Raw genomic sequence first — 144179 nt, 5'->3', positions numbered from 1 at the left:
ACATTTGGTAAATGTTGACTTCTATTATTTATTACTAATAAGTAAAATGGGATGATGGGACAAAAATATTCCTAAGACGATGTTCAGGGAAGTTCTTGTATGGAAAGTGACGTTTGAACTCAGACCTGACAAATAAGGAGCCAACCATGCAGAGAGCCAAAGAGAAGCAGCCAAACAGAAGGAACAGGGACAAAGGTCCCGAGGTAAGCAATGATACGGTGTCATTGAGGGACACAGACATGGCCAGTGTGCTTGGAAGGTGGTAAGCAAAGTAGAGTCATGCCAGCCATGATAAGGAATTTGGACTTTATATCAAACATAATGGGAAGCTTTAAGGGATTTGAAGCAGAATAACTTGGGCCACTCTGTTGGAAATGGATTTTAGAAGGGCAGAAATGGGAACAAAAGGTCCTCTAGGAGACTTTTATACTCATCTGAGTAAAAGATTTTGATGACTTGAACCAGAGTTTAGCAGAGGAGATGGAGAAAAGAAGGTTGATGTGCTCATTAAATAAGTGGCCCTTGGCCTGCCCATCAGGCCCTCATAGTAGAGATGAGATTTTAACAAGGTTATTCTAGAACTCACATTACTAAAACCCCTTTAGACAGGGTTCTAAGCGTTACACCCAGGGACAGCTTAAATCTCTCTCATTTTATATAATTCAGGATTCAGTTGTTACAGGGGATAACAGAATATAAGTTTTCTCATATATCTTATTGTTATTCAAATAGGAAAAAGAATTCAAAGCACTCTGGCTTTGTGGAAGGAGCATTACAAGGCAAATCAGGACACATGTTCAAGTGACAATTCGGTCATGGATGACTTATGTGAATCTGTACAGAATTCTTGACCATTTAGGACTTCCTTGGTCCTCAGCCCTTCCAATTCTGACAATCTATTACTTTAGGGCTCCACTTAAAAATAGTACATCAGTTGGAAATATTTCATGTTCCTGAGGTCAGGAGTCAGTACTTAGCTGCTGGTCCTGTGAACTAATCTCCATGACTCTTCACTCCTCAAGCCGAAAAACACCTGCTACAGGGACATAATCACAAGGAGATAATCACCAGAAATAGGTTTCAATTCTCGGGCACATCTTCTCCTAACCTGCCAGGAAGGAGGTTGACAGCAAGTTGTCCCATCTCTGTTTTATAGCCATCAATAAACATGTTTAACATATATGTGTTTTACAGGTGTCTTTCATGTAATCCTCAAGATTTATTCTTTTTCGGAGAATTTGGGAGGATTTGCTCTCAGGCTTTACATTAAAATACAGACAAGTCATCTTCAAGCAAGCTTTTCTAAAACTTCATTGTTATGGGTGGGAAGTCTCTGGCACACATCTCCATTAAGATTTTCATTTCATATAGCAGCTCTTTCCTTAATAGTGACAACAGAACGGAGAGATGCTACATAAGATAGAAGAATGGAGGCAGAGATCCTCACCCAGTACCTGACTAGAGGGTTGTTCAGGTTTTCCTCCCCTTTTTTCCTGATATCGAGTAGGTCTGATACAATTATTCTAGGATTGGGAGGACATGAAATTGAATTTGTGAAGTTTTACCTCTCACTATCTGCCTGAGTTTCCTTCAGCCCACTTGCTTCTTAAGGTAAACTCTGTCCTTCATGTGCACAGGCTTGGCTGCTCTTAAAGTCACATGGAGCATGTGGGATGCAAGGTTGCTTCTTGGATCTAAAATCCATGATGAGTTTGGACTTTCTTTGAACTTTACTGTTGTTGTGGGGGGTTTTGTTTTGCTTTTTGTTTGTTTGTTTGTTTGTTTTTGCCAGCTTTAAATCTTAGTGTTATGGGTTTGAAGCTACAATCCATTGAATAAAATGCGGAAAGGGCAGAGGGGGTAGGTGAACATGAAGAGGACTTCCGATTGCTGATCATAATTGATGCCAGATAAAGATAACAGCAACACCCCGCATCACTATACTGACCTCCTTAGATAGTCACCAATCTCACTCACTAGGGCTCTACTCACTTTAGCTGCCAAATATGACAGGCCAGCACCATTACTATTTGGAACACGTAAGGAGAGATAATGCTCACTTTATAAATTAAGTTAAAAATGTAATTTTAAAAAGGGAGGGGCACCTGAGTAGCTTAGTCAGTTAAAGGTCTGACTCTTGATTTCTACTCAGGTCATGATCTCAGGGCCATGAGATGGAGCCCCAAGTCAGGTTCTGCATTGGGTGTGGAGTCTACTTAAGATTCTATCTCCCTCGGCGCCCCCTGCCACGCCCTCTCAAAAAAAAAAAAATCAGATTTCAATAGGCTTATGAGCAGGAGATGGAAAACACTCAATTAGCAGCAAAGGGTACAGTAACAATTTTGTTGAATGGAGAAAGAAGCACTGATTTGCGCAGAAAGTCCAGACATTGTTGAAGTGATGGTCACCATTAAGTAAAGAGAATAACACAACAGGAGGTGTTCATTAGAAGTGAAGGGGAAGAAACAGAATTGGCAGTTTCGTCAATTTGCCAGCCTGTGTGCTTCCTGGCCAAAAAATGGAGAGTATGAGAAAAGAACTAAATTTTTAATTTGAAGACATAATTCCCCCCTCCCCTGGGAAAAAGAATGTGATGGCATATGAAGTCAGTTAGAAAGAAGCCTGTGATGTTTTCCTTCTCATAAAAAAAGGAAGCAAATTATTTTATCCAAGCACAACTGAATCAAATTTGAACTTCCTGAAAATTTATCAGTTGATAAACCAGGATTTAAGTTCAAGGACACATTCCACACCTAATCTTCATTTTACAACCTTTGGAGATAGATTTTCCTTAGCACTGAAATCTTTCAAAGATAGTCTTTCTTGCAAAACAAATCGTTAGAAGTGTGCAGCAAATTGGCCAGATGTCTCTGGGGCATAAACTCTGTCTTAAAAGTAAGGCAAGAGCTTTTAGTAACTACCTCGTGCTTTCAAACCATGAGCTTTCTAGTTGGCGTTTTGAAACAGTAATGTTCAAAATATTTCTCTTGTTATCGAAAGAGTTAATACAGCTTCTCAAAAAGTGCCTCTCTTCTCACAGAATATAGTTTATATTTGGGGAGAATTTGGCACAGCTTAAGTTACAGCCTAACTGGTTTTCTTGGTAGAATCCAATAAGGCATTTCTCCCACCCATTTGTCCCTTCGTGTTTATTAGCAGGGATAGACACAAAATGTCAAGAGGAAAGAAAAAAGTATTATTTATATTAATGTACTTTCTTTAAGACTTCACATCAAGATACCTAAATAACAGCCTTCTTCACATCTTCACATCCCAAACTGGTACCCATCCCTTGGAGAGTGTTCACAAACACCCCAAAGTTCATTATCAACCCAGTGTATCACCCCAAGATAAGTGGACTTAATTCTCATTTATCTAAAAAACAATAATTGCTAGGCACATAAATCAATTTGTGGCATGAAGCTAGTTCTGCTCTCTTCCAGAAATTGCTCTTCTTAAGTTTCGGACCTTGAAAAAATAGCAGAAATCTTTTCAGCGGTCCTTATTTCTATGATTGTTGCTGTCCCCCAAACAGCCTGAGCAGCCTACCAACTGAGGTGTGGCAGAAAACCAGATCCTCCCCCCCCCCCCCGCCCCCGCAAAAGAGAGTGCTTAGAGAAGCAAAATCTATACAGCTTAATAGCTTGGTATGTGGTAAGGCCATAGTTCTGATTCTTAACTATGATTCCACTCCAGAGCCCCAATAAATAAATAAATAAATAAATAAATAAATAAATAATAAATAAATAGTGATTAGTTTGCACATATCTCAGTAGCTGCACAAACACCCATTTCACAAAGTGCTGGCCGATGCCTACTTTCACATATTTCTTTTAGCCTAAAAATAACTTTCATGTCTTCCTAAGAGCAAGAAAAGGGAGGGAAAATCAAAGAAACTAGTTTGGGAATCAGTGGGGAAATGTTTCACAGGCCTGCTGGGTGTTCTCTTCATGCTGTCTTGGAGCTCAGATTAAATTATTATACTTTTTCTGTGTTGTAGTACTGGGTCAGTTGTGCAGGCGGACAAAGGCAACTTCAACTTGATATTTCTGTCATCCCTGCTGTGGGAAGAGTCCTGTTCCTGGTTTATAACATCAATCACTCTCACAATAAATCTTGGTGGTGGATATGGTCATTTAAATCTCCACCTGCACAAACAACAGAAAATAAGAGAGCTCATAAATCTCTACACTGGTGATTAACAAATTTTGGATCCTGGGCAAAGATATTATGGGGAGGGGTTCTCACTAATTCATTAATAAAGACTGATTTGCTGACAATCTGTTTAGTTTACAGCATGGGGGAAAGCAAACAAGACCCTGCTAACAAAACAAAACGTTAGAGGTTAGTGAATTCCCAGCTGAGCCAGGATTAGAGATATGATATCTGAATGTAGGAGAGGGGTACGGACCATGAGCCAAAAGCTAAGAAGCTGCTCTTACACGTTGCTCCAGCCCCTTGTCTTCAATGCCTAATTGCAAGGGAAGAAAACCTGGAGAAGAATCAGTAAGAGAGATTCATGCGTTCCGTCTCTCCAGTTTTATTTCATCGATTTTATGCAATCTCTTGGTTTCTGGTTCCCTTTGCTTTTCTACTTACTCTCCAGATTTTCTTCTTCTCCAGGAAAGAGGGTCCAGGCTGGAGTTAGAGAAATGAAAAAACAAAAATCAAAACAAAACAAAACAAAAAAACCTTTGCCCAAAGGGATAATACTGCTCAGTGTTCTGTAATACCAGTTTCAGGTGGGGAACCTGGGTAGCAAAGAGGCCCTAAGGAGGAGGCCAAGGCACTGGGAGGGTGAAAACAAGTCCCAGGCAAGATAGTATCTGAGAGCCGCTAAGATTCTTAAGACATTATTAAATGCATTTCTAGAAAGAATTTTAGGGGAAAGTTTTAATTTTGTCAAGAAAAGATTATCGGGGCACCTGGGTGGCTCAGTCGTTAAGCGTCTGTCTTGGGCTCGGGTCGTGATCCCAGAGTCCTAGGATCGAGCCCCGGATCAGGCTCCCTGCTCGGCGGGAAGCCTGCTTCTCCCTCTCCCTCTCCCCCTGCTTGTGTTCCCTCTCTCACTGTGTCTCTCTCTGTCAAATAAATAAATAAAATCTTTAAAAAAAAAAAAAAAAGAAAGAAAGAAAGAAAAGAAAAGATTATCAATTAACAAAATGCTTTCCACACACTCGTGGGACTCTATCTCACCACCCCCACTGCCACTAAACTGTGTGTGTCGTCCTGGGTGTGCGATCGTCAAGTATGTTTGTGTGCACACAGGCAGTTCCATCATAGCTTTAAAGTGACCAGGTGCAGATGGATGTTTTGGTACTTTCTCTGCATCACTCTAAAGATTCAGTGAAGCACTTGTTTTGTTAATTTACCCCGGTTAAGGTGGGAAGATATCTTGGTAAAGCCAGAGTCTTAGGGGTGTTGGCAGGCAGGAGTTGACTGCTGTCTGGATTTTAATTGGTGTTTTAATTGCGGGGAAGAGGGGACAGGGGGATGCTTGTGAGATTTGTGTTTGGAAGGCCCAGATAGAGCAAAAGGATCTGGTCATTTTTCTAAAGTCCTCAGTAACAACCAGCTACGACCTCTTAAGAGGGAAAGCAGGCCTTAGGAGATGGCCCTGGAGAGGGGCTGTGGGTGGGGCGCTCTCCTTGGCTAAAGTGGAAGAAGGTGGCTGGTATTTGCGTGTTGCAGTTGAGTTGATTTACATTGCAAGTTGGAAATCAGGGTCTGTGCATAAGAGTTTCCCTCTGGTTGTGAAAGGGGTCTAAGAGTCTGCTGGGGCCTCGCAGGCCCCTCCCCTGGGCTACAAGGATCCGCCTCTCTATTCCCCAGATAAATTCCTAGTGTCCACCAAATTCCTCAGCGCTCTCTCACACTCCTCTGCGGCCACGACTCCGGGGGTGGGGAAACAGAGCCGGGTTCCTCCCCGCAGAAGCCCTCTGGGTTCCTTCTCACAACTCTGCGAAGGGGAAAGGGGAGTGAGACTCAACCAGACCCCAACTCCAATTCCCAACCCGAGGTGGCTGCTTCATACTCCACACCCGGGGGCCCACTGGTTTGGGGCTCGCTCGCGCTCGCTCTCTCTCTCTCTCTCTCTTTCTCTCATCCCCCCCCTCCATCCTCTCCCCCAAACATGTCCACCGGCTCGCTCAGCGATGTGGAGGATCTTCAAGAAGTGGAGATGCTGGACTGTGACGGGCTGAAAATGGACTCGAGCAAAGAGTTTGTGACTTCCAACGAGAGCACCGAGGAGAGCTCCAACTGCGAGGCGGGGTCTCCCCAGAAGGGCCGCGGAGGCCTGGGCAAGAGGAGGAAGGCGCCCACCAAGAAGAGCCCCTTGAGCGGCGTCAGCCAGGAGGGGAAGCAGGTCCAGCGCAACGCGGCCAACGCGCGCGAGCGGGCCCGGATGCGGGTGCTGAGCAAGGCCTTCTCCAGGCTCAAGACCACCCTGCCCTGGGTGCCCCCGGACACCAAGCTCTCCAAGCTGGACACGCTCAGGCTGGCGTCCAGCTACATCGCGCACTTGAGGCAGATCCTGGCTAACGACAAGTACGAGAACGGTTACATTCACCCGGTCAACCTGGTAAGTCCGCCGATGCCGATGCCGCTGCGGCGACCCGATCGCCCCCGCCAGCGCGCCCGCAGCCGCGTCTGCGGGGTGGCTGTGCGCGCACCTCGGCCGCCACCAGCCCGGCGCGCCTCTGGGGACCTTTGCAGGAGATCCCACACCGCCCTCGCTCTCTGCCCTGCAAGCTGCCGGAGCGGGGATGATTTATGCGAGTGTTTGACGTGGCAGCCCAATTAAGAGTTTGCAAGTGTATTGAGCTGGCAAAGAGGAGGGATCCCCGAACCCGCGCCAGCGCCGTCAGGGCTGGTGTGGCACAGGGAACACCGGCCAGATGCTGCGCGCCTAGAAGGCATTTTGTGAATCCCTGTATTCTTCTTTTAGCTGAAGGAGAACCTTGATTTTCCCCTTCTCATTTTTGTACATAAAAACACCCAATTCTGTTTCTTTCCCAAGTATATTTAGGACCATTAGATACAGACAAATTCATGGCCCCGTAATTGTCATGTAAGTCCCCAACTACGTAAATATTCGGCGCTTCTCTTATAGGTAGATTAACATTTATAAATCCCAGAAGTTCTAACAAATATCAGCTTAATCAGTAAATTCTCACAAATATTAGTGTAATAAGTGATATTAAAATATAATAAATAATATTAAAATAGGCCACTCTCGTTGAAGATTTAAAAACATGTTACCAAAAAACCCCTAATGCTCATTGAGGCTAATTTCTCTCAAATGCATTTTGCTATATAAGAAGTACAGTTTAATTCCTTTTTTATTTTATTTCATTTTAAGACTTCCAGGCTCTAAAGAAAAACAAGGACCACAACTTACTAGCACCTTTGTTTATATATGATAAGAATGAGAGGTTTTCCTCTTAAAAGTCGTCTTATCGGACAGCACTAGTGGGAGAGGTTGGAAGCTTTGAATTGTCTTCTCACTGAATTGATTTCAGGAATTGGGGGGAGGGGGTGCAAAACCACATTTTACCCTGGTAAATATTTTTCCCTCTCATTAAAAGTTTATTCTTTTTCTAAAAAAAGATGAGTAAATAGCTTTTCGAAATCTGGAACTAAAATGAAAGTAATCACTTCACTTACAGTTGCTGCTGTGTTCATCTTTGAATAAGGAAACTTAAGTGAGCTTTATTATAAAACACCTCGGGGAAGGGAAAAGGCGATGATCGCTCAGCCCAGTAGGAAGATGATCTTAAATAAAATATGCCTGTATATTCTTTTATTAGCATTATCTCCCCCACCCCTTAAGAGCCAGCGATTAATTTAGAAACTGTGGTCCAAAGCCCGCTTTGTGACGGAGGAAATGGAAGCTGGCAGTAGAAAAACAGACGGGGTGGAAAGCGAGGGGGCCGGGAAACCTGGCCAGGGCCTCAGAAGAGGGGCCCGAGGGCCACTTCGCCTTGAACCCGGGGTCCACTAGGCACTAGGTCCTTCTCGGCTTCCCTGCTTAGGCTTACCCCGGCAGCTGCCCCAGCCACTTTGGTCTTTTCAAGGGCCTCCTCTTTGGGTTTCTCTTACAACTGAGGATGAACCCCCTTTGCTCTACCACCCCGAGCTGTGACTTGGCGCCAACGCTTTTTCTTTATCCAGCCACGGGGCGCACTGGAACACCGAGCAAATTGCAGAGATAACGCCTCTCTCCAACTCACTGCCTGCCCCCACCTCGCCCTCTCCTTTGGTCTCAGGCTCCGAGCCCACCCCACCCCTCCTCCAAGGCCGCTTACCTCCTCCACCCTCTTCTCTCCTGCAGACGTGGCCCTTTATGGTGGCGGGGAAACCCGAGAGTGACCTGAAAGAAGTGGTGACCGCGAGCCGCTTATGTGGAACCACAGCGTCCTGACCTTGGAGGTGCGAGTCTGGGAAAGGCGCGCTCCCGGGGGGGAGCGGGCCCCGGGAAGGCGACCCCTGCCCTCCCTGCTCTCTGTCTCTGCTTCCCTCTCGCAACGCTCCTCTCCCTGTCCCCCCGCCCCCCCGCGAGAACACTTTACAGCGACGAGGAGATTCGTTTCCAAACCCGAGGAGATCAATTGTACTTACAAAGATTCCCATCTATTTAACTTTATTAACTTCTACCGTGAATGACTCTTCGAGCCTTGCTGGTCCAAGTGCAATATGTAATTATAAATATATAAATAGATAATAAGAGCCTATCAGTGTGTATCTTTTGTACAATATGTTGTAAAATGTAGATCATAGAATAGCTGACTTTGACAGTCACATTTATAAAGTAATTCACTTAAAGATATATATTTTTTTCAAACAAGTTTTGCTACTTTCGAAAATAAATCTTTCTTTATATTGCTAAAAGCCCTGACAGTGGTGTGATTTTTACCAAAAAAAAAAAAAAAGATCTAGATTTGAAAGCGGGGGACTATGGGGAACCTTGAAAATAAAAGTGATTCTTTTGAACCTCAATCCAAACTTCTAGGGATGGAAAAGATTAAACACAATTTCCACTGCGAAAGTGCAGGTCACATTTTGTACTGAAATCTCAAAAAGAAACTCTGGTCTCAGGTTTGCAGGTTACTCTTAAGACAATTATAAATAATGTAATCGTGAACCAAAAAAGGGGGAGCAGGATAACAGTTAGTAACAGTTACACGATTCAAGGGAAAAACACACCAAAAGGAAAATCCGATTTTCAAGTATTCCACGGTATAATTGATGACAGGACCAGGAAGGTAAATTCCACGTTTTTTAGCTTTCTAGGCGCAGACATGAACCCAAACAACCCATAATGCGAAACTGTGAAGAAATAACGGGAGCTATGAAAAGTGTAAATTCCATAACCTTTAGGAAGTGCTGCAACATACATTATTTATTTCTTCTTAGTAATTAACGAATTACTTCTAACACCGCTCATGCCTGCCTATGGGTTACAGTTAACCAGCGCCCTCAGCTCCCGGCCACGACTTCCGGCGGACTGGGTTTTAATTTAAACATCTTCCATGCTACGGAACAGCTCCTTGGGGAAGATTAAGTTGAGATAAACAGAGAGGCGAGGCCGAGGAGCCTGGAACCCGGTTCACTCGCTGCCCCAGCGCAGCCCGCAGCGGCCGATGCGCCAGATGCCACCGGGGCTGTTTAATGTTCGGGGTTATGACCGCAGTGTTTACAAGACGTCTTCGGTTATTTATACTGTTATTCCTAGCAGAGGGCCTTGAAACTTCCGCTTCATTTGCTTTTTTTTTTTGTTTTTTTTTTTTTTTTTTTCTCTTTTTCTCGGCTCAATTTGGTACCTGGAGTAAGAACTCCCTCCGTCCATCTCCTGCACCTCCAACCAACCCCAAGGCTGCTTAGGGGGTGGAACCCTGGGCCTGGCCTTCTGGGAAGGAGCGAGCGACCCTGGTCCCGACAGGTGAACCGCTGTGCGGGCCGTTCTCTGCCGGTGAAGGCTACCACATTACCAAGTGCAATTCTCTGCCCTCGGAGGGCTGGGAACTTTGCTCACTCCTAATCCGCCTGCTTGTCATTTGCACATCAGAGGACATCTTGGGGTGTCTGGCTTTCCTACGACTCTCCCAGCCCCGACTTGACCTTTAGGAGCGCATTTCAAGCTCTGACCACCTCCACCTTCCCCAAATTCCTGTGTTCCGTCACTTCAACCACAGGGCCAGTGTCCCCGGCTCCAAGATTCAGAATGCAAGTCAGAGATGAGTCCCAGAGTGATTCAGCTGTTTGCATTTCACATTCAGCAAAATTTCCAAGCTCTCACTCATGTTCTTATAAACCAAATGCTCAAAATTCTGAGCACCCAACTCAGGTGGCCCACAGAGAACAAATTGCTGCTTGCGCATTCTGTGGACCCCAAACTGCAAATGGACTTAAAAAAAAAAAAGTCCTATGCCTCCTTCCTATAATTTGAAGTCTTTGGTCTCAGCATGAGGCATGTGGCTATGAATAGGGAACATGTGAGTTAAGCCCAAGTTCTGCCTCTAGGTCTTCCCTGAAAGGGCTTGGATCCTCAGTTTTCTCATCTCTGAAAATGGGGTTAAAGTGTTAAAATAATAATACTCATACTTTTCCTCTTTTGCCTCACAAAACCTCAGTGGGACACACATGAGATTATATTTGTGTAATCACTTTATAAAAGAAAAGATCAGTGCAAATATCAGTTATTTTCACAAAGTAGCTAGATGTGAGCTGTCTATGCTTGCCCTGACCTGAAAGTGTCTCAGGAAGCTCAAAGGGTGTGTGTTCATAGTGCACAGGTGATAGTCTTCTATGGCCCGAACAAAACACCTTTCTTTCTTTGATGCAATGCTGAAGGTTACAATTTCTCCCTCTCTCTCTCTTTCCCTCTCCCTCTCTCTCACACCTTTACCTCTCCCCAGTGTTCTCCAAATTTGTCTAGAGCTTTCTACCAATGTGACTATCCTGACAATCGAGAACCCAGAATTCAGAGAGCAAAGACAGGGCCTGAGATCAGCAAACAGAAGGGCTACACTGGGGTCTTGCTGTCAGGAAGGCCTGACAACAGGGGCCTCAGCCAAGAGGCAAGGATGTCCTTGGGGTCCCACGGTTGCTCACTGAAAGGAGCAGGCAACACTATGGGAACGACTGGGTTTTGGCTACCACTAGCCCCAGGAATGTGGCAATGTGACCGCCCAAACACTTTGATACACTCATCCACAGTCTAAACACTTCTTCCCCATGGGCCCTTCTCTTAGGCCAGCCAGATCCCTAGCTCTCCCCCACCCACCATGCCCTACTTTCCAGTGTCTGTTGTCCTGGGACAGCCATCTTACCCTTGTCCCGTCCAGGTACCTGGTGTACCTTGATTTGAAAAGGAGGCAAATGGCAGCTGGGGACTGAATGGGGACCTCCTTTGCTGCTTGTCAGATAGGAGTGAGGGGTAGGGCGTGTCCTGTCTGTGGCCTCTTCATTATGAAAACTATCTTAGAAGGTGCTTTCAGAAAGAACCAGGAGAACAACCAAAACAGATTGTAGAAGCTTGGAAGATAAACATGTCTTCCAGTCCTCAGGAGGAGTAGACAGATACTAAAACTGGCCTGTAGCTGGGGAAGTCCCCCTTCTCTCTCTCTCTCTCTCTCTCTCTCTTTCTGATTGCTTGTATGACTTCTTACAAGCAATTCGTTGTGCTTCTATCAGGTTTTTCTACTGTCAAATTGGAGACGTCTTTCTAAAAAGAAAAGTGGTAAAGGAGATCTGTTACCTCTGGTTATATTTGGTGATCAGTGGGAAATACTGACCAAGGAGACTTTGAAGTCAGGGCTTCTGCAGTGTGTGACATCCAGAATTGCCTAGGTGGCTGGTGGAAGTCCATGATCGGGCTTCATCCCCTACCCCAGTTCCAGATTCAAGAGGTCTGGGGTGGGGTCCCAGAGTTTCTAACAATTTCCCAATGTGGCTGGTCCAGGAACCACACTTTGAGAATCATGGTTTGGGGATCTGTCTCAGAAAAACAAAAGAAGTAAATGCAGAGAGAAAAAGAAAATATTTGGGAAATTTTTTAAGAAGCTGCATATTCTGGGCCTCAGTTTCATTTACTTTTCTATTCACCCCAAGATGGCACGCAGTGTATTCCTAATGCTTAAATGCCAGTCGGGAAATCAAATCACTGGTCCTCAGAAAATAAAAGATTTGTGTGGCCCTCGTGTATCTAAGTTTGTGCGCTCATCTTGTGCCCCTGAGACAGATTTCAGTCATCAGATGATGAGTTACAGACCTGGATGGATTAGGGCCCTAGCTGTTGGCTCCTTTGCCCTAAAGGGAAGAAAAAAATGGGCACCCGGGAATCACGCCCCCTGCGACTCGACGGTTGCGCAGAGGGTCCAAGCAAAGATCTCCCTTTCACTCCAGTAGGAGTAGGTGGGTGGGCTCTGGGCTGGGGCCCTGTGCGTCGGGCCCGTGGGAAGTCGGCTGGGTTGGGGTGCAGGGGCTCCGGGGTGGTGGTGAGCGCAGGGTGAGCGCCGGGTGCGGCTGGCGGGCAGGGCAGGGACCCGAGCCCAAAGGCGGAGTAGGGAATGACAGGTTTTCGTTGGCGGCTTTTCTACTCCCAAGAGTTGATGGAAGTAGACGGGAGGAGAAGAAAGGAGGCTCCGAGCTCCGAGCCCTAGCCTACACAGCCTCGTGGGTCCGCGGCCTTTTCCCGGCACAGCCCTCGAGACTGCCCGGTCCATGTGCGAACCGCCCCCCGCGCAGACGCCACCCGGGGAAGGTTCTAGGGTTACGACTCCGCACAACCGCGGAGGGGAGGCGCCCGCCCCACGCAGATGGCTTGCCGAACTTCTTTCCTAGCTTTGCATCCTTCCCTCCAAATGCTGACTGTGACCCTGGAAGCTCGCGTGCTGCCAGCTGCATTGTTGAGGGCTCCTCTGGCTTCCTCCGGGAGGCTGGGGTCGACGTGACTTTGATCTTTAGGTCTGGGCCGGCTCCGCACGTCCACCCTCCTGCCGGTTCACAGAAGGATTATCCACCCCGGGGGACCAGGCTTAAAATCCTCTCCCTGGGCAGAGGGAGGAGGAAAAGGTGGAAAGGGCGGAGGGAACTGGCGTTTAGAACTTCGCGGAGACCAGACTTCTCAGAGCGACATCATCATCCTTGTCCCCAGAACCCAGCGTAGTGCCCAACACCTCCATAAATGTTGGATCAAGGGGATGGGTTAGCCTGGTGATAGGTATTAAAGAGGGCACGTACTGAATGGAGCACTGGGTGTTATAAGCAAACAATGAATCATGGAACACTACATCAAAAACTAATGATGTAATGTATGGTGATTAACATAATATAATTTTTAAAAACTTAAATAAAAAAAGATTGAATTTGAATCATTGACTCTCTGAGGCTATGATGAAGGAAGCTCGAGGGAAGAAATGGACAGTGAGGCTGTTGCAGTGCTTAAATCGAAACTCAACTCTTAGGTTGACGTCGGTGCGTATTTGAGAAAAGCACAAAGCGAGCAGATATGATGGGACTGGGTGGCATCATCTGGAGGTGGGATGTTTCAACTGCCTTCTCCCCACACTCAGATGAAATCTGCTTTTTACCTTCCCAATAGAAGATGACATTATTAGTTATGAATTTATCCGGCCCTTAGGTCAGAATCATTAGCTTAAAAGGTGCTTTAAATAGTAGAAATAATATAAGACACTTTATAAGAATAAAATGTTCACAGGACCTTATTTTAAAATTAATCCAGTTGGTGATAAGGAAGTAGTCTGTTGCCTTTTGCAGATGCAGTTAGATCTACATCTAGTGTATAGTGTAATGGAAGGAGCTTTTGAATACTTGACCATTCAGACCTTGGTTTATCCACCTGTTAAGTGAGTATAATAATGGCTTCTTTGGGGACATTATGTCTAGTACATGTCAGACACCAATTAATGTTGGTTTTCCTCCTCTCTTCCCCCTTTCTTCTCATCACTAAGTTATAAAAGTGCCTCAAAGAATGATATGCATTTACCCTAAATAGTTATCTAGCCAATAGGAAACAATATTAAATTCTTGTGATAATCTAATTGCTCAGGTTATCTTGAAAGTGTTTAAAACACATTACATTCAGGTCTCGTCTTTCTTATTAAGACCTCACCACCTTATCTGCAGTGGATCCTGCTCGAAGTTCTGTTTTTTGGCACTTATCACTTTATCAATAACAGGTAATTCTTATTTTCTTTCATTTCTCTATTATCTAGTTGTGTCTCTCTACTCTAGCTCCGTGAGGGCAGGGACAACAGCGTCCAGATGGTTCTCCTTGGTTTCCCCAGCACCTGGCACAGTGACAGACACATAGCAAGTGTTCAATTGAAGAGGAATGAACGCAAAAGCTTAATAACAAGCTTGTTAGAGGGCTCCTGGGTGGCTCAGTCGGTTGAGCCTTTGGCTCAGGTCATGATCCCAGGGTCCTGGGATCGAGCCCCACATCGGGCTCCCTGCTCAGCTGGAAGCCTGCTTCTCCCTCTTCTTCTGCCTGCCGCTGCCCCTGCTTGTGCTCTCTCTCTGTCAAATGAATGAGTAAAATCTTTAAATAATAATAATAATAAGCTTGTTAGAGATGCCTCTGTCTGCTCGTTAAGTTCCTGTTGCATTGCTATAACCACGTTCAAATATATTGTCTAATCTTAATTTTAGAATTTAGATATGAAACTTACTCTATAATAAAAATAAATCTACAATGAAAAAAATCACCATCAAGTCCATCAAAGGGGAATTAACCTGAAACATTGCTTCTTATCACATATGGATTCTTTTTTTTTAGCACTGAAGTCCAGAAAAGGGTCTTTATTAAGTATCGTGTCTTTCAAAACACTGTGGGTCTCCCTTCAACATTCTTACCATCACTGGGGAGTCATCACATCTAAACTATTCTGGTTAGTTCCTGGGGTCTTTCACTAATGAATCTCATTAGAATCCTTTTTCTTCTTCCGTACTTTATGTGAATACCACCACCTTCTGTTGCTCCCTAATCTCTTTCAGGCATCTGTCACCCACTCAATGACTCCTTCCTCCACCATTTTTTTTTTTTTCTTAACAGCCTTTGTTTTTTCCCCCTGCCAAGGACTAAAAAAAAATCCAAGCCATCTCTAAACCCAGGGGAATTTTTCAAACCAGCAGGGGTCATTTGGTTACAAGGAACAAAAATCCCTCCAAACTGGCTCAAATAAAAAGGGGAATGAGGCATTGTAAAGATAGTCCAAGGAATCTGGCTGACATCTCCAGGCAGAAAATAAACAGTAGGGAAATCTACTGGGAAACTGAAAGTCTGGAGTGAAACACCCTCTCTTTCTCTCTGGGACCTTAGCTCTGCTTTTTCTGCCAGTGTTCTGCATTTTCTCCTCTGATTTTCTGTGCTGACTTTCTTTCTACTCCTCCTGAACTTTCTCTTTCGTATGTGGTTGGTCTGTTAGGTTACTGACTGTGACCCCAGTTCTATATGTACATTCAGTTAGACTCCACTCTCCAAAATTTCAATCTCAGCATGTCTTAATTTGAATTCTCACGACCGGGACCACTACGAACTTGTTCTAAGAAGCTCTGATTAAATTCCCCAGGTCAGTTGTATGCCTCTTGCCCCATCAGCTACGGTTGGCTGGGGATGGATGGATAGGTTGGCTATTGACTAAGGCAGATTTTTTGAGAGGGAGGCTCTAGGTGAGACAAGGATCTCAAATCTGCTTGCTACAAATGTAATCTAATGCAATTAGGGCTGGGATGTCTGCATATGGACCACCTGGTTTTATTCTACTACACCAACAGTAAGCAACATGTGATGGGGTAAAAGTCATGTTCACAGATCATATTGTATCTATGTTGCAGGAAAGAGTGGGAATAACCACAGCAAAAAAAAGATGTATTCACATAACCCAAATGATCTACTTTATGGAATAGAAAAATTATATTCAAAAAATCACCATCACTCTTTAGCCAATAAAATGTTATTATTGGACATATTTAGAAATACGCTAATTAGCATAGATTCAGCTTCCTTAATATTTTTCATCCATTTGCATTACACAGAACACATTCACATGCATTATCATATTTTATCTTCAAAACAACCCTAACCAGGAGGTATTATCATCCTCACTTCTCATATAGGGCAACTGAAACTCAAAGAGGGGAAGAAAATCACCAGAAGTTATATAGTAGATAAGTGGCAGAAAGTTGAGCATAGAATTATTGTGTTTAAACTGAAATGGGCTTCTTCTGCCTTGAACATAGGAGAGTCCCCAAGATAAAAGAAATCAAGGATAGTTATAACCCTAAAAAAGAAATACCTCCAATAAAATCATGACATTACGCTTTTTTTCAATTCAAATTTTTATTTTATACTTATTTAAAGATCTCTTTTAGACCTCTTAGTAAGTATGTTTTTATCCTACGTCACCATTAAGGATACCAAAAACAGAAAATTATAACCAAAATAAGTTCATTAAAATATTCCAAAAATATGTTTTTACATTCAGAGTCTAATTCATTCCAAAATATTTATTCATTCTGTCATAAAAATCTGGTGATTTTCTACCCATGATGTGTTAGTTTTTATCTTATAATAAACCATGCCAGAACCCAGTGGCTTAAAACAATAAGCATTTATTATTGCTCAGAGTCTGCAGTTCACTTGAGCAGTTCTGCTGCTCTGGGCAGGGCCCTGCTGTGCTCACTGAACTTGCTCATTTATCTGTGGTTAGATGGCAATTTATCGGAGAGCTAGCTGGTTAGGGATGGCCTCACTCACAGGTCTGGTGGGTGGCGGGCTATTTTATTGGCTGGAGTGATGAGAGTGACTGAACCACATGTCGCTCATCACCCAGTAGGCCAGTTTGTACTTGTTCTCATGGTGACTGGGGAGGGAACAGAAACAAGGCCTCTTGGACCTAGATAATGTCACTTCAGCTGTGTTCTGTTGGCTAATGCCAGTCACAGGACAGCCTAGATTTGAGGGATGGGGAAATAGATTCTATCTCTTGATGGGAGAAGCTGCAAAGTCACATTGCATAGAGTGTGGATGAGCAAAGTGTAGAGATTTGGGACCATTTTTATAATTAATCTGTCATATTAAAGTTTTCCTAAAACTTCTTCATGTTCAGAGTCTAGGCCTTCTAAATCACTTCCCACTTTGAATTGCCAATATCTAAGTGATTTGCTACCCAATTGTGTTCTCTGGGCCATTATGAACATTCCTTAGAAGAGTTCTCTGTTGTCACTGAGATTTTCTTCCAAGCCGCTAATACCAGTTCTTCAAGTTTCAGTGATTTTATGATTTTGTCAGAAGGAAACATAAAGAAAATATCACCATTAATTAATCACACCAACCTTTCTTTTACTTATTCTTAAAAGTTTTGGGTTTTTTTTTTTTTTTTCTGACTCTAGTTACATTGCTTGGTATGTGTAGTGGGCTGAATGGTGTCCCAAAGACCTCAAATTCTAATCCCTGAAAACTGTAAATGTTACCTTATTTGGAATAGGATCTTTGCAGATTAAATTAAGGATATTGAGATTGAGAGATTAGCCTTGATTGTTTATGTGGGCCTTCAATGCCATTACCAGTGTCCTTTTAAAAGAATGGGAGAGGAAGATTTGATGCAGGGAAGAGGAAAGGTGATGTGAAGACAGAGGTAGAGATCAGAGTGATGTAGCCACCAGAGGCTGGAAGAGGCAAGGAATGGATTGTCTTCTAGAATCTCCAGATTCTAGAACCCAAAACTTCTAAGAAGGGCCCACCTTGATTTCAACCCAGTGAAACTGATGTTGAGCTTCTGGCCACCAACTAAGAAAAAATAAGTTTCTCTTGTGCCAAGGCACTAAGTATGTGGTCATTGTTATAGCAGCCACAGGAAACTAATACAGCATGTGATAGGCAATACCTTGCATGTATCTCAGTAACAAAAATGCAAAAATGTAACAGGGTCATCTGCTCATGGTGTACTTCATTTCTTAAGTTCTGTAAGGCACTTGGATGTTGCTTGTAAGAAAATAAAGGATGATGGTATTTCTCCAATGACTGTTCTTTTTGTTCCTACAAATTACTTTTCTATTTTCATGTCTTTTGGTGTATAAGAAAATAATATTTATATTTACTATTTATATGACAAAATAAATTTTTTTTCTGATGCTCAGAGTTTAAACTTTTTAAAGCATTTTTAATGGCAATTGAACCCAGCATAGATAATACCAACAATATAGAAAATTCAAACAAACAGACACATGTTAAGACGCATCCCAATTTTAGAAATGTGAAAATGTGAAAAATAATGTATCTTAGAATGATGATATACAGCAGCTCATTGCATTCCATGCATCATCAATGAGTGTCCAGGATCCTATGTTACACCCTGGAAATAGATAAGATGACACCTTCCTCATCTCCAGCTTGGGTCTTCCTCTTCAGTAGTTACAGAATCTCTTCTCTTCAAGGATCTAGAAGAGCAAGGCAGTCTTGTATTCTGAAAAGCACCAACTGTGCCAGTTTCTGGAAGGGTAGGCTACTGATAAATGCTGGCTTCCCCTGACATACTCTAACCACCAGGCTACAGGCACTCAGCCTGTCATTCATGAAGTTAGGTCAACCTAGAGTACTTCCAGCTGCATCTACCCTACACTAACCAATCTCCCAGTAGTGGGCAAATATCTGGGGAAGTGATTTCAAAAGGCCCCTTTCTGCATCCAAGGTGGTTGTCCTGGAGGCCTTTATTTTCCTACAGCTAAAATTGGATCTCAGGCCATTTGGAGATGGGCTATATAAGATGGGCCATCATTGTACTACACTGATATAGGAAGCCATTTTCCAAATAAATACTCTTGGTTCAAAGCAAAAAAAAAAAAAAAAAAATTCAGGATATGATGGGTGCATTAGCAGAAACTTATCTTCGTTACTGGAAAATCAATACCAAAACTATGAATGATATAGATCTTTAGAGTCAGCCAGGCCCCATGATAGCTGAGCTTAACTTTTTATTCCCCACCTGCCAAGCTTTCTGCATCATCTCAGGGGCCTTCTCCTCAAACAATTTATAAATTTCCCAAATATTTTTGTCTTCAAATCTGTCTTTTGCTTTTCCTTCTCTTTGAATCTTATAAATCAACTCACAAATTATGTGATACTGAATTCCACTATCTTTCTCAATATTTTTTATCAGGTATATTCTAACTTGTTAGAATACAGGTTCTAAGAAGTGGTATTTTCAAAGCTTCATAAATAGGAGGCTCAGCCACTAAGTTGCTCTGACCCCAACCTAATCATTTAATCTCTCTGTGCCTTGGTTTCTTCACCAGTGGTGAGATTTCTAAAGTTCCTTCCAGCATTAAAAAAGAAAAAAAAGTCATGACTCCAGAGAAAAGTTCCTGTGATTTTGAGCCAGACTGCTGATATTTTGCCAGTTAAAGGCCCACCCAGTCTCAACTGTATGTTATAGAAAATCCCAGACATTATTAGTACATGACTAGTTTTGAAACCTCTGCTTGTCCTGACTATCAGTAAAGGGCATGAGATTTCTTCTAAGAATCTCTCTCATTAGAATGATTTCCTTTCCCACAAGTTACATACTATTCAGAGAACATTCAAAAACAATTATGTGTTCACATCTATTTAGTTATCATTCTGACCCTGGTCTGAGGCTGGATAAGCAAAATGGGGCTAAGAAGAGGAGGATGGCCCAAAGGTATGGCAATCTCTGAAGATTTACTAAACTTACAGAAGATTTAATTTTTTTTTATATTTTGTTTATCCCATCCACAGTTAAGCTAACCATTCCATGATTTTCAGGTAATTAGATGATGGTTGACTTTGTATTGTTTCATTCTAGGCCATGATGCGCATCTTGGATCTTGGTCTGCCTCTTCCAGAAGTAGAATTCTGAGCCAAAGAATGTGACTAATTTTAGGTTCTTCAAAAAATTGCCAAATTGCTATTTATTTTATACCAGACCAGCAATTTCTAGGTGACTATTCAGACTAAATTTTAAATTTAAATGTTTTTTCCCTTGCTCATATAGAGAGGTCAAACCCTTGAGCAGATAAAAAAGAATAATGGGTTAAGATTAGTGAGTTTCTCTCTCTCTGACACTAATTCACACTATCACACTCTTGGATCAACATACAACTTAAAAAAATAATAATATTTGATCTTGGGCAGGACTCAAGGATAACATGAAAAACTAAAAATATTAAAACTGTACAGCTATCGAGGAAAAGAGTAAACTGGTTTCCAAATTCTTGTCTTTCTATTCCTTTCCTAAGAATCTTCCCCCAAAAATTCTATCTTGTATGTCTCCTAGGAAAGGCTTTTACCCCTGAACCACAAACCTCCAAAACAGATTGTTGCCAAATTAAAATAGATTTTGTTAATTAACCTTTTTTCTCATAGAAAAATAATCTTTGATTATTTCAAAGCATTTGGAAAGAAAAGATTTACTTCCAGAGAGATTGATAAACATAAAACAATTAGATTAATATTGCATATACAGTTTTTATTCTACTTTTTGTCTCAATACTAAGCTTTCTGGCATATCATACAAATATCTTTTGGAAACATGATTTTTAAAGATAGGGTAATACTCTATTTCATGCAAAAACCGTAACTTATTTTCATACATTTAGGTTGTTTCCAATTTCTCTTATGATAAATAATACTACAGTGACGATCCTTACACATCCTTACATCTTTCATTTCTTTTCAGATTATTCCTTAGGACAGATTTCTAGAAGTGATTTTTTTAATAAAGAGTGCAAAATTGCTTTGCAGAAAGTCTATACTCATTCAAAATCTCACCAACAATGTATAAGAAGGTGCATTACAAAGAACCCTTATGAGCCCTGAATATTATATCTATATTTTTGTCAAAAACAACTCATTGCTTTTTCTCCAAATCTTGGTAACTTTACTAATCTACTTATATGGCTTTTACAGAAGTCAGGGGAAGGATAGAGGGAGGGAGGGAGGGAGAGGGAGAGAAAGACAGAGAAAGAGTGAGAGATGGTAGAGTTTCTGTCCCCAGAATTGTTCAAGGATTGCTCTGAAAACCAAGTTAGTTCCCTTTATAGCATTTGGGTTGGGGTAGCTGTTGAGTTATGTGGTCAGCTGGAATTAGACACCACCATCCCCCCAGAGATCCCCCATATGGTCTGGTTACATTTGTTTCATGATTAACTTTACTGTTATGAACTATTGAGGGACATGTAGCATAGATGCCAGGTTGTATCCCTTGTTTTGCACAGAGCTCAGAAGTCCTGTGAGAAATAATTTGAGCTCTGTTTAAAATCGGAATTAAAAGATGCAGGTCCCCAAAGTAATCTAGAGTAAAGGGAGAACAGTGAAGGTGAATGAAAAATATCACCTTGAGTGAGGAGTGGAGTGGAGTAGGCTTAACTGTGCAGCAAGGGGCGGATATTGAAGAGGATACTTGTTCCACGGAGAGTGAGAAACTGGGCCCTGCTATCCTCTGAACCAGTCACTGAGTGCTAAAGGAACAGTATCCCAGGAGAGTAAATTGCTGGGCTGTGACAGACCTTTTTTAAGAGCAAGACATCAGAAATAGGAGATTTCCTCGGAGGGGGAGAAGAACCATGAGAGACGATGGACTCTGAAAAACAAACTGAGGGTTCTAGAGGGGAGGGGGGTGGGAGGATGGGTTAGCCTGGTGATGGGTATTGAGGAGGGCACGTTCTGCATGGAGCACTGGGTGTTAGCACAAACAATGAATCATGGAACACTATATCTAAAACTAATGATGTAATGTATGGGGATTAACATAACAATAAAAAAATTAAAAAAAAAAAAGAAAAAAAAGAAATAGGAGATTTCCTGCAGTTAGTGTGAAAAGAACACCAGGAAACCGCCCCAGGATTAGCAGAAGAGAGGCAGAAACCCATGGGAAGAGAGAAGGTCAGCTGTTCCAAAGCAGCTGATTTTGGTTCCAGCAGAAGAGCCACAGCTGCCAACTGAGCAGGAAGGTGAGAGGAGCTAAAGGCTCCTCTGGCTTAAGGGGGCCAGAGAACACCACTCTGACTGCCTTGAGAGAAAAGCCCACCACCACTTCAACCCAGCTCCCATGCGCCCTACCAGTCTCCAGAGATTTCAACGTTGAAAATGACCCATATGGGATCATGCTCCTAGGAATTCATAAAGCCAAACACCACAGCTTGCTAGCCATGCCTTCAGCTCCTGCCTTCTTGCCATTGGTGTCCCCTTGCCCTGTGATCAGCTCTCAGCTGTCTGCCATCTGTCTCCAGGTCTGCTTTCCCCTCTTCACATAATTACATAGGCAGATTGATGACTCAGCTGCTTAAGCTAAAATCCCAAAAACTCCTTTGGGGAACCAAATGTCAGTGTCATAGTTTTTAAGGTATTCTTAAGGTCTGTAAACAATTACCTTGACTCTCCCTCCTTTACCTGATTTGTGGAGGGGGATAAGCAGCGCCCTTCCTCTTTCCATGGGAACCAGTGGAAAATAAGCAGAGTTCCCACCTAAGCCAACAGTATCTGACTCCAAAGACTTTTCCCTACTCTATCACTATCCCCAGGTCTTTTGTTTATAGGACTGTAAGAAGCACTGGGGTGATAAATGAGGTTGAAGGAAAGGGGTGGGTGATGTGCTGGGATAATGATTGGAGGTGAGAGGGCTAATCTGCCCAATTGTTTGTAAGCTCTAATAGAGATGTTAGCCCACAAATGTTTGAGTTTCCTTGGAGGGTGTCCCTATAGAATAGGATACTTGATGTCCCTTTATCCATAGCTTATAGCCTTAATTGCCAATTCTAAGCATCAGGAAAAGGCCACTCAACAATTTTTGTATGAGAAATGAGAACATGCTATACATATTTTTTGCAGCTTACTTTATAAAAAGTCGTGACTGCATAAAATTTCTTTTTTTTTTGCATACCACAATATTTTTAACCATTTCTCTATTTGTTGATGAATTGTTTCTAATTATTTTCACTTTTACAAGCAATGCTAAGATAAGCATCTTTATTATTTATGTACTCATGTTAGTAGTTATGTAGAATAGATTCTTACAAGTAGGATTGTTGATCTTGTTAAAATTTTTGGATAGCTACTATCAAATTACTCTCACCAACATTTAAGAAGTTCATAATCCCAGTACCAATTGCCTCACATCCTTGACTGTTTTCAATGTTATCAAATTTTTTAAACTTTTGCTGAGGACTTCTGCTTCCAGGAAGCTGAAGCAGATATACTTTTCTCTATTCTGACTGCTAAGTACAATTAAAAACTCTGGAGATTTTATATAAAGTGAACATAAGATGAAGGAAAAACATGGAACAACCCCCACCCCCTACAGTGTCAGTGAAGACCATGTGAGGAAACTGGACTTCCATCCCCATGTGTCAGTAAGGGGAATGACCCTTCCCCTCTCTGCTGAGGTGGTATTAGAGAAGGTCTAGTGGAAAGTCAAGACTTTTTTGGAAAAGGCAAAATTATGGAGACAGTAAAAAATCAGTGGTTGCCAGGAGGCGGTGTGGGAGGTGGAGGAATGAATAGGCAGAGCACAGAGGATTTTTAGGGCCATGAAAATACTGTGCATGATACTATAATGGCCAACACATGTCATTATACATTTGTCCTAACCCTTATCATGTGTGACATCAAGAGTGAGCCTTATTGTAAACTATGGACGTTGAATAATAATGATGGATTGATATAGGTTCATCAATTATAACAAATGTACCACTTTGGTGTGGGGTGTTGATAATGGGGGAGGTTATGCATGTCGGGGGGAAGAGGGTATAGGGAAATCTCTGTACTTTTGTCTCAGTTTTGCTGTGGACTTAAAATTGCTCTTAAAAAATAAAAAGTCTTTTTTTTTTTAAAAAAAAATGACAATTAATAGATGCCAATACTGAGATGACAAAGATATTAGAATTATCCAACAAATATTTTAAAGCAGCTATGATAAAAATGCTTCAGTGAACATTTACAAGCCTGATAAAACAAATGACAAGATACAAACATCAACAAAGAAATAGAAAGTCTTAGCCAGGAAGGAGGAGCAGGAGGGGGAGGAGGAGAAAAGGCAGAGGAGAAGGGGGAGAAAGAAGATATAAAGAACTAAATGAAAATTTTAGAACTGAAAAATATAATAACCAAAATAAAAAGCTCAGTGGATGAGCTCAATGGCAGAATGGAGGGCACAGAGGAAAGAATCAGTGAGCTGGAAGATAGGACAATAGAAATTACTCAACCTGAACAAAAGAGAAAAAAATATACTGAAAAAAGTTATTAGGTCTGCAGCATCCTATTGGATTATTAAAAACAAAACAAAACAAAACAAAAACACCCTGACATTTGTATCATCAGAGTCCTGGAAAGAGAGGAAAAGAGAACAGGAATGAAAAAAACACTCAAAGATATATTGAAAAGTTCCTAAATTTGGCAAAGACATAAACCTACAGATTCAAGAAGGTGAGTGAACCCCAAGCAGAACAAACCCAAAGAAATCCAGGCTAAGATGTAACATAATTAAATTTCTGAAATCTTTAGACTGAAAAAAAGATACCTTGAAAGCAATCAGAGAAAAATAATACCTTAGCAATTAAAAGGACAGTGAATTTCTCATCCAGAAACAATGGGGATTGATAAGAAGTGAAATAATATTCTTTAGGTTCCTAAAGTAAGAATTGTCAAGGCAGAATCCTATACCCATAACAACTTTTTCAGGAATGAAGGGAAAATCAAGACTATCTCAGATGAAAGAAAGCTATGGCAATTTGTCGTCAACAGACTAGCCTTTAAAAAAAAAAATGGCTAATGGAAGTTCCTAAATAGAAAGAAAATTATGTAAGAAGAAACTCTGGAACATCAAGAAGGAAGAAAGAGCAAGGCAAGGAAAAATATGGGTAAAACTCAATAGACTTTCAGTCTCTTCTTGAGATTTCTAAATTGTGATAGACAATTGAAGCAAAAATTACTGTAACACTGTCAGATGTGGTTCTAAATGTATGTAGAGGAAATATTTATGACAATTATATTACAAATGGGAGAGGGTGCAAGAACATAAAGAGCGGTAAGATTTCTATACATCTTTCTTTTTTTTTTTTTTTTTTTTTTAAAGATTTTGTTTATTTATTTGACAGAGAGAGACACAGCGAGAGCAGGAACACAAGCAGGGGGAGCGGGAGAGGGAGAAGCAGGCTTCCCGCTGAGCAGGGAGCCCGATGTGGGACTCGATCCCAGGACCCTGGGATCATGACCTGAGCCGGAGGCAGACGCTTAACGACTGAGCCACCCAGGCGCCCTCTATACATCTTTCAAACCAATTAAATAATGACACCAGTAGAATGTGATACATCATATATATATATGCAAGGTAATGCCTGTGGAAACCACTGATAAAAATATACAAAGAAATGCACTGAAAAACAGTATAGATCACAAAATGGAATTCTAAAAACATTCAAATAACCCACAATAATGCAGGAGGAATAAGAACAGAAACAAAAACAGAAATAAATAAAAACAAAATGGCAGACATAAGCCCAACATATCAATAATTACATTGAATATAACTGATCTAAATATATAAATTAAAGACAGAGATTGCCAGAGTGGATGGCCAAACTATATGCTGTCTACATGAATTCTCTTCAAGTATAACAATATAGGTAATTTGAAAGTAAAAGGATGGAAAAAGACATATCACTCAAACAATCCAAAAAAGGAGGAGTGACTATATCAATATCATAAAAAATAGATTTCAGAGTAAAGGAAATTACAGAGACAGAGAGGGATATTAATATAGTTATAAAATAGTCTGTCCACCAGGAAAATATAACAATATTAAATGTGTATGCACCAATCAACATAGGTGAAAAACATGTGAAGCAGAAATTAATGGAACTGAAAGGAGAAAGAAACAAATCCACAATTATAGTTAGAGAGTTCAACACCCCTCATTCAACATTTGGTAGAACAACCAGACAGAAATTAAGTAAGGATATAGAACTTCAACAGGTTCTAAAGTGTTCCTTCTATTAAAATTTTCTAAAATCTTGGTTAACCTTGGAATTTATTTCTGTTTATTATAAATAAGTGATTTAACTTATTTTTTCCAAGTGAATAGTAATTTGTCCCAAAATAACTTATTAAATAATTCATTCTTTGCCAATTAATTTGAAATGTCAACTTTATCGTATACACAATTCCCACATATACTTGGACCTGTTTTTGAACTGTCTCCTGCCTTACTTGTATGACAAAGTGAGGTGGTTTGTTTTTAGTAATATATCTATATCCAACTTCTTATGTATAACAATGTATTCTTTTTGCCCCAGCTCAGCTGACTGTTAAAGCAATTTTTTTAACTTAAAGTACAACATGAAGTAGTATACTCTATGTAAATTTCAGTTATGATAATTAACAAATATAAAGAATAGCCAAAAGCCTGTACAATCCATCCCAACTGTCAAATACCCTAAAACTTGCCCCTGGTCATACAGTGAAGCAGAAGTGTGGGCCACTTCAAATTATCTGTGGGTAAGCTCCATTTACTCAACTGTGCTGGTTACATACTAAGTATTATACAAAATGGAGTTGTATCATCTGCTACTGCTTCCATTTCAAGGGTGTTGTTGAGAACCTAAAAGATTATGCTCACCAATTTCGCTAATGTTCCAGAATACCAGGCATGGTTGTACTTCTCCCGTCAACTGGTTTGTTTCTCTTCTTAATACTGTGACTGAGATAATATGTCTCCCTTTGCACAGATGCTTGAAAGATCATAGACAAATCATCAGTAGAGAAATCATAGCAAATATTCAGAGTCATGTAGCCAATTTGATGTACTGACTCCACCAAAGGATTCATCTTAGTTTTTTTTCATTCCCATTACCCCTTTGTCATATTCTCTTCTCTCACTTGTTTTTCTTTTTTATCCTGCCTTGTATTATCCATATTTAGTAAGCAGAATAATGACCTCCTGAAGATGACCACCTTCTAATCCCTAGAACCTGTGAATATGTCATGTCACATGGTGTGATGATCTTTTTGACATGCCAATTTGGCTAGTTTAAAGTCCCTAGTTATTCAATCATTAATCTAGATGTTGGTATGAAGGTCTTTTGTAGATGTGATTGAAGTCCATAATCAGTTAACTTCAAGTAAGAGAGATTGTCTGGATAGTCTGGGTGGGCCTGAGTCAATCAGTTGAAAGCCCTTAAAATCAGAGTTGAGATTTTCCTGATAAAGAAGAAATTCCACCTGTGGACAGCAGATTCAGTCTGTGCCCAAGAGTATACTTATGGAATAAAGCCTTTATCCACTGTTGGGATTCCACACAGCATTGCTTCCAATCAAGGAACTCACTTCATAGCAAATAAAGGCAGCAATGGGCCATATTCATGGAAATCACTGGGCTTACCATGTACCCCACTATCCTGAACCAGCTAGCTTCTCAGAATGGTAGAATAGCCTTTTGAAGAAAGGCCCTAACTAAGTGGCAACATCTTGCCAAGCTGGGACAATGTCCTCCAAGAGGCTGCATATGCTCTAATTCAGCATCTAATACATGCTGTGCCTCCCATAGCCAGGATTCTCAGGTCCAAGAATCAAAGGGTGGAAATAGGAATGCTCTACTCACTATTATCCCTAGTGGTTCACTATCAAAATTTTTGCTACTTGTCGGGGCACCTGGGTGGCTCAGTTGTTAAGCATCTGCCTTCAGCTCGGGTCATGGTCCCAGGGTCCTGGGATCGAGCCCCGCATCGGGCTCCCTGCTCGGCGGGAAGCCTGCTTCTCCCTCTCCCACTCCCCCTGCTTGTGTTCCCTCTCTCGCTGTGTCTCTTTGTCAAATAAATTTAAAAAAAAATTTTTTTTGCTACTTGTCTATATGACCTTACATTCTGCAGGTCTAGAACTCTTAGTCCCAAAGGGAGGAATGGTTCTACCAGGAGACACAAAAATTATTCTACCGAGCTGGAAGCTGAGACTGCCATTCAGCCACTTTGGGGTCCCCATGACTCTGAAAGAACAGGCAAAAAAAGTGGTTACTGTATTTGCTGGGGTGATTTGACCTGATTAACAAAGAAATTGTAAGCCCAGTGATGATTCAAATTTTTCTTTGTGCATTTGGCAAATGAACACAAAAGCCTGAAAGTATTGCTTTGGGATTATAAATAAATTTTAGTATAGGTGAATTTGCAAATACTGAATCCTTGAAAAGTGAGGGTTGACCTATCTTGCCCTGTGCTAGTCAGGGTTCTTAAGAGAATAGAATCAATAATATAGATAGATAGATAGATAGATAGATAGATAGATAGATAGATAGATAGATAAGATAGATGATAGATAGATAGATAGATAGATAGATAGATAGATAGATAGATAGATATAGATAGATAGATAGATAGATGATAGATAGATAGATAGATATTGTAAGGAATTAGCTTATATAAAATTAGGGGAGGCTAGGATATCTCACAATCTGTCATCTGCAAGCTGCAGACCCAGGAAAGCCAGTGATATTCCAATCTGAGTCCAAAGTCCTGAAAACCAGGACAGCCAATGGTATAAGTTCTAGTCCAAATCCAAAGGTTTGAGAACCAGGGGACCTAATGGTGTAAGTCTAAATTTGAGGACAGGAGAAGACCCACATCTCATTTCAAACAGTCAGGCAGAGAAAGTAAATTCTCCTTTCTTCTGCCGTTTTCTTCTAACCATTGCCCTCAATGGACTGGATGGTGTGAACCCACATCTGGGAGGGTAATCTGTTTCACTCAGTCTACCAATTCAAATGCTAATCTCATTTGGAAACACCTTCACAGACACATCCAGAAATAATGATTAACCAAGGATCTGAGCACCCCATGGTCCAGTCAAATTGACACATAAAATTAAGCATCACACCCTGTACTAAAGTAAATGAAAAACTACAACAATCCAATTCAGCCAGGATTACTAATGGCCCAGACCCTTTAGGAATGAAAGTTTGGATCACCCTGCCAGGTAAAGAACCAAAATCAATGAGGTGTTTGTTTTGGGTAAAGGGAATAGGGAATGTGTAGTGGAAGAAGATAGCTATAAGTACCAACTAAGACATGTAACTAGCTGCAGAAATTAGGTCTGTAATAGTTATGAGTATTTCTTCCTCGTTTTGTCATGAAATATGTTTGTATGCATTTTAACCAATTATTTTTGTTTTCTTCTCTCTCTTATCCCCTTATCATATAACATAAGATGTATTCATGAAATTAATTTTGTATCACATCTTTTAAGTTACAGTATGTCAAAGAGAAGAGTGGGTATCACCCAAGCACTTTGCATCCTCTTCTGGAGAAAGGGTTAGTGTGTTTTGGTTGTATGCAGGATGTGTGATGTCAGGTGGATGTGTGACTTTGTTGTTGCCTTTATTTGGAGCGTAAGTATCATTTACAGAGGTGTGTATGGATGCCAAACTGACAGAATGAACAGTAATGGTCTAGTTGACATGTCAACTTACATAGGCTGTAGTCCCAATTATTAAACCAAAAGTCCATAATCAATTAAATTTGACTTTAAGTAAGAGTGATTGTCTTGCATAATTTGTATGAGCCTCATTCAATCATTTGAAAGGTCTTAAAAGCAGAGTTGAGCCTTCCTTGAAGAAAAAGAAATTCCACCTGTGGACAGCAATTTCAGCCCATGCCCAAGATGTCCAGCTGCCCTCCCTGACTTGTCTAATCAGCCCCCACAATTGCATAAACCAATTCCTTGCAATAAATCTCTTAATATATATCTCCTACTAGTTCTGCTTCTCTGGTTGAAACTTGACTGGTATACATGCCAAAAGAGAATTAAGTCTGAAGATAGAATTAAGCTTGCTGATCAGTTGCAGCTGACTTTAAGATAGGAGGATTATCCTGCATTATTTGGGTGAACCCAGTGCAATCATGGGGTAGTTAAACGTGGAAGAGGGAGGCAAAAGGGTCGGTGGCAGAGTGGTACAGCATGAGAAAGAATCAACTGCTGTTGCTGGCGTTGAAGAAAGAGAGGGGCCATGAACCAAAATGCTGGCAGCTTTAAAAGCTGGCAAAGACAAGAAAATGGATTCTTCCCTAGAGCTGCCAGAAGACATGCAGCCCAGCTGACACATTGATTTTAGCCCAGTGAAACCAATTTCAAACTTCTGACCTCCCAGACTATAAGATAAGTTATGGTTGTTTTAAGCCACTGAATTTATGTTAATTTGTTACAACAGCAATTGGAAACTAATATACCAAATCTATAAATATATATGTAAATGTATTTATATAAATGTTGATATAAAAATTACAGCATTGACTTAATTTCTTCTTTTTTAAAGATTTATTCATTTATTTTAGAGACAGAAAGACCAGGGGGAGGGGCAGAGGAAGAGGGAGAGAGAGAATCTCAAGCAGACTCCCCGCTGAGCATGGAGCCCAATGTGGGGCTTGATCTCATGACCCTGAGATCACGACCTGAGCTGAAATCAAGAGTTGGATGCTTAACCGACTGAGTCACCCAGGCTCCCCTTAATTTATTCTTTATAAAAGAAATTCAGGAAAAAATAAGTACCATTGGGATTAGTATTATGTGAGAGATTATTTAAATTAAAGTTTCTACTGAGACAGTCCAATAAAATCAATGCTAAGATTCATGATAGGGTTCCCTTATGAAGAATTTATAAAGAAAATTGTCTAGAAAAATTGACTTCATGACCCTCAAATCTCTCAACCAAATCAAGAATATAAAAGGGACAGGAAAGTGTGGGGAGAGTTGGCAGAAGATACGGTGTGAGGTATGAGACTAAGCTGTGAGCCCAATCCCACCCCAATCCCAAGAGGGAAAGGAGGAGCCAACTATCTTATGGGGTGGGGGAGGTTCCCCAGGGCTACCCAGATAGCTCAGTGTTTTATTTCTGCTTGAGGGGGGGTGCAGGAGGGTTGCTTCTTCTTTGGTGAAGCCAGGAGAGGGATACTGTGCTAGGATCTATATACCCAGAGCTTGTCCCCCACAGGAGAGAGAGAATAGGCATGAGGGCACAATGGACCCAGTCTAAGCACACAACCTGAAGGGGTAAAGGGACCCAAGCAGTAAGTTAAAATCCACACATAGAGCCTCAAGTGGCCTCCAAAAGTGGAGATGCATCCATCTGGAAAAAAGGACAGTGCCCATAAGAGAAAGGTTGGCTCTAGATGTCTGCCAGATCCAGACCACATGGAGTCAGGTTATAATGATGCCCTGTTCTTGCGAGAGCTTTCCTTGTCCCTTATGAGTCTCTGGAACAACTCCTTCCTGTTTCAACTTTTCAAGGTGGGAAACTGGGAGGGTTGAGGGTAGAGGAAGAAATAAAAAAGGAGGAAAAACTGAGATGAGGTCAACTCTATGCCCCTTTGTCACTTGCAGCCCCAGGGTGGCCTGTGCTGGCGGTTTGAGTCTTAACACATAATATAGTCCAGCATTTCTATTAACATCTTGGGTTGGATATTCTAATTACTGGATTGAGACTCCATGACACTTAGCACTGTCTCCTACCTAAGAATGAGCACAAAAGTGAGAGGACTTGCCAAATTTTCATTCAGGGGAATAAGAAGAAATTCCCCCACTGAACACTTTTTAAAAAGGCAGGAGAATGGATGAATAAATAAGTGAATTAAGTGTTTGAATTACATCAGCATACCAGTTATATTTATTACAGGGACTTTCCATTTCTCACAGTATATTCCAGCGAGGTTAGGAAATTAACACGAACTCTGTCTTCCCATGATCCCCTGCTTCTGTGCCACACATAAACTGGACACCTAGAATCATCAAGATTTCCTCTCTTATATCCACCCATTCAGTCTCTAATGCAATCTTCCTTTACATAGATTGTATACCTCCATTCCTTCCTTTCCATTTTCCCCACTCTCTCTTGTTCCATTATTATGGGTCCAGTTGGCTTCATATCTTGGTTACTATACTAGTTTTCTCGTTAGTGTCCTTGATTAGGTCTTAGGATCACTTTCCAATTCAACTTATTCTACACTAAACTTATTCTAAACCTACATGAAAATATAGTATCTCTCCATGCTTCTTTGCCTAGCATTCAAGGCCCTCCACAATCTGACTCTACCTTCTTCTCAACTCTATTCCTGCTTCTTCCCTATCCAATGAATTTGTTCCCAGTAAACAGGTATGCCTCTGCATCTTTTTCCTTATGCTTGAAATATTCCCATGACTGTGGCTATATTTCAATGTTTTGTGAAATCCTATCCTTCCTTCAACATCCAACTCAAATGCCACCAACTCCATGAAGCCTTTCCCAATTGCCTCAGTTTGAAGATTTAGCTACAGTGTGAGTAAGGTGGATTCTAGAACAGTATACATCCACCTAATTAAATTAAGTAGTAACTGGGAGAGGCCTAATATTTGCAGGTTCCCATCAATATTGATTTGACCTTTTAATGAAATTTATATGTCTTGAGCCAAAGATGAACTGACAAAAGGGACGTGATTAACATAAGGAAACAAAAATCTCCATTCTATATTCAGAACTTTACAGGAAGATCTGAGGGGAGGGGCAGAGGAAGTTTTGTCACAAGACAGTTACTTCTGTGGTGGAATAGAGTTAATTGAGTTTTCACTGAGGTTGGATAAAGGACCCACTTTTATAGTCGGTGTCCAATCAGAAACCATATAGTAATCTGAACAATGAAGGTTTAATTTAAAAAGTTAGCTTTTTGATGTAGTGTTCCATGTATGGTGATTAACATAACATAATAAAATAAAATTTAAAAAAAGAAGTATGTTAATTATAACATTCTAAAAAATTAGAAATAAATTTTATGCCTAACATAAAACAATAAAAATAAAAAATAAAAAGTTAGCTACAAAAAAAGCAAAAATGGGAAAAATAAAAAATTAACTACCGCAGAGGATTAACTAGAAAGAAGAACTGGGGCTAAGAAAGTATACCCTCAAAGGGAGTAAACTTGGAAAAGAGGCCCCCTCCTCCCAAGGCTAAGACTCGGGCCTTATTGGGGAAGTCCCCTGGACAGAGAAAACCCCTAGCTGTTCTGGGCCAGAGTTGGTCAGTAGTTGGCTGGAGCACAGACTGGCAAGCAAGGAATTCTGTTGGACTGGAGTGCAGAGAACAGTCTTCCGGGGTGGGGGCCAACAGAGGCTGGCAACCTGGGAACCATGGCTGGGATTCACTGGGAATTTGCCCTTTGGGCATTCTGCAAGGGAAAGCCATGCACAAGAGATGCCACACCTCGCAAGTCATTGTAAAGCCATCCGAGGAGGTACTGGGTACAGGTCCCCCCACGGGGAGGCCCTGTGTTGTGTTGGCCACCGGACACTGCTCGCTGCCACAGCTCTGCAGGAGCCTGGCCTGCAGAAGCCGGCCCCTCAAAGGACCCTGCTCGGAAGGAGCACAGTAAGTGAATTTGAAAAAGGAGCCCCTTCCCCCTGCAATGTCCCTCCAGCGCCCTCTACTGACGAAGTGTAGCATTGTGGCAGCTTCAAGGAGAAAACTGTGGATCAAATCCGGCTGCAAAACAGTGCATTTGGGGCTGAGAGGCAACACTGAATAACTGGAACACTGCCCAAACCGTTCTCTTCCGGTTTTTATTTTCCTATTCATCAAACAAAACGGATTTGTAAATCAACTTCCCAAGTACTTAAATCTCAGGATTTCTCTATTACCATCACCATCATCAAAGAATCCCAAGGGAACAACAACAAAAATTATTGAGACTTGTTCTAGAATAGATGCTTACATACATTATCTCCTGATGTAGGATGCTATAATAGCCACTCTATTAAACAATAAGCCATATGTAAGTACATGGTTTTATTCTTTCTATTTTAACATATGGGAAACTGAAGTCCAAGAACACATAGCTGGTAAGTGATGGATCTAAAAATATGAACCTGGGACCATCTGATTAAAAAATCAGCACTCTTTTCACTACCTCAGCCTGAATTTCTCACCAAGAGACTAATTATTATTATTATTATTATTTTTTGATGAGCCAAGAAATTCCAGGCATCAGGCTGAAAATGCAATGCCCTGACTTTGAGAAAACCTGCTGGTAATCAGGTTTTTTTTTGTTTTTTTGTTTTTTTTTGTCTGACACATCTTTCCTTTGAATGCCTAAAAAATGCAATAGAAGTTATGGTTTTCTCTATGAAATTTGATAGTTTCGTTGTGAGCACACTTAGAGTCTGGTTGTACCCACATCTCCACTGCTGGGCGATACCAGCAGCCTAATGTTTATGGAGCACTGGGTGTTAGGCTTGGCGCTAAGTCCTGCGCATGCCTTTTCCTGCCTAACCCTTGCTACAGTCCAGGGGGTAAGTATGACCAGCCCCATTTTCCAGATGAGAAACTAAAGGCTGGAAAGGTTAAATAGTTATCACCTAAGCGGGGGCAGTACGATTTGAACCCAAATAGGATTTATTTCAAACATTCCTGACTTTTAAGTTTTAAAAATATAAAATGGGGCTAATATATTTTTTAGCTACATTCAATTAATAAAAGAAATTACTGCCTTGAGATTATTCGGCTCCTTTAAGAATGTTAGGCTGTGTTACGGTGAGCAGCCCATTTCTCTGGAGTTACTGATATGGCACCCCTTGTCCATTCTCATTAATTCCAGGTGAGACAGGGCAGACCCATGCATACTTGACTCAAGCAATTTGCAATTGTCTAGGATGAAGATAATTGCTGATATAGTAAATATTTTTGGCAAACTGATGTTTCATGGCCTCGTTTCTTACCCTGTGTCTGCTTGCTGAAAGCATTACATCGACCGAGGGGACCTCTGTGCAACTCAACTAATGAGTCTCCTTAGGCTTCCTCTTCTATGGTTAGCCCAAAATAGATCTCAGTGCCCATTTCTGTGATGCTCAAACTAGAGCAACACTTATATAACTACTGAAAGCAAATTCATTTAAATATTTCACATTTAAGTATTTGCTTCACTTAGATTTCTTTAAGTTCTATTTCATTAAATCATCTCATTTATATAACATGACTATAATGCCAAAAGTATCTGATTGTGAAAAAAGGTAGGGACAAAGAGAATTTTAAGAATTTAATAATCTATAGCATATTGTTTTACTTAATTCAGTTTTATAAAATAAAATTGTGCCTATCTAGACCTACTTTTAAGATATATATACATATATTTCTTCCATAGATCTCTTAGTCTGTAAACATAGATCAGTCAATTATATCTTCCCGGGACTTCAGGATGTCACCTAAAGAGAATTTCACGTTCTTGTAAATCTCACTAAATGAATCACAATGACAATTACAAAAGTTGGTCATTACTGTTCTAGTTAATGAGAATTCACCATGCATAATTTCCTCAGTTCTCACAATTCTCTGTATAAATCCCTCCTCTATGTTCACACCACGGGGTGGCAGCCTTGTTTCTCATTTCCAGTTCTGTATTTTCACAACAGAGATCCTCATTGTTACTGAATGAGTATTGGTTTTCAGAAGAAATCAACTGATACAAACCATGTTCTGGAGGAAATGAGTAGGAAAAAATAGTGTTGTGGGCCTTTGTTTCCTTATTTATAAAACCAAACTGATCTCCAAAGTCCCTTCTAGCTCTAATTAATGATTCCAAGGCTGACTTGGAAACTGAACTTGAATCTAAGATTGTGAGAAGGGGATGGTGGGACAGAGTCTTCAGGGGCAAGCTGAACAAGCTTGCACCTGATGGGGGAACAGGTGAGGGAAGGCACGAGGTGAGGGTGTTCCCAGCCTTCTCAAATGCAGAAGATATGAAAGCAACCAGCTCAGCAAACATCTCTGAGAGTTTGAGAGTCTACAGGACAAAAGGAATTAATGAAGATTCTGATGGAAGTTTTATAAATGAGCTAGAAAACATTAGTTGTAAGTATTTAATTTCCACACCCTAGAAAATATCCTAAAATCAATCCTTATATATAAAACTTCCATCTCAGAGGAAAGTTAGGGAAAAAAAATCATTGCTAATGGAAGTAACTCTAACTGCTGCCAAGAGGAGAAATACAAAACCACCCCAAGCCAATCAAGGCACAGTTTCAGAGAGGATAATCATTAACTGATCAGTAATATTATTGTAACTCTTCTGAAGAAAAAAGAAAGTTAACAGAAAGATAGCAATCTGCATGCTGTCTAAAAAGGGGAGGACAGAAGAATTTAAGACACGTTCTGCGGCATTGTTCAGGACAGAAAGTCTTGATCATATTGCATTATATATTTGGTCTGTCTGAAGTATATGCACTTTTAGGTAAGATATTTACTATTCTAGTTTGATAATGCTTGCCATTAAAAGTATCCAAGTATTCTTCCTTGAACAAATGTCCTGATCACTGGTTATTTCTGTTATAGAGAAAGTATCTCACTTTCAGGATTTATTTGGAGACAATATAGCAAAGTGTTTCAGAGCACAAGCTTTGGAATTAGACCATGCTTTGAATCGTCCTGCCACTTGAGTAAGTTACTCAACCCAACCCTTGTCCTCGTCTTCGAAGGGATACTAACTTACCCCAGAGGGTTGCTTGTGAGGGTTAATTGAGACAATGAATGTACAGTGTCAAGCAGAGTTTCTGGCACATTGCAGATACCAACAAATGGCAGATATTGCAGGAACTGATCTCTTCACTAAAGTTTTATTAGTTTGGGTGGATTTTTAAATTGATTTTATTGGGGTTTCCAGATAACACCATCATGTGCAAATAAAAATCATTTTACTCTGCCTTTACTATAATTATTTCTTTTTCTTATCTCATTTTATTGGCTAGAACTTCTAGAACAAAGAGAAGAAAATTATGGTGATAAGAGGCATCGTCATTTTAGTTCTGCTTTAATGAATATGCTGCTAGTCCAGGCTTGACAAATAATATAAACACAAAAGACATTAAAATGTTCCAAGTTTGACTTTTCAGCTATCCTGTATTCCTCCCAATAAGGTAAACATCTCCTGGATTTTTTGTTTATAGTACCCTTACTTATAAAAAGAAATGTCTTTATTAGTTTTTTTGAAAGGCTTGCTTCAAAGAGCTTTTTAAGTTTGTTTAATTTTGCCCATCTTTGAGCTGGTGTCATACTCTATGTAATCTTTGCAACTCGTTCATAACACTCAATATTGAATTGATTGAACCCTGTGATTGTTTCTAGCTTTAGTTTATTCATTTTAACTGCTATATAATATTCCCTTGTATAAACACACCACAATTTATCTGTTCTATTTTCAGGAGACATTTGGAATTTTTTTTTTACCACTTAAGCTATTAGCAATGTGGCTTTGAATATTTTTGTGCACATAACTCAGTACAAGAGTTATCCTGATAAGTACTAACAAGATGAGATTGAGCATCTTTCCCTATGTTTGACTCATATTTTTATTCATATTATCATGTTTCTTCTGTGAAATGCTCTTCATGTCTTTCACCCATTTTTCAACTGGGTTGTCTGACTTTTTCTTACTGATCTACAGAAGTTCTCCTCTTCTTGTCCTTGTTTTTTCACGGAGTGAGGACATTCATTTTAATGTTCTAAACTCAAACTGCTTTATCATTATGGCTTTTTGTATTTTGTTTGAGAAACATTTCCCAATCCTGAGATCATAGATTTATTCTTCCATGTTTTCTTTTTACAGTTTTGAAACTTTGCCCTTCACATTTAAGTCCTTAATTGTGCTGGAATTGATTTTCCTGTATGGTGTGAAATAAGGGTCCTATTTTATAATCCATTTTCCTAACACTGATAATTGATTAGTCCATTCTTTCCCCATTGGAATTACAACATGACCTCTGATACATATCATGTTTCCCTATATGAGTCTGCCTTTGGCCCCTTACTCTGTTTCACAAGTCAGTTGATCTAATCCTGCACCAATAATTCATCATTTAATCATATAGCTTTATAATAAATTATGCTAAGGGATAGGGCAAGTCTCACCTTTTTCTCCCAACCTCATTCTTCAGGATTTTGTGAAATTCCTCTAAAAATCTTCTGGGGATCTAGTTTGGAATTCTATTGAATCTATAGACCAATTTAGGAAGAAATTACTTCTTTTAGATATTGAGTTTTCCTACCTGTAAAAATGGTATATCTCTGCATTTGTGTAAGTGTTCTTGAATTTAATAAATAGTGTAATTTTTACATAAAGGTCTTGCATATCTTACTATAAGTACTCATAAATGCTTTGTTTGTTTTGTAGATCCTATAAATACTATGCATTTTTATTACATTCTTGCAACTCTTTGTTGCTAGTCAAAGTGCATATGGGTGATCCTCAGTTTTCATTCCTGCTCTTTTCTAGTGACACTGCTTATGTTGTCACCGGCACTTGGAGCAGAGTCTGGAAAGCTAAAATCTACATCTTGCAGAATCTCCTTGAAGCTAGTTTTATCTTTGTGAATTAGTTCCCACCAATCATAAACACTTACAGGCAATTTGGGAGACAAAAGTAAGGCAGAAGTCACCTTTCTGTCCCTTCATCAGTTTTTGGCGAGGAGGCAAGGGCACCGAGGTATGGAGTTTGCCTGTAGCCATGTTCTAGAATCCAGTTGCACCTCGCAGGCATTGGGTTGAGAGGCAGTTGGGAAGTGGCTTTCTGATTTCAGATTCCTGAATTGTGGCATTGGTGGTATGCTACGGAATGCAGTCACCTGATTCTCTAGCTTAGTTCTTGTGGTTTTCTTTGGAGGATCATTCTGTGCTGTTCTGAGGTTCATATTTGGAAACTCAACTCTTCCAATGATTTCATATTCCTCTAATTTCATCTATTCAATTTCTTTCTGTTTAAAGTAGTTAGAGTGGCTTCTGGTTCCTGGTTGTTAGCTGATTTATAGAAATGCAACTAATTTTTATATTTTTATTTTGTATTTAGCAACCTTGCCAAACTCCATTTTTATTCTAAATGTGCTTTTTATATAACCATTTCATCTGCTAGAAATAACCATTCTGTTTTTTTAAAATCCTTGTATCTTTGATTTGTTTTTCTTGCCATACTCACCTGGCTAGTATTCCAACAGAGAGCTGGTTGAAACAAAACAAAAGTTTAACAGCAACTGTCCTTGTCTGAGTCCCACTCTTAAAGAGAAAGTATATGGTGTTTCACCATTAGGTATGATATCTGCAATAAAGTTATTGTTATTATTTGTAGATACTTCTTATCAGTTTAAGGAAATTTGCTTTTATTCCCGACCTTATAAAAGTTACATTTTAAATCATAAATGCATATTGAAATTCATCAGATGCTTTTTTTCCTATTGAAATATTCATCTGATTTTCTACTTTATTCATTTAGTGGATTGTATTTACTTAATTTTTTTTTTTTCCAAGTAGGCTCCATACCCAGGGTGGAGCCCAACATGGGGCTTGAACTCACAACCCTGAGATCAAGACCTGAGCTGAGATCAAGAGTCAGATGTTTAACCAACTAAGCCACACAGGTGCCTCTATTTACTTACTTTCACATATGAAAGTAACCTTGCATTCCTGGGATAAACTCACTTGGTCATGGCATATTTCCCTTTTTCCATTTTGGCTAGTAGGTTAAGCCCTCTATTGAAGTAAAATTGACATATAATAAACTGCATATATTTTAAGTGTATAATTTTATAAGTTTTGAGATATACTTACACTCAAAAAACCATCACCACAATCAAGATAATGAACATTTTTGTCACTTCAAAAAGTTTCCTCATGCCCCTTTTTATAATCTCTTCCTCTCACACCCCTCCTGCATCCTCAGGGAACCACTGATATGCTTTCTGTCACTATATAGTAGTTTGCATTTCTGGAATGTTCTGCAGATGGAATAATACAGTATGTACTCATTTTGCTGACATCTTTTTTTTTTTTTTATTCAGCATAATTATTTTGAGATTCATCAATGTTGTTATTGCCTGTAGCAATAATTTGTTCCTTTTTACTTCTTATTAGAAATTCTGGTATTTCTTCCGTCTCCATTCTATGAAGATACCACCATTTGTTTACCCATTCACCTGTTACTGGATATTTGCATTGCTTCTTGTTTTGGGTTATTAAAAACAAAGTTGCCATGAACATTTGTGTACAAGTCTTTGCATGAATTACCATTTTACATTTCCATCAGTAGTGTATAAGAGATATATTTCCTTTGCATCCTTGTTAACACTTGGTATGATCAGGTTTTTTTTTTTAATTTTAGTTATTTTAATAGCTGTGTAGTGATATCTCATTGTGGCTTATTTGCATTGCTCTAATGACTAATGATGTTGAACATCTTTACATATGTTTATTTGCTACCTGTATATTTTCTTTGATGAAGTGTCAAAGTCTTTTGCTCTGTGTTTTATTGACTTCTTTTGTTATAATTTTCTTTTTATAATATTTTAGAGTTTTTATAAGATACATGATTTGCAAGCATTTTCTCCAAGTCTATAGCTTACCTTTTCATTCTCTTCACATGTTTTTTGAAGAGTAGAAGTTTGTGGGACACCTAGGTGACTCACTTGGTTAAGCCTCCAACTCCTGATTTCAGCTCAGGTCATGACTCAGGATCATGATCTCAGGGTTGTGAAATCCACTCTTCTCAGGCTCCACTCTCAGCGGGGAGTCTGCTTGAAATTCGTTCTTCTTCTCCCTCTGCCTCTAAAATAAATAAATAAATCTTTAAAAAAAAAAAAACCAGTAGAAGTTTTTAATTTTGATGAAATCCAATGTATTAGTGCCTTAATAGGTATTCTTTTAATGTCATGTATAAGAAATATTTGCCTAATTTGAGGTCATCAAGTTTTCCCTTGTGTTTTCTTCAAGAAGTTTCATAGTTTTAGGCTTTACCTTTAGGTGTAGCATCCATTTTGAAGTAATTTTTTATATATGCTTCAAGAAATGGATTGGCGTTCTTTTTTTCCCCCCCATTTGGTGACCAAATAATTCCAGCACCATTTATTGAGAAGACTATCATTTCTGAATTGTTTTGTTCAAGAATTTTGCCTAATGATTAAAATGACCAGTATTTTCATATCTCACACTCTCTTTGTCATGTTTTGGTAACAAGTCATTCTAGTTTCATAAATAAATCTACAACTATTTCCTATTTTTCTATTCTTTGGAACATTTTATATAAGGTTGGAACTGCTTTTCTTCTTTGAATGCTTGATACCAGAATATTTGGTGTCCACAAAAGCCATCTGGGCCTGAAATTTTCTTTGTGGAAAAATTTGGGCTGTTAATTTAAGTTCTTAGGTGTGGCAAAATATGTTTTCCTAAGAATCTGTCCTTATCTTCTATATTATCAAATCCATTGCTATATATATATAAATATTTATAATATCCTCTGATCATTTTTTAATGTCTGCAGCATCTGTGATGATGTCCCCTTTCATATTCCTGATAGTAACTGTTTGTACTTTCTCTTTTTCTCAGTTAATCTCAAGTAAGCAAATATCTGTAATTTTTATTAATCACATATATATCAGTCATTATCTCTTCAGATATTACCTTTGCCTATTTTCTCTCTCCTCTACTTCCTGGATTCTGATTAAATATATGTTAATCATTTCTCCCCATAATTTATGTCAATACCTTTTCTTCTGTACTTTCTTTTTGTCTCTATTTCATTTTTAAAATATTTTGTCTAATTTATCTTCTAGTTCACCAATTCCCCTTTCAGCTGTGTTTGCTCTGTTGTTAAAACCATCAATCAAGTTTTTAATTTCAGTTATGATATCATTTTGGTTCTAGCAATTTCATCTCGACCTTTTTCAAATCTGCTATGTAATTTTTTCCTACAGATATTTCAAATTTATCTTTTATTTTATTAAATAGTAAGCATAGTTATTTTATTACCTATTTGATAACCTTCTAAATTCAAATATTAAATATTTATGGCTCTATTTCTGTTATCTCTTGTTTCTTTTGGTTCTTGCTCACATTGTCTTCTTTCTCTAAGTGCCTGTGTAAGTTGAACTATATATGTGCTGGGAACAGTACTTGAAAACCTATTTATAGGGGGTCGCCTGGGTGGCTCAGTCGGTTAAGCATCTGCCTTTGGCGCAGATCATGATTCCAGGGTCCTGGGATCGAGCCCAGCATCTGGCTCCCTGCTCAGCAGAGAGCCTGCTTCTCCCTCTCCCTCTGCTGTTCCCCGTGCTTGTGCTCTCTCTCTCTCGCAAATAAATAAATAAAATCTTTAAAAAGAAAGAAAAAAAAAACCTATTTCTAAGAATAATTTGAAACCTAATAGAAATTTACCTTCTTACAAAGAGGTCTGTGTTTCCGCTAGACATCTAGGGAAACCTATCAGTCTGAAATCATCTTAATATAAGTTCAAAGTTTGAAGTTCCCACGAGAGGACTTGTCTACTTCACGTACATTCTTACCCTCAGCATCTAGCTCTTTTGTGTCTCACTCTGGTGCCAGGAAGAACTCCTATTCAACTTCCCACTTAGTGCAATCACTGGGCTATTGCTGTGCTCTTCACTCAGTAAGGACATCAAAATACAAGTCCCAGTTCTCAGGACTGGCCAATGCTCACTAAGCAAGAACACCTTCTAATGATCATTTACCTTTCTCAGTTCTTCCTTTGTTCTTAATTTTGGCCTTCTTATTCTCTTTTCAGTATTTGCTTTTAAGAAAGGCTTCTAGGGGCCCTGGGTGGCTCAGTCATTAAGCGTCCGCCTTTGGCTCAGGTCATGATCCCAGAGTCCTGGGATGGAGCCCCGCATCAGGCTCCCTGCTAAGTGGGAAGCCTGCTTCTCCCTCTCCCACTCCCCCTGCTTGTGTTCCCTCTCTCACTGTCTCTCTTGCTGTGTCAAATAAATAAAATCTTTTTTTTTTTAAAGAAAAGCTTCTAGATTTTTCTTCCAGAATTTTTAGTAGTTTTCTGTAAGAGAATTGGTCAATTACCAGAATCCAGAGTTCTATTCCTTCCTGAGTCATTTTTGCTGTTATTTAGGGAAATTGCTCATTTCTTCAAAATGTCCAAACTTATTGGCATAAGGTTGCTCGTAGTGTTCTCTTTTTATCTTTTTGGTCTTTATCTGAGGCTGAGATTCCGTTTTTCATTTCTAATTGTTTTTATTTTTTTTATTTTTTCTTTTAAGATTTATTTTGACAGGGAGTGAGAGACAGCAAGAGAGGGAACACAAGCAGGAGGAGTGGGAGAGGGAGAGGCAGGCTTCCCACTGAGCAGGGAGCCCAATGCGGGGCTCGACCCCAGAACCCTGGGATCATGACCTGAGCCAGAGGAAGACGCTTAACAACTGAGCCACCCAGGCGCCCCTCTAATTGTTTTTATTTAAGCTTTATCTCTTGTTTTCCTTGGTCAGACTCATACAAGGGTTGTCTACTTTATTATCCTTTTTAAAAATCAGTAGAATCCTCTGTATTTTCTTTGTGTTTTCTATTTCATTAATTTCTGTCTTTATCATGTGTTTTTTCTATTTTATTGGACTTTCTTCTGCTTTTCTTTCTCTAACTTCTTAAGTTGGATATTTAGCTCATGAATTTTCAGGCTTTCTTCTTTAAAGCAAATAAAAATCATATTAATTATATTAATCTCTACTAATTTTTATCTGCTTTACCTATTAATAACTCAGAGATTTATTGGCATATCTACTCTGATATAAATTGGTCAAATTTTAAACTTTTATCTACTAATTTTTACTTTTATTTTGCTGATATTAATATAGCTACTAGTTTTTTATGATTAGTATTTTCCTGGAATTTTTTTTATTTAAATTCAATTAGCCAACATATAGTACATCATTAGTTTCTGATATAGAGTTCAGTAATTCATCAGTTGCGTATAACACCTAGTGCTCATCACATCATGTACCCTCCTAATGCCCATCACCCAATTACCCCATCCCCCCACCCTCTGGAATCTTTTTCATTTCTAATTTTCATAATTTTTACTCTTTAAATATAAAAACATCTTTGGAGATCTTATGTTTTCTTTTTGTTTATTTTTTTTAATCCACTGGAACAAACTCTGTTTTTGAACTCAACATATTTATACACAGAATATAGTTGAATTATTTTTAATCTACTGTTATATTTTTCTGGCATTTTTTACAACTGAGTTTAACCTATTTACGTGTGTTATGGTTAGTAGAAATTTATAACTTATTTCCACTATCTTTATGCTTTCTTTTTGTTTCACTTTTTCTTTTTTTTTTAAGATTTTATTTTTTTATTTGAGAGAGAGAGTATGTGAGAGAGCGAGCACAAGCAGGGGGAGCTGCAGAGGGAGCCCAATGCTGAGCCCCATCTCAGGACCCTGAGATCATGACCTGAGCCGAAAGCAGAAGCTTAACGGACAAGCTTAATGGACAGAGCCCCCCAGGCTCCCCGTTCCACTTTTTCTATGTCTTTTTTCTCTCTTAACTTTCTTTATACTTGTTTAATTGTTTATTTGTTTTATTATTTAATTTTTGTCTTCTAGATGGGAATTTATACACTCTATTTTTTATTCTCTTTATAAAATAGCAGTCTTTTATTAATCTTATTTAACAACCCAACAAGATCTAAAACCGATCATACTGTAACTTCTTTCAAACAAAACAAATCTAAGGATACTTTCCCCACATCAACCTCCACCCTGCTCCCCCCAATTTAATGAGTTGTTAAGTGTGCAGGATAAAATTTCTAGAGTAAAAATTAAGTAGGTAACTTTCCCACCACGAGAGGGCGAGATGCATTTTCGAACTAATTTTATGTATTTCAAAACAACGCTATTTATCTTAGTTGTGAATTGAATTATGGATTAAATGACCAAATGAACTTTTGTTTCAAGTAGGTGGCCTAAAAATACAAACATCTCTAGCTTTTCAAGATTCAATTCTATTAACAGAAGAAATATAAACATAAAATGTAATCCATAGCACACAAAAAATGACTCTGAGGTGCCACCAGAATACCAGAACAGAGGAGAGTTTCTGAATCATATAAAGTAGGTGTCACACGATAGTGTTAAATCTGAGGTGGGGGATGAGATGGCAGGAGGGGGGAACAGAAGAAAGTCCATTTGTGTGTGTATGTTTGTGTTGTCTGAATTTCTACAAAGGAAACATATTCGTGTGTTATTTGTGTAGAAAAAAAGGTTACATAGTTATTTATAAATAAACTATATGGATAGAGATTTGATGATAAAACCTAACAGAGCTGAGGGTTTTTGAAACTCATACATTTGACAAATGTCATAAGAACTCCTCCGAAAGGGGGCTAAAATTGGAGACAGTGGAGCTCTTTAATCCATGTGGAATGTATTTTTATTATGGAATAAAGATCTGACTGTATATATACTTTTTTCAGTGGATAGCCAACTGTCTTCCATTTATTGATTGATTACCCTTTTTCAACAGAATTGAAATGCACCTTTATCATTTAATAGGTTCCTTTAAATACATGGATCTCTGTTTTCTGTTCTTTTCCACTCATTTTCTGTCCATCCCTGCCCCAGTTCTATACTATATTAATTATTGTTGCTTTTTAATGTGTTTTTAGATCTGTCAGTTTAGTATATATATATATTTTTTGCAACGCTATCTATGTCATGCTCTTGTATTTTCTTTTTCAGATGAAATTTAGAATTTGATGAATTTTATTAAAAATTAGCATTAGCTATTGATAGGGATATGTTACATTTATAGATACATTTGAGGAGGATCGACTTCTTTAAACTGTTGAGCCTTCCATCTTATTTCTTCCATCTTCTGTCTCTGCTTCTCTTCCTATGTCAGCTTTGTTAACTGCTAGCGAACATCGTCTTCCTTCTTACAGAAGAGGATATGTGAGTCTGTTGCCCTCAGTCCACACCTTCCCAGTTTTACTACTAGAAAAGGAAAATGTTCTTTTTCCCAGCTGCACCTCAATAAATCCTGGAGTAGGACACTCTTTGGCCTGGCTTGGTCACATACCCTTTCTTTACCTCACCAATCACAGGAGCCAGGAAAGTGGGGCGGTGAGTCCAATCAGGAGAGGTAAACTGCGCAGTCTTTTGAGCAGAGACAGTATAATATAAAGAATTTTTAACTATAACAGGAAATTGGAGTATGAAGGGGTTAGCTAGCATTAAACAAAGAAAACTGGAAAGAATATAGAAACTGTGTATTTAAGAAGCAGGCACTACTCCTGGGGCTGAGATGGAGTGCCAAGGAACAGCCTTGTGCACACACCGCCCCACCCACCCCGATACCACTGAGCTCCAGACCTTGGTGGAGAGGGCATGGCCAGGACTCACTGAAATTTACTATGATACGTCGCAGACAGAATTCACAGGAAATCCCCCTTCTAACTCTGGGGGTAGCAGGTCACAGGGAGATGGCTCTCCTACCAAGGCTCACACTAGGGAGCAGGTTTTGGGGGTGAGCTGCAGGAGGGGAAGCTACATGTGTTGTTGGAGGCCCACGCTAGAGAAGCTGCTGACTCTGTAGGAGCCCACATGCACAAACAGGAGACCGCCTGACTGCGGAGCTTCCAGAGACACCTCTCTACAACAAAGCGATGCTGTATTTCCATGTAATCAGACACTGCTATCCTTCTTAGAAGTGAAATTCTCATCTTTTCCCCAAATGAGGAGACACAAGAGTCTTCAGATTCATTGTATCCATTGCTGGGTATATTAATCCTCAAATTCAGTCACCGTTCCACTGAATATTCTGTTACTTAAAGACAATTTTGTAGGGGTGCCTGGGTGGCTCAGTCGATTAAGCGTCTGCCTTTGGCTCAGGTCATGATCCCAGGGTCCTGGGATCGAGCCAGCCCTGTATCCTGGGATTGAGCCCACCTCAGGCTCCCTGCTTAGTGGGGAGCCTGCTTTTCCCTCTGCCCCTCCCCCTGCTTGTGCATTCTCTCTTTTCCCCTCTCTCTCTCTCTGTATCAAATAAATAAATAAAATCTTTAAAAAAAATAAATAATTTTAAAAAGAACAATTGTAAAGTTAACTTCTATAGTGAGTTGCATTATGGCCTCAGAAGATATGTCTAAGTTCTGGTGCCCAGTACCTGTGAATGTGCCCTTGTTTGGAAATAAGGTCTTTGCAGAGGTAATTAAATTAAGGATCTTGAGATGAGGTCATCCTGGATTTATAGTGGGCCCTAAATCCAATGCCTGGTATCCTTATAAGAGTGAGAAGAGGGGAATTTGAGACACAGACATACACAGAGAAGACAATATGAAGATGGAAGCAGAGATTGGAGTGATGCATTCACAGGCCAACGAGTGCCAAGTGTTACCAGGATGCCACCAGAAACTAGGAGAAAGACATGGAACACATTCTCCCTTAGAGCCTCCAAAAGAAATCAACACTGCCAACACCTTAATTTTGGAATTCTGTCTTCCAGAACTGTAAGAGAACAACTTTCTGTTGTTTTAAGCCATCAGATTTGTGGCAGACCTAGGAAACTAATACAACTTCCAACAACTTGAATATGAAGTAGAAATAGGAAGGAGATAAAGGAAGAAAATAATTGGTAAATACAAAGAAACACATAGATATAATAAGCCAAGAGAAAACATGCGAAGATACTGCAGTTCTCATTTCTGCAATTGTTCACAAGGTCATGATTAGTATCTACAGCTTTCATCTTCCTCTACCCATCTTGTATTTCTCCTACAATCAGCTGGAACCTCAGCTGGTTGGGATTATTGGCTTCAAATTCCAAATCTTCAATTCCAAAAGATCTGAGTCCTCAAACACCCTACCGTTTATTTTTGGTTGCTATAAATTTTCATTAACCTTCATATTAGATGTAATATTAAGTACTAAGAGGATCCCCAAAGAATCTTCTGGGTTCTAGACTGTCTTTCTTATCTCCACTGTGTGTAAGTAAGCCAATTTCCCAAACAGTGTCACTCTTTAAATATATCATTTCAAGGGCGCCTGGGTGGCTCAGTCGGTCAGCATCCAACTCCTGATCTCAGCTCAGGTCTTGATCTCAGGGTCATGAGTTTGGGCCCTGCATTGGGTGGAGCCTACATTAAAAAAAAAAAAAAGTATATCATTTCACTAAATGTTTACAGCTTTGGGTAGGGATTTTACTTCTTGCTAATTTAGTTAAATGTAAGAGAGAGTTCAAAATTGCTCTAATTTGTGTGGGACTTTTCTGTATACTTTATTTATATAAATAAATGTCTTAATGGTTTCTTTATACATTTATATGATATTTATGCAGTAAACATTTGGTAGTAAAAAAAATCACTCCAGCTGGTAAATTACCTCCTGTTTTTTTTTTTTTTTTTTTTTTTTTGTTGCAGGGGCATAAGGAACCCCAAACGGCCAGGTGGTAGTCTCATCCTCCGATTTAGCAGAACCACTGATGCGTCTCATGAAAGAAGCATTCTCCCCTTGGGGACTAAATTCTCTACACCAGCAGCAAAGTTTCCAGATAAGGGAAGAAAAATTCTGAGTGGTTTATTAGGTGAAATTGTGAGAAGAGTCACTCCTACTGCCATACCTTGATTCAAATTTATTCTGGCTATGTAAGAGAGGGTACCATGTAATGGTCTCCGATTCAAAATATATCCTGAAAGACAGAATGTCATTTTTCCAGGGTGTTGCCTCCCAAGAAGGCTACAGCTGAGTCTTCAGTAAGTCATTTCACTGTTCAGTTAAGCCAGCTGCTTCCAAGTGATGGCCAATGTGGTAAGATCTGTTAATTTCATAGACATGGCCCCATTGCTGCACTTCCTTTGCTGTGAAATGAATTCCCTGATTAGATGCAGTGTTGTGTGGGACGCACTGCGGGCAGATAAACCATTTGGCGAATTCACAGATAGTGTTGCTGGCAGAAACATTAAAGGAGTAAAGGCAAATCCATTTTTCAGAATATGTGATTATTCCAATAAGGATGAATCTTTGCCCCCTCAGTGATGGAAGAGGTCCAGTATAATCAATTTGCCATGAGACAGCTGGGTCATACCCTGGGAAAGGGGGTCATATCAAGAACTCAATGTTGTTTTCTGCTCTTGGAAATTAGGCACTTAACAGTAGTGCCAAGATAAGCCTTGGTTAAGGAGACGTCCAGATTGTTGAGCACATGCATAGCTTGCATCCTTACTAGGATGGCCATTTTGTTCAAGGGCCCATTGAGCAAGCCCTGGATGGCTGGGTAAGAGGGTGGCTGACATCCACAGATAGTGCCATTTTGTCCACCTGATTATTAGCAGTCTCCTCTGCAATGGATACCTTTACTGTGCATCGAAATGGGACACAGATATCATCACAGTTTGTGCCCACTTAGAGAAATTCATCTATATATCTCTTCCCCACACTTCCTTGTCACCAATCTTCCAATCTTATTCCTTACAAATCCCTGTACGTCTAGAAAAACCATTAGCAATTGCCCATTCTGGTCACCCCTCACTCTAGACATGGTGCACAAACAAATATACTGTTCTAATTATGCCCCCTTGGAAGATTTTCCTTTACCACTGACTGTCCTTCAGACCCCTGAGTGGCCATAGGGGAGCCACCTGTGCTGTAGGAAGTAGATTCTAGGGAAGCCTTCCATGCTTCCAGAGCCTGTCAGGGAGGTACACTGGAAGCAGGAAGCAAAGCCCTTTCCTACTTCAACGTCTCTCCAGCCTTTTCTACTGATAAAACTTAACATTCTGATAGCTAGCAAACAAGAATATTTAAAGGATTAAGATCCATCTTCACAGAGTAGACATAAAGTGAATTTGGAACTGGGAGCAATAATTCAATTTCAATACAGTTGCCCCAGCTTAGCTCAGAAACCTGCCTCTCTGCCAATCATTATCACTACTGCAACTCCCATTTGGATGCACATTGGATTGGAGGAAGGTAAAGAGGAAACATAGCTCCCCAAATAAGAGGTAAGAGTACTCTTCCTAAAGGAAGAGAGGTGTTCTGGGCTGACAAAATGATAAATGTTTCCTACATGATATCCTTTGACTGTTCAGTGCATGTATGTGTACACACAAATACACACACACACACACACACACACACACACACACACTGGTTTTTACATATCTACAGTTTCTCTTAACATAAAGCAACTATACCTTATGCAATTGAAAATGTGCTTAATCCCCATGCAGTGGGAGGCGAAAACTCAAAGTCACATCCAGCCCAAATTCAGGATCTTTGAGTGTAGTCAATCTTGATAAGGTCCTGATCTAGCTAAATGATAAATAATGCATTTTTCCCCAATGCACAAATATATAATAGAGGAGGTGGGGAACAGGATAACAAAAACTAATGAGAAAGGGCAAAAAGGAGACTCACTGTGCAATGGTTGAGCATATACCGTATCCTGTTGGACAAGAATAAGGGTAAGAAGGCTTCTCTTCTCCAGCAGAGAATTGAGATCTTTGGTCAGCCACTCAAAGTGTCAAGATTTCCTTTATCTATTATCCTCAAAGACCCTGCCTTGGAGAAGTAGTGAGAAGGAATTTCCTGGGACCGCTCTCGTAACTGAATTCATCTTCCTGCTGATACCGAGACTGGGATGTTGTCTTTGACAAGCACACCGGTAGAGGCCTTTTGCAAGGACGAAGGCTTTCTGGCAATCCCTTAAAATTTACTTGGCTGTCAGTCAATGTCATTTGGGGGGAAATCCATTAGGTTGTTATCAGAAATCTCATTGAGACAGTAAGCTTTGAATAGGGACTTTGCCCTTCTTGTTTCTATCTCTTGGAAACTGGCCTAGCAACTCTGCCAATCACCTTGCATCTTAGTTCATTGTCTTTGCCACAAACTCTATCCGATGATAGGGAGAGAAACAGGCGGGATTGTAAAGCCAGGTTACAGCTTCAGACTCTGTCCCCTAACTTGTGCACCATTCAACTGGTATAATGGGAGAAATTACCTTTTTCAATTGGTAAGGGGGCGCAGGAGAAGATATCTGAGAAGAGTCCTGAGGAATGAGACATCCCTGACTCCATTGCTCTGCTGGGTCTCTGCATTCCTGGTTAGTGTATGAACCTTATGGGGGGCAGAAAATTTAGTTGTTTCAATTGGCAGCGTAGATATTATCTGATCATGATCAATATAGGATAACTAAACCCCTGGCAGAAAGGACTCCTCTTAACAGCTATATAAGTAGCACCCTACCATTGCCCGTCTCTTTCAGAATGGCTCTACTGAACCAGTTTGTCTCTCTCATAGCACTAAGGGAGCAATAAGTAGCCAATAGCCTTAGTAGGCATAGCTATCTGTTGTGAAGAATCGCTGTTTGGTTGTTTTTACTTAGCAACCCACTGCAGGCAAATGCTTTCATAAATATAAAACTGCATGCTTGGATTCCATATTAATGTCAAATTACTAGAAGTTTTGAAATGCTCCTCTCAATTTCTATACTTACTTCATTGCTGATTTCACTGCAGTTTACAAACTGGCTTTGGTCCATATGCCACATTTTAAGTAGTACTGATCTAACAGATAAATCTCACTATTTTCCCAGCCTCGGTATCAATTTATGTGTAAATGGGGAGTCTTGGTTTGGAACATATACTGTATATTCTAACCTTACCTAGCACCTGAATAATGAATAATATTATAATCTTACCTGGCACCTAAATAATGGAGCATATTCTAAGACCAAGGAAGCTCACAGACTCGACCTCATTGTCTTACTTCTTTCATCATGAAGTGAATTCCTTGGGCAGAGGAATGGTGTATGGGCTAATGTGATAGTGTATAGACATTCAATAGGTCTATGGAGAATGATGCTTGCAGAAAAATCAAAATCCATTTCCAGAATGTGGAACTGTTGTAGTGAGACAAATCGTTGACAAAAATCGTGTGACAAAAGGGATTCCAAAACAATTGACATGCTTTATACCAGGTATCTTGCTAGTCCGCTGAAAGAAAGTTGCCTCATAAAGACCTTAAAATTGGTCACAAGTGCAGGAAAATTGACTTTTCAGCAGTGACACTAATCACTGGATTAGGGCCTTTCCCTTGTTATTCCCTTGGTAAATCAGACCATGTTATGCTACAGCTTAAAACACTTCACTTCCCCTAGCACTTGGAAGAAAATCCAATCTCCTTTCTATGTCTACAAGGCATGAGGTGTAAGGCCTTAGTCTCTCTCCAATTTCATCTCATGTCATTCTTTCCCTCGATTTGATCAGGATGCCCCATCCACTCTAATGCTCCAGCATAGCAAACTCTTAGCATCTTGTTCCCTCTGCCGGTAACACTCTATGAACATCCCTTCCACTCCCATCCCTTTCAGTTAACAGCTGATGTTACCTCCTAAAAGTCATCTCCTCACTAACATACAGACATCTTTCCAATCAAGCTTCTTGTTTATTTTCTTCACTTACACCTAACACAAGCTAGTTATTTAATATTATTTGAAAATGTTAGTACAGAAATTGAAACAAAATGGAAATTCCATAAATCTACAGGGCTTTTAAATGCTCAGATATTTTTCTGAACAGAGCGGGAAGCAAAAGATCAAGAGGCATTCTTGGAGACCCAATAAATAATAATATACCCAAATGGTTGCATACTCCCAAATCCTCTGAAGTCAGCTTTCATCTTTTCTCCCAAAAGGACAGTGGCTTTATCATTTTTCATCCAGGAGTCACACCAATCAGAGGCCAGGTACCCATGATTCTGCCTTGTTGCCTTTTATTAAATCAGAGCTGTCCATTGGCCTCATCCAGGGTCAGAGGCTTCTGACTACAGCAACTGAGCTCGGGAACAGAGGCCCGTGCCTGCCTGAGAGTAGGGCTCCGGGGGCGTCTCAAGGTTCTGCACTGCCTGGTGCTCCCCAGGCCGTTACTCGAGTCTCGCTCCTGCCGGTAGCGTCTCTCAGGCCACCCCCCGAGGGCTCATCGGGCCCCAGCGCGGCCGTTCAAACTGGCGAGTGTGCGCCTCCCGGGGTCCCCGGATCATTCCAGGGCTACTTGAGCGCAGAGTCGTGGAAGGGTCTCAGTCCCCAGGCGCCCAGCTTGCGAGTGAGCGCCCTCCTACGCCCGTTGGCCTGAGCCACCGCTCTGCCCGGCGCCCCAGCCCTAGCCTGCAGCAGCCCTCTTCCCCCGTCCATCCTTCCTGGATCTGGCTACACCGCGAAAAAGCCACTGAAGTGCTTGGGCTCCAAAGCGGAGCCCTGGCCACAAACCCAAGTTGAGTAAGGAATAGCGAAGGGAGAGGCGACAGAAGTATGACCTAATCTCCCTGCCCTATCTTTCTATCTATCCATCTATCTATCCATCCATCCATCCGCTATCATCCCCTGTCGCTGTATTTTAGGACTAGAATTAGAATTCCTTAATGAAAGCTTTATCGCGTCGTAAATTAACGTGTTTATCTGAAAAAGCGAAAGAGGACTTTTTCAGACAGAAAATGTCTTAGAAAATAAATTTAGTTGTTGAGAACTAGTTTTGCTAATTAAACAGTGGACCTTTAAGTTGAATGAGCTAACGAGAAGGTTCTATGGTTTTGACAAAAAAATTTAAAGTCCTTTTATATTATACTGTATGCCAGGAATTACGTACTTAAGTTTAGATATCAGCTAAAAATGTATAAAGGTCACGCAGTTTTTTTCTAAATCTTTTTAGACGGTCCTCAAGCAAAATACGTCCAGCCCAATTGCTGTCCCTGCCCCCAATACCCGGACGTCGCCAAGCCCAGGAGCGGGAGGGGCCTGCCTCACGGGACGAGGAAGGAGGAAGGGAAAGTGGGGAAAGGGGCGGGGGGAAAGTGACGGGAGCAGTGAGAGCCGGAAATGACTGGCTAGTGAGGAACCCAGGGGCACCCTGTCCGGCGGCGCTCTAGCCTCCGCGCTCTGTCTCTATGCTCCCCCCGCGCCTGGTCTATTTATTGTCGCGGGGAAGAAGCGGCCGCCCAGTACCCGGAACAACAAAGCACGAAAGACGGAGCCCGAGCCTCGGGGGCTCCTAGCAACGGGCCGGGGCGGGAGTTCCATGGAGACTGGGGAGCGCGCCCGCCTCATCATCATCCTTGTCCTCCAGCTTATCCTTCGCGTCCGACGTAACCGGCAGCAGCGCTGCCGCCGCGTTCTCTGCCGCCGCCCCCTCTTCCCACGGTAACCCCGTAGGCGACCCTGGGCGGTGGGGAGCGCGGGCGACTGGGCGGCCTGAGTGCCGGGGGTGGTGTGTGAGAGCCGGGCCGTGCTGTGGGTGGGAGGTGTGGGGGCGGACGACCCGAGGAGAGGAACTAAGGTGGGGGCAATTGGTCCGGGGGCCGAGGGAGGGTCCACTTCTTAGGAGGACAGGGTGATATTTGGGGAGCTCATCAGGGATAACGGCGTGGGGGCGGGGCGTCCCTGCCTGCGAGCGTTATCGAGCAGGGTGTAGCATAAGAAAAGAGGTATTTTATTTTTCGTGTTAGCCATCCCTAGGAAAGACAGGAGAAGGGTGATTCTCCATCCGTCTCTGTGAAGCTCTCACCCAGAGAAAGAAGGATCCTGCAAAGATGCTAGGGGTCCATTGCTAACCAGAAAACTTCCAGCGGCCTCTGCCGCGGCGGGAAGGCTCCCAAATAGCACCTTCGCGGTTCCTGGTGCTGGCAATGCCAACAGCCCCGCTTTATTATTATTATTGCTATTAACCAAGTTAGGTTTGATGAAGAGTCTGGAACTAAGGAAGATAAAATGAATTGTGGGTTGGGGTAAGCAAGGATAAGAATTGGGATAAGCGCTTAATGATAGCCAGTAAGAGCCCTAAAAGTAAATTTAATTGGGAATGACGGTTTTTAAGACTCCTTCTGCAGAGATGTGCATCTGCGGGCTCTGTCAGTGTGCTCATTGCAATAAGACTCACACTGCAGCCAGTCCACATCTGTGAGCTCTCTGGCTGCATCTGTCACCTGCAGTTCCAAAGCGACACTGGCAGTTAACCAGCGTGGGCTTGTGTATTTAGGGTTAAGAACAGTGCCGTAAAATTGGTTCAAGGAAAAAAAAAGAAAAAGGAAACAGACTTGGTTTGATTTTTGTGTGAAGAACCAATTAGAGAATCCCTGAGAAAATTGAAAAAGATAAATGTAAGGAAAAGACTTAGCTATTGGAGCATAATCTGCTGTCTGTTAAAGTTTCAGAAAATGGCAGTTCATTCGAATGGAGAAGGGACTTTTATTGATATCTGTTCTGAAGAATTATTCACAATCTGATAATGTCCAGTTACATATTTATCAGCTTATATTACCTTTTTATGCTTTACATCACTATTTAATGGTTTTATACTTTCCCAAATCATTCCAGGTCAGTAAATGAGGTTTCCCTGTGGCATACTGAAAAGGCTACATATACCTACTAGAGAATATCATTTTTGTGTCCAGTGAGAATAAAGCTCTTTATATAAAATCGAGGATTAAAGATGAAAATAAAACTGATAAGTCAGAGAGGCAATTATGTCAACCACAGCCTCTGTTTGTCTCCCGCTTTTTTTTTTTTTTTTTTTTTTTGTTAAGCCTGGCTTGTCTTAAAACAAAATGTGTCATCCTTATCCCCAGCCCCCTCTTTTCATACTCTCTGCCATCAAAATCAGAAACTGTAATGATCTGCTACTAAGTGCTCTTGATTGGTTGACTGGTGCCAGAATAGAGTTTTTAACTCAGGCATTTTCATGGAATTGAGATGAATTGAGGTTCAGTGTCTCTTGTTAAAGGAAGTTCACGGATGTGCAAAGAGGTGGGCAGTTTCCTTTAATGGGAAGTATATACATTGGGAAACTTAAAATTGCATTTTAGGACTCCTCAGAGGAAAAACACAGTATTGTCACCTTTAGGTGAATGAATCAAGGACTGTTGTTTAATCTTTTCATAAAGCTGTTCTTCTGTGAAGGATATCCTGGGGGATGACCACACTTGAGGCTGTTGGATGTTGAGTCCCAAGATTTTCATAGTGCCTATGAGACTTAGTGAATTTCCTCAATCTCAGGGTTGCCATCATACTTCACCTAGACCTGTTTGTGTTTACCTCTGTCCCTTCTGTGTTAGAGTGGGGGTCAGGCCCTAGCTTCCACCTTTAGTAACAGTCCCAATTTCTGCGTTCCCTGCTCTCTACGGCAACGTTCCCGGTGTTGGGTGGTGTTTTAGTTCCTCTCCTTATTTAATCATGTCAAAATGATTTTTTGTGCTATATGTATTATTTGTTTCTTATGGAGTTTTCAACATATGGGGTTGGCCTATACATCTTTTTCATTAATGTTACTTTGTTGTATTTTCCTTCTGTATCCCTCCCCTTTATTTGGAGAATTGGAGTGGTCATGTCACATGTCTGTATTCATTCTATTTGTGCAATACAACAGGTTAGGAGCCTCATGCCGAGACTCAAAAGACTGTATTGAAATAAGGCGTGTATGAAATATTGTAACTTTTCAGAATTAAAGGTGTTTTAGAAGTTCACGTGGCAGTATTATAACTGTAGACATAGTCACTTTTTTAAAGGTAAGAGAGTATTGTAGATTTTACTGCATGCTTTTAATTGAACCTAAGATTTTCATAATTCTTATTCTAAAACACTTTTCTTAACATTAGTCTTTTCTGATTATTTTTGCATCTGAATATTTGACTGAAATTAGATTTTGCCAAATTTGAGGGAACAACTGAAGTGATTTCCACATATTTTTCTTTATGTGGAAAATTTTTGTCTCGAAATTTTTGTGGATGTATGGTAGTTCCCTGTTTATCTGTGGTTTTGCTTCCCATGGTTTCAGTTACCCCTGGTGAACCATGGTCTGGAAGCAAATGATCCTCAGAATGTTAATAGTAGCTTAACACTAGGTCACAGTGCCTACATCGTTCATCTCACTTCATCTCAACACACAGACATTTTATCATCTCACATTATCACAAAAAGAAGGGTGAGTACAGTACATGAAGATATTTTGAGAAAGACCACATTCACGTAACTTTTATTGCAGTATATTGTTATAATTGTTCTGTTTTATTATTGTTGTTAATCTCTTACTGTGCCTAATTTATAAATTAAACTTTGTCATAATTATGTATGTATAGGGGAAAACGTACTATGTATAGGGTTTGGTATTACATAGTTTCGGCATCCACTGGGGTCTTGGAACATATCCCCCACAGATGAAGGGGACCTACTATATACATATATAGAATGTGCAGAATTTGCTCTAAAGTAGAACAAATACATGTGCAATATGCAACTGAATATTTTTAGAGTGTTATTTCTTATGGATGTGGCACATCATTTAAAATAAATATTGTATAATCTAGTTGAGTGGGTGTCAGTGTTGTTTTTAGGTGAAGGATGTCTGTAATAATCTGGTGATTGATTTCCTTCTGTTGCATCATCGACCATGTGATGAAATTACTATTGCTTTGAAAAATAAAATTTAAATTGACTTTAGAAGAATTTATAGTAGAGTATTTTCACAGTGTCTCTAACCGAAAACCTGTAGTGCTTTGAAAATATAGCTGTGTTGTGACATTTAAATTAAAAAACAAGGATTTCCTGAAATTTGTATTTATATTTGTTGCACCTTTTATATGCCTGATGCCACGTCAGGTATGTACAGCTGGATGAAAGGTGTTTCTTTTCAGGTGCTTTTTGTGCACTTGTAGATAGCAGAGAAATGCTGTACATGAATACCAAAACACGACACACAAATGTGGATTTTATCTTTTTTTAATTTTATTTTATTACGTTATGTTAGTCACCATACATTACATCACAAATGTGAATTTTAAATCCTTTGTTACTTTGGTGCTGTTGGTGTACAGATTTCATCATGCCTGCTAAATTAGAAGTTTCTCGAGGATCGGGACCATGAGTTGCTATCCTATTGTATATTAATGTCATGCATGTGTGTTCATATTTGAAGATTAACATTTTAATAAAAGGATATATACATATTTATTCTTCCACTTCAGGGAGTTGTCTGATAGATGAGGGGAATCTTTCAGATATCTAATCTAATTAGTAATCTAATTCTTGTTGCCTACAATTTCAACTTTTTTATGCTGGCTACAAGTTATAAGCAGCAAAAATTTCTCGTACATGATTAGGGCCTTTTTTTTTTTTTTAAACCAATTCAAACGATAAAAATAATGATTTACTGCCTTGAGTAGATGCAATCTTTTCTCTTGTCCCAAGAATACCACCTTGAGCAGTTTCAAAAAGGAGAAAGTATGTGTGTGTTTGAGGTCTTTCCAGGCCACGTATGCAAATTTGACTTTTGTATTGTGATACAGCCTTTTATTAAGTAGGGAGATGGAGTGTGTGTGTGTGTGTGTGTGTGTGTGTGTAGTTGTGGAAAAACCAAGATTCCAGAAGTATGTCATTAATGAAAAAGAAACAGGTTGTATCCGAAATTACATTCATCTGGTTTTATCTTGTGACTGGTGATAAAATTCAAGGTTTGGTTTAAGTGGCTTGTTTTGTATGGGAGACATGCTGCTAGGGATCCCATTAAATGTTAAAAAATACAGTAATGTAAATTTTGGGACAGTTCAGATCGGCCTTCATGCAAGAATCAATAATGAAACTGTTTAAAATTTCACCAAAAAAATGCAGCACAAAAGTTTGGCTGGCGACTTTGACCACACAGGATTCATTCATCAGTCAAGAGTATTGCAAATCAGAGTGGATGTTGAGTTTTCTCAGGACATGTGTGGATGACTCTTAGTATTTTAAGTCGAAAATTTTTTATTGTTTAAATAATTCCAAAGAATCAGGTGCTAACCTCCTTTTGCTGATAAATTACAGGTATTTTCATTGTGAGGCAGAACATTTTTGATCAAAATCAGTTATGCTTTCTTGGGATTAGGGTTGATACAACACTTAAGGGCATGGACTCTGGATACAGGTTGTCTGTGTTCAGCACAGTGGTTTTCTGCTTCTTGGTGATGTGGCCTTGAGCAAGTTATTTCACTGCCTGGATTCCCCAGTTTCCTCAACCACAGTAGGGGGTTAATATTAGTACTAGCCTGTGGGGGTTGCTGTGAGAGCTAAGTGTAAAGCGCCAGAACAATGCTCAGCATAGTGAGCTGAAAAACTAGTAGCTGATGCTCCTAGCAGCCTTACTAGGCAGCACATTAAAGGTGAACTGGCTGTATGCTTTGTTTCTTCCTTCTGGGGACTTTCTATTAAAGCACTGGAATTCTTGATTTGCGATCACTGACTGTTGGATTCATCTCTGCTGTTAGGTTTTGGGGGGAGGGAAGTACTTTGTTTTAATTTTGAATTATCACACAGGCATCTGGTTATCACTTACGGCAGATGGACTAAGTAAAAAGAGACATCTCTGTTTCTTGGAAAAGGAAGGCCAACAAAGCCTGGTCTGGCACCACGTTGCAGCTATTGAAATGCTATTACCCTGTGGACTTGACCACTTGTTTTGCTGTATGGTGCTTCTGAATAAAAGGAATAGACCCCAATGGTTTCATTTAGCAGAATTCGTCTTTCTTTAGAGGACACTATTTTTGCTTGTATAACCTGAAATGGTGGTAAACTCGAAACTTGTTGGTGTCTTTGTCAAGCCATTTAACTTGAGTTTTCTGTGTCACTATAAATGTTGTACATAGTAGCTTTCTTGTAATTTTAGAAGTAGCTGAAACTGCTGCTCTGCTCCAGTAATTCAGGTGGCTCAAGAGTGACTGCATACGATTGGAAAATTATTTGTTTATGGTAAGGCTGACACCATATACTGAGGCTTACCTAATCAGGGGAATAACTTGATAATTGTGGCTTTGTTTAGGCTGTTATTGAAATGGTTCGCTTTTTAAAGTTAAGTCCAAATGTTTTAGTTTAGTTATATGGACACTTGAAACTGCTGACAGAAAATAAATGTTTCTGCCTTTTCATTTATACAATGAATTGCAAACTGTTCTTTCCCTTTTTGGCTAATATCCAGCTCTTGGTTTTTAGCTGAAATAATATTTTTATAAAATGTGTATTACAGAAGTTTATATAAAACATACTATTAAAAATATGTTTTGCTTTAATTGTACAGGAGTAGAGTTTTACAACTCTTTCTTCCATGTTGTGCTGTTTTTGTTGGTTTTAATTGGTTTTTATACCTTTCCCCACTAAGAAAATTGGCCAGTATGCTTGTATTTGGAGATGTGGCTTTTGTTTTCCTGTTTAAAGAGAATGAAGTCTAGTTGATATTGCTGATTTAGTTGAGTAATCACTACGTTGGCCAGATTGATTTACTATTGATAAAGTATTGTTAACTTTATTTCCATAGCCATCATGGATTCTGAATCTGAAAAATACTGAGATAAGCAAAGAAATGGTCATGGCTAATTCACTGATATCTATATAGATATAGATATATTGATATATACATACACATTTACATATATCCTTTAATTTTAGATATTCTAAGGACTGAAGTGGGAAATTTTTACAAAAACAGGTCTCCATGGTGTCCATATTGCCCAGAATAAAAGCCTGTTTTGAAATAAAGGTTTGACTAACACATTGTTAATGTTTCCTTATGTTCTTTCCACCACACTTTCTTAGGGACAGGTGTTGCTGTCCTTGAGATATAAAGACAAAGCTAATGTGTAATCCAAAAGTATAAATATGAAGATGGGAATTTGGTTTTTGACTATGGTCAACATTTACAGAACCCATCATTGTTTGAACCTCAGCTAAGATTCATGAAACCTGAAGCTTTTGTGGAACAAGAACTACCCCATTCTTTTTAATTTTCCACATACTTTTGTTTAGCAACAAAGCCTTTTTTTTTTTTTTTCTTACCAGCTTATGGCTAAAGTGAGCTTCTTGACTATCTCCAGTTATTGTATGCATGTGTAACCTAGTGACGCTGTAACGAGCATCCTTTAACTGCTCATGGTGGATTGACCATATCCCAGGAGCTCCGCTGGTGGCAGGTGAGGGTAGATGTGGCAGGCACAACCAAGCTGAAGGCAAAGTCACCAGTTCATTAGACCTTCCTCAGCATGAACTTGGTATGCTAATCTCAAAGGTACACTAGATTTCTTAACGCAGTTCTCTACTCCTTTTTTGGTAGTGATGGGGGACCTAAAGTATGTGACACAGCTCAACAGTTTGTAACTGATAAAAAGCCATGGGAATAACACTTTTATCATCATCTTCTCAGCATATTGCTAATGTAAAGCTTTATGTTAGTATAGCAGAGAAAACCTTTAGCTGATCAGTGGTCTTGAAAATTCTGCTTTAGTGCATATTACAGTACTGCTTGGATAATTGTTCAATTTGTGTGTCCATTAAGAACATGTGCCTTTTAATTTACTCTTCCTAGGCTTTTTGCTTGGGGCCTGTTAAATTGGAAGAGTTTCAAATGTCTGAAGTTACATTCTTAATTTGTCTTTTGTTATATCCTCACTCTCATTTCCTAAAGAAAGGAACGATGGCTTTATCATCATACCCATTCAGTTGGATGATTGATGTGTGCTGAAAGTAACTGACCTGTTAGCTAGTCTCTAACCAGCTATCATGGAATGAATTTAGGATATGGATGTGTAAAGACCCTTGGGGTTAAAATGGAGAATGTAACTCTTAGGAGAAAGGGGAGGGAATATGTACATCAAAAGTGCTGAGGATCTGTATGTGTGTTTTAATTAAAACAATTCTTTCCTTACGTCAGAAACATGTTTCTGTATTTGTAAGAGCTCCTGAAACACAATTACCTTTCAGGATTTGGGGGTCTAAACTAATGACCAATAACAACTTGTTAGGTGTAGGAACACTAAGCAGAACATACCAGCCAGTTAAAAAAGGAAATAATAGGATGCTGCTAGAGAACTTGAGTGGTCTGGGGCTACTAAGATTCTTATTTGTAATCGTGAAAAATGTCTACCCTTCCTACTTATTCCCCAGCCCCATAATTCTCTCTTTTAATTGTCCTTATTCATTAAATTTAGCAACTCTTTATTGAGTCAATGACCAAGTGCCAGCTAAACCAAATTCTAAGGACACACATTTGTACTAAACAGTTCTCTTCAAGGAGTGCGGTGCCCACAGTCTAGCACACAGTTATGGTACGGACAGTACCTTTGCAGCACCCTCTGCTCGGAGTCCCTCTCTCAGTGTTTCATGACTGGTTCCTTATCCCACAAAAGATCTCATTTTAATAATTTGTCTTCTCTGAGGAAGTTAAGAAGCCTGCCTGCACCATTCCCCCTAGAGTTTCTCTCGTGTCATCTTATTTCCTTCATAACCTAGATCACATTCTCTCATTGTTTTAATTGCATGTCTGTTTGTTGTCAGATTCTACAGCTGCCGTGAGCGTGCCTTACCTGACCATTTTGTTCTGAGCTGTATGCCCGGTGTCTAGCCACGGTGCTTGGTTCACATCAGTTGCATATTCAGTGAATCCAATTACAAGTACGAACGAGTCTGTTGAAGCAGGGAGGAAAGGGCATCCTGGGCAAATACAAAATTAGGAAAAGGTCTGCTATTGCAGGAGAAATGGTAAAAAGTTGAGATTGTTAAGGTGTGTTGGAAGTGGAAGATTAGGTTACAAAAGGTAAATTGGAGACTTAGAGCTCACTGCGTTCCAAGCCAAGCAAGCTAGATTCTATTTTGTCCATGCAAGAGAGCCAAGAGACTTTTCTTTAAGCAGGGGTGTGGCACAATTAGGAAGATAATTCTGGTAGCTTATTTGGTAGATGGACTAGACTGTGGGGACTGCAGGCAGAGTTCCGTTAGAAGGCAGTCGCCATAAAGACATGAGAAAGCCTAAAATAAAATGCCGATGCTTTGGAGGCAGAAAAGAAGCTAGATGAAAATTTAACTGGGTAAAGAGAAAAAGAAGAGCTGAAGGATTATTCTGAAATCCGATTTAGGTGTGTGAGTGTTGGAGGGTGGCTCCATTGACTGAAATTAAGAATTAAGGAGACCACAAGTATTTCTGAGGGGACTGATTAATTTTGGATATGTTGGTTTAATTTAATGAATATGCCAAACAGCCAGTTAGGAATATGGATTCAGATCTCTGATAGGTTAGGATTGATGTAGGAGCCATAAACTCATAGATAGCAATTGAAGCCTGGAAAGCTTAAAGAAAAAAAGGATTTATGGCAGTGGTTTATAACCTTCGGGGATCTTAAACTCATTGAGAATATGAAAAAAAAAAAAAAAGCCTCAGGTATGCATCCAAATTTGTGTGTATACAATTTCAAGGAGTTCCTCACCTCTGGAACCTATTGTTGAGCTTTTCAGGGACTGTCATGGATTTCAGTTAAGTACTTCCAATTTAAGGAGCAGAAAGAAGTATTTGAGATGACAGGAGAACATAGGAAAGGTGTCTCAGAAGCCAGAAAATAGGGGGTGGTAAGGGAGAATTTTGAGAATCAAGAGTGCCCGGTGTTTTATTTTCTGGAGAGGTCAAGTAGGAGGGAGTTCCAGCTGTGACATCAGATTCAGCAGTGAACTTCGTAAACATCTCATACCATGCTGAGGACAAGGTAGATTGTGAAGGTTTCATGCGTGAATCAAGTTGAGGAAACAATGCATGGTAAACAGAGTGCAGAAGTCTTGATGTTCTCTAATGATAAACAGGCCTGATATGAGAATAGAGCCCATTTTAAGGACCTGCTGAAAGGGAAATTCCATTATTTTGATGACCTATTGTGGCGTTTCAGCCCAGTGGCTCTCAACTGGCTGCCCATTAGGAACAACTTAGAAACGTTTTAAAAAATTAGGGCTCTACAAAGGTTAGTTAATCAATATCTCTGGGGGTTGAGGCTTTTCATGGTGTTTATTTTATCTTTTTCTTAATAGTTAAGAACTAGTGTTCCAGTCAGAAAACTTCGTTATCACTCTTATGTTCTGTGTAAGAATCCTTTCTTTTACTTGTATGTTATCTAATTATGCAGCTTACTCTTGTGCTATTTTAAAATATTTTTAGACTTCTCTCACAGACCTTAATTTCCAGTTTAAAAAATGTTACGGCTTTCTTCTACTCTTTAGCTCCGTTCTCCATACTGACTGTTTTTCAGTGACACGGCCCCCAATTATTAAAAACCTGACAGCTCTGAGAAAAATAAGGAATTCTTAATGGTGCTTACATGTGGAAAGATTAATTCTCTAATCCTGTTTGCTTTTTTTAAAGTGTGTTACTTTTTTACTAAGTAGTAAAAACTATTTTTTACCTAGAAAAGTTTGAAGTCTGTATACTATTTTCCCACAGCTAACTTACTTCATAATTCTACCTTCCTTTTCTTAAAATGGCAGTCATGCACAACATAGACCTTAAACAGGTTGTCTACACTAGAGCACACAGTTTATATGAAGGGTAAACCTGTAAAAGCAGTTGAAAGGAAACTGTCAAAATAGAAAATTTCACATGTTGTGTTTTCACCTTGCCGTGCTTTCTCTTGATTAAATTCTTGATGAGCTGTCAGCATTTGAGTTTGAACCCTGTATTCCACTCCTGAATAAAAATCAGAATACAGAGAAGTTTGAGCTTTATGCCTGCCAAGCCTGACACCAACCAGACAGAAGCTGAAAGAGGGCTTGTTTGGTTTGTTAGCCACCTAGTGAGTTCACATGTACACTTACACAAAGAAAATAATAATCTTTTTAAAAGTATGCGCTTTTATTATCTTATTATCAGGTAATGGCTTGATTAGTCTCAGAAATTGTAGCTACTTGTGGGTAAGTTAGGACAAATATCAAGATTCTCTATAAAGTGATAAACTTACTAGTTTTTGAAATGATAGCCCATAATATGGGAAAATATAGACTTATAAGACCTGCTGGAGAAAATTGATGCCTTACAAGTGAAATGAAATGAACGTAATAAATTTCACTTAGAAATGAACATGATAAACAGTTGTGTTACAATTTAATTTCTAAATGTCACTCTTCTGTCTACCTGTGTTTGCCAGTACCCAGCTAAATAAAAGTTAGCAAAATACACATTTTGTAATATGTAAGAGACTTGTTCGGATTCTTTTCCCCTCTCTCTTCCTATTCCCTTTCTCCCCTAATCCTGCTCCCCCTGCCCCAAACCCCCCACAATCAACACTTGGTTTGAAATGATTCCATTATTATGGGGATTTAAAAAAAAAAAAATCACTGCTAAATTTATTTTTTTAAATACTAATTTTACTTACTAGATACATCAAAATTATATTCCTTATTTTTACCCCCTTGCTTTTAGACTTGAAGGAACATGATCTGTTTTTGTGTTCCAGAGCTTAAGGACCACAACAAATAATTGGAAATCCTTTCCATTTTTGAACATTTCTCTATTCATGGAAGAGGAAGCAAGGAGATTATAATTGTAGCAATGAGGATAGCTAAATATGAATGCTTACCGTGTACAAGTACTGTACTAAGTGTTTTGCATGAAATGTCAACTTTTGCAACACTCTGTGATAGGTACTGTTACCTGCCTTTTTTATAGATCAGGACATTGAGGCACAGAGGCATTAAATAACTTACCCAACACCACACTACTGGTAAATGGTAGAGTCTGGATTTAACCTAAATGATCTACTGCAGAGTCTAAGCTCTTATACTTGTGTGTGTGTGTGTGTGTGTGTGTGTGTGTGTGTATACTGCTTTTTGATCTCAAGCTAACAGTTAAGCTCTTGCAGACATTTTATTGAATGTGTTTGGTGTCTCGGGAACTATGCTAAGGCTTGGGTACAAAAATAAGTAAGATTTGATCATGTGTCTGAGGAGTCTATTGTCTACCAGGGAAATATAAATAAATAGGAAATTTAACTATAGTGTGGGAAAATGCTGTGATAGTGGTTTGCGTAGCAATATGGTAATGGGACTCAGGAGTAGGGATACCCTGGCTCAGTGTTAGGGATCAGATGTCTTAGTTCCTTTGATTTCTTATTTTACCCATCATGGTTTTTTAATTTTTTTAAGATTTTATTTATTTATTTGACAGAGAGAGACACAGCAAAAGAGGGAACACAAGCAGGGGGAATGGGAGAGGGAAAAGCAGGCTTCCCGCTGAGCAGGGAGCCCGATGTGGGGCTCGATCCCAGGACCCTCGGATCATGACCTGAGCCTAAGGCAGATGCTTAACCAACTGAGCCACCCAGGCACCCCTACCCATCATGGTTTTAATTACCTTCTATACTAGGGTTTTCAGGTTTTCACCTCTAATCTAGACTGACCTGTCCTGAGTGATGGACTCTTATCTGATTGTCTGCTCTGGACCTTCCTTTGGATGTCTCACAGGTCGTTCAATTCAACATTTCTCCAACAGAATCCTTACCCCTCCTTCTTTTCCCATCTCCTCTGCAACATGCTCTCCCTCCAGTGTTTCTGTCTCAGTAAATAGTATCTTAGGCCACAAACCTGGAGTCATCTTCCATCTCCCATTTCCTCTTCCCCATATCAGCCACAAAACTCTGTTCCCTCATCTCCCAAAAATGTCACTCTTCTGTCTGCTTCTTTCCATCTTCATCCACCCTGGTCTCCACTGCTGTCCTCTCTCACCAGGACTGCTCCACTAGACCCTGACTGAGTTTCCTGACCATTCTTATCATCCAGTCCATTCTCCCATTACAGAAGTGCCAGTGATATATTTTTAAAAAGCAAATACTTCATGTCATTTCTTGCTTCTCTTTTAGTTCCCCATTGTGAAAATGTGAATGCGAAAATCCTTAATATAGCCTAGAAGGCATGATTTGACCCCTCCCTGCATTTGCAGCCCAGTCTTGTGCCACTCTTTCTACTCTAGCCATGCCAGCCCTTCTTCATGTATGAATAGTTCATAACTCTCAACTCACTTCAGAGCTGAGAACACCTGCTATTCCCTCTACCAGGTCTTGTTCATGCTGGAGCCCTGTCCCCTAGCAGGAGGCCAACTGCTTAGATATCCAATTCATTGTTAGGGAATTGGTTGAATGAAAGTGATGCTGAGCTATAGAACAAATAGGAGTGAGCCAGGTGAAGAACTTTAGCAGAAGGAATAGTATAAGCAGGCAAAAGGGTTAATATTCTTCAACATATAAGAGCTTGCATAGATTAGTAAGGAATCTCAGAAGGAAAATGAACAAAGGATCTGAGACAGTTAACAGAGTAAATATGAGGAGTAATATTTTACAAGCTCACCCTCATTAGTATTTAAGAGGTTCACCCTCACCAGTTAATTCAATTTTGCTTTCTCTCATATCTCAGATTGCCAAAGACTTGACAAAATATTTTGTTGAGTAGACATGACTGCATATACATGTGATCTCAATCTTGTTTAATATGCAGATAAATAGAAGGATTCAGCAGCCTAGAAACATGTGCCTATATGAGCATAGTGAAAAAAAAACTTAGTAATTATCACTGTGGTAGAACTATGAATGACTTGTTTTTGAGTATTTTTTATGTAATCAGAAGATTATATCTTCCTTAAAAATCATATATTAAAACCATTTATTTGAAATACTAAGAAATCTGTCCAGTGGGTGCCTGGGTGGCTCAGTCAGTTAAGCGTCCGACTCTTGATTACGGCTCAGGTCATGATCTCATGGATCCTGAGATCGAGCCCTGCATAGGGCTCCATGCTCAGTGGGGAGTCTGCTTGGATTCTCTCCCCCTACCCCTCCACATGCTCGTGTGCACCCTCTTTCTCTCTCAAATAAATAAATATTAAAAAAAAAAAAGAAACGTATCCAAAATAAATTTTGCTCTTAATAAGGAATTGGTACACCTGATTTCTCATCTTTTTGAGTTTGATTCCCCAAATTTCAAGTTGTATTCAGTAAATTGTACTATTTCTATTCTTATCCACAATAATACATTAGTTAATGTTAGCATTGACTAATATGACATTACTTTAATTGAGCATATTATGATTTGTGAGGTGCTCATTAGTTCCTCAAAACAATCGTGATGAGTAAATGGTGTGCACTATTTACAAATAAGTGTAGGAACAGTTCAGAGCTAGCCCACTGTCACATAGGTTCTATAAGGATCCAGGTTTTCTTACTTTATAGGTAGGTTTTAGTACATAATGAAATAGTGAAATTCTTAAGTAGGCTACTGTTTAAACATTAATATGAGACGGATATTGGATTATGTACTTTTTTAAAGATATATTTATATATTTTAGAGACTGAAAGCAAACCTGAGTGGGAGGGACAGAGGGAGAGGGAGAGAGAATCTCAAGCAGACTCTGAACTGAGTGTGGAGCCCAACTCGGGGCTTGATCTCAGAATCCTGAGATCACGACCTGAGCTGAAACCAAGAGTTGGACCATTTATCGACTGTACCACCCAGGCGCCCCAGATTATGAATTTTTAAATCGCAAAATATTTTCTTAACTGGAACTTTTTCACAAGAGTGTAAACCATTGACTTATCTTTTACTAAGCACTCATTCAGAAAATCAGCATCATTTAAATTTTGCTCCACTACCTTTTAGGCACCATTACAAATATTTTTATTGACTGAGGCATAAAATTTTTTCCTTACTGTTTTTTTAAATAGATAGTTGCTGACAAACCCCCAGTTATTGTTGTTGTTGTTGTTAATTAATTTTCATTAAAAAAAACAGTATTTTTTTTTAGTTTATATGGATTTAAAAAATTGTAACGGTTCATGTTGATGCAAGTTATTTACATGAATGCTCCCTGCTTACTACTCTTCAGACTTGGTATTTAGATGAGTCATAGGTAGTAGGTGGAGGCAAAAGTAATGAAGATGCTTTAACTTTCTTTTTAACTTAATGTGATAATGGTTTTGTATATCAAATACTTTTACTTTATACTTAAGTATTTGTTAAATGTTTTATATAATATGGGTGGCATAATATATAATCCTTTCCTTTGGAAAGTACAAGAGTTTTTGAGGCCAGGCCTACTGTTAGTAAAGTTTGTTTCCTGTAGCTGAAACACAAAAATGCCAACCCTAAGGATGGGCCCCTAAAGTCTAAGCTCTTGTGCCATGCACGAAAATGTCCTCCTTGCTGCCACACAAGCGAAAGGGTTGCAGTTTTGGTCGTGTGCCTATACTTTTGCCCCTTAGTGCTGCTAACAACTGTCTTCCTTTACTGCCCCTTTGAACACAAATGCATGTGGAAGGGAAAATGGGATGTTGAGAATTGGGATGTTAATTTAACTAAATTAACTAATTTAACTAAATTAACATAATAGCTCTTGAATTAAAATCAAAATTTAGTATATAATTCCTAAGTTTGTCTATAGCATGTCTGCATCTAAGATGTTAGAATCTGGGATTTTAGAATTAGATGGGATCTTAGAAACCATCTAGTCTCCTCTTCCACTGAATGGAAGACTCATTCTGTAACATCCCTAACTGTTGGTTAATTCTCTAGCCCCGCTGCCTCTTTTTTTGAGACTTCTCTTCTGTGGAGCCTACTGCTTTGTAGGTACTTGTTTATTGGTGTGGCTTTGTGAGATTTGCTTCCATGTAACTTTAACTGGTTCTATCATTTTCCTTTTTATTCAGATATTTGAGAACAACTGCTATCTTTTCTTTCCTGTGCTAAATGTCCTGAGACTTTCCTCACACAATTATTTTTATATTTCATAATCCTACTTTCCTCTGGATATCTGTTGTCATTGCCCTCTTTAAATGATAATATTAGGACATTCTAGAGGTTTCAGTCACAAAAAAGACTATTACGTCCTTTGCTCTGGGCACTCCTATCTAACCTAGCTTTTGTTTGTTTGTCTTTTAAGTAATTACAATTTCATGTTGCCTTAGTATGGCCTAGTATGAAGTAAAGTCTTTTTCTTAAATACCCTTTAAAATTATTATGGAAATTTTCAGACAGAATTGTAGGGAAAATAGTATAACAAGTACCCATATATCCCCTAGTTTTAACAATTGTTAACAATTTTAACAATTGTTCAATTGTTAAATTGTTCAATTGTTTAATTGTTAAATTGTTAACAATTAAATGATTTAATATATGTTAACATATATCCCCTAGTTAAACAATTCTTTAAATTATTGTTACTCTTTAACAATTAAGAAATGAAATAGTAACATGACATTTTTTGATCCTAAAATACAATTATGTCTACTATTCAAATCTATTCTGTATCTCAGAGTAGATTGTCCCAGTTTGTTTGATTCCTGTGGCAAGATGCCAACATCTAGGGAATCATCTGAAACCTTATCCAAATCTAATTGTTACTCAGTTCAGACAATGAAAAATGCTTGTATTTTAATGTAAATTATACACATGACATGCCTCCCTGAATATTTTAGTATGCATCTCTAAAAAATAAGCATATTTGTCTCCATTACCACTCTATCATTCCATGTAACAAAATGAACAGTAATTCCCCAATATCATCTATCACTCAGATACATACTGATTGCCCTCAAATATTTCTTACAGCTGGTTTGTTCAAGCCGGGATTCAGTCAAGGACCATGACAAACAGATGTTTTGCTCATCTTAGTAAAAATGTGGGCTTTAAAATTTGTCAGTGTTACATTTTATTTTATTGATATTGCCTCATTGGGCTAGCCCAGGAATTGAGAAGCTTTTTTTTAAAGGACCTGACAGTAACTGTTTTAGTCTTGTGGGTCATTTGGTCTTCGTCATAACTGCTTAGCTGTGTCACATAGCCATTAGGTAAATACTTGAACATGGCATGTTTCAATAAAACTTTTTTTACAAAATAGCCACTGGCCCATTGGCCATAGTTTGCTGACCCCTGCCTAACATGTTGTGATATCCATTTTCTCCATCTGTTAATGTTACTGTTCTCAGGCTTTGCATCAGTTCATTAAATAATACTATTTGATAATAAAATTCAACTACCTGTTAATCCATCAAACAGTAATAGCTACCATATAATGAACGCCTGCTGTATGCAATGTACTGGACATAGATAACTGTATTTAATCCTTAAAAGCACCTTGGGAGGTGCAGTGATACCACCAGTTTCCAGAAGACAAAATTAAGAAGTAAGCTATCTCCTGTACTATTAAACAGATGTGAAAGAACACCGTCTTTTTAGAAGGCAAAAACGTTAGTTTGGTCACAGGCATGTGTTGAGAGACTGTCAAGTAATCTGTTAGAAACTGGGCACAAAATGTCTGTTTCCTAATGTGCTATTTTGAGAGCTTCTTAAAGAATAGGAGATTACTTGGATGACATGCCTCACTTGTAGAAAAGAACAATTTCCAGGAGACCATGAGGGTTTGTGTTGTTTGCAAATTGCTCTATATTCTGTCTTCCCCTACTTCTGCCATTTCTCAAATCATGGATGGTAATTTTGTGGTTAAAGCGTTGGAGACCCCTCCCTCAGTATCCTCAGATGCAACTTGAATACACTTAAAGTAGCTAGATTCTACTTTTCTGTATTCTCAGGTTTATTTGGTTTTGTTCTTTTGGCTTTTTACTGGATTTTAGGGGTTTGCCTTGTTTTGATGACAGTGTTTATTGTAGCCTTTCAGTTTAAATATCTTTCCTGGCGTGGAAAATATAAAATGTAGTACAGACATAACTGGTTTTATTGCACTTTACAGATTCTGAGTTTTTGGCAAGTGGAAGGTTTGTGACAGTCCCACACCAAGCAAATCTATTGGCACCATCTTTCCAACACTTTGAAAAGTCTCTCAGTATTTTAGACTTATTCATTATTACTATATTTGTTATGGTGATCAGTGATCTTGGATGTTACTCTATAATTGTTTTGGGGCACCACAAAATGTACCCATGTAAGATGGCAAGCTTTATCAAGAAATATTGTGTGTGTCTGACTGTTCCACCAACTGGTTGTTCCCCTGTCTCTCTCCTCAGGCCCCCCTATACCCTGAGACACAACAATATTGAAATTAGGCCAGTTCATAATCCTACAGTGACCTTTAAGTGTTCAAGTGAAGGGAAGAATTACACAGCTCTCACTTTAAATCAAAAGCCAGATATGATTATGCTTAGTGAGAAAGGCATGTCAAAAGCTGGGATAGGCCAAAAGTTAGGTCTCTTGTGCCAGGTAGCCAAGTTGTGGATGCAAGGGAAAAGTTCTTGAAGGAAATTAAGAGTACTATTCCAGTAAACACACGAATGTGTGCTTTCTTGCTGATAAGGAGAAAATTTGAGTGGTCTGGATAGAAGATCAAACCAGCCACCAGATTCCCTTCAGCCAAAGCCTAATTCAGAGCAAGGCCCTAACTCTCTTCAATTCTGTGAAGGCTGGAGAGGTGAGGAAGCTGCAGAAGAAAGTTTGAAGCTCACAGAGGTTGGTTCATGAGGTTTAAGGGAAGAAGCCGTCTCCATAACAGAAAAGTGCAGGGTGAAGCAGCAGGTGCGGATGTAGAAGCTGCAGCAAGTTCTCCAGAAGATCCGGCTTGGATCATTCATGAAGCTGGCTGCATTAAACAACAGATTTTAAATATAGACAAAACAGCTTTAGATTGAAGAAAATGCCATCCAAGGCTTTCATAGCTAGAGAGAAGTCCATGCCTGGCTTCAAAGAATAGGCTCTTTTGTTAGGGGCTAATGCAGCTGGTGACTTTCAGTTGAAGCCAGTGCTCATTTACCATAACAGTTATCCTAGAGCCCTTAAGAATTAGGCTAAAGCTACTCTGCCTGTGCTCTGTAAATGTAACAACAAAACTTGGATGACAGCACATCTGTTTACAATGTGGTTTACTGAATATTTTAAGCCCACTGTTGAGGAATCAGAAAGATTCCTTTCAAAATATTAACTGCTCATTGACAATGCACATGGTCACCCAAGAGCTCTGATGGCCATGTACAACGAAATTAATGCTATTTTCATGCCTGCTAACACAACAGCCATTCTGCAGTCCATGGATCAAGGAGTCATTTCAACTTTCAGGTCTTACTGTTTAAGAAATACATTTCCATAAGGTTATAGCTGCCACAGATAGTGATTCCTCTGGTAGATCTGGGCAAAGGAAATTGAAAACCTTCTGGAAAGGATTCACCATTCTAGATGCCATTAAGAACATTTGTGATTCGTGGGAAGAGATCAAAGTATCCACATTAACAGGAGTTTGGAAGATGCTGATTTCAACCCTCATGGATTTCAACCCTCATGGATGACTTTAAGGGGCTCAGGACTTCAGTGGAGGAAGTGACTGCAGATGTGGTAGAAAAAGCAAGAGAATGAGAATTAGAAGTGCAGCCTGAAGATGTGACTGAATTGCTGCAATCTCATGATCAAACTTGAGTGGATGAGGAGTTGCTTCTTACAGATGAGCAAAAATGTTTTCTTGAGATGCAGTCTACTCCCAGTGAAGATGCTGTGAAGATTGTTGAAGCAACAACAAAGGATTTAGAATTTTACATACGCTTAGTTGATAAAGTAGTAGGTTTAGTAGATTGAGAGGATTGACCCTCAATTTTAAAAGAAGTTCTAACAGTGGCCCAATGCTATCAAACAGTATCACATGCTATAGAGAAACTGTTCGTAAAAGGAAGATCTAATCCATCTGGCAAATTTTATTATTGTCTTACTCTGAGAAATTGCCACAGCCTCCAACCTTCCACAGCCACCACCTGATCAGTCAGCAGCCATCAACATCAAGGCAAGACCCTCCACCAGGAAAAAGATTGACTTGCTAAAAGCTCAAATGATGGTTAGCTTTTTTTTTCGCAATAAAGAAATAAAGTATATACATTGATTTTTTTTAGACATAATGCTATTGTACACTTAATAGACTACAGTATAGGGCAAACACAACTTTTATATGCACTGAGAAACCAAAAAATTTATTTGATTTGCTTTATTGAGTTACTCACTTTATTATGGTGGTCTGGAACCAAACCCACAATATCTGCAAGGTATACCTGTAGTCTTTGATGCACTTTGTCTTAAGAGCCAGGAGGTGGCGGTGTTTTCCAAGCAATGCTTTAAGGTTGCAGTTTGTGATGGTTGCTCAAGTAATGTTTTTGAATACCGCTAGAAAGTCAGAGAACCTAAAACACAATTTGTTCTTATCCCTAAAATCATTGAGTGAGGAAGAAGCTGCTTCAACTTCTATGATGCATTTTTTTCTAAGACTATTTAAAATTTTTTAATGGATATACAATTGACATGTAACATTATGTTTCAGGTATACAGCTTAATGATTCAATATATGTATGAGTTACAAAATAATCACCACACTATGTCATTAACATCCATCACCACACATAGTTACAAATTCTTTTTCTTGTGATGAGAACTTTTAAAATCTCTCTTATCAGCTTTCAAATATAGGAAACAGTAGTATTAACTCTAGTCACCAGGCTGTACATTATATCCCCAGGATTTATTTATTTTATAACTGGAAGTTTGTACTTTTGACCACAATTATAATGCATTTAATAAAAAGCTAGAAATATGACATTTCCTGAAGTTAGGACAGGTGCAGTTTTGAACTTTGCTTTTTATTACAAGAAAATATTGGACAACTCATAGGCATTTACTTGAGACACAGGACAAAACACCTCATTAAACCATGGGTGGTGAGAAAGTTATTGATAATTATATTGAAATCAAAATAGAATTAATTTTATTTTTCTTATAGTAATTTTATATATATGTTGTTTTACTACACTGTACAAAAAAATAGAAGAAAATTATTTGTTAATACTCATGAAAAAACTATTGGAATCTTAAAATTTGAGATGAATTTTTATTTCTACCATGTTTGCTTTTTTTAGTTTTACTATTTCTACTTTTATTATTTTCTTCCTTATATATTTATGGTTATTATTTACTTGATTTCTTGGATCAAATGCTTAAGTCATTTGTTTCCAAGCTTCTTATTTTCCAATAGGTATTTCTTTCTTGTTTTTAACCTTTTCTTTAATTGAAGTATAGTTGACATATACAATATTATATTAGTTTGAGGTGTACAACTTAGTAATTCCCCATTTATATGCATTAAAAAGTGCTTATGACGATAAATGTAGTTACTGTCTGTCACCATACAAAGTTACTGCAGTATTATTGACTGATATTCCCTGTGCTGTACTTTTAACCCCAGTGAATTATTTATTTTATAACTAGAACTTTGTACCTCTTAACCCCTTTGTATGTCACCCATCCCCACACCCACCTTCCCCTCTGACAATAATCAGTTTCTTCTCTGTATTTTTTAGTCTCTGCTTTTGTTGTTGCTTATTTGTTTTGTTTTTTAGATTCCACATATAAGTAAAATTTTTGTTTGATTAATTTCACATAGCATAATACCTTCAAGGTACATCCATGTTGTAGCAAATGGCAAAATTTCATTCTTTTTTATGGCTGAGAAGTATTCCGTTGTATATATACATATTCCACATCTTTTTTATCCATTCACTCATTGATGGACACTAGGTTGTTTCCATATCTTGGCTGTTGTAAATAATACTGTGATGAACATAGGGGTGCATATATCTTTTCGATTTGACGTTTTCCTTTTCTTCAGATGAATATCCGAAAGCAGAATTGCTGGATCATATGTTATTTCTATTTTTAATTTTTTGAGGAACCTCCATACTGTTTTCCATAGCAGCTGCACCAATTTACATTCCAACGAACAGTGCACAAAGGTTCCATTTTCTCCACATCCTCACCAACATTTGTTATTTTTTGTCTTTCTGTTAATAACCTTTCTAACACATATGCAGTGATAGCCCATTGTGGTTTTGATTGGCATTTCCCTGATAACTAGTGACATTGAGTATCTTTTCATGTGCCTGTTGACCATCAGTATGTCTTTTTTGGAAAAATGTCTCTTCAGTTCCTCTACCCATTTTTTAATCAGATTATTGTTTTTTACTATTGAGTTATAGGAGTTCTTTATATTTTTTGGATATTTACCTCTTATCTGGTATATGATTTGCAACTGTTTTCTCCCATTCAGTAGGTTGCCTTTTCATTTTGTTTGCTATGCAGAAGCTTTTTAGGTTAATCTATCTCCCACTTGTTTGTTTTTGCTTTTGTTGCCTTGGCTTTTAAAGTTAGATCCAAAAATCAGGGGCACCTGGGTGGCTCAGTTGGTTAAGTGTTTGACTTTGGCTCAGGTCATGATCTTGGGGTCCTGGGATCGAGCCCCGGGTCAGGCTCCTTGCTCAGCGGGAGTCTGCTTCTCCCTCTCCCTCTGACCCTTCCCCCACTCGTGGGTTCTCTCTCTCTCCCTCTCTCTCAAATAAATAAATAAATAAATAATCTTTTTAAAAAAATAAAGTTAGATCCAAAAATTCAATGCAAAGACTGATATCAAGGAACTTTACCACCTATTTTCTTCTAGTTTTATATTTCCAGGTTTTACATTTAAGTCTCTAATCCGTTTTGAGTTAATTTTTGTGTATGGTATAAGATAGTGTAGTTTTATTCTTTTGAATGTGGCTGTCCAGTTTTCCTCTACACCACTTATTGAAAGAGACTGTCTTTTCCCCACTGTGTATTTTCACCTCCTTTTTCATAAATCAGTGGACTGTATATGCATGGGTTTTATTTCTGAGCTCTATTCTGTTTTAGTGATCTCTGTGCCTGTTTTTATGCTAATGCCACACTGTTTTGATTACTATAGCTTTGTAATATAGCTTGAAATAAGAGTCCAGCTTTGTTCTTTCTCAAGATTGCTTTTATGGTTCCATACAAGTTTTAGAATTGTTTGTTCTGTTTCTGTGAAAAATACCATTGGAATTTTGATAGAGATTGCATTGAATCTGTAGATTGTTTTGTGGTGGTATGGACATTTTAATATTAATTCTTTCAATCCATGAGTATGGTATATCCATTTATTTGTTTATTTTTCAGTTTCTTTCATCAGTGTCTTACAGTTTTCAGTGTATAGGTCTTTCACCTCCTTGTTTAAATTTATTCCTGGGTATTTTATTCTTTTTGATGCAATTGTAAAGTGAGTTTTTAAAATTTCTCTTTCTGATAGTTGTTGCTAATGTATAGAAACAGAACAGATTTTATATATTGATTTTGTATCTTGCAACTTTACTGAATCCATTTATGTTATAGCTGTTTTGGTGGAGTCTTTAGGGTTTTCTGTATTTAAAATCATGTCATCCACAAAAAGTGACAGTTTTACTTTTTTCCTTTCCAATTTGGATGCATTTTCTTTTTCTTGCCTAATTGTTCTGGCTAAGATTTCCAATACTATGTTGAATAAAAGTGGTGAGAGTAGGCATCCTTGATTCGTTCCTGATCTCAGAGGAAAAGCTTTGAGCTTTTCAACATTCAGTATGATGATAGCTGTGGGGTGAATCTTTGTTAATATCCAGCACTACTCCCTTATTTTACAAGATAGATAAATTAATTGCAAGTGGTTTTTTTTTTTATTTGTTTGTAATGCTTCAAAAATGTGGAGTCTTTCATGTAGGATGTCTCTTTTTTAAGTACTGACTTCATATTATATCCTTGATTGAAAACCTATGAGAGCAATAGTATTTTCTGAGGCTGCTTGCCAGATTATATTTATGTAAAATATGAACATTGAGTAACTTAAGATGAACTAGGCCTGTGACCTCATTTTTAGAATTTAAGTTGCTAAAGTACAGACACAATCACCTATTTTGTATTAATTTCAAGGCTTCTTTGCATTCACCAAGATTTGCTTTACACCTACTCTCTTGACTTATTTTTTACCCTATATATTGCCCTTGTATTCTTCCCTTAATTTGTTTTAACCTGTTTGATGTAAAAAAAAAATCTGTGTGAAACAGTAAATTTGACATAGTTTCTTCATAGTTTCTCCTTAAGTAGTGCTTTCTGTAGCCTATCTCATGGGATGTGTATCCAGTAGGATTAGGTTTGGCAGCATATAACAAAAATCCAACATGTTCAGGCCTGATATGGAAATTGATTTTTCTCTCACGTTCATCAAGTCTGGAATTAGGAAGTGCAGAGATAATAAGGAGTTTCACTGTATCGGGGATTCAGGCATCTTCTGTCTTCCTGTTCTACTATCCTTATCACATAGTCTCATGATCCCAAATGGCTACTTGAGCTCTAACTCTTACATCCAAACTCCAGGCAATAAAAGTGAAGAAGGGTGGAAAGGCAAAGGGGTCTTTGCTGGCTTAGTTTGGTCACTCTAAGCAGTCTTTTCTTCCCAAAAGACACAAAACCATTTATTTCATTTTACATTTCATTAACCATGACAGGGCCATGTGGCCTCTTGGCTATGTCTGTTACCAGGGAGCCTTGAAAGTACATAGAGTATTTGATTTCTCCCACAGTGTACCCAGCTAGATTCCATTGGGTTCTGTTCATTGTGAAGGAAGGATAGAATGGATGTTGAGGTAAGCAACTAAGAGCTTCTTTACTTCACAGTTATTGCACAGTTTTTATAGGAACATAGGAAACCCAGTGAGGTCTAGGTGGCTCAATATCTGGTTTATAATATAATCATAGAAAATGATACTAAGGTATCTCTGCTCTGCCTGCTGATTTAAACTTATTTGATCTATATTAACTGTCATTTTTGTGTTATTGTTACCAGATACATGCACTAGGTACTTTTTATACCTTCTCTATAATCCCTACACTTTCTGGTAGGGCACTGTCTTTCATGCCACAAATGAGAAGACTGAGGCCCAGAAAGATTGCATAACTTGTCAGGTTCTCATAACTGGTTAAGTGGTGAGTCAGATATTGATCCCACTGTTTAAGATCAGTATTGATAACTGCCTCTGTCCTCTTTATTAATCTGTCTACATATATAGCTATCCACTGCTACCCCTGCTCCACTCCTTGTACATAAAAATTGTTTGAGGTTGCTCAGATATACACAAAAAACGACAAAACAAGAAGATAAACAGATTGAAGGGAATATAAATGTGAGAAAACCTGATGAAGCTAAGATACATGTGGTACACAGAGCTGAATGCGCCATCATCCCAGACTGGTGCTGGAAGGCGTGGTCTGACTTGTGTTCTATCAAATACTACAAGACAGGAAAACAAGCTTGCATTTTCTTTATTGGGACTCTTGGCATCTTCATTGTTTTAATCATATAATAATTTGAATCCTTATAAGGAATACTAGTTTTTCATTTTGCAGCTTCAAGGAATCTTTAAAGGTCATTATAATAGTAATATTAGTGTTTTCTGGTTTTCTCTTTGTGGGTTAGGTAAGCTGAATTCCTGTTACTTGTTTTTTAAGAAGCGGAAACCTAGGGATACCTGGGTGGCTCAGTCAGTTGAGCTTTGGACTCTTGGTTTTGGCTCAGGTCATGATCTCAGGATTGTGAGATCAAGCCCCACATGGGCTGTGCTGAACACAGAGTCTTTCTCTCTCTCTCTCTGCTCCTCCCCCGCTCTCAAATAAATAAATAAATAAAAGTAGAAACCTAGTCAAAGAGAATTTTTTAGCTGGATACGGGTCATACGCTTAGTAAAAACTAGGGCTCATTTTTGTTTGTTTATAGAAATGCTCATATCATAGTTTTGAAAGGTATATTCTGGAAGACTGTGATCTTGACAAAAATGGTGTTGTGCTTTTTACAGAGCTCCTTGAAGACAAAAGATTTTGTCTTACTCATTTTTTTCTCTGGTGTCTTCAGTGTATGGAAGATAATTTGATAAGTAAAGAATGAATGAATGACTAGTAAATGAGAAAAATCTGTTAACTAATATAATTAATATTTATCCTTCTTTAAACAAGTAAGCCAGGTACCTAAAATAGAGGAAAAATAGGTCATCTTTTTTTTTTTTTTTTTTTTTAGCCCTGGCAAGTTGTATGAGGTGGGTTATAGTAATGATTGGACATTGGGACCACGAAGTCCAGCCCTTGAACTTGGTATATTTGGAGAATTGCTATAACTGTGATACATCTGAAACATAGTGGTTGTTAAGGCAAGTAGCAGGAGATGAGTCTGGTAGGCTCCTGGCATGTGAAAGTTCCTTATTAATTGTAAGGAATACAAGTTAGGCCCAGATTTTGAAAGATTTTATATGATATGTTTGTTATCTTTTTGAAAATGACTTTTTTAATGGGCAACAGAAGGGACATGATTTGGTTTGAATAACATTTAAAAAATAAATAATGTAATTCCTTTCTTATATTTTAATTTTTAGGACTATTTGTGAAAAATAACAGAATATTTAATTACTTTATTTTGTTTTATTTCTCAGGATGTGATCTTCGTGGTGGGAAGCTAAGTTTTTAAACTACCCCAATGGATGCAGACAGTGATGTTGCATTGGACATTCTAATTACAAATGTAGTCTGTGTTTTTAGAACAAGATGCCATTTGAACTTAAGGAAGATTGCTTTGGAGGGAGCAAATGTAATTTATAAGCGTGATGTTGGAGTAAGTATCTTAATTTTGGTATGTGTGCTATGCAGACTAATTTTGTAGTGCTGTGAATCATATTCTAAAACATACTCTCTATACAGATAGTTTATGAGTACCTTACCACGTGCCAGTTGTACTGAGTACAACATTGAGCCTTGTAGAAGCGGCCCCTCCTCCTGTGAAGTGTCAGCTTTTGGATGTTCCCTGTCTCCAGGTCTTAGCAAAGAATTCACAGGCTACTAGAATTGTATTGTTCTCTCAATTTCTTTTAAATGAAGAAGGGGACATTTATATGTGGCGTATACTATTCAAATATAATTTTTTAGGGGCTTCTGGGTGGCACAGTCGGTTAAGTGTCAGACTCTTGGTTTTGGCTCAGGTCCTGGGCTCAGGTCGTGAGATCGAGCCCTGTGTCAGGCTGTGCTCTCAACGCGGAGACTACTTAAGTTCCTCTCTCCCTCTAGCCCTCCGTCCACTCTCTCACGTTCTCTTTTTTAAATAAATCTTCAAAAATATATAGTTACATGAATGATGTATGATACGAATGATGCCCTAATATATATGTTGTGACTTTTGTAGTATATTTTAATACCCCTCTTTATTTAGCCAAAATAGTTGGTATTCTTTAGTAACAAATTGCTGAAAATAATATGGCTCATATCCTAACCCAGACACTATAAATTTTAGTTTTTGTTAGACCTATAATATTTAAAATAAAAGCATTGATAACTTGCTTTTAACCTTAATGAGATTAACATTACAAATGACAATGTGTGTTCACTGGCTTTTATAAACCAAATGATATTGAAATATATATCTTATACATTTATCATGAAAATTATGAATGTATATGAAGGCTCTAGCTCTAAAAATTAGGTGCCAGTATATCTCAGTAAATTATCATTAGCTCTTAGTACTAGAAACTAAGTTAAGATGAATTAAATTCAATTAAAAATTGCAGTGACCCACAATTAAAGATTTTCAAGTTCATCAGTAATGCCATTGTCACCTAAATAAAGGAAAAAGATATCTGCTAAGACGGTTAGAGAGTAAAATGCCTAATACTGCTTTGGAACTTAGCATGCCATGTGACAGGGAAGTCATTTTTCATAGAAGGTTAATTGAAGAAGCTGAATTGATGGATAAGGTGGTGGTGAAAGACAATTAAATGCAGAATAAACTCAGTGTTTCTCAACCCCTTGTGTATGAAATTTTATAATATCTTTTGGTTCAAGTTTAATTTGGCTCTTTGTTAAATTTTATCCTTCCAGACTTAATAGCTTTCTAGTTTGATAATAGGACATATGACAGAGAAAGGGTGAAACTCCAAAAGTAACAGAAGTTTTAAGGAGAAATGTCCGATTCATTTATATGTTATTGTATTCAGTAAACATTTATCTCTTATACATAATGGGCATATAATATTTTCCATAAATGAAAAATTGCAATGAAAATTTAAATTCACATTGTTCTCTTGGACCTTAGTCCTTGACTGATTTATGCTCACTGTGTAGATAATTTCATTCAAACCCACAGCCTTAAATGCCTTTCATATCTAAGGAATCTAAAATTACATCTCCAGGTCCAACATTTGTCCTGCACTCAAGATTTATATATTGAACTTGAATATGTAGTAGGCATCTCAATTGTAAGATACAATATAATGAGTACCATGAAGCAGAATAAAGCAGGGTAGGAGGTGGGGAGCAATGCGGAGATGGGTGCTTTGGTGGAGTGGTCAGGGAAGGCCTCTCTCTCTGACATCTGGTGAGAGAATGAAAGTGAGAATATTGAGGGAAGAATATTCCAGATGAAATAGTAACAATTACTGCAAAACTCCTGAGGTTTTAATAAGTTTGGCATCTTTAAGGATCCATGCAAATTGCAAATTCCAGTTACGTGACTAGGGTGGAATGAGAGTTGAAAAGTTTGCATGCTTAGAGCACATTGATTTCAAGTATATAGTAAGACATTTATACAGACCTTGTATTTATAATTAATTAAATGTCCTTTTGAATTAATATGTTCTTTGTGTTCAGTATGGTACTTGATTTCAGAATGGATGATTTGGAGAACAGTTATTTATTTCAGTCTTGGGTAAGCGTCGAGTAGTAGTTACACTTTTATTAAAATGGCCACATCGGGGCGCCTGGGTGGCTCAGTCGTTAAGCGTCTGCCTTCGGCTCAGGTCATGATCCCAGGGTCCTGGGATCGAGCCCCGCATCGGGCTCCCTGCTCCGCGGGAAGCCTGCTTTTCCCTCTCCCACTCCCCCTGCTTGTGTTCCCTCTCTCGCTGTCTCTCTCTCTGTCAAATAAATAAATAAAATCTTTAAAAAATAAAAAAATAAAATGGCCACATGGAGCAGAATCATAAGTGAAAATTAACACTTAATATATAACCACGTTTTTGTTTTATTTTGTTCTTTTGCAGAAAGTATTAATGAAGCTTAGAAAACCTAGAATTACAGCTACAATTTGGTCCTCAGGAAAAATTATTTGCACTGGAGCAACAAGGTAAATTTTACTTGAATTTTTTACTTGAATTTTTAAATTTTTCCTTTGTGGAAAGGACATTTTCCTAGACTTAAAACAAAATCATGTGTACAGTTTGTCATGTTTGTCAGTATAAAATTCATTTCCTGTGTAACTGATCATCTTTTCTTTCCTTAAAACCATAGCGAAGAAGAAGCTAAATTTGGTGCCAGACGTTTAGCCCGCAGTCTGCAGAAACTAGGTTTTCAGGTAACATTTTCAAAAAACATCCAAACTACAAATATTATGGGATTTAATTTATAAAGTTAAACTTTTTAATTTGATAGACTAAAGAAATCACACAGAGGGGTGCCTGGGTGGCTCAGTCAGTTAAATGTCTGACTTCAGCTCAGGTCATGATCTCAGGGTCCTGGGATTGAGCCCTGCCTCGGGGCTCCCTGCTCAAGGGGGGCCTGCTTCTCCGTCTCCCTCTGCCACTCCCCCTGCTTGTGCATGGTCTCGCTCTCCCTCTCTCTCTCTCTCTCAAATAACTAAACAAAATCTTTAAGGGAAAAAAAGAAATCACACAGATACTCTTCTCATGATTGGCCTTTTTCTTATTGTCCTTCAGTACAAAAATTTAGTAGCGAACTCTTACTCATGTGAGTACTTGTAAAGGATCTTGGCATTTTCACTAACCCCTTGCTCACCGAGAGATTTGTTGCCTTACAAGTGAACTGTCTTTTCAACTCTTTTAGGCTGTTCACTTCTCACCAAAAAAATCTTGTTTTTGATCATCTCAAGAGTGGTATGTCGGGATGATGAGTAGAGAGTAGGGCCATATGTTTAAAAAGTTAAAGTGTATTTGTTTTTATTTATAGATAGCTATCACATAAATTATAAAGAAGAAAAAAGAACTAGAATGGAACTTCCACAGATCTATGCATTTAATGGCTAAGAGTAAACAGTGTTCCTACATATTACTGTTAGCGAGAACATTACTATTATAACAGGGAATTGTGATTATTTAAAATACGCCGAACTTATGTAATCTGTGCTTTAGCAATAACTACACTGTGTTGTAAGTTGAAAAGAATTCACATGACTAACTAATACCAACTATACACCAGTGTATAAGGACTGAGAAAAGGCTGCATTCTGTAAAATCAATCAGATGTATTAAAAATGACATAAATCCAAAACAAAATGCATGTTGTATAAAAAGGGACATTTGTAAGATTGGCTTGCTGTGTCAAATCCGTGGTTTGGTCCACAAAAAGTACACACTGGTTGGCGGGCTCTCACATGTAAAGTGACTGTCACTGGCAGGTTTTATCAAATATAATTTTATAGAGGCATAAATTTGAGTAAAATTAGTACATATTATGGATTTGTTACATCACTTGCAAATGATGAGTAAATGAAAGAAAGATAAAGATGAGCTGTGGTCCCCAAAGAGGTGGATCCAGGCTGTATGGAATTTGAATGAGCAGTGGTGGAAAGTTGAGTTTCTTTCTGACCTCTTCAGTCTTCCCTGAGGTGGAAGGTGCTAGAAAGGCATGGAAGTGCTGGTGGGTAGGGGGAGGGTTGGTGCTTGAGGAAAGTGGCAATATTGAGAGTCTTGACTGATGGTGGTGCCACTTTGGACAGTTTTGTGACTTTCATCATCTGCCTTGTGCAAGTAGTCAGCTGGAGAACAGTTAATCCAGAATTGTGGTTTTACTGGGAACATTTCAAAGCATAATAAGATACAGCCATTCAAGTTATTGGTAGGAGTGGCTGAAGTTACTTTTCAGCCTGCTTCTTGTCTTAGCATAACATTGGAGGTGTTGAGAAAAATCCCAGTTAAAAACACAATTTTTTCAGCTTACCCCCGCAAAAAAGAAAACTGATGAGCAGTTGTCTTTTTTTTTTTCTGATGAGTAATTTTTTTGTTTCAAAACAATTCATTGAGTTGTACTTCTTTCCTACAGGTAATATTTACAGATTTTAAGGTCGTTAACGTTTTGGCAGTGTGTAACATGCCATTTGAAATCCGTTTGCCAGAATTCACAAAGAACAATAGACCTCATGCCAGGTAGGTGTTTGAAGAATCAAGACAACTTACCAAATTTGTAATTACTTGTCAACCTGTAAATATTTATATTAATTGTGATTTTTTTTTTTTTTTTTTGGTATAGTTACGAACCTGAACTTCATCCTGCTGTGTGCTATCGGATAAAATCTCTAAGAGCTACATTACAGATTTTTTCAACAGGAAGTATCACAGTAACAGGTATTTTATGATATTGAAACCAAGCTTATGGTCAATTATGGTTTGAATGAGGTGCCTATATCGAACTGGAAATAATGTCTCATTTGTCCCTGTTAGTCACTTCTACTCCTCAAGGGGAAACAGTATCCTGACTTTTAACACTGTAGTTTAGTTTTCTCTACTTTTATATACTATTTTAAAATCTTATATATGCTATTTTGTATCTGTCTTCTTTCACTCATTATTTTCTTAGTGTGAGATTCATCCATATTATTCCATGTAGTTATAGATCAGTCATTCTTATTGCTGTATAGTATACTGTCCATAAGCATTTGGATAGTTTCCAGTTTGGACCTGTTAAGAATATTCTAGTATATATTTTCATAGTATGATATTTCTTTAATTTATGATGTCTTGCATTTAAAATATTCAAAGAGAAACCCATTTTATAAACTTCATGGAGAAGAGGTTTTATATAAGTAAAATAGGCAAGTATCATTGGTACCTCTCTGTCATGTCTTCTGTGTATTTTGTTCTGTATCTTTTGAGTCGTAAGTATTTAGAAGGGGTGGTTTCAAGCAACTAGGCATTGAGAACTTTAGCGCACAGGATGGCTTTAAAGGTAGTGTATTTATAAATGGTACAGAAATATCACTTGGGAGTCAGGCCCAACCTTCAGCTAAATTGAATTCAGGAGAATTTCTTTGGTGTTCTTGAATTTTTCTTTGTATTCCTTCAGTCCTTAGAGGAAAATACACATTATTGACACCTTTAGACTCTCAACAAGTAAACTTAGTTTTGACTCATCCTGTGGGTTTTCACATCTTCCTTGGAGACTTTTAAAGCCTACTGCCAGCGTCATGCCTGAATCTTAAAGTGGAGGGATGGGGAACAGTCCCATTTGTTCCCTTCTTTCAACTATCTCTTTCTACATTTTGGAGCCCAGACTTCTGAGAAGCCCCAAAGTCTATTGATCGATAGGTCCCTACTAAGTATAGAGTTTATGATGCATAGGTAAAATCTGTATTTACTGAGTTAATAGATAATTAAACAACATAATAACAAGCTGAGGATAATTGGGTTAATTAGTATGCATTATATATTTACATCTGGAACATCCTATGAAATGTTAACAATTCAGTGAACAGATACTGAGTGGTTCCCATAGGCAAAGCACTGTCCTGTGTGGGGGAGGGGAGGGTAATCAGGAAGGAGCAGACCCAGATAACATGTGGTCAGGACCTTCAGAGAGTTCACAGTGGGTACAATATGTACGTTTTCAGCATCTTTCAAAAGAATTAAGAATTTTGAATTTTGTTCAAAATAAGTTTTATGAAAATATTTTCATTGTCTCTTTTTATGTTTCTTTTTAGCTATTTAAATGGAGATTACACTTTTAAAAAGTTATTCCAAGCATTATATGGATTAATTCACATATACTGTCACCCCCTTCCCGCATGTGTGTTTCCCTATTTACTGAGTAAGCTGTGAGGATGAATGGCCAGATTAATATTAAACATGTGGCAGGTAGTGAGTACTCGTAAATCTGTGAGGGGTTTTTAGACCACTTAGTTAATAACCGCTCTCCGGTTTCCCAGTACTTTGGAAGCAGCTTTGTTTTACTTTACTGGGTTCCTCAGTACTCCTGTGAGCATCAGCGGTAGCCTAACCAAAAGCCAGGCTACAGTGACCAAAAGGATAGTGACCAAAATGTCTAGTCCCGTTTATCACTTCTTCCTTTAATCAGCATCCAACAGCGCTGTTAGACGTGATTTTTATATGTACTGTCTTCACGCTGCCCTAAACCAAGGTGAATAATAGCATTTTGTGTTTCACATTTCCTTGAATTGTTCAGAAAAGATTTTACTCTCTTGGTTTTATTATGACTGTATAATTATGTAAAGTGTAGATCTTTTTTTTAAACAATTAATCCGGTAGTCTAAACCATGTGAATGTTTTCAGTGCCGGGAAATGCACGTTCCTAGTGCTCGTCTCACGAGGCCTTTCTCCGTTGTGCTTGTTACAGGGCCCAACGTAAAGGCTGTTGCTACCGCTGTGGAACAGATTTACCCATTTGTGTTTGAAAGCAGGAAAGAAATTTTATAATTCGTCACGTAATTGGTTAGAATCCCTAACTGAGCACCTTTTAAAACCTGCTGCACATTGGACTCAAAACAAAAGGAAAACTGGACCAACAGTAATTGAGGAAATAGACTCTTTTATTCATTCACGGCTACAGTGTAAGCTCCAGGCCCTTTGGATTTTATTTCAAACCTTGCTGTAATATAAAAAGGAAGTTTACAAGACATGACATTGCTGCTTTTACAAAAGGACATTCTATTTATTTTCGCAGTAATTCTCATGTCCCCGTAAGCAGAGCTGTCACAGTGTGCACTACCTTAAATTGTTTCGTTATTGTCATTATTTCTTCCCAGTTTGAGCTAATGTGTTTTATTTGTGAATAGTCTTTTACATTTTTGTATGCTGAATATGGGCACCAAAGAACCTGTAAAAGTTATCTTTTTCAATTGAATGTGCACAAATAAAAGTTTGGAAAAGATCTCTCTTCATATCCATTCTGTAACTTTTATTCCCCATTTTCTATTTTAACAAAAATTGTATTCATAATTCTTTTTTCTTTTTAATCTATGCAAGCTTAGACTTTTGCTAAAGTGTGTTGGCTTCTTTTTGAAGTGTATTTTGTAAATATATATATGCCACATGTGTATAGTATCTTTTACTGCTCTGTTACCAAATATCAAATAGGAATTTTTTCTTGCAGATTAGAAGTAAAAGTATGTATATAAACTCTAGGGAGCGAACCGGAGTAGAACTTTATAGATTAAGCATAATGTTTTATGTTGATAATTTAATATGATAGAAAATGTTAAATATCTTTTACAAGTTACGAAAGTGTAGTTTTAAAAAGCGAAACCCCTCACCTACAAGATGGGTATGAGAAAGAAGCTGTGATGGGTTTGTACCTCATGTGCTTTTGTTACTCTGGTAAGACTCCCCTCTAGTTGTAGGAGAGTAGTAATCTTAGGTCGCTGCTGAAGGCTATACTCAGAGTCTTGTCAGAAGTTGATACATTGTGCTGTTTTAACAAGAAGTGCCCACAAGCTGCCTCTGTGCCACAGTATAATTATAATATAGTTCAACTTGAACTTGAAAGCCATTTTGCAAGATACGTCTTTCCCCTTGCTGTGTCTTATTTAATGGAGCTGAAGAGTGACTGTTCAGTATTAGGGATTGCTCCTCTTAAAGTTACAATCAATATGCATTTGTGAAACCTTGGCCCTTCCGGCTCACCCAGAGCCCTGGGGGTGGTACACGACCAGGCTGCACCGGTGCTCTCCCACTTGGGATTAGGAGTTTAGTAGAACCAACAGTGATTTCACTTAGAAATAAAGCTGAGTGGAGAGTCCAGTTAGCCTCTTAGTAGTAACTTAATAGAGACAATATTCCAACACGAAAACCTGAATTTTCAAAATGTTTTGAAAGTTTCATGAAAAATTGCAATGTCTTATCCTCCGTGTTCTAGTTCATTTTCCTTATCATATTATAAAGTCTTCCAAACCTAGCTTACATACTGCACTGAACAACATACATTATTTTATATTTATTTTTATCTTCTTTTCTCTCGATGCCTTCCCCTACTGTGCCTCTCACTCTTAAATCGGGGGGCAAAGGCTGGCTTTTATATTTTCTTTCTTGTGAAAGACTTAATTGTTATTTTCAAACTTCTCTTATTCTCTCTCTTTTTTTTTTTTCTTTTACATTGTGTTTATTTGCTTCATTTTAAGATCCAGCAGTATAGGGTAAACCTCATAAAATATAGAGGATACAATTCGGTGAAGAAGTCACAGGTTCTGGGAGACTATTTTTAAAAATTGAGATTTTCCACTTAGCTTTAATCAACAGTAATAAGGGACCTGTTTTGTAAATGTTCACCAAAAAAAAAAAAAAGAAATATAGAAAAGGTGGAAAACATGATTATATGGCCAAGGTGCAGATCCAGATGTTGTAGTATTTTCAGTATTCAAGTGACTTGAAAAGTAGGTAGATCAGTAGCTCATCAAAATGCTTTCTCAGAAAAGAGGAAGAAAGACAATCTAACCAGGTCAGGTTTCAGGGCTGCTGTGTGAGCATCACCTGGCAAAGTGTCATGGATAACCCACTAAACTTAATGAAGCTGGTAAGAATGAGCGTGTCTGATGTCTTCTGCTGGCTCTTCACAAGTGCTGTAAATTTTTTTATAAATAAAAACTGTGAATATATACATACAAATAATAAGTATTCCCCCTTTTTTTATTTTTGAAAATCAAAAAGCTCTGGTTAGGGGTGTATTGGGTAAAAATTGGTTTGAAGACAGAATTATTTAGTTACAGACTCAGGATAATAGAAAAATACAAGCGGGTTTAAGATACTGAAGTTGAAATCACTAGTGATAAACCTCCTAAGTTTATGAACAATTTCCTACCCATTTATGATGAATGGCTAAAACAAGAAATTGCTAATGTAGATAGACAGTGTTTGAACTTTGAAGGAAACATGTAACAATTTTGTTAAATATCTTACAATCTGTGATGTTTGACAAAGAAAAAAAATCGTATTGATTACCTGTCTTGATTTTTTAAAAATCAGCTCCACATATAATTCCACTGAGGATTCATAATAAATTTCTTAAACTGATCCTCTACAGAACACACTTTTCCTTCTCCTTCCAAAATAAAACAAAAAACATGCTCTAACTTGCATAGGAAATGTGCTGTGGTAGAAGATCTCAAGTCTCCCTTCCTTGTAACTTTCCCCTGCCAATCTTTATGTAATACATTTCAGAATCAGGACTTTCAGCCATTCTCCTGAGTCTCTGCTAATACAGTTTCACTATTACTTACATAGATTTATAGTCTTTCCATTTTGTTATAGGGGAATTCCTAGATCATATACCCTTACACCAAACTGGGACAGTTTGTTAGGGGCCAATAGGAAAATTCCAGTCTAAATAACAGAGGGTTTCGGCTCTTAGGATTCTCTTTTCTTTAGGCCAATCATAATGTTTTATTCTTTTTCAAGTTAGGTTGTTCATGCTCTTAAGTTTTTGTGTGTCTCCCATAGCTTATAATAGTAATTTCATGGGTCACTACTTAAGTAGATCGAGATTCTTTATTGCAGATTTTCTGTCATCATATCCAAATCTGTAAAATACCTCACCGAGTCCTAATATTCAACTGGAGAAATACAGAAGGGAGCAATTCATTGTTGTGTGGGAAAAACCCAAGTTTCTGGTACAGTTGGTGACCTCCATTTCATCCTAGAGAAGAACATGGTGAGGGAATTGTCCTGATGCCTGAATGTCACTCACTACATCTGCAGTCATCTGAAAGCATCAGTGCTAGCCCGCATGCCATAACCTGAGGTAGTGACAGTCCTGAGGAGTGCAAAGAATTGCGGGAAGCTATGGATCGCTATTAAGTCATCATGAAAGCCTTCCAAGGAGAGAGTTTTATAAGCTTGACTTAATAACTCACACCTAATTGATTAGAGATTTGGATTAATAACCTAATGGCCTGACTCCTTTTCTAAGGTTTTACTAACAGGTACTACTAAATAAAAATGGTCCCAGCATTTTGAAATTGTCCTTTCTAGTCGTATTTTTTTAAATGGATGGAAAAATGTTTACTTTTCTCAACTATTGCAGAATTGTTTCTTTTAATATTTTATACATAAAATTCATAAAAGGGCATTACACTGTAGTTCATAATTCATAAAAGCAGCTGCATAATCTTTGTACCTGTTGAACTACAGTTAGGAATTATCACTGGAATCCTAGCCAGGATCCTCTCCTAATCTAGAACAGAGGTGCAATTACCCACGTTGTGTCCTGGTTCTTTTTTACAGAAGGCCCAGTGCAAGTACTGTTGTAGTGGGCAAAAAACCATAAGCTCATGTTCAGGCCACTTCAGTGTCTGAATCATAAAGCTGCAACCGGCCTCTGTACATACATACCTTAAGGCAAAAGTTGATCGCATTACTAGTTCATAGTTTTTCAAAGGTTGCTCTGTGAAAAAGGTGCAAAGTACTGAACCAGCCAGTATGTGTTTCACCTGGTATCCTACGCAGAGTAAGAAAGGGATCATGGGATCTTGTACCTCATTTACCTTTCGAGAGGTGGAGGTTAAAGGTGGTCTTTATAATTTCAGGGTGTCTCTAAAACTAGCTCAGCAACACTAAGGAGAAAACATGGGAGTGGCCAATATGTGTTGGTACAAAGACACCCTTCGAATTGTTCTTCTACTTTATCAACATTTCTAAGGTTTGAGGCCATTAGGTCTCTGGAGAAAGCTGCCTTGGTTGACCCCTACCACACAGCTTTTTACACTCCAAGAGCTGCTCTTGGGGTTTTCTTTTTTGAAGCGGTTTTGGCACTAATTCCTCTTGATGATGACTCATAAAACAAATGTTGTTTTTCACATAGTTCCTGAAAGAGAAAGAGGCACTAATGAAAATGTCACTGTTAGTTTATAGTACTTGGAAAAAAAAAAAAAAAAGGTACAGGCTATTATTTTTTTAAATCACCCTGGGGCTTTAATGTTTTAACTAAGCCAAAAAGACATTTTTATTGCAAAGCCTTGATGTATCATGAAATTCAGTGTACCACCAAACTTTGGTCATTCTCACTCAAAGGGTAAGGTGGGGAGGGTGACTTCCCAGAAAAATCAAGGCATTCCTACCTGCAGAGTCCAAGGATAGAACTAATGGAGATAATGTCTCAGATCCTATTTTATTTTTCTCCTCTTCTCAAACTCTACCAATATGCCTATATTTATGTCTGTGTAGTCTGCCTTCTGCATTATCCGCTTGCTCCTGCATTAATAAATTCTATGGATTATTTCCATCAGCATAAAAATATGCCCTAGGATTTTATGTTTTTTAAAAACAAAGTAAGGCCACCTTTGAACCTCTTTCAAAGATCTTTTCCTGTCATTTAATCAGTTACTTGAGTATAGACTTATGCTTTCAAGGACCTTACCTTTTAATAAAGGAGACAAGTATATAAGCATATAATTTCAATTATTAAAAGTGCTAATGAGAAAAATGGAGAGGAAAGAAGAATGAAAACAGTCGGGTGGGAGGTGGCTATCATACTGCTGGCACCACTCTAAAGAGGTGACATTTGATCAGAAACTGATAAGGAGGAAACCCTGTGAAGAACTGGAAGCACTGTTTCCAGAAAAGTCAGATCATGGCTAACACATGAACGACGAGATGAGCTTAGATTTGTGTAATTTGAACCACAGGATTTTGAGTTGAGGAATGACATCTTTAAAAGATCAACTGCTGTATCGAGGATAGACTGGAGGGTGCAGGGGCTGGAAGACCAGTGTAGAGGTTAGTCTAGTCCAAGGAAAAGATGGTGGTTGGGACTGAGCATGGCACTAGTTGAAAGGGTCAGGTTCATGGTGTGTTTTGTTAACAGATTTAACAAGATTTAGTACAGATGTGAGGTGTAGGGATTATCATGGATGAATCCTAAGCGTCTGGCCTGAGGAGCCCCTCCCCACAACCCCCAGGCAGAAGGTTTGCGGAGGAATGTGTGTGCATTTGGGTGAGTGGGACTGAGAATTAAGAGTTCTGTGTAGGTCATGTTAAGCTAGAGATGCCTATTAGACATTCCAACCAAAGATGTTAAGTAAGCAGATTTGGAAATTTGAAAGGTAAAAGGGCCAAACCCTGGAGCTATACATTTGGGAGTCCTCATTTTATGGCTTATAATGCCTTTGGGATAGATCTTAAGAAGTGAATATAGATACAGATCTAAGGATTGAGTCCTGGGCACTACTGTATTTAAAGGTGTAGAGGAGGGGAAGGAAGAAGCAAAGGAGACCAAGGAGTGACTAATGAGATAGGAGGAAAAGCAGGGAAGTGTGATATTCCAGAAGACAAGTGAAAATAAGTGTTTCCTAATGATCATCTCAAAATGAATATATCTAAAACATCTCTCCATCCCTGAAACCTAGTTCTCTTTCTGGCTGCCCTATCTTACCATCCATGCAATTTCTCAGGCTAAAAATTTAAGTGTCATCCTAACTACTTCATTGCCTTACTCATATATCCAATTCATTCATTCATTGAATAACTTTATCTGAGATCAATAAGCCAGTGAGGCTGATAGAGAAGTGGTCTAAGAACTAAACCTTAGGGCACAAAAACTTTAAAATAGTGGGAAGATAAGATGGAACCAGCAGAGGATGCTGAAGGAGTGACTGACAGGAGACAACCAGGAGGCGGGTCCCCGAAGGCAGAGAAACAAGTATTTCAGGAAGGAGGTCATGCTCACCTCAGTCCAATTCTGGGGATGATTACCACGCTAGCCATTAAGATGAGGAATGAGACTGACCACTGGGTTTAGCAATGTAGAGGTCACTGGGATGTTAGAGCAATTTCACTAGGGTTATAGCCATAAAAGTCTCATTGGAGCAGGTTCATGAGAGAATGGAGAAAGAGGAATTGATGACAATGAATATTCCAGAACTTTGCTATAAATGGTAGCAGAGAAACAGCACAAGCTAAAGGGGAAAATGGAATCAAGACCATTTCCTTTTTTTTTAAGATGGGGGGCAGGGGGGAGAATCACACGATTTCCATGCTGGTGAGAAGTCGAGATCCAGTAGAGAGGTAAAATGTGCATGATGCCAGGCTGAGCAGAGAAAACTGTTGGAGAATGTCCTGGAAAAGGGATGGGGAAGAGCATGAAGTGGTTGGCCTCACATAGGAATGATGTAACTAACAGAACCCAGAAGGATGACGGTGTATTTAGATACAAACACTAATGTGTGGGTTGGTGTGTAAGGTTATGGAAGTTCCCTTCTGATTGTGTCTACTTCCTCGGTGAAGTCAGAGACAAGGTCATCAGTGGGAGTGAACAGGGCTAAGGAGGTGGGGAGGTTTCCAGAGAGAGAAGGTGGAATGGAGCAGTCGTCTAGGAGATAAGCAGTTAATAGGCCTGGGACATATGTGACTGCCAGGCAGCACTGAAGGCCACTTGAGGTCAACGATCATGATTTTTTTTTATTTATTTATTTGAGATGAGAGAGAGAGCACGCGTGCACAAGCAGGGGGGGAGGAGCAGAGGAAGAGGGAGAAGCAGACTCCCTGCTGAGCAGGGAGCCCACTCCATCCCAGGACCCTGGGATCATGACCTGAGCTGAAGGCAGATGCTTAACCGACTGAGCCAGCCAGGCGACCCCAAGGATCACGATTTAAAGTGAGAAAAACCCAACACTGCGCTTAGGTGCCTTCTCAGCCATGTTCAGCTGTGTGACTGCAGAGGCTCACTTGGGACACCTCAAAATGTAAATCAGCTCACGTCACTCCCTGCTAAAACATTTTAGTAGCTTCCCATTGCACTTAGAATGAAATCCAAGGGGCACCTGGTGGCTCAGTCGGTTAAGGTTAAGCATCTACTTTCCGCTCAGGTCATGATCCAGGCTGCCTGCTCAGGAGGTTGTCTGCTCCTCCCTCTGCCCTCCCTTTGCTACACCCCCCCACACACACCCTGCTAGTGCTCTCTCTCTCAAATAAGTAAAAATCTTAAAAAAAAAAAAAAAATGAAATCCAAACTTGCTGGCCTGCAGGGCTCTGCACGCTAGTCTCTACCAACTTTCTAACTAAATCTCACAGATTTCAGCCTCCTGGCCTTGCTGTTCCTGGAACAGGTCAGGTGTGTTTCGGATTAGCCTTTGTGCTAGCTGTTCTCTCTGCTCCACTTCTCCTTTGCCCTGTCTTTGTTGGCTCCTTATTGTCACCCAGATTTTATCCTAAGTGTTACCTCTCAGAATAACCTTCTCAGATCACCCGATCAGAAGTAGCCTCGTAATCACTCCCTATCTTATCGGCATGTCTTAATTCCCGGGGCATTTTTGCTCGCTGAGTGATGTGGCTATAGCACCTTGAACAGTGGGTGCCTGGCACATACTCCTAGATGCTCAGTAAATATTTCTCGAACAAGTGAGTTTGGATGAAGGAAGGAAGGAATGACCACGTACAATAAATTACTAGAAGTAAAAACTAACCTAAGTCTCAGAACTAAAATATTTCCAAAAATAAGAAAAAGCATAAAAGTCACAGCTGAAATAGCAAATATGGCCAACACCCCATTTTGAGTTTGTCACTGGCAGGGCAGAAGTTCAAAATAAAATCCTTTCAAATTACATTATTGCTGAAATCTTCTCTGACCTCTCAGCTGAGTCACTGTTTATTTTATAAGAAACTTAACAACCTTGGAAGAAGGTTGTTTTCTCGGGCTTGCAGAAATGGAAGTAAAAGAACCGAACGCCAAACATGAGAAAGGAAAATGTTAAGCTACATGTAGTATCACCTTAGAAGTTAATTTCACATTAGAAGTCGTTTCCTTTCTTCCTCCTTAGAAAGTCATTGGGATATGCAAGTCAGGACTCTCTCTTCCCCTGGTGACAAAATTGGACTCACTCTTTTCATTAACTCCTAAATTTGTGAAGACTCCCTTAACACAGTCTCTGAGCTCACTTCAGCTTCTGTGTCCCAGCAAGCTCCCTTGGGCTTTCCGCAGGCCCCGCATGTACTTAGCTAGTTGGATACCTTCTCAATACCATTACGTATTTTATCTTCCTTTTTATTTTTGTCTCTGACATTTCCCTCCAGGGAACCTTGTTTAACATACCTACTCCATACATACTTTAGCCAGCTAACACGATTCAGGCTACTTACATTTCCACTTTAAAAGCCTTTGGGGGCACCAGGGTGGCTCAGTCGGTTAAGCGTCTGCCTTCGGCTCAGGTCATGGTCCCAGGGTCCTGGGATAGAGCCCTGCTTCGGGCTCCCTGCTCCGCGGGAAGCCTGCTTCTCCCTCTCCCACCCCCTCTGCTTGTGTTCCCTATCTTGCTGTGTCTCTGTCTTGTCAAATAAATAAATAAAATCTTTTAAAAAAATAAAAAATAAATAAAAGCCTTTGCTGGGCGTCTGGGTGGCTCAGTTGTTAAGTGTCTGCCTTCAGCTCAGGTCATGATCCCAGGGTCCTGGGATGGAGCCCCTCATCACCCGGCTCTGCGGGGAGCCTGCTTCTCCTCCTTCACCCTCTGCCACCTCCCCCTGCTTGTGCTCACTCGCTCTCTCTCAAATAAATAAATAAAATCTAAAATATATATATATATATATATATTTATATCCTATAGTACTACAGAAATAGGAGTCAGTCAGTTTTCCAAAAACAACTGTTTCCTCTCTGCCTCACAACACACACCTTAGTAGGTACCTTCACTGCTGTTGGGAGTTTCACCTGCAGGATTATTCTGCGCCCTCATCTTTTATAATTCTCTGCATCAGACCTCGTATCTGCTCTTGTTCTTCAACACCCAGCACCCGTCTAGGGTTGCCAGTATTTGGGCTTTTGGATTTCCCTTCCTTTGCAGTTTATGACTAGAGGTTTGGATTTAAATTTGAATAACTGCATGACTCAAAAGTAACAGAAATGTGTTTCTTTCAAAAACATTTCATAATTCAAAGTTACTAATTTAGACAGATTCTTTCCCCACCCCATTTCTGAATGAGTAAGTTTTGTTGCGTTTTAGATAGCCAAATCATAGGTTGCTAGGGAAGGTCTTATTCCGGGGCTCTACTAGATAGAATGATTGGCTTTTCTTAAGTTTTGTCCTCAAATTTTTACTTGGTTTGCAGTTTGATACATTCCGACAGCCCCATAGGAAAAATAGATCTAAAAGTTTCTTAACCTTAATTCCGAAACATTCATTCCAGTTTCAAGTTAGACTTTTTGAAAAAGAACGTGATCGGGGTGATAATAGAGTAGGTCGTTCTTTCCGTTCAGCTCACTCATAATTGCTTTCTCCCTGCCTCAACTTTGTAGTTAGTGTTGTTCACAAGAATTTTAACAACCCTTTATTTTTAAAGGAATTTCACTCCCCCAGCTAATAAACAGGTAGTTAAAAAGTGCATGTGCACAAGGAGGACCTACCATAAGACTAATGACACTGCAGCCCGGGGCCCCTCACTTCACAGCCTCTTCCAAGACCCACGTAGTCACATCTAATTTTGTATTCATAATTTGCATTTTTTTTTCTTAAACAGGGCCCTCAAAAGCTTAGGCTCCACAAAACGTGGATCTGCCCCGGCTTACATAGGCACTCACAGATGTGCTGAGGACCAGCTTCCAACGTACACTGGTCTTTTCTCCCTTCCACTCACATGTCCCATAGGCACCTCACAGTCAGTATGCACGACCTGAACTCAGTGTGGCCCCTGAACCCCCACCAGACTCCAGCCTCCCAAACCTGCTCTTTCTCCTCCTCATCTTACTTCGGTGGTTGTCCCCATTGTATATGGGGTTAGTTCTCTAGGCTCGAGAAAGATCCCAATTTTCTCTTTCTCCTCAACCGTCTTTTCCAATCCAGCTCCGAGTCTTTTCATTCCATCTCTGCACGCCATTCAGCTCCATAGTTTTCCATCCAATTTCTTCAGCAAACTCCCTTTGGTCTCCCTCATTCAGCAGCCCCCCTTCCAATCTCTATATTTTGCCAGAGTCCTCCTTTAAAAATTGGGTAACTTTTCCCCCCTGCCCTATTGTTTTAAATGTACCCCACTGCCTTCAGCATAAAATCCAAATTCTTTATGAAGACGGACGAGACCCTTCCTGACTGCTCTCTACCCTGCACTCTGGACTCATCTCTCAATCCCCAACCCAGAACCCATCCTCTTCAGACCCCACCAGTGAGTATACTGGCCTCTGCGTGTGATTATCCTCTGACTCCCACATACTCCTCTTTGCCCAGATCATTCCTTGAGGATTCTGCTTTGGTATTATCTCTTTCAGGATTATTTTATAAATGACATCCTCCAATATATGTGATTTTCCTTTGTGCTTGCCAACAACGATAAATATTTGCAGTGGTCTGTTTTCTTGCCTGCCTCCTGAAGGAAAGAGGCTAGGGACTCCTTGTCGCCTATATCCTCAGTTCTTTTTTTTTTTTTTTTAAAGATTTTATTTATTTATTTGACAGAGAGAGACACAGCGAGAGAGGGAACACAAGCTGGGGGAGTAAGAGAGGGAGAAGCAGGCTTCCCGCCGAGCAGGGAGCCCAATGTGGGGCTCGATCCCAGGACCCTGGGATCATGACCTGAGCCGAAGGCAGCCACTTAACCGACTGAGCCACCCAGATGCCCCAATATATCCTCAGTTCTTTCCTAATACAGTGCCTGGTGCCTAATAGATGGTCAAAAAAGAGTTGAATAGATAACATCTGAAGTGGTGGGGAAGGGAGTGGTGTGGAAAAGCCAGAATGTCTCACTTACCTGCCCACATATCTCTTCCTCCTCCCCTTGCAAAGGCTGTATTAGACTGTAGATTAAATCACATCCTATGACCCACGGATCAAAGTGTGTTGTGCTTTACACCATTATCCATGATCTAATCCCCCCCACACACAATGAATTCAGCATTGGCCTCATTCACAAGTTATCAAATTGAGCACTGAATACTTTTTGATCATCTGCTAGGAATCAATATTAAGCTAGACACTGTATAGCTTAATATTAATTAATATTAATATTAATATTGTTCCATAGGAAGGATAATGGGCAGAGACCATTCCTGGAAACCAAAATGTTGTAACTTAGTTAAGGAGGTGAAACCAGTAGAGTCTCAGCTAAGGCAGTAAAGAAGAAAATGGGACTAGAAAATATTAAAAATCCAGGAGAAAGAAATGCTCTCCAGGGCTAAGTTTATGCAGGACTTCACAGATGAGGATTTGCATTGTCTTTTAAGGTATAAGGATGTTGGGCTAAATCTTCAATGGTAATTAGAATGTAGGAATACAAGGAAAGATAAAGGGATAAGTGCCAGTGAGTTAGGAGGGATTCCAGGAAAGAAAATTGTTTCATGGGAGCTAAAAGAGAATTTTAAGAAAGAGTAGGGGTGGTAGATTAAATGTGACTAAAAAAAAAAAAAAAAAATTTGTGTCCTTCATCCCATCAAGAGAGTAAGTCCATTTCTACACCCCTTGGTGCTGGGCTGACCTCGGGACTTGTAGGGTATCGGAAAGTAATGGATGTACTGCAGTGTGACTTCTAGAACATACACTTCACAGGGCCTTATAGCTCCTGCTTCCACAGCCTTGGAATGTTGCCTAGAGTCTGCCATGTGAGGAAGCCATGTTAGCCTGCTGGAGGCCGAGACCCCGTGGAGAACAACAGAAGTGCCCCACCGAGTCAGCACCCACTCTCATCCACGCGGGTGAGGCTCTCTTACACCGTCCAGACTGACTGACCCTCCTGCTGATTTAGACCCATGAGGGCGCCCAGGCGGAATGAGCAGGAGCACCACCCAGGCAAACCAAAGCATCCTGGGAAATGGGAAGTCGTGTATTTTAAACCACGACATGTGGGGATGGCGTGTCACACGTAAACAGGCAGCTGATGGGAAACACGCATAGTAGGGCAGAATGAGAAATGAAGACTGGACAGCAGATTTGGAAGTCTTTAGTGTCCTGGCATCTTAGTCCTGGAAAAGGCCCTGATCTGAATCAAGTCTCCAGATGAATGCATGGAGTTACCAAGGTCTGAGGCTCTTAGTTATTTGAATCATGTATCAGTAATTAATAGTCTTGTTCAGATTCTGTGCTTTCCGAGAAACCAAGTCAGTTGGCTTTAACTTGCATAGAGCCAGGCAATGTGCTGATCAGGCCAAGGGTCCAGTCACCTTCCTGACAATTATGCTTCCTCATAAATGAATGACTTTCATTTTCATTGTATTTTTAAAAAACAGGGCCTTATCTATATTAAAAATTAACCCTACAACTTGATATTTAACTCACAGTTTGAATTAAGAGAAAAGTCTTTCTGCTTGCTAAAGTGAAATATTTAAAAAATGCAAACCACTTCTAAGTGTATAAAATACAAAGTGGGAGTTTTCCAAATCCTAGTATAAATAAATATGTCCACATATAGCGACCATCAAATCACCTCACAGGTTTATTCTTCCTTCAGATAAACGCCGAAGAATCACTGCGCCCATAGTTCCTACAGCAATCATTTCTCTCTGGCCCATTGAAAGTGTTTTTAGAAGAAATTCACAAACTGTAAATAAGGAGCACCCTCCCATTAAAATGCAAGAACAAGTATCCCTACATGTTCAAGTATAATGAATTAATCTTAGGAAGAAGAACAAATTCCACTTCATTCCGGGCCCCTGCGCATCACCTCCTTCCCCGCAGTTCATCAGCACATAGAGCTCTGAGTTCTGTTACCAAAAGGAAAGAGTTTTCTACAGCCCACATCAAAATTAAGCTGCTTAAACAATCTCTCTCCGTGAAATGTATTTAACCAACTTTCTAGCTGCTATCCACAGAAGAAACTCTTTATCTTTCTGAAACTCATTTTGATTATGCCATATTTGGAATAATGGCAGTCATTTAAACCCAAGGGTGTTCCTGATCATCTGAGCCTTCATAGGTGGTTAGGGCTTAAGGACGACCTACACGGTGAGAGAGGAAGGAGGCCCATGGTTCTGGCACAGGCTGAGCATGACATTCCAAGACTTACCTGAAACCCCAAACAAAAAAGCCCTCCTGCGCAGGGGACCCAGAGAGATGAGAGGGGTTCTTTGAACATTACTGAAAAAAGCTTTGCAAGATTCACCTGTTAGAAAGCACTGGTTGTTCTAATTCCTTAGCTTAGTCACCAAGGTTCATCACATGGCATAAAAACTGAAATTATGTTTTGAGATACAGTTTCACGCCAAAGGGAATATCCTGAAATAATTTCAGATATTGGATCATTATTCGGTTGAATTATAAAACTGCAGTTTTTTGACCAGAGCATTGTTGGGACAGCGTGAACATAATACTTACGCTTTTGCCAGCTCCACTGATATTTGTTCCAAAGAGCATCCCTTTGTCTCGGGTATAAACACAACAACAAAAACCAGGGATGCCAGGCTCATGATTGTATATATAAAGCACACCCACGGCAAGCCAATGAGATCTACAAAGGACAAAAGAGACCGATTAAAAATGTGTTTTGTGTTGCTTTGACCCCATTGTGTGGACAGCTGATTCTTGGGGCATATATAAAAACGTGTGTATTTTCAAACATGCTGGTAGGATCCTGGGAAATGGCAACCACAAATTAAAAATATAGCCAACCTCTGTAAGTTTCCTTTTTACAGACTACCTCAGCTTTCTCTGTTAAAGCCTTGTGACTATCACAATGTAAACCCAATGCCATCTTCTTCATGAGCATGCTTTCTTTTTTCAAAATGGTAATATACATCCTCATTGCAAAATAAAGTAAAATAAAATAAAATAAAATAAAAATAAAACGACCTTAAATGACACAGAAGCATAGAAAGCAGAAGGTAAAATATTTCCTCTGGTTCCTCATCCTCACAGGGCCCCCCTCGGGAGTCATGGCTGTAGCAGTTTGGTTTCTATTTGGTGGACATTTTTTTTTTTTTTAAGATTTTATTTATTTATTTGACAGAGACACAGTGAGAGAGAGGGAACACAAGCAGGGGGAGTGGGAGAGGCAGGCTTCCCGCTGAACAGGGAGCCCGACGCGGGGCTCGATCCCAGGACCCTGGGATCATGGACCTGAGCCGAGGGCAGACGCTTAACGACTGAGCCACCCAGGCGCCCCTATTTGGTGGACATTTTTAAAGACACTGACACAGATGCACTTTTCTTGAAATGAGTTCACCCTTCTTTACCCTGATTATTCAAATAAATCATTTCATGTTGGCCATATTTCCTTTTAGTAGTGGGCAGCGTGTTTGTAATGCTTCCTCCTGGATTCAGAGAAAAAAAGTGCTAACAGTTCTCTGGAAAGGCTTTCGCTTGCTAAGAGTCATCATCAAGAAGCCACACCCTCAGGCACTGCTGGATCTCGCCGGCCAGCGTAGGGCCACTTCTAGCCAAAGGGACAGTCCTTTCGCAGTTCCTGACCCAGGTCAAGGCACATGAAGTGGCGAGAGATGGCCCCCAATGCACCGGAGCCTGCCATGTGCATTGTGCTGCCCGCGGCTCAGGAGCAGGAAGTCCAGCCCTGGGGGGCTCAGCTCGGGAGCGGGCAGTCCAGCCCGGAGGGGCTCAGCTCGGGAGCGGGCAGTCCAGCCCGGAGGGGCTCAGCCCGGGAGCGGGCAGTCCAGCCCGGCGGGGAGCAGCGGGGAAGAAGCTGGCTCTTCACAAACGCAGGCTCAGACTGACCGCAGCCAGAAACCATGCACACAGCCCTTCACGGCTGCAGCCACCAGTCCCCACTGGTCAATCAGGAGAACTGACCGAGCGGTTCTGTAGTGAGGCAGTGTGGTGGATGCAGCATGGAAAGAACTAAGCATATTAACCACCTGTCCGTCCGTTGTGCTGAGGTGAGGAGAAGCGGGAAGAAGGGACAGCACGACAGCTCTTTTGGCAGTTTTAATTAAAGCCCCATCCCTCTGTGCTTTTCTTGCTGCGGGCACAGGCTTTTGCCAAAGAGTGCTTAATAAAGTGCTTGTAGAAATGGTCCTCCTTTCCTCTCGGGGACAGAAAACCAGGATACAGAAAGTGAAAAAACAAAACAAAACAAAAGGTCACCTCATCAAACCTGTCCTCTGTCCTGTTTGAGTACTTCCAGTAATAGGGAGCTCACCCCTTCGGAGATTCTCACTGCGTGGTGGGCTGGCCCTGCGTCTTACCAAGGTCTTCCTCCGTGATTCTGAAGTCCAAGTCTTCCTTTCGGGAGCTTCAGCTCAGAGGTTCTGCATTGCCCTCCGGGTCCGCTCTCCATCCCTTCTTCATGACAGCACACCAGCCGACAGCTGTGCAGATATCTGTGTGCACCCCCCTCCCCACCCCCCCCCCCCCCCCCCCCGCCTCCCCTGAGCACCTTCTCGCCGCAGCCAAACACCCTGAACTCTTGCAACCGTTCCGCACAGACCACAGGTCCCATGCCCATCCGGGTGCCCTCCCACGATGGACACACGGCAACGCTCTGAAAAGATCCAAACAATCCTCTTAAAATACTTTACTCAGAGCTGAGCGCAATGCAGCTGCATCATGACCACTGCCCAGTGAGCTGGTTTCCCCGGAACACTCTGCTTTTATTGATCCTGCTGAAGTTGCACTGAAAAAGGCTGGTGTCCAAGGGCTTGCTGCCAAGCGGAACCGTTACGTCTTCTACTTGGAAAATTGATTTTTGAAAGTAAGTACAGATTTTGAAAGTAAGTACTTCCCTGCGTTGGGCAAGTTTGCGTTATGCCACTTTGCTTTTCTGAAAGACCTACTTAGTACCGGTTTTTGCGGAGAGAAATCCAAAGAGGATTTTTGCCCTCAGGAAGTGTAGCTGCTTTTCTCCTTCATGCCATCTTGGCTCATGGAAGGTTTCCTAGAGACGTTCTAGTTTCAAATAGTGGGAGAAACCTGTACCGAATTTCAAGCTTAGTCCAATGGAATGTCATCTACAGGTTCATTCCAGGATTTTTAAGTGAAAATGCTTTCCCAGCATTTGTTCTAAGTGCAGGAGAACTTCTGAATGTGCATTAGCTCATCCTATACGTTAGCCATCCTTCCCAGAGATTTGTGTCCTCTTTTTCCACCCCTGATCATTTCCACTCTTTCTTCTACTTTTTAATTAAAAAAAATGTTAAGTCTAGTTGACACACAATGTTACGTTGGTTTCAGGTGTACGGCATAGTGATTCGTCAAGTTTATACATTATGCTGTGCTCACCCCATTTTTTTCTTTTATATTTCTCTTTTCCACATCAAAGAGCAGATAAAGGTGTGTGTGTGTGTGTGTGTGTGTGTGTGTGTGTGTGTGTGTGTGAAGGTAAAAGGCACAGGTCTATGCATGTGATCTAAGTAGGATAGGTATGGTTGGTGCTAATAACCAGTGCCTTTGTTTTATTTAATCTTGGTCCGTTTCTAAAAATATGGGACATAAACATTTAAAATGTTATGTAAAAACCCAAACCATGCTTAATTAATAACTCCAAAAGTTAATTTCCAGAAGTAGATGTACTCAAAAAAAAAAAAAAAAGTGGTTGATAAGACTCAGAAGTGCTATAGATATATACCTTTTTGAGTATATGTCCACTTTTCCAAATTTATATATTGTATGTATTATTTAATATTTATATCATATACATGTATGAAGGAAAGAGGAAAGAAAGGAAAGAGCTCATTGGTCACTTTTGGAGGGTGCTGGGGAACTACCTCATTACTTGGGAAACTAGAAAATAAAGAGAAAGTTTCAAGCATTTCTCTTGCCTTTTTTCTTTGATTCATACTTCAGGGCAGGCAAATAACTAAGGAAAAGAAACTTCTCCTTAGAGAAGTAGAAGCTATGATCCAAATTTAGAAGGAATGATGGAATGCAAATAACGGATCTGGGCGATGATCCTCACAGAAGCCTACATGACAAAGTGGGAGACAGACAGATAGGATGCACCTTTGTGGCAGGACGTATGCCATCATCTGTGAAGGAGTTTACAAACAAACAAATGAAAAAATCTAAATCTGCTCAAGCCTCTAGACCTAAATAGCAGTTCACTGGAAACACAAAGGACAGAAGGTCATGTGATAGGACTATAATCAGCAAAACCCAGCATGGGAAAAACCCTATGAAACAGAGAACCCCATTTCTTCATTACAAATATAAAGATGGGGAGGAAGAGGGAGAAATGAAGATGCAACCTACAAATTATAAGAGACATGTCAATCAACTGTGAGTTATGTTTTTGGATCGTGATTCAAGCAAAGTATAAAAAAATAATTATCAGACAATTGGAAGAATGGGAAGACAGACTGGATATTTGATACCAAGGGATTACTATTAACATCTTTAGGCTTGATCATGATATTGCAGGTAGAGTTTTTAAATGTCTTATCTTTTAGAGGTCCATGTGGAAATTTTATAGACAAAATGGCATCACGTTTGGGATGTGACTCAAAATAACTTGGGGAAAGAGCAGGTGGGGTTAAAAAGGAATTAAGAATGATTAAATTGGGTGGTCGGTACATCAGGTACCTTCTTTTTACTTTTGAATGTTTTGAACATGTCCACAGTAAAATGATCTTTAGGTGAGTGTGCTTCCCTCACATTTGTCCTAAGAGCACAAAAGGTGTTAGAGGAAAACAATGAGTCCTTACCGGTCACAGTCAAAAATGTCAGAGAGATGAGGAGATTGATGCCCCAGTTCATGCTAGAAGTTAAAGCCATGGCTCGTCCTCTAATTCCACCAGGAAAAATCTCGCTCAGTAGCAGCCAGGGCACTAGAAGAAAGGGAAGGGGGGGCAGCAAAATTATCAAAAACCCATTGAAACTGAGGGCCAGCCCTCTGCCCTCTGCCTTCTGCACCCTGCCCCCTGCCCCAGGCCTACGTGGTTTGTGGTTGGAGAGCAGGGCTGTGTCCTTCCTCAGCAGGAGGGGAGAGAAATGCGCTTCCTTCTCATCACCAGCCAAGTGAGAAAGGATTCAGGAGAAATACTGACAGAGCCTGACAATAATCCTAGAAGGAGGGGTGTATGACAGAGGCCTGAGAATGCAAGCGGGACAGGCGGTGGCTGGGTCACCTGCCAGGGAGCAATGAGAGAGGCAGCTTTGGACCTCTGCCAAGCACAGAGCCTCAGCGCTAGACCCAGGCTCTCCCTGCTGTGGGTCCTGGCCCTTCCCTTGGAGAAGTCCGACATCACAGCTAATGAGTGGGTAAGAAATGGAGCCAGGAAGACAAGGGGAAGGAGGCCCGCTACTCTCCCTGCTCCCACCCGCTCTTCCTGACCGTGGGCAAGCTGAGTGGACAGCAGCTCTGAATTAAACCAAGCCCCGAAATTTGATTATTATACTTGACGAAATGTGTGAATTTCTGAAAGGAGACTCTTGTTAGCACCAAAACTGATCAGAGCACTTTTTATTATCTGAGAGTGACAGGGAACATTACAGGGCCTGCCTGATGGGATTAGAACTCACTTGTCTTCTGCTTACCGCCCATCAAGCCCAGCGTGCCCAATAAAATAGCTACGCATTCTCACAAGGGGCGGAGCACCTTATGAACCTTACCTCCAATGATCCTCCCCAAATCTTCCAAGACAGGAACTTACTACTATCCCTCTTTACATAGAAGAGACTCAGGCTTCAAGAGTTAATCATCTGCCAAGGTCACAGAGCTCAGAAGTGGCGGAGGGGGCACTGAGTCCTAGTAGTGAGTCCGTGAAACTCATGCTTGTTAATCATGGTGCTCTCTTGGTGGTGGCTCAATAAATATTTGTTAATGAATAAGTAAATGTGGAGCATAAGCGTTTGATTCTGAAGAAAGAAGGACGTAGGAGCTGCCCCAGCCCTGGCTCACTGCTGGCAAAGTCACCTTGTGCTGGAAAGACAACAGTTACCTACAGACCAGCTGCAGGGTCCTAGCCCAGCAGAGGCAGTGGGGACAGGGCCACAGTGCCAGCCACCACTCGCGTGGCCTATGTGGGAATCGGGAGAGTCAGCTGTGCCTCTAATTTAACAACTCGCCTCCCCTGACAAGATCAGGGTCTGGACGGAAAACATCTGCTCGTAGTAAATCTGCTGTTTTAAAGTAAGAAAAATAAATTGAATTATAGCAGAGGGCTGGAGAAACACTTTTTTCTTGATTATCTTTTTCCAAGTGAATCCATGTAGGGTTATCGTTAGGGCATGGAAGATAATTGTAACAAAGGAACGTGTTTGTTATTGTTCTAATTGATAGGGAATTCAAAATTAAAATTCTGTATCCCTCCCCTCCACTTCCTACCCCCGCCAAAAAAAACTGTATTAGATTCTTGCAGATTATATCCTTGGTAGGATCACTTTGCTCTTTTTTTTTTTTTTTTTAAAGATTTTATTTATTTATTTGAGAGAGAGAGAATGAGAGAGAGCGAGTACATGAGAGGGGGGAGGGTCAGAGGGAGAAGCAGACTCCCCGCCGAGCAGGGAGCCCGATGCGGGACTCGATCCAGGGACTCCAGGATCATGACCTGAGCCGAAGGCAGTCGCCTAACCAACTGAGCCACCCAGGCGCCCATGGATCACTTTGCTCTTAATGAGCCCCGTGCAGTGCTCAGGTAACCTTGTATTTGAGTGTTGTGAGACTGGGGATCTGGCTCTGAGTAGAATGACAGCTGTATAGTTCTGGTGAAGTCTTTGTAATGACCTGCCCTTGGACAAATACAAGATAAAATTATGTAAATCCAATGCTTTTGAAGTTAAATAATCTATGCCACAGACCAATCCCCTGTGCCCCTTTCTGCCATTGGTATCTATCACAGTGGTGTGGGGGATCTCTCATCATCTTTTGCTCTAGCAGCCATGAGGAGGAGGTGGGGGAAGGGTCACTCTTTCTTTTCTAGATGAGTTCACAGAAGTTTTCTTAATCTACTTCCATCCCACTTCATCACCTCTGAAACGCCTTCCTCCCTTCCCCACCTTTCACCACAACCACCTCTTGGAATTATTTGGTGGGATCTTGGAAAATCATTGCTGGGGTGATCAGACCCATGTTGGCGTCAGATGAGAATGTGCTGATCTTGCCGTTACCGAAAGTGGTGGATATCACCCACAAGAAGACAGGACTGTTTCACAAAGCACTAGTTATACAAGCACTCAGTCTGAGCTGTCAAAGGCTTGCCTAAAAGGACCCATAGTCCTCACTGAAAGCCTGTCCTAGACAAGCATTCAGTTCAGCACCGAGCTAGGTTCATGGGCAGCTGAACCAATCAGTGAGCAACGAACTGAACATTGAAAGAGAGACTTCCCGGGGTGCCTGGGTGGCTCAGACGGTTAAGCATCTGCCTTCAGCTTGGGTCATGATCGCAGGGTCCTGGGATCGAGCCCCGCCTCGGGCTCCCTGCTGAGCGGGGAGTCTGCTTCTCCCTCTCCCTCTGCCTGCTGCTTCCCCGGCTTGTACACTCTCTCTCTCTCAAAAATAAATAAAATCTTTAAAAAAAAAAACAAAAAAGAAAGAAAGACTTCCCTCCATCTCTGATGAGAACTTGTCAGTCAAATCTTGCACCTGATGTTTCCAAAAATAATGTAGTGTTGCAGAAAGCTTCTACTTCTTTCTTGATCTAATAGAAAGAATTCAAGAATTGATGCTTTGATTTATCTAATATTGACCAACTGGATGTTGTAGCATTTAACAAGTGTTTTGACAAGGATGGTCCAGCCTCCCAATAAGGAGCCCGTCAAGTCAAAAATAAGGAGAATATTATTTTAACAATGATTTCAGCACCCTAAAATCACAGATTTTCAAATCCAGAAAGTGAAATCAAGTTCTGAAGATGGTCCTTGCTGCAAGATAAAACTGACTGAAAGGATCAGAGTCTTCCCAGGGCCGTCTTAGGAGCAAGATGATGCCAGAATCTGACAGGCCTCCATGGTCCCTGGAAAGGGGCTAGGAAGGTCCAAAGCAGAAAAAATGGAGCAGCTCTGTTTCAGCTCTTAAGTCAAGAGCACAGAGATGGAAACCATCACATGGGGATTTCATATTTTGACATTTACGGTGACAAGTGGAAGTCCTCTGCAAATCACTGATGACTTTTCTAATGAGATGGCCTCATTTCTCCAAAAGTCAACCTGTTGCCACCCACCACAGTGAAGAAGTGGAGCCTCTTGGGGTGTGCTGGTTCTCCACTGCCCTGATGATAGACTTGTGCTATTTGCTTGTGAGGAATCCAGGGGGTATTCAGAGACGTAGTGAACTCTTCTCCAGTGAGGACCTCCACTACTGTGTAGCAGGCCCCGAAACAATCCTCCTTGACCTCCACCCTTCCACTTCGGCCTCACCATTCCAGGACGAGCTCAGCAATACGTGCCTCTGGAAATGTCCGAGTCTGCGCATGTCTTTAAGGCCTCCCCTGTGCTGCAAGGATAGAGGAAATTTTGGACTTGCCAGGACATAAGTTACCCACAAGTATTGGCACCTGTACTTCACATGGTATTAAATCACCAAGGCTGCCCGTCAGAACTTGCCTGATCCAGATGAAATCCGCAGACAATGTTTATGGTTGCACAGAGTGTCATGAAAAGACGTGAAGGACAAATATGTTAAGGTGTCTCCGTGTGCCGTGGAGGACATGGGCTTGGTTAGCAGGGGCAATCCGTGCAGATGACTTCGCCCTCCCACGGGTAGGTAACCTGCCATGTTTATCCTTGCCCCCTCCATATAAGCCACTGAGGCTGTCACTTAAGCCCTTGCCTTGCCTTGACTTGAACTCTTCTTCACCCTCCTGGCATGCTAGCCCCAGGTTTGTAAGATTTACGGATTCACGGAGGTCTTAAACTCTTGCCAGAGAATTCCCAGCAACTCTGGAGGCAGAATTCTCAACAGCTTGATTTGCCGACTAGTCGGTGTTCCATACTTTGCCAAAGTGAAGCCAAATCCCATGGCTTTTATTGCCTATGCAAACAGCACACGGCACACCTAGCTCTCTGTCTGCCAAGAGATCCTTTAAATGTGAATATGAAAGGGAAATACGCCCATTTCCTTCCAACCAGATGTTTAAATCCTGGCTTCATTTAAAAAAAGACACTCCACCATGGGCCACCTTCTCCAACATCAGCAATGATGCAATAGCTTTTATTTGTTTTGTTTTGTTTTTTTAAAGATTTTATTTATTTATTTGACAGAGAGAGAGATAGCAAGAGCAGGAACACAAGCAGGGGGAGTGGGAGAGGGAGAAGCAGGCTTCCCGCCGAACAGGGAGCCCGATGTGGGACTTGATCCCAGGATCCTGGGATCATGACCTGAGCTGAAGGCAGACGCTTAACGAGTGAGCCACCCAGGCGCCCTTTTATTTGTTTTTATTTTTATTTCTCATATTCCCCTTTCTCAGTTTCTCTGAGTTTTGCTCATGCCTCGCCTCTTCTAAGTAAATATTTTATTCTAGAATATTATCTTGTATTACTTACATAAACCAAGAAAAGCAGAGCCTCAAGAAAAACCAAGAAATAAAGCCTCAATTTTCCCCAATCTTTCTATCTTAATGATTTCTAGTCAACACTAACTGAAATGATTTTTTGAAAACATTTTAGGGAAAATTGAATACAATGGAAAAACCATCAATTTAAAAAAATGCAAGAATTGATAATGAAACTCTTGTGAGCAAGTACTGGTTGGGAATAAGAAAAAGTTACTGGTGGTGGTCTTTAAACTTTCTTGCCTGTGTAACCTTTAAAATAATTTGAAAAACTAAGTACTTTCTTTCATTTATAAGTCAACATCAAACTTTCTTCTCGCTGTAACTTTAAATGATAGCAAAGAATGCACTTTCTATTGTATTATAAACTCTAACATATAAAAGAGAGCACTTCTCATGCTTTTAAATATTTCCAGTAGAATTGAAATACCGTACCTATCTGATATTCATCATCATCCATTTAAAAAATACAGGAATAAGGTACTTAAAGTAAATTTTATATTGTTTTTCACCTTGAACTCAGTATTTTATCCTTTTTCAATGCATTTTTAAGCTTAAAAGTCTTTTGATCACTCCATCATAAGTGCTCTGGAAAAAATTACCATAAACTGAAATTTTAGGGTTGTTTTATTTCCCCTAAGAATTTTTAGGTATTTTTTTCTCAGCTGTTAACACAATAATTAATAAAAAATGGATCAAAATTATAGAAATATATTACAAATCTTTAGAATTAACTATTAGATATGAAAAGTGAAATTTATTGAAAGAAACCTCTCTTAACAGTCAGGGAGTTTTTTCTTTATTATGTATGTGTGGGTGAATGTCACTTCTAGACTAACAGGATACATTTCTACTCTTTAGATGAAATTTATTGTCCTCAAGAATAATGAAAAAAGATGGGGGGGTTGAAGAAATTTTATAATACAAGAATCACTCAGTTCTTTGAATTAACAAAAAAAGTAATTTGTAATGATATATCAGCTGATCACTTGGTTAGGTCATCCTTTAATTTTTTTTTTTTTTTAAAGATTGTATTTATTTATTTTGAGAGAGAGATAATGAGAGAGAGCGAGCACATGAGAGGGGGGAGGGTCAGAGGGAGAAGCAGACTCCCTGCCGAGCAGGGAGCCCGATGCGGGACTCAATCCAGGGACTCCAGGATCATGACCTGAGCGAAGGCAATCGCCTAACCAACTGAGCCACCCAGGCGCCCCATCCTTTAATTTTGCTGAAAGCAAATTGTTGGCAATATCTAGGCCTATGAAAGGATTATTATCTAGTCATTAGAATCATTTTTCCATACCACACCTACACCAATATTTCCAATTATCTTTTTGATTACTGCTCCTGAGGTTTTTATAATTTGGGACATGTATCATCATAATAAGTTTCTAATGGATAATAGGTGTGCTTTCTTCCACTTAAAGTGGAAGGACAATTATCACTAGGGAGATGAGGAAGAAGAAATTGTAGGAAACAGATTTTTCCGGAAAATCAAGAAACTGATTTTCTTTGACGTATCCTCGAAGCAGTACTCTGCAAAATGAACCCCCAGGAGCATGAATATCCCAATTTTCAGACCACTGAACTAGGATTCAAATTGGAGGAAAAAAAAGGAGTTCCAAGAAATTAACCTTTTCTTGTTTAAACTGTAACTGGAATGTCATGCTTCAGATGTAATGTTATGTTGTACTTTTTTGATGATTGATGCTTTACTTTAATCAGAAAGGTATTACAGTTTTTAATATTACAAATGCTCCCTGGAAAAATTCTTAACATTGTGTTCTGGAAAACAATAAAGTAACAAAGGAATGCTTGTGTTTATTAAGATAGTTTAAACCTTAGTCTGTGTCTTTAATGTCTTTACTGTCTGATATTCACAATTCTCAAGGGCACAGGACTGAGAGGAAAGTTCAACACTGTTGTTTTATGTGAACAGTTGCCCATGGTAACGGAATTGATGGTGTCATTTCACTGTGTTGAGTTGTGCTCATGCTACAAAAATGCGGTTTTTAGACTGGTTCTATTAGGTACTGGTCGGCTGCATCATCTGACTCCAAAGAGGAAAATAGGATTTAATTAGGTAAGGGCACATATGTCTTTAAGTTTTTCCTCCTTTGCTTGGATGCGAACTTACTGTAAAACTATTCAGATACTAATTTTTATTTACTTTGCATTATTTTAATGGTTAACATCAGAGGACCAAATAACTCATCACTTTCATCAATCAAAATGGCCTTTAACTTCATTAATTGGAAAAAAAAGGAACAGTATGGATGGGAATATTGGTGATAAAAAAAACCTAAGATTTAAAAGGAAAAATATGAAAGATCTTAAACTTATACACTTAACACTTAACTTATACTTATCACAAACAAGTGGGTGAATATGATTGTTTAATGGCTACAGTTGATACTGAAACTCTCATATTGAAAGCATAATAATTTATGCAGTATGCCTTTTCTCTAAAGGCATGTAATTATCCCATAAGAATAGCAGGAAAAAAAAAAAGATGATCACTAAAAATGCCTTTCACTGCAATGATTCTGAATATTAAAGACCTAGAGTCTAGGAGAAAATATGAGGAACATCGAAATCTTTTTTGAAACATTGCATGTACTTCTGGTCTAAAAGCTTCTCTGTTCTAAATTCATCATATCTTGGAGTAAAGCAGCTAAGTAAACTTCTAAATTAAAACCTGCTGTTTCACATCCCTGGAATTCTCAAAATCTTTAGCTGTGCAAACATCACATGAACAATTTCTTTTTGAAGAGCTAGAGTTATTTGGGTATGAAATCTAAATTTAAATGTTACGGCAGATGAGTCTTATGCTTCCTACTGATACCTATCCTCCAAAAAGCTGGCTAAACTCCATAAAACTAAACCAAACAAAAAGTTAGACTCCACAGTTTTTGAGCCTTAAAAAAATTCTAGTTTGTTATTTAAAACCGAAAAGTGGCCTTTTTAGGACACTTGACAGACAATTCTCCATGGATCCCTTGCAGTTCTGCATGTCTTAGGAGCAAAAGCAGTGACTTTTTTTGTTCTGGCTGTTTTTCTAAGGATGTTTGTATAACAAACAGTCTTGGAAGACAGAGACAGTATCTCCTGTATCCAGTAAATTAAAGATAATGTCTTCTTCCACGGAGGAAATCAGGCTGGCTTACTGTCTATTATAAAAGATTTGGGTTCCCTATACCTGGGGCTCCTCTTCTCAAAAATGACCCAGTGTGTGTGCACGTGTCATCTGGTTCCCTTCATGTTGCCCTGTGGGTACTGGGGCTTGAGGAAACGGGGCAGTGCTGATATTCTGGCTATTGCTATTGCTGGGGGTAATAAATTGTCCTTTGTCTCTGATCAAGAACTCTTAATGTTGTTTTCCAAAATCCATAAAACTGTGACAGGGTAACTTGTTAGCTTGCAAGTGGGCTAAAATATTAGTCAGTTTGCAGTTCTTGAGAGTGTGATTACTTGTGGCTATGGTATGATTTTTCTACAAAGATCTTTTATTACTGTTATCAACTATGGACTGCCCTTTTACATCTGAGGGATTTAATAGGATTGTTAAGCCTGAGATAATCCATTGAAATATTTCTATAAACTCTAATGTTAATTAAATAAGCAAAAACAAACCCCAAATGCCAGGTTCAGATTCTCACATATTTCTCTTAGGAGAACTGTGAAGGAATTGTCTTTAGGCTTTTTGGTAAAGAGTCAAGTTTAAATACATCTAATTACTAAACCAAGGTATGAAAAATTATCCCATGATATTGCTCATCTCAATCTTTGTTTTCTAGGGAAGGGCTGGGTCTTGTATTTGAAGAAAAAAATAGAAATCTGGAAATGAATATTTTGTTTAACACTATAAATTTTTTAATGGCTTAATTTTAGGAAATTTAAAACACAAACCTTCTTAGGTCATCAAATATTGGAGATGGCTTTGTGTCCTCAATTGACTAGCTTTATTCAGATACAATTTTTGGTCAAATGTGCATGGAATTCCCCACACCATACATTCATCTCTAATTCCCTATATACTGACTCAGATACATACCGGAGGGATCAGGATACATCAACTCCAAACTAGAGAGAGAGAGAGCTTCCCCCTAGTCACAGAAGCTGAGAGAGTTCCAGAAACACTTTTTTGACTCATCCAACAAATATTTATTGAGCCCCTGTTGTGGGCCAGGCCCTAGGTTAGGCTGGAGGAAACAATGGTGAAAAAGACAGAGTTTGTGTGTACATAGGACATATAGTCTAAATTAGTTGCACCAACTTAGAAGAGTGGACATTTGAGTGTTTCTCAGGCTACATCACACCTTTCACCCTTCCCCAATGCCTCAGGACTTTCTATAAAACTTGTCTGGTTTCCTAGGAATATCTCCTGACTGTAGGTAATCCAGAATTAAACTATATTTCAAAGCACAAATCTATTCTTTTTAGTCTTGACCCAACTGGAATGATCTGTGGGAGGGAGGTGAGGAGGACCATGGGATCATAATTCAACTTAGGGCCATGGAGCACTTCCCGTGTGTCCTGACATGGCTTAAGCAAAATGCCTGCTGATGTCAGGGTTGGCATTATCAGAACTGTTCATGTCATGTGTAGACCACAGTCTGACATTTATTAGCACTAATAACTAACTGTATCGAGTCCATACTGCACACCAGGCACCAAACTAGGAATGTCGTATACAGACTGCCTCACTTGCCCCCACAATTACACTGTGAGGGAGACAGTACTGCCCCATTTTCTAGATAAGGAAATTGAAAACTTGAGAGAGGAATTGACTTGCCCAAAGTTCTACACCCTGGAGCTGGGATTCAAGGCCAGGGAGTCAGATACCAAAGCCTGGTCAGAATTCAAGCACTCTATGCCATGGCCTCAACAGGTTTTCTTACTGTGCCTTCAAGTTCGTGTCCCCTCAAGGCCACTTCACCTGCCATCATCCCTACTCCCAGATCTTCACTCTGCTTTCTTCATACAAGCTGTGACCCAAGAAAGGCCTTCTGTGACCATTCGACCTCCTCCACACGTGCTCCTTCATTTATCTTTCCCATTGTTTCTTTACCACTCTTACCTCCATCTAGATTTGAACACTTCTCTCCTCCTGACACTATTGTACATGTATTCATGTTCTTGCTTCTTGCCTGTTCCCACCACTGGCTCCATGAAGGCAAGTTGTAGACCTTGCTCACCCATCCCCGAATCGCCACACTGAGCACTGGGTGAGCAATATACACACACACACACACACACACACACTCTGCATACGTGAGTGAATGGATGAATCCCCACCGCTTTCTCCCCCTTCCCTCTCCTCTTGGTCACCCCAAGTTGCTTTCTTGCTGGAACGCCTGCCTATTTGGTAGAAGAGCTCAGGGGAGATGATTTGGTGGCACCTGTCACTCAGCCTGCAGTGTGAGGTTCTGCTTGAATGAGTGAATACAAAGGTAGTTAAAGAATAACTGTCACAGTCTCATTACTGAACTTAACATGTGACGTTGGACAAATTCCTTCCATCTGCTTTCCTGAAGAGATACTAGTCATGAGATGGAAGAGGAAGTTGATTAATTAATGAACATAGGAATGTTTGGATTTTGAAAAGTCCTAATTATTGTGAAAAGAATAGCCACACACATTTTTCTACGTTTTGGTGGCTAACTTAAGGAGGGCTGGGTTTCTATATAAATATCACCTCAGATGAATTCATAAGAGAGTAATTGCATGCCTTGGGTTTGGGTTCCCCTGTGCTTTACTTTTGAAGCATGAGTAGAAGAGAAATCTTCATGTGGCTCCATGTCCTCACAATGTCAGGAATCTTTGATTCTACCCTGAAGTTTGAACCATGATGGACAAATATTCAGCTATTAAAAGGAGCTAAGTGATGATCAGGAGCACCCCAGAAATGCAGTGGAGGGTAAGATTAAGATTTTGAACATATTTTAAAGTGAAAAATGAGGTATGGAAAGTTAAATGTTTAATAAAGGTCTCTAATAAAAGCAATGGAGTCTATATCTTGATTTCATTTGATGGAGGAGTTTTTGTATTAGTTACTGAAAAATGGAGGGCAGAGGCTCCTAAACCCTTCAGGCCATGGACCCTTCAGCAAGCTGGTGAAGACTATAGATTCCTTTGAATAACTTTTTGAACGCATGAAATAAAATACGTGAGATTACTTTGTACCAACCAAATTCATGGTCCCTCCTGAATTTAGGTTCTAGGGCAACCTTATTATTTTACAATTAGGAAAACAGAGGACCAGAAAGTAAAATGATGTAGGGCATATGCTTTAACCTAAAAATAGAAACACTTTTTTTTGGCTGGAGAAACTATGTTGTGATCTAATACAATTAAGGAATGTTGTTCTAAGCCAACCCGTATTTAAGAAGGTTTAATAAAAATGGTTTTAGTCTTGCTTTCAATTTTACTTTAGAAAAGCAAGTACTTTTCCCTTTATACCACCGTTTTTGCAAAGGATTTGCATCTGTTACAAGCAATAAACTCTCTAAATGAAATACCTGGGCAAAAATCACATCAGGTTAATAAATTTTACAATGCATTCAAGATCTGATATGAAAACCTTGCTTCTAATAAAAACCTTCTTTAAACTCTAACTGCTTTGTGCAGTTTATACCAATGCTCTAGAACACAATTTTGGTGATTGAATTGGAATTCCCAGGATGTGTTTTCTTTACCAAAGAAAAACTACAACATCAATACAGACATAAACAACTGACTCTTGGCAAGAAAAACAAGGACAATGACCAGATCCCTTCTAAAAACTCTAGGAGAATCAACAGCCCCAAACCACGGGTGTGAAATAACTGCTTGTTATCTTTAGAGGGGAAGATTCGGGATTCTGTCAGACTGCATGCCTCCCAGTCTTGTGTGTGAATACCCAGCTCTTCAGGCTTGTTTATTTTACTCAACATGTGCTTATATGGCACTTCTCAGGGCCAGTTTTTAAGGACTTTATTATGAGCTGACTTACTCCTCACAATGCTATGAGATAACTATTAATTGTATCCACATTTCTAAGTGATAAAAGATAAGGCACAGAGAAGTTAACTAACTTCCCTAAGTTTGCACAGCTGGCAAGTGGCAGAGTTGAGGTTTGACTCTGGGCGCTGCCCTACTTCAAAGTCCATGCTTTCCCTTTTCTAAAAAAAATTGAACCCATACCTTGTTACCTACATGTAACCCAGCTCAGTCCTGGGAACTGCAATTATAAGTTGGAGAAACCATGAGATGACGGGTCATTTCTTTTTCCCATACCCAAACCTCCTTCAACCATGAGATTCTCCATCTCATTAGAAAAAGGAACCTTGTTCTCCATGCAGAAGGAAAAAGCAGAGGTGTCCAAGACAAATCCGGAGCTACTTTTAGATACTCTGAGTCTGAAATAACGCTTCACGACTTAACAAAGAAAAGCCCTATTTCTGAGCACTCCTAACCTCCCTACATCTTATATTATAGGCAAAACCACAAAGAGATTTTTGGGACTATGGGCAAGTGAAGTTTGTTCTGCAAAAAGCCTCACAATGGTGACTAGCAGGGACAGCAGTGTCTGTGGTAGCCTAGCATTTCCAGCTGACGTGGTGCTCAGCCTGCCCTGGACAGCTTGACACACATAAAAAACACACTTCGAGATCTTTCTTATATTTGTATCTCATTTTTAAACTCCTTCTTCCCCAACCTCCCTCTTAGAAACACTAATGTATTCCTTCATGGTTTTCAAACAGACTTATACAATGTTCACTTGGAGGGAGAGAAGGAAGAAAATATGAGATGCCATTTCTTCCCTCAAAGAGCTTATTCTAATAAGTATGTTTGGTAAACCAAAACAAACATACAGAAGCAATATACTTCATCGTTAAGGACTAAGTCGTGTTATTACACCCCCGTGACTTCCACTCCCACCATATGCAACAGCATCCCAAACACTCACCTGCGCATCAGCTCATGGGACACTCCCTATACCTTGTGAGATCGAACAAGCGTTATTATGAACAATTCATAGATGAGAAACAGATTCAGAGACGATAGATAACTTAAAGATCACACAGCCAGTAGGCAGAAGAGCTGGAATTGGAAGAACCCAGCTTTTCTGATTTTACATTCAGGCTCTTTATTACCCAGACCTGAACTACTCTACACTAGAAATATTTCATAGTTCATACAAATAAAGACCTCTAAGAAACAGGGTGAATTCATAAAGGAGATTAAGACTTTCACTAAGCTTTAAAGATAGGAGGGATTCGGGTAGAGTAGAGGAGAAGGAGAAGGCCCACCAGGGCCTGTGTCTCTTGACCTTGACTGGGGTGTGGAGCAGTGGAGATAAAGGGGCACAGAGAGGACTGCACGTCGGCAGGGGGTGTCCCTCACTATGCAGTCCACGAGGAGTCTATATGTACTTGTGTATGAATGGTGGCCAAGAAGCGCAACACCACTAACTACAAGGTAAACGGTGCCCCCAGAGTCGTGCAGGCACCCAGACAGAGCTGAGTAAGATGATGGTGGGCCTTGAAAATCACACCATCTTTCCCTCAGAGATGGGTCAGATAGTAGTAGAAAGAGAATGGAATGAGGCTCCAGATGCCTGGGGTTCTAGTCCTAAATCTGTGTGACCTCATTCTCTTGGACTTCTTTCTTTTCTATAAAAGGAATATGTTAGGCTAGATCATTTCTCATCTTCATTTCATCTTGAAAGATATTTGACTTCTCTGATTTGGTAGAAAGTAGGAAGCCATGGAAGATTCGTGAGCCATGCTGACATGAGGAACATGGTAATAAACGTGCCCTCCCACAGAGGAAGGGTGGGCATGGGAAGGGTCTTCCAGGAATCTAGGCATGAGTTCATAAGGGGTAGACTAGGATGGCAGAAACAGGAAGGAAAAGATAAATACAGGAGCCATTTGTGAGGGGGAATGCAAGAGCATTTGGTCATTGACTGGATTGAGAAAAGGCCCCAGAGCATCAGACTGAATGACAGCATGGGACATTCCCCTGGCATAACGGAGAAAAGAATTCAGCATTTGGGCTTCTTGCATTGGGCTGATAGTAAAGCATAAAAGTGGAAAAATCCAGTACTCATTAGGAGAAAAGGAACTAGAAGCCGTGTGACACGGTAGAACTAGAACTAAGTGAGAGTCATCAGCTCAAGGGAGATCATGAATGCCCCTAAGAAAATAAATGTGGAGGCTTTTACAGTGCATTAGCAGAAGAGTGTTTTTCGGTTTTATAGCTAAAGAAACAAAAGCCAAGAGACATTAATTTAATGACCTCATCTCTTTTCAGAAATTGATGGAATGGAAGCTAGTCATACACTTTAACAATTAAAATTTTAATTAAAAGAAATAAATACCTATCATAGCATTTGAAGAGAGAATTCAGGGCCCTTGACCTTCCGGAATATTTTTTTTCCATATTCACATCTATTCTTACTGAGTCCAGAGTTTATTACTCTGGCGGTTCTATACTGTGTCCAGTTAGCTGAGCTGGAACTACGTTTCCCAGAGTCCCCTCCTCTGTGTCCTTTTCAGGGAGGGCTGGCTGGAAGATAAATTTGCAGGAGACTTGGAAGGCCAAAGTGACACATCAGCCCTGTGCTGGGTCCTAGACATCCCTGCAGCTTGTCACGTTGCTGTGACCTGCTGCCTCTCCTTGCTGGTCTGGGGGAACAGCCAGTGCACAGGTTCCCTCCTTCAGCCTCTCCTACTACTAGACCAGGCACACAGGGCTCTACGGAGAAGGACACCTGTTTTTCTGAAAGTGGCCAGTGTCATCAGAGTCCATGTGGTGAGAGACAGATACGGGCTCCAGTCGCTTCTCACAGATTCCAGTTTGTCCTGGCTTGGAGTCCGGCTTGTCTTCCCCCGGCCCTGCTGACCTGCAGGGCTGACTCTGACGACAGCCAGATGTGGAGGCAACAGGCTTCCACAGGCTTCTTCACCAGCTTCCCTTTGTCATGGCCCTGATGAGTGACTTTCTCCTTTTCCTCTCACCGTCCCCTTCCAGACCTTTGCTTTCTCAGTGTCTTCCACAGCTATGTGGGGTGCAACCCTTGCAAGAAATTCCTTGTCCCCTATTCCTCACAGTGGTTCTGCTTCCCTGATAGAATTTTTCACACTGCCGGGCACCTGGGTGGCTCAGTTGTTAAGTGTCTGCCTTCGGCTCAGGTCATGATCCCAGGGTCCTGGGATCGAGCCCCCCATTGGGCTCCCTGCTCTGTGGGAAGCCTGCTTCTCCATCTCCCACTCCCCCTGCTTGTGATCCCTCTCTCACTGTGTCTCTGTCTGTCAAATAAATAATAAATAAAATCTTTAAAAAAAAAAGAATTAAAAAAGAATTGCTCACACTGCCTTATTATCCAGGCCTTTCTATACCCAGCCTCCCTTTAATTGACTGTAATTTGTGCCTTTCACTTATTCTCAAGGGACTATTAGCTACCAGAAAAGGGTGATGAAATTTTAAAATACATCTTAGTATTTTTAAATAGTCATCATGATGAACTGAGCACCAATATTGAAGCACTGGCTACAGGGAGATTTGGAGACACCATCTATAGGCTTCTGGCACCTGACCCTGGAAGCCTCCACAACACCCAGAACTACCCAGTTGCTAAGTGGGAGAGGAACAAACTCCTACCTTATTTCAGCCACTGTTATTTTGGTGTTTGTTATGGCTGAGCTTGAATTCTAACCAAATACACATTAAACATTATCTTAATCAAGTTCAGTTATTCAAGTAAGGGCACATCAAAACTTATCATTATCCTCCCTCTCTTATCCTGTAGCTCAGTCTCATAAATGGACATGCTTGCTTACCAAGCAGAGCTTCAGAAAAAGAGAGACTGTCTCTATCTTGCATAAAATGCAGAGTGGCCCATTTAATAGCCTTATGTGATGGACAGTGATCCACTCTTTCCATTCATTCTTACTTCTAACGTATCTTCATGGCAGACTGAACTAAAGCAATTAACATTTATTAACAAGACCAACACTGGACTGTCTATTCTTGTCTTGGACTAGGCATTACCACTGAGTTTCAGAAGACAAGAGGTATTTTCAATTATTCGAGAAAGTCACTTAGCCTGAGATAAACTGCCACCATTTATAAAATTTGGTGAATACTCTCTCTTCACAGGCTTGTTGTGAAGGTAAAATGAAATACTCCAAAGTATGTAAAGCCTTCCTTTGACATAATAGGTGTCAATAACTATTAGTCAAATCTAAAGCCCAAAGTACATTTTAAAAGAATTAGTATAAAATACTATTTAAAGAATCCTAAAAAGCAAATAACAAGCGCCCCCAATAATTTTTTCCAAAATCAAACTAAGTTTCCTGAAAAGGGAAATTCTTGCTCTAATACAGTAATGTATCAAATGATATGCTAGTGACTGAGAATTTGCTGCATTTTTCAAAGTCACCCAAAAACTAAAGAGAGGGGTAGTATGAGCTGGGGAAAACTCTGACCATGAATAGGTGGGTTCTGGAAGTTTAGGATCAACGTCTCTGATATAATATGCGCCATGTTGTAATCTCTGTTAACCTGAAAGTTTCTCTGACTTAAAACAAAGAAAGCATCCTTTTCTTTTTGCTAAACTTTCCTGAGATTCTTAGTTGATTATTGATATTTCAAAAGATTGGATCAAAAAATTGATGTAAAAAATATTTTTAGTTTTATGATGAATCTATAGGAAAAAAAAAGATGCTGGCAAAGGAAATCAATGAGGACAATACCACCTGATGTTTATCACATGAGTAAAACTGACTGTACTTATTAATATAAAAAGAAGGTTCACTTGTATCTTGTCTTTCTGGTAGACTTTAAAGAGTTTCTAAAAATAAAAGTATAAGATGCTTTCTCAAATTTCATTAGCTTTATGTATCAGAGTAAAGACATAAGTATTGTCTGGACTGCATGTTTGTGCCCTCCCTACAATTCATACGTTGAATTCTTAATTACCAATGTGATATTTGGAGGTAGGTCATCAGGTAGAGTCCTATGATGGGATTAGTGCCCTTAGGAGAAGAGACATAATAAAACTACCTAGTTCTCTCTCTCTCTCCATCCCTCTGCCCTGTGAGGAGACACTAAGAAAGTGGTGGCCATCTACAAACCAGGAGGGAGGCCCTCACCAACAGCCAAGTCTGCCAGCACCTTGATTTTGGACTTTGCCAGGCTCTAGCCTGTGAGAAATAAATCTCTGTTGTCTAAGCCATCTGGTCTTTGGCGATTTATTATAGCAACCCAAACTGACTAAGACAAATGTCTCCCAGGTACACACCCAAGATGATTGAATCCTGAAATAACAGTAGAAACCTATTTCTAGGAAACTATTCATTAATAATATTTATCATTGTTAAGTCTTAACAGGGAGGGCCAGGGTTCAGAAACAAGTCAGAGAGATCAGAGGCTGATGGTATTATAGTATTTACTCTATCCGCCCATGCTCAGTCACTTATAAGCAAATCTGTCTACTCCTAGTGCCAGAGGAAGGGCCAATCTTGTCATCCATAGTTTGGACTATGTGCCTAGAGGTGTCCCTGAACAACCATTTATGACTCTGCATAGCAAAGAGCAGTCAGTCAGATTCCTTCTCTCATTCTGGAATTTGAAAGAGTCAATATCCAGAAACTGATCTCACTTAGAAGTGGGAGTAGACGCAAGGTGAGGAAACAAAGCTGCAGTATAGGCCATATCAGCCATGTGCAAATCCAGTTATTCATTAACTGAGATTAAGCAGGCCAAACCTGCTGGTTGCTGACCAGAAAGAAGCAGACACAGGGAATATAGCTCAGTCAATTCAGGCATAATCTCCTTGAAGACAGGGACAGTGTCTGTCTTGTTCGTTACTGTTTCCCCAACATCTAGCATAGTTATTTGTTATTGAAAAAAAATAGCCACTTGATATGTATCACCTGAATGAATAGTTAATGACTTAACAGTAGATCACCAGAGAAAGCCCTAAAGGGACTTTCTTTCTAGAAACACCGTCAGTTCCTGGCACCAGAAACCTAAATTTGTCCATGAAATTCCTTCTCCTTCAACATAACCTATGTCTTCTTGTGTTCCTAAGCTCCACTACTTCCTTTTATTTGAGCACATTTGTTTGGTCCTTGATCCTTGTAAACAACAACAACAAGAAAAACAAGACTTTGTGTGAGAGAGGAAGGAAGAAAGGGAGAAGGGGAGACAGGTTTGAGAGAGAGAGAGAGAATGAGAGAGAGGTGTAGGAGTTGAGGCTGGTAGAGAGACTACACTTTACTTCCCTAAGAGAGGTTTAGACTGGGTGAGAGGCTGAAAGACAAGGAACTGCAACAAACAACCTGTTCTAGAAAACTCTAGAGGGTTTGCTCAAGATAAGTGTTTAAACTTAATCACTGCAGTAGACCAGCTATACAAAATAAGACAACCGTGTAGCTATCTCCCTATAAATTGTTTATATTGTATTGAATGGGAGTAACTTGACTCCCATTCTCCTGCTTAATGAGTAAAGTGCTCAGGGAGGTTACCAAAACAAAGGGTACTTAAAGGAATAATCCACCCTCTTTCCCAACTCACCATTTCCTGTCCTTCATTATTACTGAATGCCCCCACTAGCGTGTCTTTAAGAAAATCTAAATGCTTGGATTTTTTCCATTTATGAAGAACTCAGGAATGATATGGAAGAAAATGTTATCCCAGTAAACTGCTTTCATAAAACAATATGTTCTCTTGGGCAATACATATCTTTCAAGGTCTGGTTTATCCCCAATCAATCACTGTTAAATTATCCTCATGTGACAGATAATGGAAAACTAATCCTTCTGTTGAATACCAGGCCCGCACATTTCACAAAGGAGGTATGAGCCAAGCATACTTTCCACATTAGTAGATACATCAGGTGGCCAGTATTATCCCCATCTTACTTCTAGTAGTTATATGTAAAAGGTACCATAGCCATAAGATGCTCTGATGGTCAAAAGCAATATGTTAACATTCATAAGGGCAAAGAAGGAAGGAATAAAAAATAAAATACTTACTTGGTCCTAGACCAATTGAAAAAGCAGCAACATAAACAAGCAAGCTGGCTAAGGAAAGCCATTTCAAGAAAGCTGGGACGTCCGCAGGGTCTGTGACTATCTGGTATTCAGCTTGGCTCAGTCCAGCATTTGGTAAGGTCGTCACCCCTCTCTTATCCACATCATTTTTTGTGGGCATTAGGGAATTTCTGCTATGGGTAGTGATCCCCTTAAAGAGCTCTCTAAGAGTGTCATCACTGGCTGATAGGTTTCCTGGCCCATAAAACACAGACTCATCCAACGACTGGTTGATAGGGCTATGGCTTCTGCAGATATTGGTGAAGTTCATGGGGATGTTGAGATTCACGATGCCCATGGTCACCAATGAAGCTGCCATCACAGAGGAGCCAACACAGAGGAAGGTTTTGCTCCCAACGTGGTCTACAAGAAGAGTGGCAGGGATGGTGCTGATGACCTTGACAACTCCAACCCCCGTGGAGGCGAGGCTAGCTGCCTCATTGCTTTGGAAGCCAACAGACTTCAAAACAGTTGATGCATAGAATAATATGTTTGGCTGACCGGTGACTTGCACAAAAAATACCAATGTCAGGCCTATCATTATCCGAGTCCTCATGTTGTCCTTTGATCGAAACAGATCCCAAAAACTATACTGATATTCATCTTTCAGGGAAGATTTTATCCCAGTGAGTTCCTCCGTTGTATCCGAGATGGCTCTCAACCTTCTGAGAACCTTGCTAGCAGCTTCCTCGTGTCCTTTCATCACCAGAAACCGGGGACTTGGAGGAAGAAAATACATTGCAATTGCTTGCAAAACTCCCAAGGGAATAACAAGGCCAAACATATATTTCCAGCCATGGGAAACATTGGCAAACGCATAATTTGAAATGTAGGCGAAAAGTATGCCGATGACAATCATCAGCTCATTCAGGGACACAAGAAGACCTCTTCTGTGTTGTGGAGCAATCTCTGCGATGTAAACACATGTGGCAATTGAAGAGAGTGAAATGGAAACCCCTATAGCAATGCGGCCCACTATGAGAACCGCATAAGATAAACTGAGTATCAAGACTAAGCTTCCGAGTCCAAGGAGGCAGGATGACAAGATGATGGCAGCCCTTCTTCCATACCTGTCAATCAGGACCCCTCCAGTGAGGGAGGCCAGCAAGGCGCCAATGAGGAGGGAGCTCACAACCATTTCCTGCTCATGGCAGGTTAGGGCTAATAAGGTTCTTATCTGAAGAAGGGCCCCAGAGATGAGCCCAAGTTCATAACCCACCAGGAGGCCACTGACAGCAGCAGTGACAGATGACAGGAGAGTAAACATGCCGCAACCTACAGGCAGAGAGAAGAGACAGAGAGGTCAGTTCTGCGCTGTTATTTTCAAAACTTTATGTCTGAATGGAGACTTAACCTTGTATAAGTAAGTTTTTCAGAGCACTGAGTATAACCACACACTTAAATATAGTAAAATAATATATCAAAAAAATGATTAGATATAAAAGGAAATATCCTTTTCTTTCATTTTTGGGAGGCGAGGGGTGGAGACATTTAGGAAGTCACTTCCTTCTATTTGTGATGCTGATGTTTTTAGTTACTAGCAGACAGCTATGCAAGATAAGCAGATGACAGATGATGAAGACTGAACAAACAAGAACACTGTTTCGTTCCTGCTTTGGCGTTGGATCAGAAATTCAGACAGCCGGGTTCCTCAGGTCCTGCTGCAGGCCGTCTAAAAGCAAACCTTTGAGGCAGAGTAGAGAGGATAGGAGCCTCAGGAAGTGCTAGAGGCTTCAGTTGTGTAACATGGGAGAAAATGAAGCACAGCCTCCAGGAAACCTGCCCTCATGTCTCCTTGGCCACATCCGGCCACAGTTGGCCCTTGCTGAAACAGAAGAGGGTACTGGGTGTGTGTGTGTGTGTGTGTGTGTGTGTGTCTCAAAGTTAAGATTGTACCAGAAAGAAGGAAGAAAGAAATGGATGCAGGGGAGGGAACCAACAACATCCATTACTTGCTCTGAGTAAGGAGGCAAGGGAATGGAACTTGGGGGGAAGAAGAACAAAAGGAACTTGGTACTGTTTTACTATTTTAATGTTAAAAACTGAGGGAAAAGAGCAAAATGTTAGCAGTCATTAATTTTCAGAAGTAGGTATGTGGATGCTTATTATATGTTTGTAACTTGTCAAAAATAGAAACAAAACAAAACAAAAACTAACCAAGGGAAGAGCACTGCAGGCACAGGAAACAATAGTTTGTAAGGCGTGACACAGGAAAGCATGTTTTTGGAACTGTTGGGCAGCCAGTACATCATATGTGGGGCACAGCAGCTTGGAGAGGTAAATAGGATCCACTAAATTTGTATAGGGACAGAGGGGACACTTCAAACAGGGTCCTGCAAGTCACAGTGATAACTTTTTATGGTTTTCCAAGTATAAAGGGGCAATGCACACTGAATGGTATGGGGGCACTGATGCCAAGTTTCTTCCTGTTGGGTGCAGACTGGTTCTTCCAGGAGCAAGACTGATAACAGAAAGGAGTGTGTTGCCTTAGAGTTAACAAGAGATGATGGTAGCTTAGACTTGGATGTTCAGAGTAGACCTTGAGACAAGTAGACAGATCCAAGGGAATTTGGAGGTAAAAATGACTACACTTGTTCATGAATTAGAGTTAGAAGGTAAAGAGGTGGGTCGGAACCCAAGAGGGCCCCATGATTTGAGCGATTGGTTGGGTGATTTTACAATGTTCAATACCCTGTGTACAGGCCTATATATTGTTCAAGGCAATATACTGACCGAAGGAAGACTGAGAAGAGAACTGGTTATGACTGGGGGTAAAAGGAGGAGTGGAAATCAGAAGTTCTGTTTTAGATTTACTGAAATGTTTTAATTGTTTCATCTATAAGACTTTCAGTTAAAAATGTCAATTCAGACTAATATACAGATTTGGAGCTTAGGAGTTAAGTCAAGGCTGGAGATTTGTATTTGGGAGTCAGCAGCATGTATCTGGGATTTAAAATCATGGGAATGAGTGAGATCACTTAGGCAGATAAACAGAGGAGCAGGAGAAGCAGGAATAGGACTGGGACCTAGGGAATGACAACATTTAGAAGAGGAGACAACAGTAAGGGAGATGGAGAAGAAAAGAACTGAGATGTGTATAAAATGGACTAGAAATGTGTGTGGGCACACATTTATCACAGGCTGAGCGAGGGCCATTTAACCCTGCCATTTCAGGGGGTTAAAAAATGCTGTTCAGCTCTAGGAAAAGAAGCAGGTCAAATAAAGTTGGTCTGAATCTCTTCCCATCAGAAATATCCAAGGCATTTTACATCTCCAGGATCCTGGGACATAGGTGACTTCAAAAAATAAATCTAAAAAGGACTGAATATTTAAATGGAGAAACAAATAAAAATGCAAGAATCCACGATAATATAAAATTAATTTATGAGCATGTGGACATAAACGATTAAATTGAAATTAAATCAGTAATTTATCTAGCTAATCAGAAAACAAATATTTAGTACCAGTACATGGCAGACTTTTTCCTAGGTACTGGGAGGCATATCTGTAGCGTTGAAAGAAACCACGTGTAGTTACATAGTTGCCCCCCAAGAAACTTAACATTCTAGTAATATCTCTATTATCTATCATTTATTATGTACTGCTTTAATTTTTACTTGCAAAATGACTTTAAAGTACTCTCTTAGAGGTTCATTCATGTCCTAAACTTCCACATATTTTCCCTCATTGTGATCTTAAAATCCTCATATTTCACACACACATACACACACACACACACCCCAAATGTGGTAGAGCAACATATTTCTCTACCACAAGGAGAATCAAGTCAAATTCTTACATTTGGATAAGAATACTGTATTACTTCGTATCTCTGTCGTTATTCATTTTATCTATGTTTGACATATTGATTAGCTTCTGTGCTTTGGCAATTGGTCTCTGATATTCAGATTAAAGAAATGAGTGACATTGGAGAATGAAACACTTATAAGGCAGATTGAGGGAGGCACCCCAGGAGGGGATTTAGAGGGGATACTGGGCAGCATGGGGATACTGAGGTAAGGACATGGCGTAACAGATGTTGGAACTGCTTGAGTAGCAGAAGATTGTCCTTGCCACCTTGCCCTTCTCCTTCCCTTTCCTAGTTTTCCCCCTTTATTAGGTGGGAAATAGGGCTTCCCTACCAAAAGAAAGACCCCTTGAGATACAAGAGTCCCTTCCTTTGATGCTCTATCATCCTACTTCAGGGCTGGATGTTCTTTGAAAAGGCATTCATCGTAATTCCTCATCCTACCCTCTCCTTTAGCTCAGAGTCTGAGGTGGTGAGTTAAGGAAGAGCGGGTGTGAGGGGTGGGGCAAGTCACAAAGCCTGCTTCTTATATTGGGGGGTGGTGGTAAATGCTCCTGACAGGAGAGGGATCCAGTTCCTTTGTCCATTTTCTGGACTTAGCATCATATGCCTTGTTCCTTCTGTCAGTGATCACGGGACATGGACAAATTGGGATGTGTGCAAAGGTTATGGAAACCATCCTAGTTTGTCAATGTCCCTCTGGAGACCCAGCAGCTAAGAGTATAATTCGCCAGAGATATAATAGAATTATTTCCTTATGAATTACTAAAAATTATTTGTATAAAATTACAAGTTCTAAAATAATTTTATATATCAAATTATCTATCTATCTATCATCTATCTATCTATCTATCCATCTATCTATCATCTATCTAGGGGGTTGGCCTTTAAAAGCTTAAAAAGGTGCACTAAGACATTCTATGACCCTATTCCCACACGGGGGGCCTACCAACATGGGTTATATGCCACAGAATTAGGCCAAGATCTTAACCATCTGTATCTTATTTGAGGGGTTTAATTTCCCTGTGATGTGCTTTAAGGGATACTGATCAAAACAAATTTCACTCATCTCGGTACTGCTACTTTTTACTGCTGACGTTCCGATACAGTCTTCACGATGCGCATTTGGGATTTTGAGTCCAGCAGCCTGTGGAAGGTTAGCTCCTAATGCTCCTGGGATTGTGGCCCTGTGACACCGTGGGACTTCTACCACCGGACAATTTCCTGGGGCAATTTTATCATATAAAAACAATGAAGAGAGGGTGCCTGGGTGGCTCAGTCGTTAAGCGTCTGCCTTCGGCTCAGGTCATGATACCAAGGTCCTGGGATCGAGTCCCACATTGGGCTCCCTGCTCAGCGGGAAGCCTGCTTCTCCCTCTCCCACTCCCCCTGCTTGTGTTCCTGCTCTTGCTATCTCTCTCTCTCTGTCAAATACATAAATAAAATCTTTAAAAAAAAAAAAAATGAAGAGAGACATAAAAAGTGGGCTTTTTTTCTGTCTACTTTTTGGTTGATGATGAAAAAAGCAAGGCATTATCCTATGGGTGCCAGAAAGGAGATCTAACATTTCCAAGAAATCTGGCCACGAACAGGAGGAAAGAGCGAGTGGCAGGAAGGTGGGGTTTATGTTTGCCTGAACACAGATGGCAGAGTTTGGGCAGCTCACTGGACCCAGAAGAAGCAGCCTGAGCTAAAGGAGAGGGTAGGATGAGGAATTACGATGAATGCCTTTTCAAAGAACATCCAGCCCTGAAGTCAAACACTTTGCACTTCACTTTCTTGGTGAAATTTAGCATTTCCATCCGTTTTGCTCATGGCCTTGCCTCACAGCGGCCCTTCCTTCACATTCTTTTTCCCCAAAAGGGCCACGGAGACGTCTCAGCCTTTTGCAGACATCACAGAAACCACTTGCAACTGGTACTGCAGGCCCTTTGGCTCATGCCTCCCTCTTGTCTTGCTGCTTTGCTAGAAGACCAGCAGTGTTCCTTTTGGTGCAATGCTGATTCCATAGCAAGGTAAGAAAGTAAAACCGCTCATGGGAGATGCAATCGCAAGCAAAGGGCTTCACGTGAACACCCTGAGACCCACACAGAGGACACAGAGGGCAGGAGCCTCCGCAGGCTCGGCCAGGCCACAATGGCTGCATTGTCTGTCGCTCGTGGTGACTCACAAGAAGCCACGCCGTAACTGGCTCGCACATGAGACACTCAGTTTTCCATAATATTTGAGTTTCTGCCAGCTCTCTGCTTTCCTTTCTTCCCCATATGCCTACTACAGCCTACGTACCTAATGGACACACAGCGAGCACTTGCCCGCTCACTAAATCCTACAACACACGGCGGAGCGTGCGCACGCAGGTCCTTCTGGCTGGCAGCCAGGGGGCTAGACAACTTGGCCCGTGCGAATGCCTCAGGAATTGAGAAGCCCCCCTACTTCATGTTTTGCTCAAGAAAAACCTGCAGTGGCCCCCAAATGGCCTTGCAGATGTGGCCTCCCCCTTTCTCCACTCCTCCTCCCTGAGTATCTTTCATCCCAACTCATCTTCCAAGAGTCATCTCAAGCGCCACCTCCCCCAGGACGGCCACCCTGCTCTGCCTTATTCTGCAGCCTCACCCTTAACCCCTCGGTGCTCCTCCTGCCCAAAGAATGTGTTTCTAGGGCACCTGTCATCTTTCACGGTGCTCATTTATTTATCCATTTGTTTTCTCCTGTTAAACCAGAAGTCCTTAAAGCCAAGAACTCGGCTTTCTTTATATCTGTATTCTCACCTCTGGTCTTTGACACAAGGTAAATACTCAATGAATGTTTGCTGAGTGATTGAATAAAAGAATGAATGATAACAGCCCTCCAGAATACGGATCCTTGGTCCCCTGCTCCCCAAGGTTCTGTCAGTAGACGAAAATGAATGCATCGTATTATGGAACAGTCCCCCTATACAACTTTATATTTATGTAAATGCTCAGCATTTGAGCAGCACAGTATTAGCGTTTCTATAAAGCTTTCAGCACTATTATTAGCTTGTTAATATAGCACCACTGTAGAGACCATAAATTGTTTCATTATCACTTATATATTTATACTTTACGAAATGGCAGCCCCGTGCACAGACTTATTCTCTAGACGTTCAGACTGTGTGTAGCAGCCCCATCGGGGACTCTGGTTTGCAGGCCCCCCAGGAGGCTCCAGGCACCAGCTCTTCAGCAGCCCATCCCCACCACTTGCTGTTTCTGGAAAATGCCATGCACTGTCCCAGACTTGTGCTTCTCTTCAAGCTGTTCCCCCTCATGGCATGTCTCTCCCTGAACTTCAGAGCCTAGGGAAATCTGAGTCATCTCTGAAGATACAGTTTGAATCTCCCCTTCTCTACAAAACCTTTCCAGACGACCTCTCTTTGGTTAGCACTGATCTCTCTTCTCTCCTTGCCTTTCCTTCCGTGGCCTCACAGCACCCTGGATTATATTTAGTTATGCCAGTCACCTGCCTTAGATCTGGAGCTCTTTGAGAGTAGAAGTGTCACCATCAAGGGACCCACACAGGCCCTGACGCAAGAGCTCAGTAGACTACTGGATGTCACGTGAAGGAGGAGTACTGGCTCAGCCAGAGAGCTCCCCCAGACCCATGAGAGTTGAGGGGTGCTGTCTCACCAGCAGCCAAGGGTCCCAGATGCTGCCTCTTGGCCCTAGACCACGTGTGAGGCCCCCTGCAGTGGTAAATACTGGGCACCAGCCTTCATCTAACCACTCTCCCCCTCCTCGGCCCCCTAATCCTCTTTAGCATACAATGAAACTCAGCCCGGTGGAAAATTTGGCCTCCCTCTACACCTGCTAGCGTTTGACCTTTCTAAAACAAAAGGATAGGAACTTTGTTTTCTTTTTCATTTTTCAAATCTCAGGTTTGATTCAGTAGTACTTGTATGGACACACGTTCCTGAAACCAATCTTCTCTGACTTCCGGGGGCTGGGCAGGTACACAGAGGGAACATCGCTTACACGGGTTTATTCACCCTTCGCTGGTTCTTGCTCTGTTAACTCTCTTCTTCTGCTGATGACATGTAGGACTTTCCTTCTTTTCTTTCTTTCCTTCCACTCATTTGTCTTTCCTTCCTCCCCTCTTTTCCTCCTTCAGTGTGGGACTTTCACCAGGATGAATCTGGGCGCTTGCTTCTTCCAAATTCCGCTGCTACTACTTGACTTCTTCTACTGAGAAAAGACTCCTAGTGTTTGGGGTTTTCCCCCTATTTGTTTAGTAATAATTATTTATGTGTTTGCTATATATATATTCATCTCATTTCCTATCTCTGTCTTCTTGTCCTTTCTATGTGCACCTAGAACAGCGTCTCCCATTTATCCTCCATGTCACAGATTTCAGATCATAATTCTGCGCCTGTGGCTTTCGCGTCCTCACATTCATTACAGTTTCACACAGGTCTGTCTGCACCTCTGTCCTCGGCCCCATCTCCACCTCGATTTATTCCCACTGTCACACGTCGTCCTAGTCTCTTTTTTCAGAGTCCACTTTTACAAAAATTACAGAGAACAGAAATCAGATGCTTTCCACAACTGATGTATGTTCCCTTAAAAAGAAATCTTAAAATGCAGCCCTTGCCTTTGTTTTTAAAATGGCCTTGCCAATGGCCAGATTTGCTGCCTTCTTTTTACCCAGCCCCCAGATCAGTTATGATATTTTTGACTGTAAGAAACCAAAACCTAAAAAACAAGGGTTTAAAATATTGTGGCATTTACTGTTTAATTAGCGAGAAGACCAAGTTGAGTTTGGTATCTCCAAGGATTCACACTCTTTCCATCCTTCTGTTCCTGACTCCTCAGAGGGTTGGCTTTTGTCCCTGATTTGTCACCATATGTGCAGGGTGGCTGCCGCAGCTCCAGGCATAAAATTCCCTCACAACCAAATTCAAAGGCAGGTGACAATGGAAGAAGGCTTGGGGCAGGCCTTTTTCCTTTTATCGGGGAGGGAACTTTCCAGAAGCACCGTGGAAGATGATGGGTTTCAGGATATGCTACCCCTAAAACGTGATACCTTGGCTAATTGAGTATTTTAATCTGAAGGAGTTTGAGAAAATGGCAGAAGCAGGAGGGTCCCTCTGACCTTCCCCCTGCCCTTCTCCCCTGAAGCAGGTAACAAACCGTCACATGAGAGATGCCTTCCCTACACCCAGAGGAAGGGAGCAATCTTATCTCTGAAGACACAGAGAGGCCACGAAGGATCCAAACACACAGGCCTTGCCTCATACAGCTTGACCTGCCATATTACTCCATGGCTGTCCACTCTTCATCAAACCGAGCTTACAACCACTCAGGCTTAGCCATTTCTTATAGTCTTTATTTCCTGGCGAAGGCTCCCGTGTCATGTAGAACCTACATTAAATACGTTTGGATGCTTTTCTCCTCTAATCTGTCTTTGCCAGTTTAATTTTCAGACCCAGCTGAAGACTCACCCTAACGTCTCATTGGCCAGAACCAGTGGGTTCCATGGTCCATCTTGGCAAGAGTGACTGAGACGTGAGTGTCGAATATTTTAGTTCTGCAGAAAATGAGGAGGGAGTTAGCGAAGCTGTTGGGTTTTCAGTGTCTGACACACCTCATTCTAGCCACCAGTTGCAGTTGGGAATCCCTCGTAGCTAGGCTGGGGGGAGCAGCTGATGAGGCAGAGGAAGGCCAGCTGAGGACAAAGCACAAGCTGACACCCCACAATCACCACCCCCAGGTGGGATCTGGGTGACACTCCTCAGGCACTCCTGGCTGCCCTAAGACTAAGAGAAGGAAAAAAACAAAACAAAAACCAAATGGTTAACTAATAGAGATCACAGTCCAAAAAGACAAGAGCTTCTATCAGTTTACAAAATGTCTTAGTGATTTAGAAGAAAAATGCGTTCTTATCCATAACCTAAATTCCAGAAGGAAACTCCCAACTATTTTCATGTTAATGCTTTACTAGAGGGAAAAATAATCTTGACAATGGCAAGGCTTCCAGTGTCTTGTCCTCTTCAGCATACAAAAGTTCTTTAGAAAACCTCCCTTTTCTTTGCATCCCCCAACACCCAAGTATATAATCGGTCACCCCTCACAAACCCGGTGCAGCCCCTCTTTCTGCCCACGGGTCCTGTCCCTATGCTTTAATAAAACCACCTTTTTGCACCAAAGATGTCTCAAGAATTCTTTCTTGTTGGCTCCGGACCTCACCAACATTCAAAACTGCATTACAGCTGCTGGCCAAATTTCTGATGTCTGGAAGTTATTTTTCTGGTGTGACTTCATTGGACGAAGGAAGGAATTTTTTTTGCTTCCATTTTTTGGTCCCCTGACTAGGAATAAGAGATATCAGTCCTGCATGATTTAAAGGGGCCCGTAGTTCTTTGCTTGTCAAAACCACTACCTGCCAAACTAAAACTTCTGGAAGGCACCATTCCAGTGGCTCATCTGGGCTTTGTCCTTTCTTAATACTGATTTCATGTTCCGGAATGCAACGAGCCGCTGTCTTTCCTACCTGCCCAGAGTTGCTGACATCCTGGAAATTGTAGCCCCTGAGAGAGAAAGAGAAGTAACGGTAACAGGATGGCGGGGAAGATCTGACTGTGGAGCAAAACTGCGACCCTCTGCCAGTGCAGCTCCAGGGGTCGTGGGGATGACTTCCCTTTAGCCGGCTCCTGAAAATTCTCTCAATTAGGGATGTCCCGTGGGAGTTTGTGCAAAGCTAAAATTTCACTGCCTTTTATGCATTAGGCCTATGTTTGCATCTTATTTAGGGTTAAATCCTAACGCACCGATGAATATATCTGGCTTTCATGCTTTTGTGATTTTGCATCTCTTTGCATGTTTTTATGGATATTTTAAATAGACAGTTAAGGGGGGCGGGCAGTGAATGTGCAGAACAAACCAGCAGCCCTCTCACCTAGAGATCTCTGAGGTTTCCTGGATGGGGCTCTCAATGTGTGCAAGCTGTGGTGAGCTATGGACATTTGAGAATTAACAAAACCTTTAAAAAGGATCCTCATCCCATCAATGATTAGTGAATGTTGGAAAAAAATAGTAACATATTTGTACTTTAAGCTTTCAAACGTATGCAGACGTGATGAAAACATTTTTAAAAAATTCAAAGTGCCAGTGATTGCACAGTAGGTTTCCGTCAGCCTATATTTTCCAATCAAAATATAAAACTTCGAAGACTATGATGTGAGGATTTAAAGTTGTTGAAGGAATTGCTAAAGGAGTCTACATACTTGAAAATGACTGTGAATCATCCTTAGTGCATTTACAATTTTTAAATTAGGGAAACACAATGGGAAGAAACAAGTAATATTGCAAAGCCTGTGGATGCAAAACTCTTAGGAAGGGCACTTTATTTACTAAACATAAATACCTGGATGGTCCCCTGGGTGTTAAGGGAGAGGTACATGGAGCATGTTGATAATATACAGGTGGACTATGGGAAAGAGAGAGAAGAAAAAAAGCCAAGATGTTTCATATAATACAAAGGACAAATTTTGGTGCGTGTGTGTGTGTGTGAGAGAGACAGACAGACAGAAACAGAGAGACATAGAGAGCAAGAGAAAGAGAGTTCAAGAAAGAATGGCTAACGGGCGCCTGGGTGGCTCAGTTGTTAAGCATCTGCCTTCGGCTCATGTCATGGTCCCAGGGTCCTGGGATCAAGCCCTGCGTCGGGCTCCCTGCTCGGCGGGAAGCCTGCTCCTCTCTCTCCCACTCCCCCTGCTTGTGTTCCCTCTCTTGCTGGGTCTCTCTCTGTCAAATAAATGAATAAAATCTTTAAAAAAAAAAAAAGGAAGAAAGAAAGAATGGCTAAGAATGCCCAGAAAGAGGAGAAATGGAAGAAAAGGTCCAGATAGGTTGTCAAGTTGCAGGGGAGGGGTGGGGCTGGGGCTGGGGAGCCACATAAGGAAACAACAGGGCCACAGCCTATGGGTTTTATATAAATTGATTTACAAGAAATTCCCTATGGCGGATTTGACAGGAGACTTTTAAGAATGGGCCCATCGGATATTTAATTGCCCAATAGCTCTCTTCCAATCATAGTAATGATCCACAGACAGCTTGTATGAATGGGATTTGAGAATGGGAAGGAAAAAGGGCCGTGATCCACACATGGATTGGAGCAAGAATAAGAGAAAAGACTAGTTGCACGAGGTGAAAGTTAACAATCAGTGGAGACAGGAAGTTGGCGCAAAAAGTGATCAGAAGAACCACAAGACTCCTAAGGGACACAGTGTGTGTTTAAGGATGGGCAGAAACGGGTGGAGTGTAAGGAGGCATGTGGATTTAACCTTATAGGGGCTGGAACTCTGTTTATTGAAATATTAAAAGAATGGTGACCCTAGGAAGCTGCAGGATTTCAACATGCAGGTGAGGCTCTCTAGGGCTCCCTAATTCCGTCCCCACTGTGATCACTTGCAGAGACTGGCTTGGTTTCTCTAAACTGATATGGTCTCTTCCTAAGAATTCTCCCTCTCATGGTACTTAGCACAAAGGTTTCCTGATATGGTCCCTGCTTACATCTTCAGATTCCTTTGCCATCCTCTGGCCCCTGGATGAACTCTGTGCTCTCGTCATACAGAAATATCTGTAGATCCCTGAATGCGCCATTCTCAAAACTGGCACACAAGCTATTTTCTCTGCTTATAATGCTCTCTGTAAACACATTGACCTCAGTTATACCTTCTTGACTCAGCTTCGCTCTACTATCTCCCAGAATCCATTAAAAGCTGGTGGAGGTGCCCCCTGGGCCCTAGCAGAGCATCATTCATCCAGCTACCTTCTCCATCGTGGGTTCCCTGATCTCTTGTCCTTCTCCACCAGTTGGTAATAAGCATCTGCATCGCAGGGATGTCTCTTATTCACCACTGGACCCGGGGTCCAGTCTTAGTAGAGTCAACATTGGCTAAACGATCATCTTGTAATTACTTAGATTCTTATCTTTCTGATGAGTTGGTAAAATCTGTAGCCATGGATAATGTCTTATGTCTTTTTTCACTCCGAAGCATCCAGCTCAATAAGTATTACTGAAGTAAAATGTTCTTTAGTTTAGCTGAACAAACACTTAATTCATTTACCCATTTAACAATGAAGCATGTACCATGCACCGGCACTCTGTGTTGGGTGACAGGTTCCTCTGCATAAACAGTGCGGGTGGTCACCGTGAGCAATGCGTTGAGAGATTTCCTGGCTTACATCTGGATTTGATGGCTCAAGACAGTGGTTACTTGTCCCACATGCATGTGATCCCTGATGGAAACACAGAGGAAAGGTGGAGTTCCTACTTCTTATGAGCTGCCCAGTATTTCTTGCACACGGTACTTGCAGTCAGCTCAGAACTCTGATAGGTACCAGAATATATATTTTATCCAGAAACGTATAACCTGATAGCCAAAAACATGTTGCATAGAAAATTAGGGAACCAGCTAAAATAAAAAGCAATAAAGTTCTGAAACTAGTGAAACAGGGACCCCAAATCCCAGATCAGATCACAGAACAGAGCAGGAAGTAGAGACGTCAGTACTGGATGGTATTATCGGTCAAGTGGGCAAGACCCTGGATTGGATCTTAGGATACTGAGACTCTGCCCCACATTACCCATGCTTCCTGGAGCGTGTCCCTTCGCTTCTCTCTAGGAAGTGCCTGGGCTGAATGGGGAAGGTACGGTCAGGAATCAGAGTGCCTGATCAGTTACCAGCCAGCTTGTGACATGTCTCTGAACCTTTCTGTTCCTCTGTGTCCTCATTCCCAAGATATAGATAATAACATTACCTACTTCATAAAGTTGCTACGAAAATCCATGAGATAGAAAACTGCACTGGGCATGGTGATGTTTGCTGTTATTCTCTTAGCCTCAGTTTGCTTATCTGTGAACTGGACATAATATTACTTCATTGGGTTGTTTTAAAGATAAGAAGGGATAATAGTAACAGAAGCATTTGACCCACAATAATCATTCAACAAAGATTTGTTTAGTCTGAATCCGTGAGGTAAAATCCCCGTAACAAGAAAATAAAACTTTGAAACAGTCTCCCTTCCTGATAGCGCAGGAAGTAAAACGATACCTTGTTTCCAGCATAACAATTATGCCTTTTCATAAATTCTTGAATTCCTTTGTTTTGGGCAGTACCTACATAATTGGGTTTACATCATGAAAAATTCTTCCTGTGATTTTGCCTTGGGATTTCAACAATTTCGTTTCCCAATGGAATTGAAACATTTCATGAGCTTGGGAATGCTCTCTCACCTTACAAACTGATCTTAATCACAGCTTTTCTCTCTGTAGAAGTCTTGCACACCTGAGGCTGAGATGCCATTTCGGGCTGGTTTCTAACTTAGCAGGAGCACAACGTTTTGGAGTCAATAACATGGATGTAACCAACAGCCCCCAGAGCCTCACTATGCCCAGCAGACCTGAGTCATGAGTGTTCCTGAGAAACAATTACTTCCAAGGAAAGCACCAGGTAGCAGCTTAAAGGTGAATGACACTTGATTTACTCAAAGAAAAAAATACTCCTCTAAGTCAAACAAAGGACTGCATTTTTCTCCCCGATATTTTGGCAGAACAGTATAAAGTGAGTAATTGTTCAAAAAAGAATGAAAGCTACTAAAAATAAAATGATGTGATCATTTATTCTAGTCTTATTATTACTTCTACCTAAATTGTATAGAAAAATAAGTATATCACCGAGGCAGAGCCATTTAGCAAATGCATAAATGACTCTGCTATGACATAGGAAGTAAAATGATACCAATGAGCCAAAGCAAACCAAACTTAAATTTCAAAGAACGCTATGAATTTATGATTTACTACAAAGATTATATATTTGACTCAAAGTTTCAGCTGGGAAATATCTGGGGCAATTTCCAGTCTTTTGCCTTTAACAGCGATCGGGTACTTTCTGAAGGAAGATGGATTAGAAGTTATCCTTATTTGGTATTTGGTCAAACAGCCCCTTGGGAAGAAGCCCATTCCAACTTTCCCCCTTACTCACCACCATAACTCAGTGTCTTTTTACATGGCTTTCATCCCCTATTTTATTCAATAACTCATCTTTTTGGGGATGACTGTGCATGAGAAAAATTGAACTAGGGAGCCCCAACTCTGCTCCATTCAAGAATCACAGACAGGGACACCTGGGTGGCTCAGTTGTTAAGCCTCTGCCTTCGGCTCAGGTCATGATCCCAGGGTCCTGGGATCAAGCCCCACATCGGGCTCCCTGCTCAGCGGGAAGCCTGCTTCTCCCTCTCCCATTCTCCCTGCTTGTGTTCCCTCTCTCGCTGTGTCTCTCTCTGTCAAATAAATAAATAAAATCTTAAAAAAAAAAAAGAATCACAGACAACCAGTGCTCGCTCACACAATCTGAGTAAATAATTGTTTCAACGCTTAGAGGCACGAGCTAATTGCGCACTAATGGAGGGCCACTGGGAGCTCTCAGAACATCTCACACCCTTAGGCTAAATACTACTTAGGTTCCTACTATTGAGAAAATGCTACCTACAAAACCATATTCAAGAACTAACTATTCTTGAATGAAAAATAGATTCCCACATATCTACAGCAATTAAAAACAGCATTTTAAAATTGGCCGAATCACCTTTAATTTACACATGTAAATCAGAGTTTCCTTAGGTGGCTCCAGGGTGGATTCATTGTATTTTGAGGGTGTTTGTTTGTTTGTTTGTTTTACAAGCTAATATAAGGAGCCTCACAGTCACAAAAAGCCTCAAATTTAGACTTTTGATGTGATTTCCAAGTGACGTGAAATGCACAATCATAGAGATAAGCTGACTGAAGTGAAGAGAGGTGGTTACCTTTAAATCTAGTCTTATTTCCAGACAAGAGTCTACAGCCCCTCATAGATTCACATGTCTATAAATCCTGTCACTCTCTTGGCAACATCAAGCTGCATACCATCACTTTTTGCTGTTATCAGCCATTAATTTATTAAATATGCGTGTTTTTAAAACACAATCAAACACAGTCACTCTTTGATATATGGAAAGCCTAGAGAAATGGTAATGGCTAAGGCCCTGGGTCTTCCCAAAATGACTGGTTCGTTGTTAGAACTGTTCCTCTCACAACCAAGGCTCTGTTATGAGGTCAGGTTGGTTGGCCTGACTTACTTTTCTCTGGGGATAAGCTTGCTTCTAAAAGTCTCCTCAGCTCTCTGACAAGGCTAACCCTGGGACTCCAAGACTCAGTAAGAGCATAGTAAAAATGCCCTGACCTCAATAACGCGGCCTGCGTAAGCAGAGCAGTGATGGACTTGTGGTTTGCTACTGTGTCCCCACCCAGGAGTCTGCTCAGGGATACAAGGGATAGGAACGGAGCAGGGAGACACCTGCCTCAGGTTTTTCCTTTCTCTACCTCCCCTCTTCTCCCTAGAGAGGTGCCACGATGACTTCTCTTACATATTGATCACCTATTCGGCTTTTCCTTTGTCAAAAGGAGTTTCACAGATTTAAACAAGTTTGAGAACTGCCTTTAGCTACTCATCTGATTAGCACAAGTGTGCATTTCTTAAGTCTCAGGCTGTGGCATCTTGGATTGGGAAGGGTCTTGGCGGGGATGAAGCCCAGTCTTCCCAACTGGGTCAGTGAGTTCAGTTCTAGTGACCTGTGTTCCAGTACATTCGGCAGCGGGATCTGCCGTGCTGAGAACCTGCATTCATACAATGAATACTGTTCTTGGTTTCGGAACGTTTGGGTGGGTGCTGGTAGGGTAGAGGGGGCCTTAAGGAAACCCTCCCCTTAGCCAGTCATTTGAAACATGAAATTAGAAGAGCCTAGGAGACCCATCTCCTGAGATAGAGGAGGAGGCATCCAGCCTCCCAGGCCAGAGACACCACGGTCAGTTTGCACCAGCATTGAGTGAACTTGGGCCAACCACACATCTCTCCCTTGTGTGAGATGTTCTAGCGGCGTACTTTTCTAATATCACCTATACCGTGGTCGGCTCCAGGCACCTGGATTGAGCTCAACCCTGCCTATGACGTCAATTATAATATGTCTGTGAACACTAAAATATTTACTGAAAATATATACACTTTGAGTCATAGCTTCTTGAAAATGAATTTAAGTTCATTAGCTTCTAGTCATTGCAACAAAGCATTCTCTCCAGCTGAAGAAGGGATGGCCGAGCAAGATCTGCCAGCACTTTTTATTGTGCATAAAAGTATTTGAGGGTGCAATCATGAAGTTTAGGAATTTTTGTTTTGATTTGGTTTTCAGTATCTCGAATGATTTAATTATCTTCCCCTGGGTTGTATGACTTGTTCCTCTTTGTGCTTTAATTTTCCCATCTAGGAATATAGAAAAACTTGTATCTTCAAATGTAGGAATAGAATGATAATTATTGAGCATATTTAAATACTCTGAATTTCCTGGATGAAACTATGAAAGTTTAAAATACAAAGAAGTCAAAAGAAGTATTTGACAAGCATTATTTCATTAAGCCTCAACATCTTTATAAAACAGACTAAAGTATAATCCCAAAACGAAGAGCGAGCTTGCACTATGCATTTGGTAGATATATATAATTGCCTTTGGGTACCAAGAGATGTCTCAGAAAATTTAGGAAAATTTACACAAGTAATGTTAAAATGTTTATATTCATCTAAATGTAAACTATAGCACAGATCAAAGTTTTATTCACTTAAGATTTTAGGGAAAATTTCGGCTTCCTTTTGTATATAATAAAGGTTCATTTAGAATTAAATTTAAAAAATAACTTACAGTATTTATCCATTTGTCATTTCTTCAGAACACAAACAGTTGCACTTTAAATTGCATTTTGTGTGTATATTCAATCTTTCCAAACACAAATACTTGTGGCCTTACTTCAGGATAATTGTGCACTTGCACAATTTAACCTATTAAGAGTACACCATGCTTTCAAAGCTGTATCAAAATTAAATAGTCCATTTTTAATTGTTGCTGTAGAGCCCCCTCAGGACAAAGTTTCTTTTCTTCTTTGTGACATTATCACCGACTGTTTAGTGAACCTTTTGTTGATTTGGCCACCTCAGCAAGCTCTGCGGCTCAATCTTTCAGAACTCGGAGAGAACACTGCGATTCTTTCCATGAACCCTCAAATACAAGGTTCCCTGGGCTGCTCTGAGACTGAGCCAGAGAGCACCTGGGAGGAAGGGGCAGCTCTGCTTAAGAGAGGGACTCAGCCATCCTGAAGGATGACCCCAGACGTTCATTCTTGAGTAGAAGTGGGAAAGCGGGAGAAAAGCTGAGCAGGGTGCAGGGTAAGGGAAGGCTGACAGCTTCTCATTGCCTAGGAGCCAATCCGAGCCTCCGACAGAGGGGTTGTGGATTCAAGTCCAAGATCAGACAAACCCAGGACGCAAACATAACTTTATATATCCATCGCAAGGTGAAAGGTACATGCCTTTTGTATCATTTAGTGTTCTGGACTATTCATGAAATTCCAATCTATGGCCTGGGAATCTATGGTATGGTGAAGGGGAGCAGAGCTGAGAGAGAGAATTAGAGAATTATTTGTGTTTGATTTAATTTCCTATTACGATTAGTTTCTATTCCTTTGAGAACCAGCTAAAAGAGTAGGAAAGGATGGCCAAAAGCTTGCACCATGTTTGTGGGAATTGTGAATGTGGAAGTGAAGAACAGCATTCGGCAGAACAAAGATCACTGAAATGAATTAAAACTTTTTCAGATTTCACCACCGAAAGGAAAAAGTATTAAAGGAACCTCAGTTTGAAAGGCCAGTTGGAAAGAGAGCAGGAGCAAATCAAGCAGATGTTTTAGGCTTGAATTCTTTACAAATTCATTACACACGGAGGCTGGGAACTTAAAAAAGAAAGTTGTGTTCCGTGATTACATAACTAATACTTTCCTGAAGCCTACTGAAAATACTGATTTAAAACATGGTTGTAAATGTCCACTTGTTACAGATTGCCCATTTGTGACAATAAATGAAAAAGTGTGTGTGTGTGTGTATGTTTACACATGGGACTCTCTTGCCGGTCACTCGTCCCCAAATGAACGAGTTCTACATTCTGCCAACACAATCAATGGACCCATCCTGCCCGTAGTGGGACTTGGATCTTCACATTACAGCTCCTTGTCATTCCTGCTCCCACCGGATCCTGTCCCCTTCTCTCCACGCCCCTCGCCCGCTCACGTGTACACACACACACACGCGCGCGCACCCACCCACACACACACACACGCACACACGCGCGCACACACAGGAGCGAGAGCCGAGTACAGCTCGCCGCCCCGGCCGGCCCGTGCCTCACTTTACCTCTGGCCCGGGGAGGATGCCGGCCGCCGCCGGCTGCGCCGCCGCCCTCGCTCTCGGCCGCTCTCCCCTTGGGGCTCAGCAGCCCGGGGCCCTCGCGCTTTTCAACAGGTACCATGGTCGCGTAGGAGTTACAGGCGCCCCCGCGGCAGCGCGCCGCCCCGGCTGCCCGCTCTGACAGCAGTGGTCACTTTCCCCATGGTCGCCTGCTAAAGAAGGGCGGAAAAAAAAAAAAAAAACAACCCAGTGTGATTTGTAACCAACTTTGTTTCTATTTCCGAAGGCTTTGCCCTTTTCGGTGACACAGGCTGTTGCTATTCCAGGCAGCCTATCACGGGCAGTGGGAGGGCCGGGCTCCCAGGATTGTTTTCGCCTTCAGACGCGGGGCTGGAAGCGAGGGGTTAAAAGGCTTGGGGACAGAGCTCAGACCTAGTGTTTTTGGCAATTAGCTTGGGGGGGGGGGGGGGGGGGGGGGGAGCTTGTGTGCCTGCACCTTTGAAAAGAGGCAGAGAAGAGAAACATGCAGCTTGAAAGGGAATGAGGAGAGAGAAGGGCCCAGAATGCTCACAGATGGTATCAGTTACTCTTGCAGAGAGGGGAGCAATTCATGCAAAGACATACCAGAAGGAAAAGTGTGTCAGTTTTTCAGCACGACTGTTCTTCCAAGAGTCGGGACACTTACCATGTAAACAAAGCATAAAACATCTTTACTGTGTCAGCCTGATTTTGCTCTAGGTGAATGCGGTCTGTCCTCTTTCTCTGCAAGGCCTGGCAGACAAATCCAGGCCAGAGACCAAGCGCGCACCGACCCAGACTGCAGAGATTCTTTGGACTTTTTACACCCTGAGATTATAGCAAAGTAATCCCGTTTATCTAAGCGTAGTTGTCTTTAAGAGAGGAACCAACCCTGAATCTTCTGTCAGGTTGTGTGATGTGTGACCATAGCCTGCTTTGGGAGGAGGGTAATTCCAATTCAGAGAGACCAGACTAATGCCCCATTGTGTGCGCGTTAGCGGCCACAGAGAGCTGAGGCAAAAATCAGGGAGTAAGAAGGATTTTTTTCCCCCTGATTTGTGAAATATTTATACAGAAGGTCTTTCGGACTTGTGATATATTACCTCCAGTTATATAGTTAGCAAATCACATTTAGTGAAAAATCTTAGAGAGGAAATTGGGATCATTTTAGAAAATTATTAAGAGTAAAAACTAAAATTTATGGAGAACTTATTAT

The 144179-nt window shown here is 40.3% G+C and overlaps 3 protein-coding genes across 3 annotated transcripts; 2 read left to right on the top strand and 1 right to left on the bottom strand.

Annotated features, from left to right (window-relative positions):
- The first annotated feature begins 5984 nt into the window (after window positions 1-5984).
- On the top strand, window positions 5985-8892 carry TCF21 (transcription factor 21). Its single transcript, XM_032408308.1, has 2 exons — window positions 5985-6583; window positions 8336-8892. The coding sequence occupies exons 1-2, from the start codon at window positions 6134-6136 to the stop codon at window positions 8423-8425; spliced, it is 540 nt and encodes a 179-aa protein (XP_032264199.1). The 5' UTR covers window positions 5985-6133; the 3' UTR covers window positions 8426-8892.
- A 44835-nt stretch (window positions 8893-53727) lies between these two features.
- Window positions 53728-87370, top strand: TBPL1 (TATA-box binding protein like 1). Its single transcript, XM_032407845.1, has 7 exons — window positions 53728-54007; window positions 79921-80099; window positions 82516-82598; window positions 82763-82826; window positions 84530-84633; window positions 84737-84831; window positions 86837-87370. Exons 2-7 carry the CDS (start codon window positions 79965-79967, stop codon window positions 86914-86916), a joined length of 561 nt encoding a protein of 186 aa, XP_032263736.1. The 5' UTR covers window positions 53728-54007; window positions 79921-79964; the 3' UTR covers window positions 86917-87370.
- Window positions 87371-87470: 100 nt separating this feature from the next.
- SLC2A12 (solute carrier family 2 member 12) lies at window positions 87471-143236 on the bottom strand. The gene is made up of 5 exons (XM_032407844.1): window positions 142952-143236; window positions 123805-125136; window positions 104990-105112; window positions 100713-100845; window positions 87471-91294 (listed from the first exon to the last, which is right to left on the bottom strand). Exons 1-5 carry the CDS (start codon window positions 143064-143066, stop codon window positions 91141-91143), a joined length of 1857 nt encoding a protein of 618 aa, XP_032263735.1. The 5' UTR covers window positions 143067-143236; the 3' UTR covers window positions 87471-91140.
- Window positions 143237-144179: the final 943 nt, after the last annotated feature.

This window comes from Phoca vitulina, unplaced genomic scaffold (genome assembly GCF_004348235.1).
Source record: "Phoca vitulina isolate PV1807 unplaced genomic scaffold, GSC_HSeal_1.0 scaffold9, whole genome shotgun sequence".
NCBI lineage: Eukaryota > Metazoa > Chordata > Mammalia > Carnivora > Phocidae > Phoca > Phoca vitulina.
The sequence above is the reverse complement of the archived record's forward strand: the minus strand, read 5'-3'. Positions and strand labels throughout refer to the sequence as shown.

Excerpts from the sequence above, each read along its gene's own strand:
- SLC2A12 (XM_032407844.1), bottom strand. The coding sequence starts at position 143,066 with ATGGTACCTGTTGAAAAGCGCGAGGGCCCCGGGCTGCTGAGCCCCAAG. Across the intron at positions 125,137-142,951 it reads GCATCCTCCCCGGGCCAGAG|GTTGCGGCATGTTTACTCTC; the intron begins GTAAAGTGAGGC and ends CTCTGCCTGTAG. Across the intron at positions 100,846-104,989 it reads GACATTTTTGACTGTGACCG|ATCTCATTGGCTTGCCGTGG; the intron begins GTAAGGACTCAT and ends TGTCCTTTGTAG.
- TBPL1 (XM_032407845.1), top strand. The coding sequence starts at position 79,965 with ATGGATGCAGACAGTGATGTTGCATTGGACATTCTAATTACAAATGTA. Across the intron at positions 82,599-82,762 it reads ATTTGCACTGGAGCAACAAG|CGAAGAAGAAGCTAAATTTG; the intron begins GTAAATTTTACT and ends TTAAAACCATAG. Across the intron at positions 84,832-86,836 it reads AGGAAGTATCACAGTAACAG|GGCCCAACGTAAAGGCTGTT; the intron begins GTATTTTATGAT and ends TGCTTGTTACAG.
- TCF21 (XM_032408308.1), top strand. The coding sequence starts at position 6,134 with ATGTCCACCGGCTCGCTCAGCGATGTGGAGGATCTTCAAGAAGTGGAG. Across the intron at positions 6,584-8,335 it reads ACATTCACCCGGTCAACCTG|ACGTGGCCCTTTATGGTGGC; the intron begins GTAAGTCCGCCG and ends TCTCTCCTGCAG.